General features: G+C 38.8%; 1 protein-coding gene across 2 annotated transcripts; it reads left to right on the forward strand.

The window, feature by feature from the left end:
* Positions 1–617: 617 nt before the first annotated feature.
* On the forward strand, positions 618–108,776 carry CUL3 (cullin 3). Of its 2 annotated transcripts, XM_055398892.2 has the most exons (16): positions 618–826; positions 31,597–31,794; positions 56,428–56,541; positions 74,465–74,625; positions 75,635–75,749; positions 77,940–78,168; positions 82,242–82,387; positions 83,126–83,302; positions 84,697–84,867; positions 85,473–85,580; positions 89,328–89,452; positions 90,044–90,140; positions 91,565–91,699; positions 98,466–98,652; positions 104,243–104,388; positions 106,572–108,776. In XM_055398892.2, exons 1-16 carry the CDS (start codon positions 761–763, stop codon positions 106,701–106,703), a joined length of 2,307 nt encoding a protein of 768 aa, XP_055254867.2. In that variant the 5' UTR covers positions 618–760; the 3' UTR covers positions 106,704–108,776. The 2 variants fall into 2 exon arrangements, with proteins under 2 accessions (XP_055254867.2, XP_055254868.2); XM_055398893.2 differs by lacking the exons at positions 618–826; positions 31,597–31,794 and adding an exon at positions 32,972–33,072.
* The last annotated feature ends 35,403 nt before the right edge of the window (positions 108,777–144,179 follow it).

Genomic DNA, 144,179 nt, shown 5'->3' on the forward strand with positions numbered 1-144,179 from the left:
CGTGAACAGGACCCCGCCCCCTCGCCCGGCGCTCTACCAATCAGCAGCCCCTTACCCAGGACCCGATCTCCAACGCTACCCTTTCAAAAAGTCAGCTCACTCCTCCCGCCTCAGTCCCGCCCCTTTCCTACCTCTCCGCCCCGCTGGCCCCTCCCACCTAACCAAATCCGCGTTCCCTTCCTCCTCTCCCGTTGCCCCCTCCCGCTCGCAGGCTTCGCCCCGCCCCACCCGGGAAAGCGCGCTCGCCCTCTTCTCGCGAGATTTGGGCGTCCCCCTCCTCTCGCCGCGGTCGCCCGCCTCCCCCTCCTGTCCTCCCACCCCCCCTCCCCCCAATCTCTCCACTCTCCGGCTCTCCTCCCTCCCTCCTCCCCCCTCCACCCTCTGGGCCGGATCTCGTCTCGCTGAGGCGGAGGAGGAGAAGGAGGAGGAGGACGTTCGGCCTGCGCAGTGAGATGTTTGTCCGTCGCCGCCGCCGCCGCCATCGCGGAGGAGCGCGATAAAGGGAGCCGAGCCGGGCGTGAGGGGGACCCCGCGGAGCCGCCGCGCCAGCGCAGTCCCCCAGCCGAGCCCGAGCCGCCGGAGAGCGAGCCGCCGCTGCCCCCGCCGCGGCCGCCCAGGGGCCGGCCAGCTCCCCAGCCCAGCCCGGGGGCCGCGCCGCCGCCGCCCCCAGCGTCGCCCCTCGCCTGCCCGCCCGCCTTAAATGTGACACCGGCGCCTCGGAGTGCGACCCGAAGCCGCCGCCGGGGAGGGGACGAGCACCATGTCGAATCTGAGCAAAGGCACGGGCAGCCGGAAGGACACCAAGATGCGGATCCGGGCCTTTCCGGTGAGTCTCTTCTCGGCGCCTGGGACCCCGGGTCGGGGGGCCCGGCCGACAGCCGCACGCGAGGCCCGGGCTGAACTCCCCCCAACAGGCCGCAGGCCCGGCTTCCCATCCCCCACGCAGCCGGCCGCGGGGCGCGAGCCTTCCCGGCAACGGGGCGGCGCGGGGCCCCGGCGCGGCCGCCCTCCCGGGACGTTCCCCGCGCCCCCGGCGCCCGAGGCCGGCGCCGCGCCCCCGCCCCGGAGCTGCGCCTCCGGTCGCCCCGCCGGCGTGAGCTGCGGCCGGGGCCCCTCGGCCGGTCCCGGCACCTCGCCGCGCTCCTGGGGTTAGGCCCAACCCTTAGCACCGCGCTCCTGCTGGGTCCCCGGGACTCCCAGCCCTGCAGAGACGCGGACGGTCTACGTTCTCCCGGTGTGGGGCGTGTGTGTAACTTTTCACGTGAGGTTTCGCAGCTGTTGAAAAAAAATCTCCATGCCTAAAGGATGGCCTGCCAAAAGATGCCGGGGACGGACCTCTCCCTCTCTTCCCCTCCCCAGGAAGGGCTCTGCCGTCCACCTACCCTCGACGCGGTGACAGACGTTCCGCGTAATGCTCTGTAGTAATACACTAACAACATCGCTGTGTTTACAGAATCTTTCATCCGCAACCTTCCAATGCGCTTTACAAACTCTCCTGTGCAGGAATGGCCTAGCCACTCAAGGGGAAGTAAGAGAAAACAAATGGGACGATTGGTTCTTCATTTCTTAGCCATAGAAGCCCAAAAGAATAAGTAGTCACCACCGTGAGTTGCTTTACGCTACGTTTTAGTGACAGCAAAAGTATTTTCGTTTAGAAACTTTTTTGGCCTTAAATTAAGTCATCCCCCTGCGGTGTTTAGTATTACAGGGTATAACTTTGGATGTCATATCTGAATCAGATAGCCAATGGCAAGCAATTAGAGTGTACTCTTCAGACAGAAACTGGACATACTTGCTTATGTCACTTCTGTAACAGGTAGACGTCAAGGCGGACAAACTAGCAATTGAATAGAAGATTTTAAACCAGGAAAACTAGAGAAGCTGTGGTTTCCTGTCTTAGAATCACAAGCACGTTATATTGTGTGGTGGGGGGCGGTGAAGAGGGTTTGTATTCACTTCTTAAAGCATGCTTTTTCTAAGGTGTAGTTTGCACTTTAGAGGAAAGATTAATACAATTGTCCTAGTTGAAGAAACCGACCTAGAGAACTTCAGGACCTCCCTGAATTCTTAACGTTTAGAAGGAAAAAATACACCTGATGCAGAATTCCCAGATAGTAGTAAGAAAACTGTTAATGTCTATGTGAACTCTTCGGACTTTATGTAAATGAAGGCAGGATATAATCAGGAGAATCAGATGTTTTAATGCACATTAAAGGGATTTTGAATTTCTGAAGTTTTTTCCTCTAATCGTGAGAAAGTACAAAGAAAGTAAGAAATGTTGACAGAAGAGCACTAATGAAGTTCACTTGCACGTTTTCCTTTATAATGATAAAAAATGAACTGGGTTTATGAATTTGTGAGTAGTGATGGTTTTCCTACTGAATCAGTTCCTACTAAATGAGCAGAATCTAGAATTATTCAGAATTTCAAATAGTTTTATACATTTTTAAGAAAGTTTGCTATTTTTGAAGTCTGACTTCTAATACAGATTATTGTTAAAAGGTGAAATAGTTCACATTTGACATCAACTCACTGTTGTGGATATTCTGATTAATCAGCTCAACCTTTATCTATGTGTAATCAACTCTTTGATCTCTTGGTTTGCCTGTCCCTACCTGTTCTTCCACTCCTTCATTTATTTAGGAAATACTGAGGACTGTGTGCATGGTACTGTTCTGGGGTCTTGGGATGTATCCGCATAGCTTCAGAGACCAATATCCATCCTTTCTGGATCTTGTATTGTTGGGAAAAAGCTGTGGGAGAAAATTTTCTCTTAGCTAAAGAGTATCAGAGTATGTGACAGGTAACCACACTGCACTGAAACTGACTTTTTTTTTCAGGAGCATTATGGTCATGAGCTAATTTAGGCCTTTTCTTATCTGTAACTTGTTGCCCTCTTAAGTTTCTCTAAAATCCTTAAATGAAGTTTGCAAGTAGCTAGTGTTTGATATTCAGTACTTAGTATCTGCTAATTTTTAAAAGTTTCTAAGAGTTTTAAATTTTCTCTTGGGTATTAACATCACTCATAAGTAGTTCCTACTGAAAAGAACCATTGCATTTTTTAATATATAAATTTTTAAAATCATAGTTCTTTGAACTTGCGTTAAGGATGGATACATAAAACCTCAGTTGTGTGATATTTCACTGATTTACTTGGTAAATGAATACTTGTAAACTTTCAGAATTTGTTTTCCTTCCGGGTTAGCAGTTATTTACCTAACTGTAGTCTGCATGGATTGCAAGTCAGAAGTAATAAATGCATGTTATTCCATAAAGAAAATATTTTTTGTGTATTCATATGTGCACACTTAACACCGACTGTATTTTACCATTTGAGATAAACAACTACTCTCAGCGAAATTGTAGTGTAAGCAGAGGCCTCAGATACTCCTTTCAGAGTGTGTTTTATAAAACCGATACGTGAAAAAGTATAAAAATATGTTTGAAGATTGTTTTGTTATCTTTACAAAATAGTAAGTGATGGTACAGGATATTTTGTAAATGTGTAAACCTACCTCAGCTGTAGTCTCATGGTAAAGTCAGGTTCTGAGAATTTGTTTCTTTTTAAGACGGAAAACAATGAAGAACTTTCTGTATGTAACAGATTGACGATGGAGGAAATATTTTATTCCAGTTTTAAGCTTTGCTGCAGTGGACAAAATATATAGCATCTCATATCTTTTGGGGTTTTTTGGTACCCAAAGTGACAGCAAGGGACACAAAACTTTTTTAAGAAAGGAAGCTGTAGTTGTGACACTCCTGGACACTGTGGCTTTGGACCAAAGAATGCTGTCCCAAGAAGTTCCTGCCCTTATTTCCTTGCTGTTGCCATGTGTCTCATTCCTGAGCTTTTGTTTCACTCTGTAGGATTAGTTGCTGTCAGGTGAACTTTTTGTTCTTATCTTTGTAATAATCATTCCTCACTCTCTGTACTGTAGTTGGGTAGTTTGTCCACATGGGCTTGAAAAGCTTGGTTGTATTGGAGGGGATATGGTTGAATGGGAATATTAGTCTCCTCTGATTTGCCTCTTTTGACTTAGACTTCAGAGTTTAGGAGACAAATTGTGAAAGTGTCATTAGAATGTGATCTGAAAATGGTTTCACTTACTGGTTTTTAGAAGCATCCTCAATCATGATAAGGAATCTCTGGCTGTGATGTGCATGCAATAATTCTAGATGAGCACCACCTGTGTGGCATGGACAATTAATGATAGAGAAGTTATTGTTAGATGGAACCTACCGAATGACTGATACTCAGTTTGTTTTGTTTTAAATACTTAAGAGCACAAGAATTTAAGGACAAGAGGGAAAGTTAATGTTTTTGTTTCTCCTAGCTGTAGTGATATTTGTTAGATTTAAGGGAACAGCTTTAATGTCCAAAATAGTTTTCTTTTATTTAGAGTAAGTAGCTGTGGCCTAAACTACCTGGACTGCACATAACAGAGAGATTGAATAAGAGTTTTGCAAATCACACAGGGTGCGGAACTGACCTCTAAGTTTGGTTTGTTTTTTATTCTTTAATATTTTCTTGTAGGGATGTTATGGAGATACAGCATTCATTAAAGTATTGCTTTCACTTAGACTGATTTTTTTTTTTCTATTTAATGGTTTTAGGACAGCCAGCTGTGTTACAGTTAGTACCTCACAGGCTTTAGAAGCTTTTAAATAAAAAGATAGTTATAAAGTGTCTATTTTGTATTGTCTCAGAAAGTAGTTCTGAGGAGCCAAGAAAATTATTACTACCAAATTATTAGTACTAAAGTTATTGAATTTGGAACAGTTTTAATAGTATAGAGTATAATGTGAGAATTTGACTTGTTAAATAATACAGTTCCGTAACACGGTAAGTTCATTCAAACAAAATAGAGAAAGTTTCATTCATTAAATGTAGCTAGGTAATAATAGTGTTTTCTCCATTTCAACAAGATTATATAATTAAGGCTAGAAAAAATAGTGTATCTTCCCTTTGTGTTATAAATTGGGAGACGTCAGAGATAATTTTTTGCTGTTATTTGAAAAAAATTATCTGTTAATCTTAACAGCAAAAAAATTTGTGCTGTTAATCTTGGTGTTAGCAGTTTTGCTAGATATTTATAAAAGTTATTGAACAATTTGTAGCTTTAAATAATGGAACTTTCATAATAGTTCTTGTTTATCATCATAAAGTCAACAAAAAAGGTGCTACTAGTAAGAAATCACTGAGCTAAAACATGAATTACAGTTAATGTCTATACGTATATTGTGGAAATTATTCAGTTGTAGTCTAGCAAAGCTATGAATTCATTTTAGTAGCTTTTCTAGTTATAAAAGTGATGCACATTCATGACAGAAAATAAGTATCTGAACATTTAAGTAAGGTAATAAATAATCACCTGTAACCCTGCCACTTGGAAGTAAGCCGTATTAACATTTTGATGTGTTTCCTTATAATCTTTCATACATGGGTAAGCACACAGTAAAATTGAGGTACCATCTTTTTATATACTGCCTTTTAAAAAAAATACAGTATCTTACTATACATTTATTTCCATGTTAAGTATATAAAAAACATGATTTTGAATCACTACCTAATACTCTGCAGTACTTTGGCTTATCCATGTCCTTGCTGATGGGTTTGATTGATTCCAGTGAATACATGCTTTCTCTATTACAAAGAATGCAACTGTGATTATTTAGGAGCTTCCCTGGTGGTTCAAACAGTAAAGAATCTGCCTGCAGTGCAGTAGGCCTGGGTTGAATCCCTGGGTAGGGAAGATCCCTGGAGAAGGGAATGGCTTTCTACTCCAGTATTCCTAGCCTGGAGAATTCCATGCACAAGGGAGCCTGGCAGGTTATACAGTCCATGGAGTTGCAAAGAGTTGGATATGACTGAGAGACTGAACAATTTCACTTTTTCACTTATGATTGTGGAATTACCGGACTCAACATAACTGATACATTGACCAACCACATTGACCTCCAGAAAGGTAAGAATAATAATAGTTCCACTTGCTGAATGCTTATAATGTGCCACACACATGTGTGCTTTGCATGTGTAAACTAATTTAATTTGCATAACTCTATAGGATTCTATTATCATCTTTTTTACAAAAGAGGTCTTGAGACCTTAAGTAATTTGCTTAAGGTCACTTTGCTTGGAAGTAGCTGAACCTAAGGTTCTTTTTAACCTAGGCAGTCTGGCTCTAAAGTGAATGCTTTTGGAATTAATTATATCTCTCAAGGTTGTATCAGTTTAACTTCTGCTGTGTAACAGTGTCTTAGATATCTTTAATTTCATAGGTGAAAAAATAGTACTTGAATGTTTTAATTTGTAGTTCTTTGCCTACTTATAAGAGTAAAACTATGGATAATCTGTAGGGAATTTTCATTTAGTTTTACATTAGAGTATTCAGCATAGGTTTTGGAAACCTGACTAAAAAAGCAAAGACAGAAAAAAACAACAAAAAAAAATAAAAATAAAAAAGCAAAGAGACTGGAGAGCATAGTAGTTGAGTGTGGGCTCACACACTGTCAGTTTGACTGTCAGCTCTGCCTCTTTCTAGTCGCGTTATCTTTAACAAGTTACTTAACCACTTCTAACCTCAGTTTTCTCCTCCGTAAAATGAGATTGTAGGACCTGTCTTACCTGGCTGTTGTGAGATAAAGAGAGTCAAGCGTTAGAACAGGACCTAACACACAGTGAACAATTGCTGTACCAAAATTTAGTCATGATTCTGCCACAGTTTTGGAGAAGGGGATGGCACCCCACTTCGGTATTCTTGCCTGGAAAATTCCATGGACAGGAGCCTGGGGGGCTACAGTCCGTGGGATCTCCAGGGTTGAACACAACTAAGCGACTGAGCACGCATGCTACAATTTATATGTTAAAATTGAAGGTTATTTTTGCAAGTAATTTTATTTACTATACAGTTATTTTAGTGATGCTGCCAGTTTTGGGTACTTACATTTTTAGAACTTACATTTTGAAAGCTTACAGATTCAATTTGTGGACCACATTAAGAAATCAGTCTCAAAGTATGTGGATTTGGTGCTGCTGGGGTGTTTCAAAAGAATGCCACTGGCTCTCGTGGGGTGGGGGTAGATTCAAAAGAGAAAACACAATAGTGATAGTTACTCATTGGATTAAATGTATAACCTCTCTGGGATAACTTTATTGAAGGGGTAAACACTCACTTGGTGTGTACATTCTAATATGTACATTAAAGTTGTTGTTGCTCAGTCGTGTCCCAACTTTTGCGACCCCTTAGACTGTAGTCCGCCAGGCTCCTCTGTCCATGGGATTCTCCAGGCAAGTGGGCTGCCATTTCCTACTCCAGATATGTACATTGTGTTTATCTAAAACTACATTTCGTTTTTATTTCCTTCCTTTGTTTCTTCCACCCTCTTTTGTTTCACTCATGAACTAGGTTGTGGTCCCTGCCCGAAGTTTATACCAGGTCCCCTTTTCAATCTTGAAGTGTTAGACACAGTGTGGATGGTTAGTGAATGATTGATTAAATGAGAAACTAGTTCTTGATGCCAAACAGTAATCAATGACTTAGCTAAGTCGATTCTGGGACTATTCCAAAATATATGAACTCTTTTTCAGCTGTAAGTGAAGCCTTAATTTGTAGGTCATTAATGATCTTGTGACACTTTTCCCTAAAGGTTAGTTAGCCTAGTGTCCTAAAACAATGACTTGAAAGTAAAGATATAGGTGTGTATTGGCAGTTACTTTGGATGGCGTGTCAGAAGACTTACTTGCTAGCCTAGTCTTCTCTGTTTACTAGCTTTCTCTACATTTTACTCCTTCCACCATGACGCCTTCCTCCCAGCCAGTTAACCATACCTGGTAAGGCCCTTCTTTCACGGCAGATTTACTGCCATCTGTCATCTCTACCTGTTCTGGGAATTCTTCACCCTCTTTTCATCTGAAATTGAGCTTTGACCTGAGGATACAGGCTTATCTTCTTGAATTGAGGTGTCCTGTTTCCTTATAATCCATGAATCATTGGGCCCAGATGCTAATGATTGCCACATCTATCACTCTTGTGGCTTGGGCCCTTCTGTACCGTTCTTTGAGTGATTTCTGTGACTGTCTCCTAACTTCTTACATATGCTCCCTCAGTCATTGAAAACTTGCATGCTTTCTTCACAGATATTCTCTCTAGTTTAAATTGTAACTTTTATCTAGTGCTTGTGGGCAGACATTCATTTATTCATTTTAATGTATGTTTATTATGTGTTCCTGTTGGCACTAAGTAGTAATGATGGGACAGAACTGGCCTCTTCTCTATTACTGCGATCTTTACTCTGTCACTGCAATCTATACTCTGTCTCGAAACTTGTTATCCCGCTACTTTAGAAATCTTAAAACTTCATACTACATTCTCTCCTAGCTCTTTGATTTATTAGATGTAGGACTTGAGCAAATCACTTAACCTCTGCCTGTTTTCTCTTTTGTAAAAAAGAAAACAATAGAACCTACCTCATAAGGTGGTTGTAAGGATAGAGTCAATACATATAAGGTTCTTACAAGTGGCACATGATAAACCCTATAAATAAATGCAACCTGTTATTATTGAATTATTCTATCCTACATGTTGCTTGTTTTCTTCTCACATTAAATGTGCTCTGGGATCTCAAGAAGACCCTTTTCATTCTCCCAGGCTGTGGGACCTGATACCAGTTGCCACTTCTTTCCTGTTGTCTCCCAGGGCAAGACCAGAAATATCAGCAAAAAGCATTTTGAACCATTCCATTCATCTGTCTTCATTGCTCATATTTTTTAAGACTATTGGGCACTCCTGGAGAAAATTCCAAGCTTGTGGCCTCTAACCTTGCTGGACTTTCAGTGCCTCTGGGCCATTTTTTGTGTCCCTGTGAGCTCTGGCTCTCTTTTCCTGCTTGAACTATTTCAAACTTTAGTCACTGTCCTCAAGCTCTTTATTGAGAATTCTCTTATCTCTCTTCTTCGGGAAACTTAACTACCAGTTATCTTGTGTAAGTACCTTCAGCTTTGATCTCTTTCAGTTTCATTCATTAACCTGTATCTTTACTTATTCTCAACTCCTTCCCTTGGGTCTCAGAGAAGTAAGATGTTCCTTTTTCTGTCTTCTCTACCATGGTAGCTACCATTCCATCTCCTTTCATAGCCCTATCTTCAGAGAGTAGTCAATATCTCCTTTATTAGAATATGATTTTCTTTAGAGAAGGCAGCAGGTCTCTTTGTATTGATCTTTGTCAGTGCTTTACGGTAGCATCCTACAATTTTGAGTGAATGAGCTGACAGTCTCTTTATAGTTCATTTTCTCGTCATTTAGATGGGCACTATAGCAATCTTTCTCACAGATTGTGAGGAATAAAAGAAATAATATTAGAAAGTGCTTGCTAATAAACAGTAACATCACTGAGACTGCTAAAATCATTTTCTAATCATAAAGTTAGTATTTTCAGGCATCAGAGTAGTGTGTTCATGTAGAACAGGTATTGTCAAACTCGTACAGGGTCTCTGTGCTTAGTCGCTCAGTCGTGTCCAACTCTTTGCGACCCCATGGACAGTAGCCCACCAGGCTCCTCTGTTCATGGGGATTCTCCAGGCAAGAAGACTAGAGTGGGTTGCCATTCCCTCCTCCAAGGGGTCTTCCCAACCGAGGGATCAAACCCAGATCTCCTGCATTGCAGGCTGATTTCTTTACCATCTGAGCCAGCAGGGAAGCCTTAGGATCCAGGAAACCTAAGAGGGGTGGAGTAGATATCTTCAGAAATCTCCCTCTGTAGCCATTTAGGGCCATTTTTGTATTGTTCTTTATATAGAAGATTTCATTTTAAAAAGTTCTCTGTTGCTTTAAAATCAGTGAGCAATCCAGCATTTTTAAAGTTGAGAGTTCTACTTTCCCAAGTTGATGCCATTAATGAGAAATTGACTTCCATTTAAGTGAACTTTTAGTAGGGTATGGACCTGAGTTTGCTCTTTAGATGAGAAAGGTTATCACTAAGCAAATGAATAGACTTCAAAGAGATATCTTTTACCTACTTTAAGAAAATACAAGATTCCTTAGAGATGCTTTTCTGTAAAAGCAAGCCATCTAAGAAGAATGCTTTAACATACTGATTGCAAGTCATTATCTAAAGCAGCTCTTAACTGAGCAATACTTAGCCTCTTCTCTTCTCCCTATCCTCTTGAAAGTAATAATGAAAAACTCTTCCCCCCTTCCTTTTCAATTTAATAATATGAGAAGTTGCTATATAAGATTAATAACTGCATTGTGTTGAATGTCTGCTTTGTGCTAGGCTCTGATTTAGGCTCTTTGAACTTATAATTATCTCAAATCCTGGCAACAGTCTTTAGATGTTACTACTGTTGAAGCTGAAACTCCAATACTTTGGCCACCTGATGGTAAGAGCTGACTCATTTGAAAAGACCCTGATGCTGGGAAAGATTGAGGGCAGGAGGAGGTGGTGATGACAGAGGTTGAGATGGTTGGATGGAATTGACTCAATGGACGTGAGTTTGGGTGAACTCCGGGAGTTTTGATGGACAGGGAGGCCTGGTGTGCTGCGGTCCATGGGTTGGCAAAGAGTCGGACATGACTGAGCGACTGAACTGAACTGTTTTAAATCTGTCCTGTGGCTCAGAGTGAAGTGAAAGTCACTCAGTCGTGTCTTTGTGACCCCATGGACTGTAGCCCACCAGGTTTCTCTGTCCATGGAATTCTTAAGGCAAGAATACTAGAATGGGTTGCCATTTCTAGTAAAATAATGTGTATTACATATACACCTACGGAAGGGTAGAGCTGGGATTCAGATCCCAGGTGTATCTGACTCAGAAATTCATGTTCTTTCCATTACATCACACTGCCTCAATTATATTCAGTCAAAAACTTCTAGATTCTGAAGAAGGAAATGGCAACACACTCCAGTATGCTTGCCCGGTAAATCCCATGGACAGAGGAGCCTGGCGGGCTACAGTCCATGGGGTTGCATGGAGTCAGACACAACTTAGCGACTAAACCGCCTTGCAATATATAGTAAAAGTACTGGTTTTAAAAAAAAGAATTTACTAGTTTCTGAAATATTTACTTTTCTAATAGGGATATATTGGGAAGTTAATTCTAAGCTTGCCATTTAAATGATTACCCAGGGGTGGATCCAGGGCCCCTGAAGCTTATACACTTCAGTACTCTCTTTATGAAAAGAACTTAAAATTAGTTTCCAAGTCTTGGAAGAAGCTTTTGCAAGTTTAAACCTCACTAGATTCAAAGTGCGTGTACCTCTCGCATACAAGTTACAAGAACTTTGACTCAATGGAATCTATGTTGTTCAGTAAAATTTGACTACATATATTGCTTAAGGGGTTCCTAGTGTGTATTGACTTTAATAAAGGAGTCAAAATCATTGCCTATAAGAAAGATACATTCAGTTCAGTTCAGTTCAGTCGCTCAGTTGTGTCCGACTCTCCGCGACCCCATGAATTACAGCACGCCAGGCCTCCCTGTCCATCACCAACTCCCGGAGTACACTCAAACTCATGTCCACAGAGTCGGTGATGCCATCCAGCCATCTCATTCTCCGTCGTCCCCTTCTCCTCCCGCCCCCAACCTTTCCCAGCATCAGAGTCTTTTCCAGTGAGTCAACTCGTCGCATGAGGTGGCCAAAGTATTGCAGTTTCAGCCTCAGCATCAGTCCTTCCAATGAACACCCAGGATTGATCTCCTTTAGAATGGACTGGTTGGATCTCCTTGCAGTATAAGGGACTCTCAAGAGTCTTCTCCAACACCACAGTTCAAAAGCATCGATTCTTCGGCGATCAGCTTTCTTCACAGTCCAACTCTCACATCCATACATGACCACGGGAAAAACCATTGCCTTGACTAGACAGACCTTGGTTGGCAAAGTAATGTCTCTGCTTTTTAATATACTATCAAGGTTGGTCATAACTTTCCTTCCAAGGAGCAAGCGTCTTTTAATTTCAAGGCTGCAATCAGCATCTGCAGTGATTTTGGAGCCCAAAAAAATAAAGTCTGACACTGTTTCCACTGTTTTTCCATCTATTTCCCATGAAGTGATGGGACCAGATGCCATGATCTTGGTTTTCTGAATGTTGAGCTTCAAGCCAACCTTTTCACTCTCCTCTTTCACTTTCATCAAGAGGCTTTTGAGTTCCTCTTCACTTTCTGCCATAAGGGTAGTGTCATCTGCATATCTGAGTTTATTGATATTTCTCCCAGCAATCTTGATTCCAGCTTGTGCTTCTTCCAGCCCAGCGTTCCTCATGATGTACTCTGCATATAAGTTAAATAAGCAAGGTGACAATATACAGCCTTGACATACACCTTTTCCTATTTGGAACCAGTCTGTTGTTCCATGTCCAGTTCTAACTGTTGCTTCCTGACCTGAGAAAGGCAATGCCAAAGAATGCTCAAACTACCGCACAATTGCACTCATCTCACACGCTAGTAAAGTCATGCTCAAAATTCTCCAAGCCAGGCTTCAGCAGTATGTAAACCATGAACTCCCAGATGTTCAAGCAGGTTTTAGAAAAGGCAGAGGAACCAGAGATCAAATTGCCAACATCCGCTGGATCATGGAGAAAGCAAGAGAGTTTCAGAAAAACATCTATTTCTGCTTCATTGACTATGCCAAAGCCTTTGACTGTGTCGATCACAATAAACTGTGGAACATTCTGAAAAAGATACATTAGTTGATGTATTTCTAAGTTAACACTTTGCTTTTTAAGTTGAAGATTCATAGTACATATTTTTAAACTTTTTTCAGTTATTAGAAATTTATCTTGTTAAACATTTTTAAAAAGTGATTCCTTGAAGTTAATGTGTTTAAATACCTTTATATATAATTTTTTTTGTGTCTCAGAATATACTACAGTTCAGTTCAGTTCAGTCGCTCAGTCGTAGTAGTAGGTTAAACAGTGTATGAATTTTGGAGTACAGGGATCGGATACTTTAAAATAGTTTCCTTTTCTTCATGCTGTATGCAAATGAGATATGAAAGAAGTGTATTATTTTGATGAGCGTTGTTCAGTTGCTAAGTCATGTTCAGCTCTTTGTAGAGGACATGGCTTCCCTGTCCTTCGCAGTTTCTGAGTTTGCTCAAACTCATATCCATTGTGTGGGTGATGCCATCCAACCATCTCATCCTCTGTTGCTTCTTCTCCTTCCCTCAGTCTTTTCCAGAATCAAGGTCTTTTCCAATGAGTTGGCTGTTCATATCCAGTGGCCAGAATATTGGAGCTTCAGCCTTCCAATGACTATTCAGGACTGATTTCCTTTAGGATTGACAGCTTTAGGAGACTCTCAAGAGTTCTCTTCAGCACCACCATTTGAAAACATCAATTCTTGGACTCTCAATCTCCTTTATGGTCCAACTCTCACATCCATACATGACTGTTGGAGCTTTGACTTGATGAATCTTTGTCAGCAAAGAGATGTCTGCTTTTTTTAGTATGTGTCGTTTGTCATAGCTTTTCTTTCCAGAAGCAAGCGTCTTTTAATTTTATGGCTGCGGTCACGGTCTGTGGTGGTTTTGGAGCCCAGGAAAATGAAATCTGTCATTGTTTCCACTTTTTCCCCATCTGTTTGCCATGAAGTGATGGGTCCGGATGCCATGATCTTAGTTTTTTGAATGTTAAGTTTTAAGCCAGCCTTTTCACTCTTTCACCCTCATCAAGAGACTCTAGTTCCTCTTCGCTTTCTGCTGTTAGAATGGTATTATCTACATATCTGAGGTTGTTGAGATTTCTCCCAGCAATCTTGATTCCAGTTTGGGATTCATCCAGTCCAGCATTTCACATGGTGTACTCTGCAGATAAATAAGCAATGTGGCGGTATACAGCCTTGATGTACTCCTTTTCCAATTTTGAACTAGTCCATTGTTCCATGTCCGGATCTAATTGTTGGTTCTTGACCAGGTTTCTCAGGCGGCAGGTTAGGTGGTCTGATAATTCCCATCTCTTGAAGAATTTTTCAGTTTGTTGTGATCCGCACCGTGAAAGTCTTTAGTATAGTCAATGAAGCAGAAGTAAATGTTTTTCTCCAGTTACCTTGCTTTTTCTATGAGCCAACAAATGTTGGCAATTTGATCTCTGGATCCTCTGGCTTTTCTAAATCCATCTTGAACATCTGTAAGTCCTCGGTTCATGTACTGTTGAAGCCTAGCTTGAAGGATTTTGAGCATTACCTTGCTATCATGTGAAATGAGAGTTTGAACATTTTTTGGAATTGCCTTTCTTTGGGATTGGAATGAAAACTGACCTCTGGCCATTGCTGAGTTTTCCGTATTTGCTGGCATATTGAGTGCAGCAGCACTTTAACAGCATCATCTTTTAGGATTTGAAATAGCTCAACTGGAATTCCATCACTTCCACTAGCTTTGTTTGTAGTAATGCTTCCTAAGAGGCATTTGACTTCACGTTCCAAAATGTCTGGCTCTGGTGAGTGAGTGCACCATTGTGGTTATCTGGTTCCTTAAGACCTTTTTTTGTACGGTTCTTCTGTGTATTCTTGCCACCTCTTGGAAGCAGATCTCTTCTGCCTCTGTTCCTTGCTGTTTCTGTCCTTTATTGTGCCCACCTTTGTATGAAATATTCCCTTGATATCTCCAGTTTTCTTGAAAAGATCTCTAGTCTAATAATTTATTTGCTCCTATTTGTTTTCATATTTTAATTGTTAAAAACTAAAAAGACTTCAGAGAGAATCTGTTCTAAATCTTACGTAATAGATGGGGAAGCGGAGAACTGGAGAGGGTGATTTACCCAGAGGATACTCATGTCTTGAATTTACTGAAGAACCATGACTTAAAAGCCTGGTTTCTGGTTAAAAACTTTTCTCTAGGCCAAACTGAAAAAAACAGCATATAGTCTTGATGATTCGGTGTTAATATTAGCCTATTAATTATTAATTGATTTTGTAATATCAGACACTCGGGTGATTTGAGTTAACATGGCTTAACAGAAGGATCTTTAGCTCAGGACACATGGATTCCTTCATTGCTTTAACTAACTGAATAATTTTGGATAAACTACCTAGCTTCAGTTTCTTCATTTGTAAAATTAATAAGAGATTTTAAATTGGGGTTTCCTTAGGCTTATTTCTGTTCTTAAAATTTCAGTCTAGAAACTGAATGCTGGTGTGTTCTCCTGCATCCTAGAACATTCTGTGATGTTGCCAATGTCACCTGTCTTTTCAGCTTTAGAATTTCTTTAGAATAAGAATGGTATGTTTCAGTGATGATGATTTTTTAAATGCTAATATGAAGGAGTGGAAAAGTTGATTATGTTCTTCCATACTTCTTTTTGTGTAAGTTGGTAGTTTTAGAGAAATTTTGAGATGTGTTGTCAGATTTTTGTAATAATTTTATGAGCTAGGGCTTTTGCTACATTATCACATTTGGTTTATAGTTAAGAGTCATTCAAAGACAAAGCTAAGTAACTGTGGCAGCTTATACTGTTTTACTTTTTTTTTTTCCTCTTTGGATTGTGTGTAGCTTATTCTGGTGTAAACTAATTTGTTATTTTCTAACAGTTCATACACCTGTACGCATTATTTCCCAACCCAGGGATCAAACCCAGGTCTCCCACATTACAGGTGGGTTCTTTACCAGCTGAGCCACAAAGGAAGCCCACACATTATCACAGTTTTAGAAAAACTGGGTTTATCTACTAAAAAAAAGAGGAACTTTAGAGATGAACTACAGAGAACAAAGGATTGCCGTTTTTTAATTAAAATTCATAGTTTTAGATTGTAGGATAGAAATATGAAACTCAGACATGTATTTCAGTTCAGTTCAGTCGCTCAGTCGTGTCCGACTCTCCGCGACCCCATGAATCACAGCACGCCAGGCCTCCCTGTCCATCACCAACTCCCGGAGTTCACTCAAACTTATATCCACAGAGTCGGTGATGCCATCCAGCCATCTCATTCTCTGTCGTCCCCTTCTCCTCCCGCCCCCAACCTTTCCCAGCATCAGAGTCTTTTCCAGTGAGTCAACTCGTCGCATGAGGTGGCCAAAGTATTGCAGTTTCAGCTTTAGCATCAGTCCTTCCAGTGAACACCCAGGGTTGATCTCCTTTAGAATAGACTGGTTGGATCTCCTTGTGGTACAAGGGACTCTCAAGAGTCTTCTCCAACACCACAGTTCATGTATTTAGACATGAAGTATTTATGTCTGAAGCATTGCTACTACTACTTTGAGATTCCATCCAAAATATGATTCTTGCTTTTCTATTATTTTTGTTTTCCAGATGTTTAAAGAGCTAGTTTATACTCTTGACCTTTTATTATTAATGTTTTGGATTTAATGGTATATTAAGAAAATAGGAAGTGTTTTTATTTTAAATTGTTGATCTTATAGGTGTAATTAATTTTCTCAACAAGGAGAGTCTTTGAAGAGTTCTGGTGAATATAGGCTGCAGTCCATGGGGTCGCTAAGAATCGGGCACGACTGAGCGACTTAACTTTCAATTTTCACTTTCATGCATTGGAGAAGGAAATGGCAACCCACGCCAGTATTCTTGCCTGGAGAATCCCAGGGACAGAGGAGCCTGGTGGGATGCCATCTATGGGGTCACACAGAGTCGGACATGACTGAAGCGACTTAGCCGCAGTGAATATAAATATTGTATTCTCTGGATAAAAGATGTTTCAGGATGTCAAGTAGCATGTCTTTATCAGAGAAGTAACATCAATAGGATAGTGACAGACTTCTTGACTGAATGAGAATATGTAACAATTGCATCTTGTTATTATCAGTTATTATATATTACTTGTGGTCATTATCAGACTATGAAATGTTAGATATACGTTTTTTCACATAAAATTCAGTCAGAGATACCAGTTGAAAGAATATTGTTCATACTCGTTGTCAGTTGTGATTTAACTGAACTTTACAGGCTAATCTGAAAACTTAACCTATGTCTTTGAAAGAAATTATTTCAAAATTTTAAATTGATTTTTGAACAGCCTACTCATGTTGAGAACTGAAATGCGGATTTTAATAATTGAACCTTCTGTTGATGATTTAACTTTCTCATTATAAATGTTACTGTTCTGTAATTTAGTGATGTTAGATGCCAGTTGAGTGTAGATCAGACTTAATTTGTAATTTCATAGTATTGTTCCAGGCTACTGTGCTTTTATAATTGATAATCTTTCTTTCCTTCCTTGACATCAGTCATTACTTGTGGCTGCACAGTTCCAGCACAGAAGGCTTGTGTGTTTCTTCTTTGTAGGAAAGAGAGAAATTTATTGAGCAAGGGTTACATGTCAGATGCTTTCACAAACTTTCTTAATTGCTACACGATATACCATCTTCTCCCATTTCTCTTGTTAAAAGCAGATGAGGAAAGTGAAGTTGGAAGGTTTAAATAACTTGCCCAAAGTCTGAGTGCCTCAAAGCTTGGATCTTTGATTATCTTTTTGGTGGTTGAGGATACTTAAAGATGAAGTGATGAGCAAATGGGATTATTGTAGACATCATAAGTCGTTGGGTAGCTATGGGTCATCAAGTAAGATTCATCATTATTACTAACTCTTAATGGGACTGCCTTCAGATTATCTAGGCATCATGACACATATTAAAAAGGAAACGGTAAAATAAGAGAACAGACTTGATATTACTTAGAGATGCTTATAATCTGGGAGGGAGTGTCCTTACAAAATTTATGGTTTTAGCTGTATTTGTCTAGAATATTGCCATTCCTCAGATATTTGTACTAAAGCAACTTTTTTTTGGAAGCTGAAGCTCAAAATTAAGATCAAGCATTTTTCCTTGTTTATTTTTTTCTAGCTGTGCCATTCTGAATGGCTTGGAATTTCAAATTCTCACCCTTTTCCCCCACCCACCCTGTTCTAAATTTCTTGTTGAAAATTATTCACAGGGGACTAAAGACTTCTTGTCCTCTGTGTGTAGTGAATGTGAAGAATACAGTTTTCTTCATTTTAGTTTTAATTGGCTCATGCTGCAGTTCTCCAGCTCTCAGTAATTACAGAACCTTCAAGATGTGTAAGTATATAACAGAGTGACATCTTTTTAAATGTAGCATTTTGAAGGTTATGTTTTTATATCTTTTAATGTAGACGAAAAGGCAGAGATGTTTGTGAAAGAAAAGAGATTGTTAGTGTTATTTTTCTTATTTATACTTACTAGCAGGGACATTATAATCCTGGATTGGGTACAGGTAAGAGGGTGAAGTTCATTATTTTTTTTCTTTTTTATTACTCTTTGAAGGTTACTTAAAAAAAAAATTTATTTATTTATGGCCACACGGCATGTGAAATCTTAGTTCCCCAACCAGGGATCGAAGCCATGCCCTGTGCTTTGGGAGTGCGAGTTTTAACCACTGGACAATCAGGGAAGTCCCTTTTTTCTTTTTCTTTTTTTAATATTTTATTTTATTTGTTTGAAGGTCATTTTTAAAAAATAGTGTTAATTTGGTTTCTAAGAGTCTTAACCACTGGACAATCAGGGAAGTCCCTTTTTTCTTTTTTTTAATATTTTATTTGTTGAAGGTCATTTTTAAAAAATAGTGTTAATTTGGTTTCTAAGAGGTCTCACTAAACCTTTCTTTTCTCGCTAAATGAATTTATTTTGCTGAACATTTTGTAACTTGAACTTGTTGGGGAAGCATGCAGTGTGTTCCTAAAATTGTGTGTGCTTAGTTGTGTCCAACTCTGTGACCCCATGCATGGACTGTAGCGTGTCAGGCTACTCTGTTCATGGCGTTCTTCAGGCAAGAATACTGGGTTGCCATTTCCTACTCCAGGGGATCTTCCCGACATAGGGATCGAACCTGTGTCTCTTTCATTGGCAGGCAGGTTCTCTACCACTGAGTCACCTGGGAAGCTCCATATACCTAAAATTAGCAAACATTAAATGTGTATATAGATGTGTGTGTGTGCGCATTTTATTGTTTTGCTGAAGCAATGTTAGCACATTCCTTCCTGAATGTATTTGCAGTTATTGCAACCTGAGTAAGTGGGTTTCTCCAATGGGATTAGAATTCTACTCAAATAATTTGGAAGATTAAAGTGTTAGGGCTTTTAAATGACTGGTGTTTTTTAATGGTTAATGTTGATGACTTCAGAGTTTAACATTTAGTTCTTTTAACTTTCACTGACAGTTAAAAGTTGTGTTCTCTATCAGAGCTGGGTGAGACATTCGTGCATCGGTTCGTCACTAGTGTGGTTATCTAGCCACTGCTGTTGACATGTTCACTGATGCCAAGACCAAAGCATGTAGGAGCCTACACTTGAAGCGTATTTCCTTGGGTGTATTGTTTTTGGACTTACTTGATTTAGGGGAAGATTGTAGTTGTGGACTCCTCCTGAAGAGCTTTTTTATGCACTGCTTTTCTCCTCAGTTCAGTTCAGTCGCTCAGTCGTGTCCGACTCTCTGCGACCCCATGAATCACAGCACGCCAGGCCTCCCTGTCCATCACCAACTTCCGGAGTTCACCCAAACTCACGTCCATCGAGTCAGTGATGCCATCCAGCCATCTCATTCTCTGTCGTCCCCTTCTTCTCCTGCCCCCAATCCCTCCCAGCATCAGAGTCTTTTCCAGTGAGTTAACTCATCGCCTGAGGTGGCCAAAGTATTGGAGTTTCAGCCTTAACATCAGTCCTTCCAATGAACACCCAGGACTGATCTCCTTTAGAATGGACTGGTTGGATCTCCTTGCAGTCCAAGGGACTCTCAAGAGTCTTCTTCAGCACCACAGTTCAGAAGCATCAATTCTTCGGCGATCAGCCTTCTTCACAGTTCAACTCTCACATCCATACATGACCATGGGAAAAACCATAGCCTTGACTAGACGGACCTTTGTTGGCAAAGTCATGTCTCTGCTTTTTAATATACTATCTAGGTTGGTCATAATTTTCCTTCCAAGGAGTAAGTGTCTTTTAATTTCATGGCGCAATCAGCATCCACAGTGATTTTGGAGCCCCCCAAAATAAAGTCTGACACTGTTTCCACTGTTTCCCCATCTATTTGCCTTGAAGTGATGGGACCAGATGCCATGATCTTTGTTTTCTGAATGTTGAGCTTCAAGCCAACCTTTTCACTCTCCTCTTTCACTTTCATCAAGAGGGTTTTTAGTTCCTCTTCACTTTCTGCCATAAGGGTGGTGTCATCTGCATATCTGAGGTTATTGATATTTCTCCCGGCAATCTTGATTCCAGCCTGTGCTTCTTCCAGCCCAGCGTTCCTCATGATTACAGTAATCGAAGCCTATGCCCCAACCAGTAGTGCAGAAGAAGCCGAAGTTGAAAGGTTCTATGAAGACCTCCAAGACCTTTTAGAACTAACACCCAAAATAGATGTCCTTTTCATTATAGGGGACTGGAATGCAAAAGTAGGAAGTCAAGAAACACCTGGAGTAACAGGCAAATTTGGCCTTGGAGCACGGAATGAAGCAGGGCAAAGGCTAATAGTTTTGCCAAGAGAATGCACTGGTCATAGCAAACACCCTCTTCCAGCAACACAAGAGAAGACTCTACACATGGACATCACCAGATGGTCAACACCGAAATCAGATTGATTATATTCTTTGCAGCCAAAGATGGAGAAGCTGTATACAGTTAGCAAAAACAAGACCAGGAGCTGACTGTGGCTCAGATCATGAAGTCCTTATTGCCAAATTCAGACTTAAATTGAAGAAAGTAGGGAAAACCACTAGACGATTCAGGTATGACCTAAGTCAAATCCCTTATGATTATACAGTGGAAGTGAGAAATAGATTTAAGGGACTAGATCTGATAGAGTGCCTGATGAACTCTGGACGGAGGTTCATGACATTGTACAGGAGACGGGAACCAAGACCATCCCCATGGAAAAGAAATTTTTCTCCTAGTTAACATTAATTAATAAAATTAATGATTAAACATCCTTCTGAGGCATTTAGTAAGTGAATGGGAAAATCTGAAAATACTTGATATATGAAATTTGAGAATCCCTTGCTTGTACATTATTTGAAAAAGATAGTTGATTATTTTAAAATTGCACTATTACATAAGCACATTAAAATATTTCTCTGTTTCATTGTGGTTAGTAAACTCAAATGTTTGTGTTTTTAAAATTGCATTGGTATAACAGGTAAAACAGCATTCCCCAGACATATGTTTATGGCCTTCTAAGTGACACTGAAGAAAAACGTACAGTCCCTTAAGTATCTCCTCGTCTAATGGAGGAAAAAGATTCATACATGGATAATCATGGAGTAGTGTCTGAGTGTAGTGATAGATATAACCTGAGTGTTGTGAAAAAGTTGAGAAAGAGTTGTTATCTTTGCTTGAGGATTTCAGGGAGGGATTTTTGGAGGATGTGACACTTGAACTGTGTTCAGAAGCTATGTAAGTATCATACAAGAGGCAAAAGAGGGGAATATGCAGAAGACATGAGAGTGGTGTGTGGAAGGGAGGTAGGTAGGTCGCAGTGAGTGACAGATGAAGTTACAGAAGTAGGCATAGACTGGATCGTCAAGTGTTGAGTTGGCTTTTTTTTAAAAGGGCCACTGCCTTCCGCGACCCATGCTAATAGGAGCTGGGTTTTGAACAGGGCCATGATGCTCATGTGTTTTGTTTTAAAGGGTGGATTTTGAGGAAAATAGATTCTAAAAGGTTATTAGAGTTCAGTTCATGATGCCTGGAAGACTGTTGCAGTGATCTAGAAGAAAGTTTTAGTGCAGCAGTATTCAGGATGAAAGATTGGAGGCATGTTTGAGAAATCTCTTGAGCCTGATGTTGATAGCCCTTGATGATTGGATGAGAGAGAGGAAAGAAGAAAAGTTAAGGCTTATGCTTCCAGCTTGTATAACTAGGTGGTTTGTGTTGGCCACTACTGAGCTGGAGAATATAGAAAGACGATCTGAGTGGGTTTGAAGAGTGAGTTTACCGGAAAGTTTGGACGTGATAAATTTGTGTCTGGAGGATTTTGTTGGGCATGTCCAGCAGGTAGTTGAATACCATAGTTTAGACTTTGGGGTTACTGCTGGGCTGGCAGTATAGATCTGGGAGTAATTAACACGTAAGCCACTAATTTATCTTCTTTGAGATACGGACCAAACTTCTTCAGAAATCTGGTAAGAGCTACTGACCCACCATCCAGAAAAGAAGTGCACACACAAAATTTTGCAAAATTCTCTATGCAGTTTCACGGGACTCCAGAATCCCTTGCCTGTCTAAAACTTTGTACATTTTAGAATCCCGGAAGTGTTCGTAGTAGTAGTAACCATTATAATGAATGGAAATGCATGTGGACCCAGTGTAGAAGAAGAACCAAGGACAGAGCTCTCGGGATTAAAATCTTGTAAATGACACTGGAAGAATAGTTGATATGAAGTAAGGTGATACTGTTTTTGAAAGAAGGCTACATTTTATTGACTTGCATTTAGCATAGTTGTGCTCTTGTTCAGTCCCTTAAGTTGTGTCTGACTTTTTTGCTACCTCATGGACTATAGCCCACTGGAAAGAGTGGCAGACTTTTACCTTCTTGAGCTTCAGAATCACAGTTGTGTTTTTAAGGTACTTTTGTTTTAGCTGTTTATTTGCTAAGCTTGAAAAACTATGTTTTTTCCCTGACATTTGATTTCCATAGATGAGAGTTCAACAGATCCTGTTGCTGATGGTCAGCATGTTAGCTGGATTATACAGAGGTCCCTCAGTATCCTTGGGGGACTGGTTATAGGACCCCTGCAGATACCAGGATCTGCAGGTGCTCAGTGAAGTGAAAGCCACTCAATCGTGTCTGACTCTTTTCAACCCCATGGATTATACTGTACAGTCCATTGAATTCTCCAGGCTGAAATAGTTGAGTGGGTAGCCTTTCCTTTCTCCAGGGAATCTTCCCAACCCAGGGATTGAACCCAGGTCTCCTGCATTGCAGGTGGATTCTTTACCAGCTGAACCACCAGGGAAGCCCAAGAATACTGGGATGGGTAGCCTATCCCTTCTGCAGCGGATCTTCCTGACCCAGGGATCAAACTGTGGTCTCCTGCATTGCAGGCAGATTCTTTACCAACTGAGCTATCAGGGAAGCCCTTGAGGGTGCTCTAGTCCCTTTTATAAGATGCCGAAGTACAGTCTGCTCTGTATCTGTGAGTTCCATGGATATGGAGGGCTGGCTATACTGTGCCCTGGCCTGGCAGAATTTACCAACATTTGCATTTAATCCTCCTGATAGTCTTTTGAGATGTTGTTATTAAAAAGTGAGGAAATAAAGGTTTGTTGTTATTTAGTCAGTCAGTCATATTCAACTCTTCTGCTGCCCCGTGTACTGTAGCCCATCAGGCTCCTCTGTCTAAAGGATTCTGTAATACTGGATTGCCATTTCTTCCTCCAGGGAATCTTCCCAACCCAGGGATCGAACCCACATGTCCTGCATTGGCAGGCAGATTCCTTACCAGTGAGCCACTGGGGAAAGCTCTTAATAAAGATTTAGAGGAGTTAATAATTTTGCCCAAGGTTGCGTGGCTTATGCATTTAGCAAAGCCATGACAAATCTAGGCATCAGTTCAGTTCAGTCACTCAGTCGTGTCCGACGAATCTTTGCGACCCCATGAACCTCAGCACGCCAGGCTTCCCTGTCCATCACCAACTCCTGGAGTTCACCCAAACCTATCTCCATTGAGTCGGTGATGCCATCCAACCATCTCATCCTCTGTCGTCCCCTTCTCCTCCTGTCCTCAATCTTTCCCAGCATCAGGGTCTTTTCAAATGAGTCAGCTCTTTGCATCAGATGGCCAAAGTATTGGAGTTTCAGCTTCAACATCAGTGCTTCCAGTGAACACCAGGATTGATCTCCTTTAGGGTGGACTGGTTGGATCTCCTTGCAGTCCAAGGGACTCTCAAGAGTCTTCTCCAACACCACAGTTCAGAAGCATCAATTTTTTGGTGATCAGCTTTCTTTATAGTCCGACTCACATCCACATGTGACCACTGGAAAAACCATAGCTTTGACTAGATGGACCTTTGTTGACAAAGTAATGTCTCTGCTTTTTAATGTGCTGTCTAGGTTGGTCATAACTTTCCTTCCAAGGAGTAAGCGTCTTTTAATTTCATGGCTGCAATCACCATCTTCATTGATTTTGGAGCCCAGAAAGATAAAGTCAGCCACTGTTTCCACTGCATGGTGGGCAGCAAAATCTGTGTTATTTACTATTAATAATATACTGTACTGTGTTTACCAAGATTGTCAGTGATTACTGATAATACTGCTTTACCCAGTTAGCACAGAGGGATGGGAGGTGAGTCCAGTGGTTTGGACTAGATTTGAAAATACGGATTCTGATTCCAGCTCTGTGATTTTTGGGTAAGTCATTTAGCTTCTCTGGGTCTATTTTCATCTTTGAGCGTTTTCATGCTTCAGCAATTGTGAGAAGAAACATTTTGTCCTGTGTCTTCACCTCTACCTGTAATGCACAAATACTGAGGAAAATATACATAGCATCTTGGATTTTAAAATAATTTATATATGTGAGAAATGATTCTTTATTATAATTAAGAGTATTTGTACAATAATTGAAACTTACTAGTTTATATTTTAGTTTATCTTTGTAACTTCTATATTTTATATTAAAAGTATATTAAAAATGCTTTACTTACTAATAGAAAATTTAGTAATTCATGCTGAGTAGAGACCCTCCTGCAGGTTTTTTTTTAGCTTCCATGGGATCTTCGTTACAGAGCCTGAAAAGATCATTTAAGGTTTTGCTGAGCTTTTATTTAGCAGTATAATTATCTCTGGCATTTTTGGTCCACAGTAACTGCTCTTTATTTGAAAGTGTTTTGAACATTCTTCTTTATATGTTGAGTATTAAACCTCAGGAATGGTGTCTTAGTCTGCTTTATTGTAACCTCTATATATACCGTCAGCAAACTGTTAAGAAAACCACGTTGCACGTGTATGGACTGTTTGAGGCCATCATTATCACATTGTCTTGTGGCCTTTATTTGTGCGAAGTTGTAAAAAGCCACATCTTATTTATATTTTACATGGATGGCATCCTCTGTATAAGGGTATCTGATAAAATAGGTTGTAGTTTAGATTTAACAGTAAAGTCTCTTAAGGCTGTTTCAGAGAAGTCTATGATAGACCTGGATTTGAATAAGGTTTGAGAAACAAGAAAGTTGTTGTTTTCTAAAGAGCTCATTTTTAAGCTCTCAAGAAAAGATTAGAATAAGACTTAGTTTGAGTCATCTGCCTAAGAATCCTCTTGACTGGGAGTTGAACTTGTTTGACTGAGAAAACTGTTTTACCTACCTACTCCTTCCTCTTTTCATATTCATACCCTTTGGACAGGACTTGAAGAGGATTCTTTTTCTTTTTTTTTTTTATGTCTTTTAAAAAATCTTTATTGAGATAAGCTGTACATATTAAATGTGTGCAACTTGATGAGCTTGGAGGTAAGTTTTCATTTGTGAAGAGATCGCAATATATGCAATAAATATATCCATCACCTCTTAAATTTTCTTCCAGCTCTCTTTGGAGAGGATTTTATTAGTTCAGTATCTTATCCATTTCAAGTCAGAAGTAGACATGAGTCAGATGAGTAATTGATGTAGTGTTTCCTTGGTTGTGAACAGAGAACTTGTAGGTTTTATGTGGCATGAAAAGGGCTGCTTAGTCAGAGATAAGTAGAAAATTTATCAACAAGTGCTTGTTAAATGTCAGGTATTATTTTATACTGAGTTTATTCAGTAGTGAGGAAAATCCCTGCTTTCCTGGAACTGATATTTGACTGGGAAGAGAGAGACCAGGAAAAGAGATAATGTGAGGTTGGAATTTGATGGTCACTAGTAGGAGGGAGGGGCCTCCCTGATGGCTCAATGGTAAAGAATCTGCCTGCCAATCAATGCAGGAGACACAGGTTCCATCCCTGGGTCAGGAAGGATCCCCTGGAGGAGGAAATGGCAACCCACTCCAGTATTCTTGCCTGGGAAGTCCCATGACAGAGGAGCATGATGGACTGCAGTCCACGGGGTTGCATGTTGTTGTGGGAGACAACAACAGAAAGTAGGAGGCGGCTGCTGCTTTAAATAGAGTAGATAGTTAAAACTTCCTTTTAAGGTGACTTCATTAAAGGTTGAGCAGTGTTTGTGTTTGATAAGGGGATGAGCCACACAGATATCTGAGGGAAGACCATTTCCAGACAGAATAGCAAAAACCACCTTGAACTTGTTTATCATGTTCCAAGGAATAACAAGGAGGCTGGTAGGGTTGGAACAGAGAGAGCAAGGAGGAAGGATTGATGAAGTCACAGAGATTAATGAATGAAGTCACAGAGATCAGGTTGAATAAGAATTTGTAGGATAGTGTTTAGGACTCTGACTTTAAGAGAAGTCACCCACCAAGGGTAGTGAGCAACCAAGTGACATGATTTGGCTTGTTTTCAGAAGGGTCACTCTGATGGATTTATGATAGTGGGCCAAGAGCAGAAACAGACCAATTAGGAGACTATTGTAATCTGAGAGATAAGGGTGGTTTGGACTAGGCTAGTAACAGGGGAAGAAGTGAGGACTTAATTTTGGGTGCATTCGGAAGATCAGTTCAGTTGCTCAGTTGTGTCCGACTCTTTGTGATACCACACACTGCAGCATGCCAGGCCTCCCTGTCCATCATCAACTTGCAGAGCTTGCTCAAACTCATGTCCATGAAGTTGGTAATGCCATCCGACCATCTCATCCTCTTTCATCCCCTTCTCCTCCTGCCTTCAGTTTTTCCCAGCATCAGGGTCTTTTCCAATGAGGCATTTTTTCGCATCAGGTGGCCAAAGCATTGGAGCTTCAGCATCATTCCTTCCAATGATTATTCAGGACTGATTTCCTTTAGAATGGACTATTTGATCTCCTTGGCAGTTCAAGGGACTGTTAAGAGTTTTCTCCAGCACCACAGTTCAAAAGGATCAATTCTTCGGCACTCAGCTTTCTTTATGGTCCAACTCTCACATCCATATATGACTACTGGAAAAACCATAGCTTTGACTAGATGGACCTTTGTTGGCAAAGTAATGTCTCTGCTTTTTAATATGCTGTCTAGATTTGTCATAGCTTTTCTTCCAAGGAGCAAGTGTCTTTTAATTTCATGGCTGCAGTCACCATCTGCAGTAATTTTGGAACCCAAGAAAATAAAGTCTGTTACTGTTTCCCCATCTATTTGCCACAAAGTGATGGGACCAGATGCCATGGTCTTAGTTTTTTGAATGTTGAGTTTTAAGCCAACTTTTTCATTCTCCTCTTTCACTTTCATCAAGAAACTCTTTAGTTCCTCTTCACTTTCTGCCATAAGGCGGTGTCATTTGCATATCTGAGATTATTGATACTTCTCCGGCAATCTTGATTCCAGCTTGAGCTTCATCCAGCTGGCATTTTGCGTGATGTACCCTGCATAAAGGTTGAAAAAACAGGAAACAGGGTGACAGTATACGGACTTGACATACCCCTTTTCCAGTTTGGAACCAGTCAGTTGTTCATATCTGGTTCTTCTCGTTGCTTCTTGACTTGGATACAGGTTTTTCAGGCGGCAGATTAGGTGGTCTGGTATTCCCATCTCTTTCAGAATTTTCCACAGTTCATTGTGATCCACACAGTCAAAGACTTTGGTGTAGTTATTAAACCAGAAGTAGATGTTTTTCTAGAACTTTCTTGCTTTTACGATGATATAACGGATATTGGCAACTTGATCTCTGGTTCCTCTGCCTTTTCTGAATCCAGCCTGAACATCTGGAAGGTCTTGGTTTACGTACTGTTCAAGTCTCTCGGAGAATTTTGAGTATTACTTTGCTAGCGTGTGAGATAAGTGCAATTGTGCGGTAGTTTGAACATTATTTGGCATTGCCTTTCTTTGGGATTGGAATGAAAACTGACCTTTTCCAGTCCTGTGGCCACTGCTGTGAAGTCACTCAGTCATGTCTGACTCTTTGGGACTCCATGGACTGTAGCCCACCAGACTCCTCCATCCATGGAATTTTCTTGGCAAGAGTACTGGAGTGGGTTGCCATTTCCTTCTCCAGGGGATCTTCCTGACCCAGGGATGGAACCCAGGTCTCCTGCATTGCAGGTAGATGCTTTACCATGTCTGAGCCACAAGGGACACTGCTGAGTTTTCAAAATTTGCTGGCATATTGAGTGCAGCATTTTCACAGCATCACCTTTTAGGATTTGAAAGAGCTCAACTGGAATTCCATCACCTCCACCAGCTTTGTTTGTAGCGATGCCTCCTAAGGCCCACTTGCTTGGCACTTCAGGATGTCTGGCTCTAGGTGAGTGATCACACCATCGTGGTTATCTGGGCCATGAAAATCTTTTTTGTATAGTTCTTCTGTGTATTCTTGCCATCTCTTCTTAATATCTTCTACTTCTGTTAGGTCCATACTGTTTCTGTCCTTTATTGAGCCCATCTTTGCATGAAATGTTTTCTTGGTATCTGAATTTTCTTGAAGAGATCTCTACTCTTTCCCATTCTGTTGTTTTTCTCCATTTCTTTACATTGATCACTGAGGAAGGCTTTCTTCTCTCTCCTTGCTGTTTTTTCAAACTCTGCATTTAGATAGGTATATATATCTTTCCTTTTCTCCTTGCCTTTTGCTTCTTGTCTTGGCTATTTGTAAGGCCTCCTCAGACAACCATTTTGCCTTTCTTTTTCTTGGGGGTAGTCTTGATCACTGCTTCCTTCCTATACAGTGTCATGAACCTCCATCCATAGTTCTTCAGGCACTCTTATTAGATTTAATCCCTTGAATTCATTTGTCACTTCCACTGTATAATCGTAAGGGATTTGATTTAGGTCATACCTGAATGGTTTTGTGGTTTTTTCCCTACTTTCTTCAATTTAAGTCTGAATCTGGCAATAAGGAGTTCATGATGTGAGCCACAGTCAGCTACCGATCTTATTTTTGCTGACTGTATAAAGCTTCTCCATCTTTGGCTACAAAGAATATAATCAGTCTCATTTTGTCTTGATCATCTTGTGATGTCCATGTGTAGGGTCATCGCTTGTGTTGTTAGAAGAGGGTGTTTGCTATGACCAGTACATTCTGGTAAAACTCCGTTAGCCTTTGCCCTGCTTTATTTTTTACTCTTGAGGCCAAACTTGCCTGTTACTCCATGTAACTCTTGACTTCTTACTTTTGCATTCCAGTCCCCTATGATGAAGAGAACATCTTTTGATGTTAGTTCTAGAAGGTCTTGTAGGTCTTCATAGAACCTTTCAACTTCAGCTTGTTCAGCATTACTGGTTGGGACATAGACTTGGATTACTGTGAGATTGAATGGTTTGCCTTGGAAACATGAGATCATTGTGTCGTTTTTGAGATTTTATCCAAGTACTGCATTTCGGCCTCTTTGGTTGATCATGAGGGTTGCTTCATTTCTTCTAAGGGATTCTTGCCCACAGTAGTAGATACAATGGTCATTTGAATTAAATTCACCCATTCCAGTCCATTTTAGTCACTGATTCCTAAAATGTAGATGTTTACTCTTGCCATCTCCTGTTTGACCGCTTCCAGTTTACCTTGAGTCATGGATCTAACATTCCAGGTTCCTATGCTATATTGTTCTTTTTTTTTTTTTTACTGTTCTTTACAGCATGGAACTTTACTTCCATCACCAGTTGCATCCACAACTGGGCATTGTTTCCATTTTGGCTCTGTCCTGTCATTCTTTCTGGAGTTATTTCTCCACTGATCTCCAGTAGCATATTGGGCACCTATCGACCTGGGGAGTTCATCTTTCAGTGTCCCATCTTTTTGCCTTTTCATACTGTTCATGGGGTTCTCAAGGCAAGACTGCTGAAGTGGTTTGCCTTTCCCTTCTCCAGCGAACCACGTTTTGTCAGAACTCTCCATTATGACCCGTCTGTCTTGGGTGGCCTTACACGGCATGGCTCATAGTTTCATTGAATTAGACAAGGCTGTGGTCCATGTGATCAGTTTGGTTATTTTTTTGTGATTGTGGTGTTCATTCTGTCTGCCCTCTGACGGATAAGGATAAGAGGCTTGTGGGAGCTTCCTGTTGAGAGAGACTGACTGTGGGGGAAGGTGTTGTTTGACGTGAGGGGCTGTGCTCAGTAAATCTTTAATCCAATTGTCTGTTGATGGGCGAGGCTGTCCTGAGGCCGAAGTATGGTAGGGGCAGTTACAGTCTTGGTGACCTCCTTCAAAAGGACTTGTGTGTGCACTGTTGCATTCAGTGTCCCTGACTCTGCAGCAGTCCACTGTTGACCCACGCTTCCACCGGAGACTCCTGGACTCTCACAGGCAATTCTGACTCAGTCTTTGGTGGGGACACTGCTTCTTTCTCCTGGCCTGCACAGTTTTGTTTGTGCCTTCCAGTAGTCTGTTTCCCTAGTCCTTTAGAAGTTCTGTAATCAAATCCCACTGGCCTCTAAAGTCAAATTCCCTGCGCATTCTCAGTCCCTTAGCCGGATCCCCAGATTAGGGAGTCTATTGTGGGTCCTAGAACTTCCTTAACATTGCTAGAATTTCTTTGGTATAATTGTCCTGCAGTTTGTGGGTCGTCTACTCTGCGACTCTGTCGTGGGGCTAATGATGCCCTCCTCCAAGAGGGCATAACATCACACGCTGCATGACCCAGGTCTGCTGCAACCAGAGCCTGTATCCCTGTGGCAGGCCACTGCTGACCCGTACCTCCTCAGAAGACACTCAAACACTCAGAGGCAGGTCTGGCTTGGTCTCGGGAGGGGTCTCTGGGTCCTAATGCACCCGAGGTTTTGTTTGAGCCCTCTGAGCGTCTCTGGCAGGTATGGGGTTTGATTCTAAATCTGATTTTGCTCCTCCTACTTTCTTGTTGGCGCTTTTCCTTTGCCCTTGGATGTGGGGTATCTTTTTTTTTTGTGGGATTCAACATTCTCCTGTCGATGGTTGTTCTTCAGCAAGTTGCAATTTTGGAGTTCTTGCAGGAGAAGATTAGTGCACATCCTTTTACTCCGCCATCTTGAAGACTGAAGATAGAGACAGTAGAATTTCCTCTTGGATTAGTAGTGAGGTTATACACTAAAGAGGACTGATTGCAGACTTTTTGGCCTTAGCACCAGGACAGATGGAGTGGCTGTCTTCTCAGCTGGAGAAGACTGTAGGGATGCCAACTTAGTAGAAAAGATTAGCCATTTTGTTCTAGATGTGATTGAGATGCTTAGTAGATTTTCAAGTGAAAATATTGAGTTAGTATTAAGTGGTTGGTGGGAGAGGGTGGCTCCAAACATGATATATAAATTTTGAGGTTGACTTAAAGCCAGGAGACTGGATGAGTTAACTTCACCTGAAAACTGAGTTTGGATAGATAAGAGGTTCTGACAAGAGTTGGAGGTTGTGGTGATGAGTAAGAATCAGTAAGCAGGCTGGCAAATTAGGAGCAAATAGAATAGAAGGGAGGTCTTAAAATGATATTTTAAAATCGCTTCTTTCAGCTCTAAAAACTATTTTAAATGTATCCCATTATTTCTGTTAAAATAGATTGTTAGCATCCTTGTAAGTCATGGAGATATGTAATCATAATCGTATAATAAAATATTTACTATATGGACAAATACAGAAAGATTTTCAACTATTGGTTTTTTCTTTTTTTGTCTCTTTCTCTCTTTTGCATATTACAGATGACCATGGATGAAAAATATGTAAACAGCATTTGGGACCTTCTGAAAAATGCAATTCAAGAAATCCAGCGTAAGAATAACAGTGGTCTTAGTTTTGAGGAGCTCTATAGAAATGCATATACAATGGTTTTGCATAAACATGGAGAAAAGCTCTACACTGGACTAAGAGAAGTTGTTACCGAACATCTCATAAATAAGGTATCCAACTTTTAAAGGACTGTTGCTAACTGTATTGAACCCAGAAGTATTATTTTTAAAGGTTCCAGGAAGCCTATAGAAATAATAGTAGCTGTGTTGTAAAACCTCACTTAAAAACTTATATTCAGCTAAACTAGAATTTTTAATAAGTGAGGGAAGGTGGAATTTGTGATCTTTGATAAATATAATTTCAGAAATAAATTTAATATGCATATGGTTGTTTATGAATAAGTTAATTATAGATCATCATTTTCTTTAAAATGCTTATCTGCCCATTTTAGCTTTGTCTTCTTTGTATATTTGAAAATAAGATGACTACATTGTTTAAAAAATGTTGTCTAAGACTTTTTACCGGATGAAATAGGCCTTATTCATTTTAACTGAGTTTTATTACAACGAATAGGAATTTTTTAAGATTAATTAGTGTTGGACTATTAACATTATAAAATGGTTCTTTGGTTCCAAAAAGATGTATTTGTTTTTTTGGAACAAATGTTTTTTATAAAGCAGACTCTTTCACTACAAGTATGTCCTGCTTTAAGATTGTCAGATAAGATGTAAAATACCACAGATAAATAAAAACTGAAGAGTTTTTGCGTGGTATTAGGGTATTTGTTTTTTAAATTTTGTTTTGAAAAAAATGGAAAAGTTGCATCAATAGTACAATGATTTCTTTATATTGTAGATTTACCAGTTGTCAACATTTTGCCACATTTTAGCCAATCTTCTATTGGTATTTGTTATTACTATTATTGGTATTATTATTATTAACAGACAGAGAATTAGTTTTAGATTTGTTTACACTCAAATGCTTTGGAATATTTCTCCTAAGAATAAGGAAATTCTCTCACTTAACCAAAGAACAATATTCAAAATCAGGCAGTTTAACATGAATATAAAACTGTTATCTGATATGATCCGCATTCAGATTCACAGTTGTCCTTTGTGGCAGTGATGTCCTTTATAGCAGTATGTTTTCTGATCCAGGATCTTAGTCCAGGATCACTCACTCAATTCCTCAGCCTGCTTGTGTCTTTCAGCACGTTGACATTTTTGAGAGTATAGGTCAGTTGTTTTGTAGATTGTCCCTCAGTTTTTGGTTTGTCTGATTGTTTCCTCATGACTAGTTTCAGGTTATGCATTTTTGGCAGGAATTATACATAAGTGATGTTGTGTCCTCAGTGCATCACATCAGGAGGCACATGATGTCAGTTTATCCCATTATTGGTGATGTTAACTTTGATCACTTGGTGTCCGCCAGATTTCTCCACTGTGAAGGTACCTTTTTTCCCTTTGTAATTCATAAGTAATTTGTTCAGATATATTTTGAGACTGTGTAAATATCCTGTTCCCCAAGAAACATTTCATGTGACGGTTTTAGCATCCATTGATGATTCTTGCATGAATCATTATTTCTACAATGGTTACAAAATAATCACTTTATATTTCTCCTCTTCTGTAATTCTTTTCTCTTAAATGGGATTACATGAGCAGGTAGCTAAGTGTCTCATGAAGCAAGGTGATTAAGTTCTTCATTCAGTAGGTTTTTTTGTTGTTGTTAAGTGCCTAACTGTGTACAACTTTCTAAGAAAATGTAGTAGATGCAAAGCGATACAATGCTGTCCCTTTCCAGGTTTGTTTTTGTTTTTATTCTGATGTGAGAGATGATATACACACTTAGATAACAGTGTGCAGCATTGCATAATTAAAGGGCAAATGAATTGTATAGGCAATAAATGGCTTAGTTATTCAAATGAGGGAGATATCACCCTGGACTCTAAGATTTCATAGGAAAGGATGAAATTGAACTGAACCATGAAAAATTTCGGATATAAGTGAACGATGCAGAAGGTGTTCCCAGGATGTCAGAGGTCTCATGATTATACAGAAATAAACTTGGTGGTAAGTAGAGTTGGATTGAGGTGTGTAACAATTTATGGGGATTAGTGGAGTGGAGTGTTGCAGAGTTGATTTGGGAATAGATTGGAGAAAAACTTGAATGCCACACTAAGGAATTTGGACTTTACAGTGGAGGTTTATTGGAGGTTTTTAAGTGGATGAAAATATGACAGAATATTTTAGGATTAAGATGAGAGCGATATAAAGTAAAATTGATGGAATGTGTGTGCTAGAAACAGAGGAAGACCTGGAAAAAGCTAATTAAGATGATAGTCTAAAAATGTGATGTCAAAAATTCTGAAATAAGACAAGATAAAATTTAGTTACTGGGAGAGAATTACGGTGCTACCAAAAGAATTATTGTGAACTTTGGTGGAAAATTGGAATGGGTAGAGGAGATGACAAATATTGTTTTATGTTAATACTGGAAACTTTTATAGTTAGAAGTCAGCTTAGAAACCATTTCACATGTGAGGAAATTTGTGTGAGAGATTGTAATAAGATGTCCAAGTAGAGATATGGTGGGTTTGCAGCTTGGCAGGAACTCAGAACTGGAGAGTGAGATCTGACATTTGGTAGCCTGCACTAAGGAATACGTGTTGGGAGTTCAAAAACAAAAATCCCAGAGCCAAGGAATGAATTTTCAAAAGCAAACTATGGTAAATAGGTGTGAGAAATGAAGACTAATTTAAGAATCTTGGCATCAAAAAGAGAAAAAAGTAGAGTGGGAGAGGTTTGTTTAAAGCTGTAGAAGAGAAGTTTGGAGCAGCTGAAGTTTTGGATATGAAGGGAATGTGAAATGGAACAGTGGAGAAGTAAAGGTAGAGGGGAGCAGATTCTCACAGGGCATGATAATAATGATCCCAGCTAAGTCTTCTTTAGCATTTACTATGTGGTGGGTCCACTTTTAGTGCTTTTGGATGTGTTCACTTAGTTAATGGTCACAACCCAAGGAGCCAGATACTACTATCATTACGAAGAAACCCAGGAACACAGTGTTGGTTATTTGTCCAAATACACGAAGTTAGGGACTTCCTGGTAGCTCAGATGCTAAAGAATCCACCTGCAGTAGAGGAGACCCATGTTTGATCCCTGGGTCAGGAAGATCCTCTGGAGAAGGGATTGGCAGCCCACTCCAGTATTCTTGCCTGGAGAATTCCATGGAAAGAGGAACCTGGCAGGTTATACAGCCCATAGGGTTGCTAAGAGATGTACACGACTGAGCGACTAACACTTCACTTTCACAGTTAGCAAGTGTCCTAGCTGAAACAGTATTCAAGCAGTGTGGCTTCAGGCTGAATCCCTAACTTTGCTATAAAATCTGCTCCTGAGACATAATGAATGAATGAAGATGCAGTAAATATGCTGAAATTGAGGGTGCATGTGGAGTTTCATGAAAATTGCCTCAGTGTTTATAAAACTGTAGACCTTTAAATTTTACTTCTTGGTTTATTTATGGTTAAAATCAAGGTGTTGGCAGGAGTATCTTTGAGATGCTTTAGTTCTAAAACTACCGCAAATCTAATAATTAAGCAGTGTATCTTCTGAAAGTGAGATGAAGAGGCTTGGAGTAGCTCCTGTGGGGAATATACCAAGGAATTGGCAAGTGAGGGAAAAGATATCTCTGTGGGAGTTGGCCTGAATGTTTGATTTTTCTTTTTTCCTTTTTTTTTTTTTAAGAAGTGCTTTGCAGCTTGGGCACAGATGCAGGAAAAAACCTCTATGTTTATGTGCTTTGATTCAAAAAGTGAGGAGAGAAGGGAAGGTCAGAGTGAGAGGTCAGTGTTAATGTGACAGATTTTTGGACTCTGAAACATGGTTGGGTAGAAATTGGAGTCATGTGAACAATAACTCTGTGGTAATTGTTAAGAGCTTTAGTATAGTCTCTTAAAGTGGTCCCGTATCTAAGATTAACTTATTTCAAAATATGGCCAGTTCTCTACAGTATATTCAACAGAACATGTATTCAAGTTGATTATGCTAAAGAATTAAAAAGTGAATATGCTGAACTTTTATTTCTCCTGTAAGTATTAATGAAATAGCAGCATCTGAAGATGTTCTTTAATTTTTTTTTTTCTTTCACAAATACTCATTTGACCACCTTAAGCTAGTTAATTTCTGACTAGGAAATGTGCCAGTATCAGCATATCTGATGATTTCTTTGTTTCACTTGAATTAAGTTTTTGAATCTCTGCTGGTATCTAAGCTTTCATTTTTCTGTTTCCTGTTGATTTTATTTCATTTTTAGTTTGATTTTATAAGATACTTTAAAAAATCATACGAATGCAGTACTGTCTGAGGGGGACACTGTTACAAGAAGTCTTAACTAACAGAGCCGTCATACAGTAGCGTAAAATGTTTGTTCTCTGATGTAGGAAGTCCATTTGTTCTACGAAATAGGACTTAGGGATGTTACTGATACAATGTGCAGAGAGACAGTTTGCATGTAAATCAATAGTGCCTGTTTCTACATTGCACCTTCTGCCTGGAAGGTAAGAGAATGGTTTAGGGTTCTGTGGTATCAAAGTTATATGTCTTCAGTTTCACAGAATATATCCCTTTTTATGGTTCTGGAAGCATTCCTACAGCTTTTTGTTCAGTATGCTTTGAGCAGTTAGCTGAACTGCCTAGCTAATGATGTATTTTTTAAAGCAAAATTATTTTCCATTGAAGTGAACCTTTTAGTGCTGTGGTATAGAAGCCAGGACTATCTTTTCATGTTGAAGAAATAAGTTTGCCACATTGAAGCAGGCGTAGAAGTTAAGTGCTGTTTCTTTCTTGCTAGTATGTTCTTTCTATCTGTAGAAGAATATTTCCCCAAGAAACTGAGACCCAAAGGAATTCAGTAAATTTCTCAAGACCACAAAAACAAAACCTACTGTGTGCTGTGGCCTTCTCTGTCTTGTCATTAATATGAAAACATTTCAGAATTCTCAAGGACTATTTTTTTTTCTAACTCAAATACCTTTAAAGGCCTGATTATATTGGAGAAAAAAAGGTTATGCTACTTTTAAGTTTTAAGGATTTTTAAATTATAGGTCATTTTGTAAAAGCCTCAAAAGTATTCTTACAAGGATAGTTTTACAAAATTAATCATCCCCAAATTTAACATTCAAAAGTATTATTTGCTGGACTGGCTTGGGTGTAAGAAATACTAAATAGAATGCATCTGATTTCTGCATTCATGGAACAGATAAACAAGTAAATGTTCTGTTACTTTTGGGCAGGATACGTTAGGATGGAGCCATTTTTTCTATGTTTTTGATTTTATTTTATTTTTCAGCTTTATTGAGGTATAGCTGATGAAACTGTTAGATATTTAAAGTGTTTTGTTTGTTTTTGTTTTTTTTTTGAGTCATGTCCTTTTAGAAGATTCCTATTTGAGATTCAGACTTCATAAAAAGTCTCTACAGAGGATTTAGCTTTTCTTCTATACAGTGGTAAGAACTCCATAATAATAAATAATAATAGATATAATAATAGGAGTTTAATAATAAATAGTTTAGAAGTAGATGCAGTGAAAAAAGTACTGGAGAGAAAGTAGGGAGAATGAGACATTAGGCCTGATTCTGCCACTAAATCTTGAATAAATTACTAGATTTTTCTGGACTTAAGATTATTAATGTATAAAATGATTGGGATTAGTTTTGTTAGCCTGAATAAGCATTAAATTTATATCATGATTATGTACCTTGATAATTTTGGGTTACTTAGGAAAATGATAGTTTTTGAGTTTACTGTTGTCCTTTCATGTGCCATAATACATGTTTAGACTAGAAGTTTTTCCTTTTTTAATTGTGTCTTAAGGTCAGGAGAAACTCTCTGGTTTTAATATAGAAAAAACTTTATTATCCCAACCTTGTTATGATTAACAAGTTTCTTAGATTTGCCTTAAGGTTAATTTCACTCTTTTCCCCCCAGATTTCTACTTTATAGTAATAATAATAAAACAACCTCATAAGTGAGTTTATAAAAGCTAATTTCTGTACTTTAAAAGTTTGTTCTTTTACGAAAATAGCTGAACAGAAAAGATGTTGACTTTTCAACTACTAGAAAGTTTATTATTGCTAAAAGGAATGTTTATTCCAGTGGTTTCAAAGTCGTCCTATCTTGTTCTTCAAGTAATGTCTTACTTTGATGGAATCAGTGTGAGGAAGACAGAGTAAGAGGAGTTTCATGCTCCTCACTTTTCATTCATTCAGAAAACTGCCTATTGAGGACCTGTTAATGCCAGGCATTGGGCTGTGCATTTGTGTTAAATCAAAGATCTCCATCTTTCTGAAACTTAGGTTACAGACTTACATACTTGAATCTGTGCCTTGTAATCCTAATCAGTTCTAAGCACTCTGTTTTCCAGGTAGGAAAAATGATGCTTTGAAGGATAATGATTTCAATTTTTAAGTGGCTTCTTGTTGATTTTGTGTGTTTGTGTAAATTCTCTTTGTAGAATAACATGCTACTGTTTTTATATTGTATGTATGGTCACCTTTGGGCTTCTCTCGTGGCTCAGAGGTTAAGGCATCTGCCCGCAATGTGGGAGACCCGGGTTCAATCCCTGGGTCGTGAAGATCCCCTGGAGAAGGAAATGGCAACCCACTCCAGTATTCTTGGCTGGAGAATCCCATGGATAGAGGAGCCTGGTGAGCTACAGTCCACAGGGTCGCAGAGAGTCGGGACACGACTGAGTGACTTCACTCACTCACTCACTCACTCATGGTCACCTTTGCTGAAAATGATGTTTCTATGTAAACTACTTGCTCAGTTTATTAATGTTTCTCCTCACCTTTAGAGGGAGAATGGGAAGAACTGGAGTTTTAAATACTGTGTTTATTCATAGGTAAATTTAAATGTTTATGTAGTGGTACTAATTGCCTGAGGGAATGAAGTTGGTAATTTTATGGTAAGTTCTAAACTGTTTTGTAGGCCACTTAAGTAGTCTTAGCTTTTATAATAAAGTTCTTCTAGTGCTTTTCCTTTCTTTCTAGGCAAATATAAATGGATGTAGAGGCACCTTTTAAATAGCATTGTATGCACAAAATATATCGTAAATAGAGTGCAGTGAATTAAAAAGGACATTGATAGAAACACTAGGGAATAAGATTTTCATTAGCAAAGACAGATTCAGTTCAGAGGTTCCACAGATACTGAGTCTCTCCTGTGTCTTACCCACCAGAAAAGAATTAAGACACAGTGCCTATCACCTGGAAACCTCACCTCCCAGTTTTAGTGAGGTAATCAGATTTGAAGGAGAATTATTTTGCCTGAAGAATTCAGGGCAAAGTAGAAAGAGGAGGTCATGTTTGATGAGCCTTAAAGTATTATAGATGATTCATCATGTAAACATAGGCAGAAGATAATCTCAGTAAGGAAAATGGCATGAATAAATAAAAAGGTAGGTAGGTAGGAGCATAGTATGGTGGACCAGTATAAGTTTAAAGGGAACATAAAGGACTTCACTTGGATTTGTAGGAAATGAGAATGATAAAGTTAGCTGGCCTAACTTTGTAGGGGATTTGGCTTTTATTCTGTGGGTGCTAGGAGCTATTAGGTTTTAATCTTCAAAAAGCCTGAAGTGGAAAGTTCAGTTCAGTCACTCAGTTGTGTCCGACTCTTTGCGACCCCATGAATCACAGCACGCCAGGCCTCCCTGTCCATCACCAACTCCCGGAGTTCACTCAAACTCATGTCCATCGAGTTGGTGATGCCATCCAGCCATCTCATTCTCTGTCGTCCCCTTCTCCTCCTGCCCGCAATCTCTCCCAGCATCAGAGTCTTTTCCAGTGAGTCAACTCGTCGCATGAGGTGGCTAAAGTATTGGAGTTTCAGCTTTAGCATCAGTCCTTCAATGAACACCCAGGATTGATCTCCTTTAGAATGGACTGGTTGGATCTCCTTGCAGATGGAGTAAAAGGTTTAATGGAAGTTCGATTTTCAGTCCTTCATTGCTACTTTTCTTTCATTCTCGTTCCATCTTGTCCTTTTTTTAAATTTAAAGTTGTTGGAAGAAACTAAGAACCCACTGAATGTTAGAGTCGCTTAGGATGACACTGACGAGTCAGAAAGAAGAGGAATGCTCTCAGCTAGGTGTACAAATCCTTAAGGAATAGGATTTGAAAGAATGACTTGAATATAAATAGGATGATCCTCAAAGAGGACGAGATTATTAGGGATAGGGTGAGGAGTAGGGATTATTGGAGAGTCAGAAAGATAGCAGTCAGAATATGAGGAGGGTAGGAAATTGAGTAGTTTCTACTATAAAAGGATTGAAAGAGAAATGCTGGGGAAGAGCCAAGTTTAGAGTGTTATTTAGTAAGTTCACCCATGTTAAACACCAGCTATTCCTACTTAAATTGTGGAGTAGACTATAAGTTCTGTTAGAGCAGTGCTCATAGTCTTGATTGTGTTTTCTAGTGATGTTGTTTTAAAATTTATTAAACTAGGGCCTGTTTCATTCATCTTTGTATCTTCTGCTCTCCATATAGTTGGCATCAATAATTGTCTATTGAAATGAATCTCTAAGAACACTAGTAGTCAAATGGAAGCCATTATGGTTTATGAACTGCCGAGATCTGTTTTGTCTTCTGTATATGAAGTAATACTTCTGCCTACCCAAGTTCATTACTGAATCTTAACTACTATAAAGCAGTGTTTCACCATTTTAAAGTGCAGTTTAGTTTGAGGCTGACTACCTTTGATTTCTTGAGTCTGGAGTCGTCAGTTTGCTGGGAACTCTAGATTGTGTAGAACTGTGATTTTCTCTTCATGATACCTAGGAGAGAGTAGTTGCTGTATTGCCATACTTTGTATATGTTTTACTATTTATTTTGTCAGTGTCCCGGTTGTTCAGAGTTGAACCATGGTATTAATGCTGTAATGTACTGGTGCTTTTAATGTATTTCTTACTGTCTTAAACATTGGGAATGAAGTACTTGACAAATGATATTCATATTGTCCTTCTGTGATATACTGCATTGTTCTTTGTTTTCCTTTCCATCCATTAGGTAAAAAGCTACCATTTTTCAGGGCATGACTTCATCCTTAAATCTCGGTTTTCCAAGTGTAATTTTTTTAAAGTTTTTAAGAAGAATGTTTTTGAAGTAAGAATGTATTTTTTTTTAATCTCAAATTTAGGTGTTTTTTTTAATCTTCTTTAACATGGAGCAGATTTTCTTTATGAAACTATGAAAACCTGTTGTCCTAATAGGCATCATGTGCCCCTGCTTTGACTTCTTCAGTACTATTCATTGAATTCTACTTTGTACTGAGGTCATATGAATGCTAATATTAGGCTCCTCCCTTTTACCTTCCTTTGTAGAGATTGTTAAGTGAGTGCATTTTATATTCCCCATGGTTCCTAACATCCTGCTTGCTTGTTGAAACTGATCTTTAAATATTAGAATGTCAGCTCAGGGAAAAAATTTTATGTATCCATTTAAATTAAGACCTTCATTTTGGACACTTTGTGAAATTCTTAAATTTATGCTAATAACCATGTATACATTAGTAAACTTACAGAAGAATCTTTTGACAGTGGTCACAAAAACAGTTTCCCTGAAATGGCTGTCTTTAGTTTTTTGATGATACTGGTATGAATCCTCTGATAAAGGTGGCCAACCTTTATTCTAAAAATAAGTGAAGATAATGAGAACAGTACTGTGAATCTAGAAAATATCAAAAGGGCAGTGCATTTTATTCCATTCAGGAATCTCTTGTCATTAGTGAATTCTTAAAGTATCTACAAAAGTTAAAATTAATTCTCCTAATCTTTAGTAGGACAAGCCTGCTAGACAGTGTATTGAAAAGCAGAGGCATTACTCTGCTGCCATAGGTCCATATAGTCAAGGCTGTGGTCTTCCCAGTGGTCACATGTTGTTGTGAGAGCTGGACTGTAAAGAAGACAGAACGCCAAAGAATTGATGCCTTTGAACTGTGGTGCTGGAGAAGACTCCTGAAAAGTGCCTTGGACAGCAAGACCAAACCAGTCAATCTTAAGGGAAATCAACCCTGAATACTTGTTGAAAGAATTGACACTAAAACTGAAGCTCCACTATTTTGGTCATCTGATGCAAGCAGCTGGCTCATTGGAAAAGTCCCTGATGCTGGGAAAGAGTGAGGGTAGGAGAAGAGGGCATCAGAGGGTGAAATGGCTGGAAGGCATCACTGATGCAATGGACATGAACTTGGGCAAACTCGGAGATAGTGAGGGACAGGGAGGCCTGGCATACTGCAGACTATGGGGTTGCAAAGAGTTGGACACGATTGGTTGACTAAACAACAGCAACCTTTAGTAGAAGTTTGCTTTGAAATACAAAAGTCTTAAGGTTGTTATATGTATTATGAATCAGCTACATCTATTCATCAGATTTAATGGAGGTTGGCTGCATTATGAACTCGTCAAAATATGAAGTAAAGTATTTCCTTCTAGTTATGGAGAGATTTTGTTCTTTAAAAGAAAGGAAAGAAAGCAGTAATTGAGAGTTGAAAATCAGTAGTGTATAAAATATGTGAATATATATGTATGTGTGTTTGTGTTGTTTCAGAAAATTTTCTGAGCATGTTGTTAAAATGCAGATTATGATTCAGTGGGTCAAGCTTACAGATGATGAATGTGATGATGAGAATATTGACCATGATTCTATTCTGTGCAGAGGACACTCAGTAGCAAGATTCAAATAATTTTATAAATAATGTAACACAAGTAATATTTCAATGAAAGCAAATGCTTATGTAATATTTAATGTGGGCTAGGCACTGTTCTGAGCTTCTCTGGTGGCTCAGATGGTAAAGCGTCTGCCTGCAATGCAGGAGACTCGGGTTTGATCCCTGGGTTGGAAAGATCTCCTGGAGAAGGAAACAGCAACCCAATCCAGTACTTTTGCCTGGAGAATCCCACGGACGGAGGAGCCTGGTAGGCTACAGTCCATGGGGGTCACAAAGAGTCGGACATGACTGAGTGACTTGTATTTTGTGCATGTTGACTCATTTTATCCACATGATAAATCCTTGAAGTAAGTGCTATTTTATAAAAACCGACACACAAATGAAGGCTTCCCTGGTAGTTCAGTTGGTAAAGGATCAACCTGCAATGTAGGAAACCCCAGTTTGATTCCTGGGTCGGGAAGATCCGCTGGAGAAGGGATGGGCTATACACTGCAGTATTCTTGGGCTTCCCTGGTGGCTCGGTAAAGAATCCGCCTGCAGTGCAGGAGACCTGGGTTTGATTCTTGGGTTGGAAAGATCTCCTGGAGAAGGGAACAGGTACCCGTTCCAGTATTCTGTCCTGGAGAATCCCATGGACAGAGGAGCCTGGCTGGCTACAGTCCTTGGGGTCGCAAAGAGTTGAACATGACTGAGAGAATAACACACTCTGTCACTTTCACATAAATGACGTCGCTCAGGGTCACACATCTACCTAATGTTGGGTCTATGATTTGAATCAAGCAGATGGGCTTTTTAGCATCTGTGTTCCTGTGCTGCCTTTATTTACTATGTAATCTTTTAAATCAAGAATCTTTGCATAAGGGGAAGAGCTGTGGAGCGTTTTTTCAAAGGATGCGTCAGATTAGGAGAGATACCTTCTACACTTCATGGCTTGGCTTCTGTTGAGATTCACTTACATATTAAGCCACATTTATTGATAGATTTATATCACATCACTTCATATTTTGAGATCTTCAGGAATTATTTTTTAATGACGTTTTTAGGAAATCCCTGCCTGCTTACTTAGTTGTGTCCAACTGTGACCCTTTGGACCATAGCCCACCAGGCTCCTCTGTCCATGGAATTCTCCAGGCAAGAATACTGGAGTGGGTTTCCATTTCCTTCTCCAGGGAATATTCCCGACCCAGGGATCGAACCTGCGTATCCTGTGATTCCTGCATTGCAGGCGAATTCTTAACCTACTGAGCCACCAGGGTAGCCTGTTTTTAAGAAAAACAGGATTTATATAACTGGTAAAATTTGTAAAATGATAACTTCCCAGATTTTATATGCAGGGCTCTGAAAAATTCAATTGTTGTGAGAACTTAAATGCTATTTTTGATCCTGGTAAATGTTGCATATTTTTGTAAATACTTGGTTTCATGAGGTGAAACAAGCAGTATGTTTTGGAATTTAGAGCCAAGAAAAAGGTGCTTAGCGAGTATCCAGTGGCTCTGTCAGTCTCAGGCACACCTTGTTTCATTGTGCTTTTGCTTTACTGCACTTAGCAGATAACTGCATTTTTTACAGATTGAAGGATTATGGCAGCCCTCTTCAGCGTGTTTCTGATGAACATTCCTGATAGGTGGGAAGAGGTCAAAATACCAATATTGACACAAGTTTGGAAGAAGTTAATTCCTTGGATTACTTTGAAGGGCTCACAGGGTGGAAGAAGTAACTTCAGATGCGGTGCAAGTAGCCGAAAAACTAGAATTAGAATTGGAACCTTAAAAGTGTGTTAGTCATTCAGTTGTGTCCAACTCTTTGTGATTCCAAGGACTGTAACCCGCCAAGCTCCTTTGTCCATGGCGTTCTCCAGGCAAGAATACTGGAGTGGGTTGTCATTCCTTCTTCAAGGGAGTCTTTCTGATCCAGGGATTGAACCCATGTCTCCTGTGTCGCCAGCATCACAGACAGATTCTTTACTGGTTGAGCTATCAGAGAGGTTTATGGGTAGACAAAGAAAATGATTTCTTAACATGAAATGTACTTCTGGTACAGATACTGTGAAGGCTGTTGACATGACAACAAAGGATTTGTTACATAAACTTAGTTGGTGAAGCAGATTTGAAAGGACTGACTCCACTTCTTACTGTTGGTAAAATGCTGTGAAACAGCATTGCATGCTACAGAGAAATCATTCTTGAAAGGGAGAGTTTATTCATATAGCACACTTCATTGTCATCTTATTTGAAGAAATTGCCAAAGCCATCCCAGCATTCACCAGCCACTCCAATCAGTCAGCAGCCATCAACACCTTGGCAAGATCTTCACCGGAAACAAGATTATAACACTGATGGTTAGCATTTATTTGCAACAAAGTATTTTTAAATTAAGATATGCATTGTTTATTTAGACATAATGCTGCTGCTGCTATATCACTTCAGTCATGTCCAACTCTGTGCGACCCCACAGATGGCAGCCCACTAAGCTCCCGTGTCCCTGGGATTCTCCAGGCAATAATTGCCCACTTAATAGCCTACTGTATAATGTGATAGAAGCAAGGTCCAATGCTGTAAAGAGCAGTATTGCATAGGAACCTGGAATGTTAGGTCTGTGAATCAAGGCAAATTAGAAGTGGTCAAACAGGAGATGGCAAGAGTGAACATAGACATTCTAGGAATCAGTGAACTAAAATGGACTGGAGTGGGTGAATTTAACTCAGATGACCATTATGTCTACTACTGTGGGCAGGAATCCCTTAGAAGAAAGGGAGTAGCCATCATGGTCAACAAGAGTGTCCGAAATGCAGTACTTGGATGCAATCTCAAAAACGACAGAATGATCTCTGTTCGTTTCCAAGGCAAGCATTCAATATCACGGTAATTCAAGTCTATGCCCCAACCAGTAACGCTGAAGAAGCTGAAATTGAATGGTTCTGTGAAGACCTACAAGACCTTTCAGAACTAACACCCAAAAAAGATGTCCTTTTCATTATAGGGGACTGGAATGCAAAAGTAGGAAGCCAAGAAACAGCTGGGGTAACAGGCAAATTTGGCCTTGGACTATGGAATGAAGCAGGGCAAAGGCTAATAGAGTTTTGCCAAGAGAATGCACTGGTCATAGCAAACACCCTCTTCCAACAACACAAGACTTTACACATGGACATCACCAGATGGTCAACACCAAAATCAGATTGATTATATTCTTTGCAGCCAAAGATGGAGAAGCTGTATATACCGTTAGCAGAAACAAGACCAGGAGCTGACTGCGGCTCAGATCATGAACTCCTTATTGCCACATTCAGACTTAAATTGAAGAAGGTAGGGAAAACCACTAGACCATTCAGGTATGACCTAAATCAAATCCCTTCTGATTATACAGTGGAAGTGAGAAATAGATTTAAGGGAATAGATCTGATAGAGTGCCTGATGAACTATGGACGGAGGTTCGTGACATTGTACAGGAGACAGGGATCAAGACCATCCCCATGGAAAAGAAATGCAAAAAAGCAAAATGGCTGTCTGGGGAGGTCTTGCAAATAGCTGTGAAAAGAGAAGTGAAAAGCAAAGGAGAAGAGGAAAGATATAAGCATCTGAATGCAGAGTTCCAGAGAATAGCAAGGAGAGATAAGAAAGCCTTCCTCAGCAATCAGTGCAAAGAAATAGAGGAAAACAACAGAATGGGAAAGACTAGAGATCTCTTCAAGAAAACTAGAGATTCCAAGGGAATATTTCATGCAAAGATGGGCTCAATAAAGGACAGAAATGGTATGGACCTAACAGAAGCAGAAGATATTAAGAAGAGGTGGCAAGAATACACAGAAGAACGGTACAAAAATGATCTTCACGACCCAGATAATCACGATGGTGTGATCACTCATCTAGAGACAGACATCCTGGAATGTGAAGTCAAGTGGGCCTTAGAAAGCATCACTATGAACAAAGCTGGTGGAGGTGATGGAATTCCAATTGAGCTATTTCAAATCCTGAAAGATGATGCTGTGAAAGTGCTGCACTCAATATGCCAGCAAATTTGGAAAACTCAAGAGTGGCCAAAGGACTGGAAAAGGTCAGTTTTCATTCCAATCCCAAAGAAAGGCAATGCCACAGAATGCTCAAACTACCGCAAAATTGCACTCATCTCACATGCTAGCTCAAAATTCTCCAAACCAGGCTTCAGCAATACATGAACCATGAACTTCCAGATGTTCAAGCTGGTTTTCGAAAAGGCAGAGGAAACAGAGATCAAATTGCCAACATCCGATCGATCATCGAAAAAGCAAGAGATTTCCGGAAAAACATCTATTTCTGCTTTATTGACTATGCCAAAGCCTTTGACTGTGTGGAACACAATAAAATGTGGAAAATCCTGAAAGAGATGGGAATACCAGACCACCTGACCTGCCTCTTGAGAAACCTGTATGCCGGTCAGGAAGCAACAGTTAGAACTGGGTATGGAACAACAGACTGGTCCAAATAGGAAAAGGAGTATGTCAAAGCTGTATTTTGTCACCCTGCTTATTTAACTTATATGCAGAGTACATCATGAGAAACACTGGTCTGGAAGAAGCACAAACTGGAATCTAGATTGCTGGGAGAAATATCAATAATCTCAGATATGCAGATGACACCACCCTTATGGCAGAAAATGAAGAAGAACTAAAGAGCCTCTTGATGAAAGTGAAAGAGGAGAGTGGAAGAAGTTGGCTTGAAGCTCAACATTCAGAAAACGAAGATCATGGCATCTGGTCCCATCACTTCATGGGAAATAGATGGGGAAACAAACAGTGTCAGACTTTACTTTTTTGGGCTCCAAAATCACTGCAGATGGTGATTGCAGCCATGAAATGAAAAGACGCTTACTCCTTGGAAGGAAAGTTATTACCAACCTAGAGAGCATATTATAAAGCCGAGACATGATTTTGCCAACCAAGGTTCGTCTAGTCAAGGCTGTGGTTTTTCCAGTGGTCATGTATGGATGTGAGAGTTGGACTGTGAAGAAAGCTGATCGTCAAAGAATTGATGCTTTTGAACTGTGGTGTTGGAGAAGACTCTTGAGAGTCCTTTGGACTGCAAGGAGATCCAACCTTTCCATCCTAAAGGAGATCAATCCTGGGTGTTCATTGGAAGGACTGATGCTTCAGCTGAAACTCCAATATTTTGGCCACCTCATGCGAAGAGTTGACTCACTGGAAAAGACTCTGATGCTGGGAGGGATTGGGGGCAGGAGGAGAAGGGGACAACAGAGAATGAGATGGCTGGATGGCATCACCGACTCAATGGACATGAGTTTGAGTGAACTCCGGGAGTTGGTGATGGACAGGGAGGCCTTGCGTGCTTTGATTCATGGGGTTGCACAGAGTTGGACATGACTGAGCGACTGAACTGAACTGATAATGTAAACCTAGTTTTATATGCACTAGGAAATGAAAAAAATTGTGACTCGCTTTAACAAAAAAATCTGTGTGATTTGCTTTGTTGCAGTGCTTGGTTTATTGCAGTGGTTTGGAATCAGAACCATGGTATCTTCAAGGTATGCCTATATTTTTAAAACAGTGGAAAACCCTACTTTTAAAATCACACAGAACCGGTATAAATCATATTAATTAGGGGAAACTGCCCACCCTGGAATGGTTCTAAGGCATTGCATAGTGCCATTGATCTGATCAACCTGTCATATTACAGGAAGAGGAATTACAGAATGTATAGGTTAAGTCCGTCTGTTCCATCGCTCAGTCATGTCCAACTCTTTGCGACCCCGTGGACTGTAGCCTACCAGGCTTCTCCGTCCATGGGATTCTCCAGTCAAGAATACTGGAGTGGGTTACCGTTTCCTTCTCCAGGGGATCTTCCCGACCCAGGGATCGAACCCGGGTCTCCCGCATTGGAGGCAGATGCTTTAACCTCTGAGCCACCAGGGAAGCCCATAGGTTAAGTAACTTGGTCAAAGTCCTCTGTTTTGTAACTGCTCTGGGTAAATGTCTGCAAATACAAATTTGATTGTTTAGCTCCTGAGTGAACACTGAAATGCTACAGATTTCTAAGAAGTCACGCCTCTTAACATGATAGTGTCTCCGTGGTGCCCTTAAATGTTTTCTTTTTTTTTTTTAGCACGTGCACCATATTATTCATGTACCATTTGATATTTTTAATAGATGCTGAATATTTCAGTGGAAAATAATGCTAAATACAAATGTCTGTTACGTTTCAGAGGTTTATCTATATTGGAATTAAGTTTTGTCCTGAGTTTGAAGATTTTTGATAGAAGAAAGTCCTTTTCAGAAGTCCATATCATCATTAATTATATGGCTTAGTTCTGGTTTCAGTAAAGTTGAGAATTAAAATCTTAATTATTACTTTTAGTTGATAAAATTTCTTGGTGTTACCTAGATATTAGGATTGGCTTGCTGGGATTTGCCCCAGGCATTTAAACTTAGAGGATGAAAAAGTTTTAATTAATAATTAAGAATAAATGTGTGTGTGTATTAGAGGGTGAGGAGTTAATGTATAGACTATTAATAATCCTTCAACTCTCTAGCCATGAGCTGCTGGCCCAAGGTCAGCCTCCTTGTCAGTCCTTTCAGCTCCCACTCTTGCTCCTACCTGCTGGCCTTTCTCGTCATTACCCTTTCCACTTTCTTCCCTTCGCCAGTAATTTGATTTGAGAATGTATTTCTTACAACTTGGATGTCAGTTTATCATTGAACACAGTAGACTTATATTATTATGGCATTGATAAATAAAGGTTTTGTTTTGATTTACTAATCCACTTTAATCTTTGCTGAGGGTGTAATAAAAAGGACAGGGAAAGTTGTGTTCACAGAAATGGAGGATGTAGTATGTCCATTTGAATTATTGCAGAGGCCTCTGTAAAGATTGGTGTACTCAAAATAATGATTCCTCGTTGTTTGGCATTCAGGTTGCTTTTATGAATAATGATTGTGGCATCATAGTAATAACATTATTATTGTTAATAATACAATAATGAAACAGGACCCCATCTGAGAATATAAACGTTGCAAGTTTTAAAAAAATCAATATACAATAAAATTAGCCTTTTAATTTCATGTACGATTCTGTGAATTTTAACCCATGTATTATGCTAATGCTAAGTCACTTCGGTCGTGTCCGACTCTGTGCGACCCCATGGACAGCAGCCCACCAGGCTCCTCCGCCACATGATTCTCCAGGCAGAAACACTGGAGTGGGTTGCCATTTTCTTCTCCACCCATGTATTATAGATTTATGTAATTGCTATTATAGTCAGTATGGAATATCCTTCAGCCCCAGAAAATTTCTGTTTTTCCTTTGTAGTCACATCCTTCTTTCACCCTTAATACTTAGCAACCACTGATCTGTCAGTGTAGTTTTGTTTTGTCAATAATGTCGTATAAATGGAATCATACAGCCTTTGAGACTAACTTCTTTCATTCACATGATTTGCAATTTTGCCAGTCTGTTGTGTGTATCAATAGTTTGTTCCTTGTTATTGCTGGGTGATATTCTCTTGTTATCAGTATATCAGTTTGCTTATCCATTTACCTATTTATTTATTGCAAGACATTTGGGTTGTATAGTTTCTTCTGGTTGTGAATAGAGTTGCTGTGAACGTTTTTGTGTGGATACAGGTTTTCCTTTCTCTAGGATAAATTCCTAGGAGTGGGATTGCTGGGTCATGTGGTAAGTGTATATTTAACTTCATAAGATGCTGTTCCACTGTTTGCTTGCGGGACTGTGCCATTTTGTATTCCTACTAGCAATGTATGAAAGTTTGAGCTGTTCAGAATCTTTGCCAGCACTTGGTCCTGTCAGTATTGGAGCCATTCTAATGGATTTGTGTAGTGGTACCTCATCATGCTTCTGATTTGCCTTTCCTTCCTACCTAATGTTGGTGAACATCTTTTCATGTGCCAAATTGCCTTTTTATCTCTTACTTGGTTGAGTGTCTGTTCTTTTCCCCATTTAAAAATTCTGTCTGCTTTTCTTTCTTGAGTTGTAAGAGTTTTGGGGTTTTTTGTTTTTATTCTTGGTACAAGTCATTTGATACTTTCTCCCTGTCAATAGTTTGTCTTTTTATTGTTTTAACAGTACTTGCAGAATAAAATATTTCAATTTTGATGGAGCCCATTTTATCATTTTTTATAGCTCATGCTTTTGGTGTTAGGTTGAAAATTGTTTAAGTCTCAGATGACATTTTTTTTTCTTACATTTCATTCTGCTATACCCTTTTTCTTTGAATTATTGTGGTGCTTGGAAATGAAATGATACAGCAAGAAACTTATCTTCAAGTAAAGGTTAATGTTGAATTTTAACAACGGCTTAAGAAAATCAGGAATTAAAACCACCTATAGTATGATTATTATTATTATAACTATATACAAACATTCATATTAAGGAACTTTTGCAAAGGGAAGGAACAAAAATGGCTGGTGTGGCACTTTAAGTCAATGATCCTCTAATCCTGGCTGTTATATCAGAATCACCTGGGTAGCTCTTTAAAAACAAGAATACCCAGATTCTCTTTCTCTTAGATCCTGTGTGGGCCCCCGACTTTTTGTGTTTGTGTTAGTAGCTCGGTTGTGTTAAACTCTGTGGCCCCATGAAACTGTGGCCAGCCAGGCTCTTCTGTGCATGGAGTTCTCCAGATAAGAATACTGGAGTAGGTTGCTATTTCCTTCTTAAGGGGATATTCCTGACCCAGGTCTCCTGCATTGCAGGTGGATTCTTTACCATCTGAGCTACCGGAGAAGCTTTTTAAGATAGACTTTATTTTTTATAGCAGTTTTTGATTCACAGCAAGATTGAGCAAAAGGTATAGAGATTTCCTATATGCCCACTGACACATGTACAGTTTTCCCCACCACAAGCATCCCTGCCAGAGTGGTGCGATTGTTACAGTAATGAACTTACACTGACTTATCATTATCACCCACAGTCCATCATTTACATGATGTTTATTCTTGGTGGTGTTTATTCTATGCATTTTGGCAACTCTGTAATGAAATACCATTACAATAGCATACAGAATATTTTCACTGCCCTAAAAATCCTCTGTACTCTGCATATTCATTTTTCCTTTCACTCTAATCCCTGGAAACCACTGATCTTTTTTACAGTCTCTTTAGTTACACCATTTCCAGAATGTCATGTGGTTGGAATCATGTTGTACGTAGCCTTTTCAGATTGACTTCTTTCACTTTGTAGTATGTACTTAAGGTTCCTCTGCATCTTTTTTTTTTCTTTCATGGGCTTGATAGCTCATTTCTTTCTAGTACTGAGTGATATTCCAGTGTCGGGATGTACCGCAGTTTGTTTATTTACCTACTTAAAGGCATGTTCTTTGCTTCCGAGGTTTGGCAGTTATGAGTAAAGGTGCTATAAACGTTGGTGTGGAGGATTTTATGTCAACATACATTGTCAACTCCTTTGGCATTTATTCTGGGGAGCATAATTTTCTGTATCACATAGTAAGAGTATGTCTAGTTTTGTAAGAAACTGCCTCTGTCTTCCCAAGTGGCTGTATCATTTTGTGTCCCTCCCAGCAGTGGTTGAGTGTTTGTTCCTATTGCTCTACATCCTCACCAAATTTGGTGTTGTCCTTGTTTTGGATTTTGGCCATTCTAATACATGTGTGCTGGCATCCCATTATTTTAATTCAGACATTGAACATCTTTTTATATGCCTATTTGCTATCTGAATATCTTTTTGGTGAGGTGTCCAAGTCTTGCCAGTTTTAAAAGTTGGATTGTTTATTTTCTTATTGCTGAGTTTTATAAATTCTTTGTGTATTTTGGTTAACAGTCCTTTATCAGGTGTATTGAAATTAAAAGATGTTTACTCCTTGAAAGGAAAGTTATGACCAACCTAGACAGCATACTAAAAAAGAGAGACATCACTTTGTCAACAAAGGGTCCGTCTAGTCAAGGCTGATTTTTCCAGTGCTCGTGTATGGATGTGAGAGTTGGACTATAAAGAAAGTTGAGTGCAGAACAGTTAATGCTTTTGAACTGTGGTGCTGGAGAAGACTTTTGAGGGTCCCTTGGACTGCAAGGAGATCCAACCAGTGCATCCTGAAGGAGATCAGTCTTGGGTGTTCATTGGAAGGACTGATGCTGAGGCTGAAACTCCAATACTTTGGCCACCTCATGCAAAGAGCTGACTCATTAGAAAAGACTCTGATGCTGGGAAAGATTAAGGGCAGGAGAAGGGGACAACAGAGGATGAGATGGTTGGATGGCATCACTGACTCAATGGACATGGGTTTGAGTGGACTCCAGGAGTTGGTGATGGACAGGGAGGCCTGGTGTGCGTTCATGGGGTCGCAAAGAGTCGGACTCGACTGAGCGACTGAATTGAATTGAATCAGGTGTATGTGTCTTTTGTAAATATTTTCTTCCAGTCTGTCTTGTCTTCTCATTCTCTTGATTGAAATCTCTTAGTCTCTGTAGGATTCTGTCTCTTTGCCAGGTTTATGATCTATTGTTTTAAATTACTGTGTATTGCTTTATCCTTTGCAAGGCTAGATGCTTTGCATATTCATCAGTTTTCAGCTACTACTTTAGCCTCTTGTCACAGCTGGTACATCATCCCTCTCTCAGCTTCCATGATCTTGTTACTTGCTCTTCGTCGTGTCATTCTTCACATTCCAACTCTTCATCTGCATAATGTTCATATAGATTTTTTAAGTAATGGATCTGGTCACAATATGATTGGCAGGACCCTTTGGTTCTGGTACCACCTTTATCTCAGGGTTTTTCTTCCCCTTTGCCTTTGCTAGTGCAAAAACTAATTAGGTTTTGTTAGGGTGTGAGATTAATAATGTTACATATCCCCCACTTTCTGTTTCAAACTTTCTGTATTGTTATGTTAAGAATTTGTAAGATAAAGGTTAAATCTTCTGTCACTTTATGTGTATTTGCTTTATATGCCAGGTTAGTCTTGACAACCAAGGTCTGTCTAGTCAAGGCTATGGTTTTTCCCGTGGTCATGTATGGATGTGAGAGTTGAACTATGAAGAAGGCTGATCGCCGAAGAATTGATGCTTTTGAACTGTGGTGCTGGAGAAGACTCTTGAGAGTCCCTTGGACTGCAAGGAGATCCAACCAGTCCATTCTAGAGATCATCAATCCTGGGTGTTCATTGGAGGGACTGATGCTAAAGCTGAAAATGCAATACTTTGGCCACCTCATGCGACGAGTTGACTCACTAGAAAAGACTCTGATGCTGGGAAAGGTTGGGGGCAGGAGGAGAAGGGGACAACAGAGAATGAGATGGCTGGATGGCATCACCTACTGTATGGACATGAGTTTGAGTGAACTCCGGGAGTTAGTGATGGACAGGGAAGGCCTGGCGTGCTGTGATTTATGGGGTCGCAGAGAGTCGGACACGACTGAGCGACTGAACTGAACTGAGTCTTGAAAAAGCCTGTTTTGATCTTCATAAACATTAAGTTTTCATCTCATTCCTACCATTTTATTATATGATTGGACAAATAATCTTTCACTTTTCATGTATCAGTACACTTTTCTGAAACAGTTTTAGAGGAACAATTTCTTGCTCATAGAGTGATCTGAATAAGAGATGATTGCAGCAAGTATATTTAAGGGCATTTATCTTTCATCTTTTAGTCATATCTGTGTGTGATCATTCAAAAATATAACAAAATTAACTCTTAATAGCAACTTCCTTTCTGTTAAGTAGAATTCACTATTACTGATTTGTCAGGATAATTTTTTGAAGTATAATGCAAATAAAGCAGTGTTATCATTTATGACACACTGTGCTAGTTGGTTGCATTTTAATTTTGTTGCAAGGCAATATCTTATACTTGCTGATATATTTTTAGTGTATAAATTAGTGATTTTAGAAAGCATGCCTTATTTTATAACTTTTAAATTTAATAGGAAAATTTTTCATTTATTCAGCAAATATACCAAGCATGTTTTTGCATTCCAAAATCAGAATGATTTTATAAATAGAGTTAACATATAACTTGATTTTATAACAGAGAATATTTTCACTTAAATCTTTCCAAATGATTAATTTCTAGGTTTTCTGGTGTTTAGAATGTATAATACAGTTTCTCTAGTATTATCATGGTTTTAATTTAATTGCTGTTCAGAGTTTAGAGCGTCAGTGAATACGAAGCTTGATGAAGAATTTTGTCAAGAGGTACATTTTTAACTTGCTGGGTTTTTTTTGTTTGTTTAGCATATGGGAGCTTGCATATGATGTGTGGTAGACTTAATTACTTGAAATATGTTTACCACTGTCAACTGACACGGATGTTTATCACTTTTAATATTGTCAACATATTTATGGAGTAATCTCTTGGTGATATATTTGAAGTCAAGTAGCTGAGTCTTGTGAACAAGCGTATACAATAAAATTTTGAATTATGTGGTATAGACTAGTGGTTTTCATACTGTATGTTTGGTAAGAATAGATTAATTGTCCCACCAGTAAAATCTCCCACTATTTTTCCTCTACATGTAAGAAAAAATAGATTACAGTTTTCTCAGCTTCAGCTTTCTCTCCTGTGTGTTGAGAATAATGTGTGTGTGTTTTTTTAAAATCTTTGGCACTTGCAATCACTTTATTCTCATTCTAATACACAATGACATTTTATTTACATGTGTTTATAATTTGGGTTTTAGGTGTCAGGAAAGCACTGTGACTTCAGATTCTTCCCAGCCTGAAAAAGTTAAACCGCTGCTGTAGATTATCTATGGTGAAGAATGTTTAGAGATTAAAGAAAAAATGTCTCTTAAGGCTGGAGTTACTGAGAGTTGAGGTGAACCGTGGAAAATTGGTTAGATTTGAAAAACTGTTATTAATAGTCCCAAAGTGTCATAGGAACTTAGAGGACAGATGCAGTACTTCATGACAAAGCTAAAACCAGAGTCTGTTTCCTAGTCAAAGAATTTTTCCGTTGGACTGATAACATAGTAGGAAGAAGTAATAGTTACCTGTTACTGGAGAAGGTGTGAATACACTTGTGGATTGTGGAAAAATATTCCTGAATTCTTATCAGAATTGTCTTTAAAGGGTATTTCAGACTGGAAGGAACTTTATGCAAAGGCAGATATGGTGAAAGAACTACCTTGTTGGAGGTGAATCATGATATTGGAGGGTGGGGATGAAATAAAGGGTCTTTTATATGCCAGGCACTGTTCTAGATGTGGGAGGTACACATGGAGAAGAGAAAATCACTGCTGCAATGGAGCAATAGTAAACAGATAAATATGTAATATACTGGTAATTAGTGACGAATACAGTGAGGAAAAATATTATAGTGTAGGGTGAAGAAGTAGAGGTATTGTTATTAAAATAGAATAGTCGGGGAAGATCTTTTTGTGGAGGTTAAACTTGAGTAGAAGAAAAGGAGGGGAGTGAACTGTGTGAACTAAGCAGCGGAGTTGGCAGAGCACATTTGCAGTATGCAGCTTCATGGTAGCTGGAGTACATTAAGTTAATATATTTTATGCCCCTTGAGTGTTTGCTGAGTGTTAGGCACTGTCTTATGTGTATTTCAAGTGGTAATTCAGTCCTTAAAACAGTCCTAGAAAATGGATACTGTTTCAGATATGAGGAAACTGAAGCATGGAGATGAAATAATTTACCCAAGGTTGCACTCCTAGTCAGGGAAATGGGATTCAAGCCCAGGTAGTTTGACTCCAAAATCAGTGTTTTTGACCATTTTTCAAAGATGGGGAGGGGTAGTGTAGTAGGAAGTTTCACTGGAGCAATACAGCCTGAGACCAGTTCTGTGGCACCTTTGTAGTTCTTTCGTAAGTCTTTAGATTTTATGCTGACGAGTTACATCATTGGAGGGTTGAGAAATGCCTAGGAGGTTGCTTTATGATTCTGGAGGTCAAGAGACTGGTCTGGACTGTACAAAACGCGTTTTGTTAGTTATCTGTATATAGATTATATTATAACTTAAAATGTTTCTACTGGTCTGTAACATGTTTTCTTTGATTTAAAATCGAAGATTTCACTTCATTATTTTGTTGAACAGATAATGTGCATGTATACATATGAGTGTGCGTTGGGTTTATAAACAAACTGTAATGAACCCTTCTGTTAATAGGTGCGAGAAGATGTACTAAATTCATTGAATAACAACTTTCTTCAAACGCTAAATCAAGCTTGGAATGATCATCAGACAGCTATGGTGATGATTAGAGACATACTAATGTATATGGTAAGTAGAGCTTTGTTGTTTTTCCTTTAAGTTAAGCACTTCGAAACTGTCTTTTTTTTTTTTGTCACATTTAGTTAGATGGTGCAGCTCAGTGTGGAAAGCTTTTCTTTTTTTTTTTAATACCGTTTATGTCATAAGGGCCAACTTTAGCATATATGAATAAAATCTTAGTTGTTCGTATACTTAATGATTAGAAAGGAAAAGATGTAAGATAGCACTTATGTGTCAGTATGGGAAATACTGAAAAGCCCATCTCTCTTTGAGTAAGGGGAGTTGAGTGACAGTGTGAGCGATGAAAGCTAAACATTCCCTTGCAGGTTTTTAAGCCCTAATGTCCTTGTGTTTTCAGTTACAGGAGATACCGTATTAATGGAAATATTTCTGTAATAACTGTATTCTTAATAGCTGCCATCTATCTCTCCCAGTAGTGTGTGTGTGCTCAGTCGTGTCCGACTCTTTGTGACCCCATGGACTGTAGCCCGCCAGGCTCCTCTGTCCATGCAATTGCCCAGGCAGGAATACTAGAGTGAGTTGCCATTTCCTCCTCTAGGGATGTGTGTGTATATGTGTACATGTACACACACACACACACACACGTATATATATTCTTCAGATATGTATTCCCTTTTTCATGTGTCACTTTTTTGTTTTTATCATTCAAAAAAGTACCTTGATCAAAAGAATTAGGAAAACATTGACTTGAGCTAGACTGTTTAATAGCTTTTAAGGAGATTAAAAAACTGTCAGGTTTTTTTTTTAATACAATTATTAAGATTCGTCAACCTTAATTATTGTGTCTGCAGAGTCATCAAGCCCAATAACTTGTTTCTTCAGTGTTTATGCTTGGGAATTGGACTTAATGATTTTCTTCCAAGATTTTACTCTCTGCTTTGGAATTTTTATTTTCAGTTTCTTTAGCTTTTGATTATTAGTTGTAATGGTGAGAGTGGATCCTAGTTTCTTTACTTGGTAGAATGAGGCAGTCTTTGTGAGATCAAAGAACTGTAAAGTTTTTTGTTCTGCTGAGTGAATTCAGTCAGGCCTATTAGCCCAGGATTTGTGATGCTGGGAAAGATTGATCGCAGGAGAAGGGGATGGCAGAGGATGAGGTGGTTAGATGGCATCACCGATGCTATGGACATGAGTTTAAGTAAGCTCTGGGGGTTGGTGAGGCTTGGAGTGCTACAGTCCATGGGGTCACAAAGAGTGGGACATGACTGAGTGACTGAACTGAACTGATTGGCAAGAGTGTCAAAGAGGGGCTACTTCATTTTTCAGGGTTTTGGGAAAAGGTTTAGCAGATTATTTAGCCTTTCTGAGCCTAATTTTCCTCTTCACAGTAGTTACCTTAATGTGGACATTTTGAGGTAAATGAGGTAGCCTGTGAAAACATATAACGTTTAGGATTTATATGTGAAATGACTTAACTTACTGCCGTCTTCTTGAAGTTCCAGGTTTGTTGAGTCTTTGAGTTTCAACACAGACACTGAGATAGAAAATCACTGGTGATTTTATAAACCATTGCTCTATTGATAAAAGGAATATTTTGAAATAATACATACCTACTCTTTATACCCTGTGAATTTTTTAGAATTTCTATTTTATTTCAGCACACACACCGCATATTTTGTTGGCAGGGGCACAAAAGAAATCTCAGACTTTGAATCCTAGCTGTTATGTGACTGTAGTCAGGGAACTAATTATCATAATCAAGGAACTAATTATTACTCCTTAGCTTCATTTATAAAATGAAAATAATATTGTACTCATGGGTAGAGTAGCCATGAGGCTTAAAGGAGTCCTTCATGTGAAGCACTTAAATGGCCTGGACTGTAGTATTGTATTCAGTAAAAGTTAGTAGTTACATTTCCCTTCATCTTTTCATCAAATCCATCTGGTAGTGTAACAGCCCTGGATAAACCCAGCCACTTGCCTTCCCTGGGCTACTGCTGGTAAAAACCCCATTTGGGAAACCTCATACTACGTGTCCATTTTCATAAACTCCCTCTATCAACCTTCCAACACTGCCCAGAAGTCTAACTCTTTGTCTAGTCAGCTCATTCTACCACTTTGAAACAGTGATTTCTTTTCAAGCATCCTGCTATCCTGCTGGTCCCCTTACTCTTAATAAACAATCTCATCTGCCTTTCAAAGAGAAAGCATCAGGTAGAAGCTGTATTCATCTCTTGCCTCTGCGTCTGCAAGTTTCCCTCTGTTTTCTTCCCCTTCTCAGAATAATATCCTGCTAAATTTTCCCTTGGACCCCTCCACTGCCACCCAGGATCTCCCATTGCTATTCACAGCTAAATGTCTCATAGGAAGTGTTGACACTTGCTGTCTCTCTTTTCTCATTGGTTTGAATCCACCTGCAATGTAGGAGACCCAGATTCGGTCCCTGAGTTGGGAAGATCCCCTGGAAGAAGAAATGGTAAACCACTCCAATATTCTTGCCTGGGAAATCCCATGCACAGAGGAGCCTAGTGGGCTAAAGTCCATGGAGTCACAAGAGTCAGATACAACTTTGCAACTAAACCACCAACATTCATTTTGAGTGTTTCAGTCACGCTTCTACCGCAACTCTTCTGTTCTGTCTTGCTCCTACTAGGATCACCATGTCTGCACATGTCTGAAAACAAAGCTCACTGCTAATCCTCACTTGCCTTGATTTTTCCAGCAGCATTGGCACGCTTGAGTACTATTATTCTGGCATGGTTGGGTCCTTAATTTCTGTGATCAAGTACTCCCTTGGTATGCCTCTGCCTTTCTGATTGTTTCTTCTCAGTCACTCTTTCTCTTCTTGCCCCTTAAAATAGGGCCATTCTTGGGGTTTACCCTGGGCTTCCCTCTACTGGTGCATGGTATTTAATTACCTTGACTCTCTGTAGTGCCTCTGTGCAGATGATTCCCACCTTCTCTCTCCAGTCTCGTGCTCTTGAGATTCAGACTCATAAATTCATTGATCTAGCTGGACTGTCTACTCCCTTTGTAGTATTTATCATTAGTAACAACTGCTTAAAGCCTCTCTTCCTCACTAAACTGGACTGGGAGGGGTGGGGATGGGACAGTGTTTGTGTCGCTGCTCTGTCTCCAACACCTAGCACAGCCTTCTGCACAACCTAGGCACTCACTACGTCTTTGAATTACTATTCACGTCGTTTTTTAATATATAGTGCATTTTTTTCAAGTTCAGTTCAGTCACTCAGTCGTGTCCGACTCTTTGCAACCCCGTGAATCACAGCACGCCAGGCCTCCCTGTCCATCACCAACTCCCGGAGTTCACTCAAACTCATGTCCATCGAGTCGGTGATGCCATCCAGCCATCTCATCCTCTGTCGTCCCCTTCTCCTCCCGCCTCCAATCCCTCCCAGCATCAGTCTTTTCCAATGAGTCAACTCTTCGCATGAGGAGGCCAAAGTATTGGAGTTTCAGCTTTAGCATCAGTCCTTCCAATGAACACCCAGGATTGATCTCCTTTAGAATGGACTGGTTGGATCTCCTTGCAGTACAAGGGACTCTCAAGAGTCTTCTCCAGCACCACAGTTCAAAAGCATCAATTCTTCGGTGCTCAGCTTTCTTCACAGTCCAACTCTCACATGACCACGGGAAAAGCCATAGCCTTGACTAGACGGACCTTGGTTGGCAAAGTCATGTCTCTGCTTTTTAATATGCTCTCTAGGTTGGTCATAACTTTCCTCCCAAGGAGTAAGCGTCTTTTAATTTCCTGGCTGCAATCAGCATCTGCAGTGATTTTGGAGCCCCAAAGAGTAGTCTGACACTGTTTCCACTGTTTTCCCCATCTGTTTCCCATGAAGTGATGGGACCAGATGCCATGATCTCCGTTTTCTGAATGTTGAGCTTCAAGCCAACCTTTTCACTCTCCTCTTTCACTTTCATCAAGAGGCTTTTTAGTTCCTCTTCACTATAGATTTAGAAAGAGGTTAAAGTGTTGATAATGTATTTTCATATTCCATAGGTATAATTCTTTCATCCTTCATTCTCTTCGTTTTGCCTTTTTATATGTAGTATACTTTTAAAATTAAAGTAAAATTAATTTCAGTTAACCTTGAAATGTGCAGAACTAAAGTGTACAAAGTTATTTTTGACACATGTATGCACATGTGTAACCAGTGCTTCAATCAAGATAAATTCTAATTTTCCAAAAACTACTCCTCCCCCGCAATTTTTTTATATTGACATCTCCATTATTCTCTATGAAGCTTTTTACCCTCATTCCAGACTTACCAGATCACTTTACCTGCTAGATAAGACATATACCTAGGCAGATTTTTTCTTCCTGTGAATACTGGCTCTGACTGTTGGAATTTTAGAATTCAGGCTCATGGGAGAAGAGAAGATGCTGCACTGTTTTCCCACCTTCCTCCTCCTCAGCTGACTTTGACAGGGAGATGTCTGTGTCTAAAATGCCCTGCACGAGCCTCAGTATATAGAAACCGTGGGAAACACTGACTCTTGAAAGTGAAAATGGAATCACAGGTTACATGGAGACAGCTATTGGTCGAAATTTGTCCTGAACACTTTGTTGTTGGCAGGTTTAGCATTCTAGAAAGAAAAGTGTACACATATCTCAAAATGGAACATGTGATTCTGCCACTATACTTTTTCTAACATTTGAGAGTTAATTTACCTGTTTTGTCCCTGAAAGCATTGGAGTTTGTAATCTGCTTTATTTTTAATTCATCCTTTTCTTTAAGAAAAGTTAACATGTTAAACTTCTAAGATTGGTTTGGGGCTACTTAGTGTGTTTCCTTTTCAGTTTTTTAATTTTATGAAGAAAATTTGTTATAGGTTATGAAGGCAATGGCAAGCAACTCCAGTACTATTGCCTAGGAAATCCCATGAATGGAGGAGCCTGGTAGGCTGTAGTCCATGGGATCGCTAAGGGTCGGACACGACTGAGCGACTTCACTTTCATTTTTTACTATCACACATTGGAGAAGGAAATGGCAACCCACTCCAGTGTTCTTGCCTGGAGAATCCCAGGGACGGGGGAGCCTGGTGGGCTTCCGTCTATGGGGTCACACAGAGTCGGACACGACTGAAGTGACTTAGCAGCAGCATATAATAGCTTTAATTATCAAAATAATCCATAGTTATATTAATAGTCATGCATTTCTCCCCCTGTAAACTATAAAATAGCTATTAAGGGAAAAATTAAATGCATGGATGGCATTCTGTAGGTTACTTTGGAGAAATTAGAATTCATGGCAAAAGAAATAGGAAAGCATTTCCTATTGTGGCGTGGAAGGTTAATGGAAGGTTAATAGAATAATTTTCTTCATAACATTTTGTGAAGATTTTCAAAGATATTTTCATGTTTTTACTTATTTATCTATATTCCCAGTCATTTTTACAAATAACAAAGATACAGTTCTATTGAGGTGATCCTTAAAGACTAGAAGCTGTAAATTCAAAGTCATGGGGAGAGTTGACTTAGGGGGAAAATGGATCACTGCTTCTTTGAGCTATTAGGAAAGTCATTAGGATGGGTAAAGAGGTGAGGTGGAATGTAGGAAGAACTTGTTGAAGCGGAAGAAAGCCAAGGATGGTCTGCTTAATAAAGTAGAACATGCGACAGTCAGTTACTGGTCGCAGAAGCATGTGAGGTACTGAGGAATGTGGTAGGCTAACTAATGGACTCCCAGATACGCCCACGACTAATCTCTGGAACCTAGAGATGGTCACCATATACGGCAGAAGGAACTTTGCAGAGGTGATGAGGTTGAGGATCATGAGATGATAATTGTCTTAGGTTATCCTGCTGCAGGGTCTTTTTATAAGAGAGTTAGCAGGAGGGTCAGAGTAAGAGAAGGCAATATGATGACAGACACAGAGATTGGAGTGATAACGCTTTGAAGATGGAAGAGGGGCTATAGTCCAGGAATACAGGTGACCACTAGAGATTGAAAGAGACAGAGGAGTGAATCCCCCTCAGAGCCTCTGGAAAGAACCAGTGCTGCTGACATCGTAATCTATCCTAGTCAAACTGTTTTCAGTCTTCTCAACTCTGGACCTGTTGCAGAGTAAACGAGGTGCTGAAGCTGGTCATTTGTTCAGCAGCAATAGGAAACTAACACACGGGGAGGTTTGGAATATCCCCTGTGTTGGGTCAGCCATCTAAGTGGATCATCTGTAATTGTGAGTGGATAATTTAAATTGGCACAAAGTTTGTATAGTGACAGCAGTCAGTAGCCTTCATCCTTTCTTTGGACAGACTTAGCAGTCTCAGAGAAGAATATTCAAAGGCTAAGGAAAACCTATTAATTCAATTTGGCTTATTGGGTACAGGGAATAATTCTAAGATCGTAGTATTGTTAAAATTGTTGATTGTCAATCTGTGCTGTTTTAAGAAGCGGGCAGTTGAATCACAAGTTCGCAGGAAACAAGTATTCATTCGGTGTTAGGGATCAGTAGACATGAAGTCCTAGTTGAAATGAGGAGCTGTTGAAATGTACACAGGGAGAGGTGGGAGGAAAGAGAGGACCTTTAATACCAGAGATATTTGAGGTCTTCTAATGATGAGGCTGAAAGTCTGTCCATCTCAATATGTGGGTGAAGGAAATCCTGATAAGATGGGAGATGAAAGTTTAGGCATCTGTAAGGAGTGTGTCAAATTGGTCATTATTATGAAAATTACAGTTATCAGAGGTGATAGATATCAAGGAACCAAGTTGAGAGATAATATAAGCTGTTTACTAAAGCTACCAAGGATTTGTATGTTCTTGGATACCAGAAGATAGGATGAGAACATGGAGATCACAGAGTTTGAGAGTCTGCATTTTCTTTCCTAGATTTTGATACTTTTTAGATCCAAAAAAATATTTCTTCTTTACTGTATTCTAGATTGAGCACTGAGGAAAGTTTGAAAACATCTGTATTCTAGAAGAGCACAGATAGGTTGTTTAACTCTTCTTGGTACTTTCTCTGCTTTCAAAATATCATCTTAGAAGAAAATAGGATGTGGCTGTTGGGCTGTTAAGCTTCACTTTTTCAGTTTTTTGTTTTTTTTTTTTCTTTAACTATTGCTTTTGCAAGAAGGGCGTGTACAAGACAGGTTCCCCATTTGTGCTCTAGTTTTTGCATTTGTGACTGATAGTATAATACCTTGGTATCTTTATATAGTTGGTTCAAAAGCCAAGTACTAGGCCTTTATGTAAAATAAAACCAGGACAACATCATAAATACTGTGAAGGTTAAGCGTATTGGGCTTGATAGTTAGAATTTCTTTCTTGCCATCCATTTAAGTTCCCGTTTCAGCAAATTAATAGAACCATAAACACTTGATTACTTAGGCCCTGTGAACTGCTTTTGTGTGTGTGCAGTGATGATGTAGCAATCTGTGGCATTGAGTTTAGGGAGGTAGGCAAGCAGGTATTAATCTATCATGGGTAGGTCCTGTGGAAGTGCAGTCATAGAGCACAGATATCTTGGTGTAGGAAAGGAAGATGAAACTTTTGTCAATAAAGGAGACTTCTCCACACACACACACTTACATGTTTATGATAATTTATTTACACAGAGTTGAGCTAACATTCATTCACCTTTGTTGCTTATGTGGATAAATTCATTCATTCAGCAGGTATGCAGTGAATGTGTATTGTGTGTCAAACACTATTCTAAACAACTGGGTTTCTTTTTCCAATTTCTTCTGTCATTGGGCAGTTTTATGATGTGGACATCGCATTTGGGTAGATAATCCTGTTTTCCCAAGCCTATAATTTAAGAAAACTGATTTTTATCAATGATCCAAGTGTAAGCTATGAAAGCATATTAGAAATTTTAGCATTGTTTCTTTTCTCATTTTAAAATTTTGAATCTGATAGTAAAATTCTCATTAAAGTGATTTTCTAAGGGTTTAGATACCTAATTGTCATCAGAAGTTATTTAAAACTGTTATTATTAGAATAGTTAGAAACTCAGCAAAAATATTAGATACTGTATGTAGCAGTTACAGCAGTTATTCTAATCACTAATTCGAAAGTCCCCTTTTAATTTTTTTAAAAACGCTTTATAACAGGGAGAAGGAAATGGCAATCCACTCCAGTATCCTTGCCTGGAGAATCCCATGGACAGAGGAGCCTGGCAGGTTACAGTCCATAGGGTCACAAAGAGTCGGAGACGACTGAATGATGAACACTTACGTATAACAAATAAAACTACACATTTGCCCGTTTTTTTTTAAATGTGGGTTTTCTGATTTTTTAAAAAATTTGTGAGAGTTCTTTGTATGTTCTGGATAAAAATACTTCAACAATAAATGTATTGTGAGATATTGTCTTTCATTCTGGATATGTCTTTTCTCCTACTGGTGTCTCTGAAGAAGAGTTTTAAATTGCAGTTGATTTCAGTTTTTCAGTCTGCGGTTGTTGGAGTAAGTGTTGTATATGTATCAGCTGGTCAGATTTACTAATCAGGTTCAGATCTTACACATCTTTACTAATTTGTCTGCTTGTTCTATCAACTACCAAGAAATGTAAAATCTTCAGATTTGATTTGGGTCTTATTTCTCCTTTTAGATTATATATTTTGAAGTTTTGTTACACAGTGAATATAAATTTAAGATTATATCCTTCTTTATCTTTAGTAATACTTCCTGCTTAAAGACTACTTTGTCTAGTGTTAATATGAGCTTTCTTATAATTAATGTTTTCATAGCAAAGTTCATCCCACTCTTTGCTTTTCACCTTTTTCTCTGCTTATATTTAAGGTGTGTCACTTCTAAGTACCAAACAGTAACATGCTTTTTAACCCCATCTGATGATCTTTGTAGTTCTTGTACATTTAATGTGATTACTGACACATTTGGGTTTATGTTTGCCATCCTACTGTGGTTTTCTTTTTTCTGTTTGTCTCATCTGTTCTTTATTGATTTTTTTTTTCTTTCAGTTTTCTTTCCTTCTTTTAGGTGAGTCAAGTATGTTTTATTACTATACCCCCTTCCCCCATTAGCTATTATTTATATATGCTTTTATTATTATTGTTTTAGAGATTTAGAGATTACAACACAGACCCTTGACTTACAGTTTATTTATATTTGTTCGTCGTTGGTTTGTTCTTAAACACTTCTGGATAGTTTGAGTGTAGAATACTTTGACTTCCTGAGGCTTTTTCCTCTTAGGTTTTAGATATTGTATCCTGGGGTGTTTGTTTTGTGCTGGGGACAGACCTGGTAACTTTTCCAACATTGTATATGAAAATTTGTGGAGGCCCTGAGTGATGATAACCTTCCTTCTTAGGAAATGCAGTTTTCTTCTGGCAGACAGGCACAGTATGGGCAGATCACCATAATCTAGATGAAACTGGCTTTTAGGTTTTGTTAAGGTTTATCTATTTTTAGTTTGCCTTTTTGTTTTCTTCAGACCATATTTTATTCACAGAAAAAAACCCTTCTGGGGTCTCAGTCAAAAGCCTGAGTTTACCGGTTTGATCTCCACATTGCTGTGCCTTGAGATAATACTGACTTGTCCCCACTGCAAGTCTTCCAGCAGTCTCTGTTCAGCTCTTTAGTCTCCCTGTGTTGCTTTCTGTTTGGCGTTTTGGTGTCTCATCCATGCTTAGATGATGTGTCAGTAAACATCTCAATGAAGTTTGCCTGCACAGCTTTGGTTCTTTTCTTTAGACTTTTGCCTCAGAAGCCTTAGCTACTTGATAGCCATTCCACCTATGACTTTCTGCTTGGCCTCCAATATTGTGATAACAGATGACCCAAGGGAATAAGTGAAGGCAAACATAGGACTCCTCTAAATATACTTGCCTTTTTTCCAGAATCCTGGTCCCACAAATCCAGGTGGCTTTTGGTGCTCTTTGATGCTTTTAAATAGTATTTGTTTGTTTTATTTTAAAATACATATAACATAAAAAATTTTAAACTGTACAGTTAAAATTCAGTGATGTTAAGTACATTCATACTGTTACACAGCTATCATTGCCTCCATTCATGTCTAGAATTTCATCGTGCAAAACTAAAATCTGATACCCATTAAACGGTAACTCCCCATCCCCCCCCACCCTATTCCTCAGTGCCCTGGTCTCCACCTCTGTACTTTCTGACTGTATGAATTAGCCCACTCTAGCTACCTCATAAAAGTGGAATCATAGAATATTTGTCCTTTTGCAGCTTAAGTTTCATCCATTTTGTAATCTGAGTCTGAGTTTCTTTCCTTAACAGATTAGTGGTTAACAGGGAAAAGGGAGTTGGGGTAGGAGGCAAGATGGTGAAACTAAACTTTTGGTGGTGAGCATGTTGTAGTGTATACAGAAGTCATAATGTCTTACGCATGAAATGTGTTACGTCAGTTTTAAAAAATTGTCTTTCTTTTTAAGGCTGAGTAAGTAATACTCATACGGATATGCTACAGTCGCTTATCCATTTGCAAGTCAGTGGTCTCTTGGATTTTTTCCCCACCCTTTGGCTATTTTGAATAACACTGCTATGGATAGGAGTGTAAGAATATTTCTTTTAAGACCCTGCTTTTAAGTATAAACCCAGACAGTAGAATTGCTGGATTACCTTCTTATTTTCCATAGCAGCTGAACAATTTTACATTCCCAGCAACAATATTCAAGAATTCCAATTTCTCCATCTTCTCACTATATGCTTGTTCTTTTTCCTTTCTTTCCCTTTTATTTTAAAGTTGCAGTATCAGCTGTATGTACACATGGTATATTTCCTCCTGGGCTGAACTCTGTGCTATACAGCAGCTTCTTGCTAGCTATCTGTTTTACACATGGTAATGTACAGTGCTACACTCTCATTATCCCACCCTCTCCTTTACCTGCTATGTCTACAAGTTCCTTCTCTACATGCGAATAGGTTCATCAGTATCGTTTTTCTAGATTCTATATATGTGTGTTAATATACAGTATTTATTTTTCTGACTTCTTTACTCTGTATGACAGCCACTAGGTTCTTCCACATCACTTCAGATGACTCGATTTCAATCCAGTTTATGGCTGAATAAATTTTATTATATATATGTACCACATCTTTATCCATTCATCTGTCGATAGACATCTAGGTTGCTTCCATGTCCTGGCTGTTGTAAATAGTGCTACAGTAAACATTGGGGTACATGTGTCTCTTTGAATTATTATTTCTTTTTAATAGTAGCTATCTTGATGGCTGTGAGGTGATATTATTGTAGCTAACTTTTATAGTTATTGTCAAAGGAGTTTGTTTTATAAAGGGTATTCTTTCAAGACGAAAAGAGAAAGTACCTGATAATAGCTTTTTGAGATAGGTGTTATTTTATATTGAAGAAACAGACACAAATGTTAAGGTCACACCTAGTAAATGGTAGAGATAGGATCGAGACAGCCTGTCTGGCTCATAAATCCGTGCTTATAAACACTGAATTATATTGCTTCTCTGATACAGGTCTACTTTTCTAAAAATCTTATAATCTCATTATTAAAATTCTCATGGTTCTAATAGGGACAGTATTTTAGTGTTGTTGCTTTATTCCCTACCATTACATTGGTGAAATTTTGGAATAGGAAACAGTGCATTTATTTTGTGATTTGGTGCAATTTATATAGCTTTAGAGAAACATGACTAGGGGTTTGTTTTGTCACATATCCTAAGATACAGTTCTTGAGATGAACAGAAATTATTTTAAAAGTAGAATTTCTTGGGGACTTCCCTGGTCGTTCCAGTAGTTAAGACTTCATTTTCCAATGTAGGACGTGTGGGTTCCATCCCTCCTCAGGGGACTAAGATCCCACATGCCTCATGGCCAAAAAACCAAAACATAAGACAGAAGTAATATTGTAACAAATTCAGTAAAAAGACTTTTTTAAATAATAGAATTTCTTGGAGCTCCACAGCCTTAAACGGCCTTCATATTCCTAAGAGGGACATTGGGGCCCATTTTATATTGGTGGAAACTATGACTTTGAACTTTAGTTACGCAGCTAAGTTTTCAAGCCAGGTTTTTGGACACTATTTTCTGTGCTTTTTCATTCACTTTATCCATAATTAACCGGTAACATTTCTGTTAAATTCAGAAGTGTTAATCTGGGCAGTTTACGATTTCATATCTTATGGATGCCTTTTCAGCAATGTAGTCAGACACTAGCATTCTGTAAAAATATTGGGACACTTCTTCAAACATTGCTCTGATTAGACTTTTTTTACCCCTACTGTAAATTCTGCTGTAGAATCTTTTCTGTTGCTTTTCTGGGTTTTTGTTTTGTTTTTAAATTTTCTATTTCTATCTTCATTGTGTTAAGCCATCTTAACTTGTGGCTAGAAAGTGAACCCTGTTTTTGAAAACACTTAAATTTATTACTTGTTGGTAAAAGATTGCCTGATGACTAAATTTGGCAAAGTAGGTTCAAACCTACAGTAGCTACTTGTTATAGCTGTATTTTTGTGTGTGTGTTTTCTTTTAAATGAGTTTAATTTTTCAGGATTTATCTCTAGTTTATGAGTAGGATAAATGGTATTTATAAAGATGTTTTAACCTGATTTACATTCCTATTTTTCTATTCTCTTGTTAAAAAAAATAAATGAAAGTAGTTATAGGTCATCTTGCCTTGAGATTAAGAAAAAAGAGTGAGTGAAAGTGAGAAAGTGAAAGAAGAATTAAGTTTTATTAACCATCTTAATGTATTTGATAAACCAACTTTAAGAGCTATTCACTTAAATTCAAAAAGTGGTCTTTGCCTAAAGAGCTGCCATTGGTCATAAGTGGGATCAAGCAGGGAAGTGTAGACAAATGAATACTAAACCATAACTGCCCCTGGTTCCTTACTGTTGTTATCAAAAGTACTGAACTACTGGAATTTGAAGCAAAAAAATGGTGAAGATCTGCCCTAAATTTTTTAATTGAGGCAAAGGAATGTTGTATATATATTTGTAGTACTACGTTTTCAGAGTTGAATATTACCCAAAGGTTGGAATTTGCTCCCTGAGTACCCATTTAATCTTACAAGAAAACATTGTTCATTGAGACTAGATATGAATCATAACTGAAAGAGCTTATAATTTGTTCTTCCCTTGGCTTTTTCGTGACATGATGTCTTTTGATTAAAAATATTTCCCAAACCATTTCTTGTGGGTAAATTAAGTAGTATGAGTTACTTTTTGAACTTCATTACCAAATATTTGTTACTGTTTTATTTTTATTTATCCCTGATGCATGAAACTGTTTAGCCCACTTACACAGTCATTCCTTGACTTTGCATAGATTTAGCTTTCCTGATTTTCCTAAATTTTTTTTTTTTTTTTTTTGCATAGTGTGTCTTGGACCATCTGAGAATACTTTTGCGTTCTGAGTTTGACCTTTCATATATTAGTTAGGTATTAGGTATCCAGGTGAATTAGGTGTCTCGGTGAAGCCATAAGTTAAGGGGAAAAGGTTTACTTAGCTCAGGAATAGCAGTTCCCAAGAGGGAACCATAGAAATTTTAAATGTAGTTTTATCTCTGTAGTGATGAAACGTGGATTTTTCAGAACATTTTCAAATTCACAATGCCTGTATTTTGGCTTTAAAAAGTCAAATAGAAGCAACCACCAACTTTCTACCTCTGCTTGTCTCTCTAGTAGATAACTGATTGAAGTTGAACTAATACAAGTTACATTTTGGTCAAATTAAATATCACATGGACACATACACAGAATAAAAGTCCTGCAGTGATTTAAATGATTACAGCTAAATAGATACTGTATTAACATAAAGTTAGCCATTTATTTTTTAACAAAGATTCCTAGTAGAATCTGTTATGAAATGCTCTTGTGTACCCACAGGCTGAAGTCCTTTTGCTAGTGCTTAATAAAGAGTAAAAAGATTTAGCACGTTCATTCGCAAATACTTTAGTATTTTTCATGTGCAGATCACAAGTTTATTGTGAATGTGTGCCCACATTATTGTTCATACACATGTAAACACCTGGATGTGTGCATGTGTAGCTTTTGTTTTGCTTGATGGATATCAATCACATGTACCAAACAATATAAATGACTATTTGCTATTACTGATTTTAAGTAGCCGCACTCAAGGTTGCAGGTTTTCCTTCTCTATTTATTAGTTCTCTGGTTTCCATAGTCAAATTTCAGGGTTAACAGGTTTTCTTAATATTATGTCATTTTATTATGATCATTATATACACCTTGACAGTCTCACATTGGAAGACAGGGTTTAGCATCAGTATTTCCCTTGTCCTCAGTCATTTTCCATGGATTGTAAATTTTGTGTGATTTCCTTGAATACCCCAGCCATGTGTTCCCATTATACCTGGCTTCTTTTACTCTGAAGCATTGTTCATCTCTGTATGCAATATACTTGAAGAGCTCATCAGCTGCACCAGGCTCCCTTTCTGTCTTTTTGCCAGAAGACTCAAGATATCAGGTTCTATAGGCCATATGGTTATAGAATGATAGCATCACTGTGTTTAGGATTGAGAAGGGGAAAACCCAGGCCAGAGGAGACTAATAACAGAAAGGAAAGGAGTAATAGTGATACATGTCTTAATCCCTAGTGTATACTAAGTCTTGATCAGAGAGTTACGCTTCAAAGGAAATCAGAGTTTTAGAGAGTGTTTTTACCAGCCCTTTTTGTTACCCAGGACCAGAGTGGATAAATGACTTACTCAGAATCACACCAGCAGTTAATGGTAGGGCCAGACATCTTAGAAGAATTCTGTAACTGGCATGTCCACTTTAGAAAGCAATTTGGCTATTTCCATGTGGCCAGTACATTCTGCTCATAGAAATCTATCCCCCCCAAAAAACAAAATGAAGGCATACATCCTACAAGAAGATTGTACCCAAGTGTGCATAGCAACGCTACCTGTAGTAGACTGGGAACAACTGGTAAGCTGAAACAGCCCCACATATCCATTAGCTGATAAATGGGTAAACTAAACGTGGCATATCCGTGCAGTGGAATACTATTCAGCACTGAACAGGAATGAAATACTAATATGTGTTACATTAATGAACCTTAGCAATCTTATGCTTAGTAAAAAATCAGACTCAAAAGATTACGTATTATATGATTCCACTTCTATGAAATTTTCAGGAAAAGAGATTATAGAAAAAGCAGAGGTGCTGATAGTGACGATTGATGCCAGAAGGGCTGGAGGGATTTTTTGAGTGATGGAAATATATTCTATAACTGGATTATTGCAGTGATTACACAGTATAGAAATGTACTGTGAATTATTGAACCATACTCTCACGATGAGTGGATTTTTTACGGCATATAATTAACTACAATAAAGCCAAAAAGGGGAATGTTAAACTTTTTCACTTTAACACTTTTAATTTACACTGCTGCGTCTTTTGTTCTGTAATTCTTAAAGGTAATTGCCTTTCACCAAAACTAATAAAATCTGATCTAGTTCTTTGACATTTCTCTTAGCCTAAATTAGAAACATTTGGTTTCTTAAGAAAGAGGTATTTTAGAAGGCATATGTTAAATTTGCTAATATTAATATGTTTTATGTATATGTATGTTATGTATCTCCTACAAGATGTGCTGATGGTCACGTAGGTATGTTAATACATTGAAGCTTAACAGTACCTGCCAGAATTGGCAGTACTTTCTGCTTTAGCTGTGAAAAGCCTGATTGATAAACGTTCTCTCAGTGCTATCCCACTACTTTTCAGTGATCTTCTCTGTTTTTTCTTTTCAGTCGAGCTTTCCTTACTGAGAGCCAGTTGTATTTGTTTTCAAACTTGCTTATGCTAATTGTACTTCTGTTTCTACATAATTTTATATTGTGTCAATCAATAGAATAGTGTGTAAAACAATACAGTTTGTTATTTGGCAGACTAGATTGAATGTTTTGGGAAGACTTTACAAAGGCAAATCATTAAATATTGGGTTATTTGGTAATTTAAAGGTCTAGGGTGGAAACTAAAAATTTAGAAGGCCTTTTACAGTTAGATTGCTTCATGGTTGTCTCTGGTCATGATCCATCTTAATAAAACTGAAAGTGGAAATGCTAGATAATTTATACTGAATGAGTATATTTGAGAAAGACAGCATTGACCTCTAATCACAGGACGCGTGTTCAAATAAAAAGTATCTTAGTGAACATGCACATGATTTAAAATAAAATGTTTAAGGTGCAAGTGGGGGGGGGGGTGTGTGTGTATGTATGTAATGGTTTTCCTGTTTTACCACTTTAATCAGTTACTGGTTTTGGTGGCATTGGGTAAGAGTGATTCTGTATTTGGTACAGATTCTGTACCATACAAATTTATGTTCAAAATTGAAAAAAAATTATAAATAATTTATGCTTTAATTGGAGTGACTATTTTTATAGTAAAAATAGTTCTCATTGCTTTATGAATTACTAGGTTTTTGTCAGTTTTCATTGAATACGTTTTGTTTTATGCTGAAAAGTAAGCCAGAATCAGGATGATACTGGAGGGTGGGGGAGAGTTGGACCTGAAGATCATGAGTAAGCTTCAGTACAAGTGAGTCCGTTAAAAAAAGAGGGATGTGCACAGAGTGAAACTTAGAATTTAAGATCTTGAGGAAAGAAGTGTGAAATTCAGGAATTTATTGAAGTCACTGGTGAAATTTTTGAACTTAACTGAAGTTGCTACCACAGTTTGAAAAATGTGGTATAAAATGTAGAAAGTGAGCACCAAAGATTAACAAAAGAGCAGCTTTCCTTGTAGCCATTAGGAATGGACCATTGTTTGAGATGAATGGAAGTTGGAGGAATAGTGTGTGTGAAAAGAGGCTATACTACTCATGAAAAATCAGATAAAAGTTGGTTAGAAAGGTCATGAGTACATGTATATTTTATGTACAACTAATTATGTTTGCATTTTGTGTATTTGTATTTTTACATAAAAACAAATAGAAATGTCATATCCTGCCATCGGGGGAAAAAAGATGAGTACCATTTAATGCCTATATGATAGAACTTCTGTTCATGTTTACCTTGTACTTTATTTGGTATTGCTTTTAGTACAGTGTTCCTTTGAAAGTTCAGAGATACAGTTTAGTGGATCTTGTTTGGGGATTACAAATTCCTTTTAAGAATCTGATGAAAGCTGTGGACTCTTTCCAAAATACTTACGTATTGATATGAACAAACACAAAATAATTTTTAAAGTTTTCAGAAGTTTGCGGACCCACCAAAGCCCAGAGAGATCCTGGTTAAGAACAGAATGGAATTCTGTTACTAATTCTTTTGTAAATGAAAAGGAGTAGTTTTGTTTCAGTGTATCTTGGTGTAAATACAGGTTTCTAAGTATTTCACAAAGCGAGACTTTTATGACCAGTAATTTTGGATTATCTGTGCTATATTAAGTGAAACACTGGTAACCATGCTGGTAAGAACTTGAAAGTAAGATGACCGACTACTAGTAAATAATCTGAAATGGCATTAGCCAGGGGTGTTTTAATTATGTAATACTGAACGCTGCTCTATTATAAGCATTTAGGAACTTTGAACATTTACCCATAAGCAGCCAACTTAAGTCACATGTGTCTCTATTTCATTTAGCTCTCGATTTTATTTAAAGAATGTCACCTTCAGGTACAGTATTTAGGAGAATAAGAACCATGTTCATGCAGGGTATGGCTTTGGGGAAGAGGGAAGACCTGCCTGCCTGCTGTCTACCTTTTTCCTCTCTCCTATATGCTGACTTGTCTCTCTCCCTGGGCGGAGTGCTTTTTTTCCTCCCTTTTGCTTACGGTAAATGGGTGATCTTCACCTATCGCCATTGTTTCAGTAGCCATTGTAAATAGTAAATACTTATAACTTTTATATAACTTGGGAGGTACTAGAAAATTCCATGCTGCCTGAAGTGTTTCTCATCTGAAAAATTGACCACTTTTGAAATTTTATTTCCTTTGTTTTTGTAACGCAAAATAATTATTTTTATGTTTGCAAGAGTTGTACTAATGTTTATATTATGATTTTCTTTTAACTGCAGGACCGTGTATATGTACAACAAAATAATGTGGAGAATGTCTACAATTTGGGATTAATTATTTTCCGAGATCAAGTTGTACGCTATGGGTGTATTAGGGATCATCTCCGGCAAACGCTATTGGATATGATTGCCAGGGAGCGGAAAGGAGAGGTCGTAGACCGGTATGACAGTCTTTCTACTCTTTGGGTTTCGGTTTTCAGTGGTTATATCTTGAGAATTGATTCACTGTCTTAATTTTAAGTTTGTCTAGCACGTTATGAAAATACTCAAAAACCTTACATCACAGTTAGCAAAGTTAGCTATGCTTTTGAACTGTGGTGTTGGAGAAGACTCTTGAGAGTCCCTTGGACTGCAAGGAGATCCAACCAGTCCATTCTAAGGGAGATCGATCCTGGGTGTTCATTGGAAGGACTGATGCTAAAGCTGAAACTGCAATACTTTGGCCACCTCATGAGACGAGTTGACTCACTGGAAAAGACTCTGATGCTAGGAAAGGTTGGGGGCGGGAGGAGAAGGGGACGACAGAGAATGAGATGGCTGGATGGCATCACCAACTCTGTGGACATGAGTTTGAGTGAACTCCAGGAGTTGGTGATGGACAGGGAGGCCTGGCGTGCTGTGATTCATGGGGTCGCGGAGAGTCGGACACAACTGAGCGACTGAACTGAACTGAACTGAAAGCACACATTTATTTTTAGAAGAAACCATCTTAAGCTTTTGTTTAATATATCTTTAAGAAGCAAATCAATCATTAATCTTCTTTTTGATTTTTCGTGTATTTTTTAATGCTGACATTTTGTTCTTTTTCTTTTATCTATTTGATAACATGTTTGTCTGTCTTTTCTTGAAGGGGTTTTTGGTTAGCATTTATTTTTAATGTATGTGAAGAAAAAAATGTTGAACATAGTCTAAAATAACTGAGAACTATTGTACCCCTTTTATTAAGTCATATTATAAGTTACAACAGCATGAGAACAACTAGAGATAAATAGCTATACAGTATGCTTTCCAATTAAAATAGCTCTAAATCCTTATGTTATAAATTGGTTGCTTATGGGAGATTGAGCACTTTGGTTAAAGTTGTTCTGAAAGTCTAGCTACTTCTGTTGCATGTTTCACTTGAATCTTTAATGTGTTTTTACTATCAAGTGGTTTCACTTCTTTTGACAGAGGCGCCATAAGAAATGCTTGCCAGATGTTAATGATATTAGGTCTTGAAGGACGAACAGTCTATGAAGAAGATTTTGAGGCTCCTTTTTTGGAAATGTCTGCAGAGTTTTTTCAGGTAATCAGTGAAGATATAAATATACACTTTTAAGATGTTTTTAAGTTTACCAAATATAGTTACTAATTTAAACACTGTGACCTTTTTGTCCTGAGCCCCATTGGGGAAAAGAGTGCAAATTTTATACCCTTCAGCACAGCACCCCTACATGCTCACATTCCAGTGAAGGAGCTTATTGAAAATAAATTGAAGAGGTTGGACTTAGACACATGATTTTTTAAAACTTTATTTATTTTTTAATTGAAGGATAATTGCTTTATAGGATTTTGCTATTTTATGATTTTTTAAAATTAAATGCATATGAATTTCCCTAATGGTCCAGTGGTCAGAACTTCGCCTTCAGTGCAGGGGTGTGGGTTCAGTCACTGGTCAGGCAGCTGATATCCCATGTGCCGCTCTGCCAAAAAATAGTGTTGTAACGAATTTAATTAAACCTTTATAAATGGTCCCCATCCAAAAAAAAAATCTTTAACAAATTTTATGTTTATATGTTTATAAAACATATAAACTTAAGAAATAAACATATAAACTTAGTTTTATAGTATTTATATGTTACTGTAATTTGCCATAAATTCACAGGCAGTACATCACCAATGAAGTCTCATTATTCAGGTTTTTGGTAATTTACTAGTAAAAATAGATTAGATAATAGGTATGATCCCATAGTGCATATATATGTTTTAAAAGCTATCGATGAGGAAATTATAAGATACAAATTTGCAGCTGTTTATACAACCCCAAACCAACTGAATGGCCGAAAGTGAGGATAAACCAGTACTGATTTGTAATGAAATAGCAGTGACTGAGTACCGTGACAGACAAGACAGTCTTTATAGAGTCACAGTAATTGGGCATTCTTCCTGAAAGCCTCAACCATCTGAGCAGTTTATAGGAGGAGCTGTACTGCTGAAGTAGAGGCAGTAAAAGCTTTACTGTTCAATCTCAGTAATAAGCTTTTTAAAAAGAAACAAGCAGAAAGTTACAGATACTCTACAGTAGGTCATTTTTAAGAGCCATTGGATGTATATAAATGTGGGACTCCTGAAATTTTGCTGTCACTTACCAATAAAGAACCAAAAGAACATATTTGCACACTGCCGCCCACATCACCCTACCACCACCCCCGCAACGGTTTTTAAAAATCAGTTTGTAACCTATCAGGAAGATTTTTACGGCCTGTACTGGTAAGCCTGAAGCTTTATGAAATAATTTTATGACGTAGGAAACGGTCTTTATTTTCTGATAACGCAGCAGCTAGTTCTGGATATTTTTGACAGTGTTTTTAAATTTGCATTTGTTTTAATTTCTTTCATTGGAGTGTAGAAATAAAGTAGAAAATTGTCAGGTTTCCAAAATATGTTACAGTGATATATGTATTAATGTAATAGTGAAGTGGTTGTCTCACCATTATTTTTGTTTGGTGTGATAATGTGTATTCTTAAAAAGTTTAATTATTTCAAACTGCTTTTTATTAAGAGAATGGAAAATACTATTAAATTTATATATCGTTTATATTAACATGTCTAATATGTAATTCTTAGATATATTTATTAATTTTACTATGAGGTTAAAGTCAGTAGGGTCAGCATTTAAAACTTACTGAGATTTCTCTGTAAGACTAGTGTTAGCAGACAAGATTGATAGTTATTGAAAAGTTCTCTTTCTCAAACTTTGTATATATTCCTTTGAGAGTGGGAGTAGGGTGGCAGGAGGACTATTAACTACCAGTATGCCAGCAAAACTGTGTGATAAATAGGATGAATCTTTTTAGGCATAATTTTACAATAAAACAAAGAAGGATTTTTCACTCTCACTCGGAGTCAGATGCTTCATTCTATAGTTTTGAGTTTTTACTGTCCTTTGCTTACTTTCCACTGTCACTTGGGCTCAGATGCTTCATTCTATAGTTTCAACTTTTACTGGCAAGTGCTTACTTTTTCTGCTATTCGGAATACACTGGCAAAGTTTGAAAAATGCTGCTTAAGGATAATGTATTAATTTAGTTGTATGTAATGCTTTAAAGGATACCATGCTGATGATAGGAGTATATATACACAGTATATAAAATGTTAATAGTGCTTGGGATATTTAGTTTGGTTTATGAGAAACACTGTAGAAACCCAGTAGAAAGCAGAAGCACATTTTGCTGCTTTGTTTAAAAAAGAAAAAAATCATGCTTTTTGTTTGCAGATGGAAAGCCAGAAATTTCTAGCAGAAAACAGTGCTTCAGTATATATAAAGAAAGTAGAAGCTAGAATTAATGAAGAAATAGAACGAGTGATGCACTGCCTTGACAAATCAACAGAAGAGCCAATTGTAAAGGTGGTTGAGAGGGAACTCATTTCCAAGCACATGAAAACTATAGTAGAAATGGAGAATTCTGGGCTAGTACATATGTTGAAAAATGGCAAGACAGAAGGTAAGTGTTAGCAATTGAAAAACAATTAAATTCTTGTAGGTCTGCCAGGTTCTCGGTGGGGGGGCGGTTTCTATTGAAGATTATGAATATCAGTTTTTAAGAAGTCATGATGTTTGATTCCTTTTTCACTGTTGTTACTTTGATAGGATTTTACAGTAAAGCTTTACGCTTAATGAGGTTTCTTGATGTTGTAGTGAATCGAATAGCTTCCTTTTTCTCTCATCTTCAGTCTCCTCACTTTGTGTTTTTCTTAACCCAGAAGATAAGCCTAATAATGTTGATGAGGCCAGTGAGCTCCTGACCTGCTCTTGTACTTTATTTTTATATGCCCAGGCATTTAGATTCTTTTTTCCATCCACATTCTCCACAGTCTGAAGTTCCAGTCTTAAATTTTTGTATGCATTGCTTTGGGGAGTTGGTTGTGATAAGGGTACCAAAAATGCAAAAATTTATGTATCTTCCATGTTGACATGTTTAGAGGAACTCTTAAATTATAGACTGGAAAAGGAGAAAGGAGTATTGCTTACAAGTAAACATTTTGGAGAAACTAACATTTATTCTTTTTTTGACTATTTACCTTATTTTCCTAAAGTGATAATTTTTGATGAATACCCTGGGACAAATTATGAATAACAGTCATGTTGTCCTCATTCTTAATATCTCAAGCTTTGCATAAAAACTGTGACTTGCTAAATCACTGCTACAGTATTAAAAGGGCTTCCTAGATAGTGCTAATGATAAAGAATCTGCCTGCCAGTGCAGGGGACGTAGAGATGTGGGTTCAGTCCCTGCGTCAGGGAAGATCCCATGGACAGAGGAGCCTGGTGGACAGTCTGTGGGGTTGCACAGAGTCGGGCACGACTGAGCAGACGAGCACATACAGCACCCGGTATGAAAAGTAAATCTGGTGCTGGGTGAAGTCTTAGCAATATTTTAGCCATGTGCTTGTAAAAGAAATACGTATGGCCTGTGACCTCTGACCCTACCTTGACTCCCTAGGCAGGGAGTGAAACAATTTTTTAAGTTAATAATTTAAAAGAGAGGAAGATGTAAGAGAAGGGAAAAGAAAGATGGTAGGAAGAAAGGTTGTTCCATTCTTCCTCTAGTGGAATCTTTGCCTTGTATTTTCAGATGATTATGTTTCTATATATGTTCTAACTTCTAGAAAAATCATTTTTAAGGATATTTTCCAAAATAAACTACTCCTGGATGCCCATTGTCTAAGTCAGGGATTGGCAATTTTTTTTTCTAAAAGGAGAGAGAATATTTTAGGGGTGTGGACCATACAGTAAACTACCCATCTCTGCTATAATAGTGAGAAAGTAGGCATAGACAGTGACATAAATGAATAAACTTGTATTCCTCTAAAACTTCGATTTTTATTTTTCAAGCATTTAAAATGTGAAAAGCATTCTTATTTTGTGAACTGTATAGTAACAAGCAGTGGACTGTACTAACATGGGCTATATAGTTTGATGACCCCAATCTTAGTGATCCCTGGCAGATTAGGACTTTATGAAAAGCAATTTTCCTTACTTAAACAGAATGAGAATCAATTTTATAATGTATTGTTTAGTTACTGAGTTAATGCTTTCTTTTCATGTTTGGTGGGGGTGTCTAAGGTGGGGAGATAAAATGGGCTTGAAGATTAAGAGGCTAGGAAATGTTTGATGGAGAGATTATTGAGCACACCTGAATTATACTATCTGTAGCCTGCATGGAGACTTGTGTTAAAGGCATTAAGTATATCTAACATGTGGCAACTGCTTAATAATAAGCACCTAAATGATGGAGTATCAGAATAGCCACGTACCATAGTTTATATTCAGTGCTTAATGTTCTCAGCAAGTAAGCAGCTTTCTGTGATGCTAAATTAAATTTAAAAATCATGGCTTCGGTTTTCCTGGCTTTCTACTAGAAACCTAATTGCAAAATGTCTTAATTATGCTAGGACCTGCTCTTGAACAGTATGTCAAGAATATGTCAGAGATGCAGCTTCACCATTATGAAGCCAAATGTCTGATAGATCAGAAAGTGAAAGTTTTTTCCCACCATGAGTGGAGGAATAATTGGATTGATAATGAAATGCATATAGCACTATGAAATTAAGTTCAGATAGTATCATTTTATTGTTTAAGTATAAACAAATAATATTTAATTTCTTGCCACATAATTTTTCTTCTTTCACTTTCTCCACTGTGCCATCCATTTATTTACAGTGGATTACATATAATGAAATTTTATTAGTTTGTATAGTTAAATATACAACATACAAACAAAACTGTAACAGCATAGGAACAAAGAAGACAAATTTGGGAACTGTTTTGTTAGAGGTATTTGATAACAAAAACTTACTGTAGTACATATCCATAAATTTCTGTTGCATTTGTAATATTTATTTTTAACATGGGCAACTTGGTTATAATTTATTCCAAATGTGAGAAGCTGTGAGATTTGTTCAGTATAGATTATTTTGGACATATATTGTTGATGAGAATACTTTGTCCCAAAACTCGGCTTTTGAAAGTCATTGAAACAAATTTTATAGCCCTTTTTATAAAAGTTGCATCCGTGTATTTTTAGAATCTAAATTGCTCTTATAAATACAGACAAGGTGGGCAAATTATAGCCTGTCAGATCTGGCCCACTATCAGTTAGACTGGAAAAAGTCAAAAGAGTAATATTTTGTTACACATGAAAATTACTTAACTTTTAGATCTCAGTGTCTATAAATCAAGTTTCATTGGAGTACAGTCGTGACCATTCGTTCATGTGCTAAGCCATGGCTTCTTTCGGAGAAGGCAATGGCAAGCCACTCCAGTACTCTTGCCTAGAAAATCCCATGGATGGAGGAGCCTGGTAGGCTGCAGTCCGTGGGGTCGCTAAGGGTCGGACACGACTGAGCAACTTCACTTTCAGACATTGGAGAAGGAAATGGCAACCCACTCCAGTGTTCTTGCCTGGAGAATCCCAAGGATGGGGGAGCCTGGTGGGCTTCCGTCTATAGGGTCACACACAGTCGGACATGACTGAAGTGACTTAGCAGCAGCAGCATGGCTTCTTTCGGGCTATAATGGCAACGTTGAGTAGTTGGAACAAAAACCATATGATCCACAGTTTAAAACATTTGCTGTCTGATGCTTTACAGTAAACAGCCCCTGATCTAGAAAGTGCTGTTCTAACTCCATTTTTAAAAGTTCTCAGTTATAAAACCTTTTTTTATATCATTGTAAAGTTTTGATATTGTACTCTTCCAGTAAGTTTTTATTTCACAGATACATTAGACATATGGGAAAGCAGTATCTTAAGTCCACCTTTTATTTTTGTAAAAGGCAGTCTAGAGTTTTCATTCTAAATAACAACAATGTAATGAGATAAGCCAATTTTTCAAATACAGATATTGGCTTAGATCACCACCTGAGAAACATCAGGGATTGCTCCAAGGAAAATACTAAAACATAGGAATTTATACTGTAAGTTTCACATGAATTTTACCATGATGTGTAATGAAATTTATTTCTTGCCACTATTGGCATTGAACTTTTGAGATAGACATGCTTCAAAATAAGACTTCTCTTGGTTTTTAAAAAGTTCCTCTTTGTTACATTAACTGCCAGTTATACCACATTTATTTTTTTAATTGGACATACCAAATTTAAAGTTATTCTTTTGATAGTTGTTTTGTAGTATTACTAGTTTCTAAATTAGAATTATATTGGATAAATTACATAGGAACCCAGTTCAGTTTTCCTTTTTTGTGACTTTGTTTCTTATGCTATTTGGACATCTCTTCCATGGAAACCAAAACTTGCTACAACTGTTTATTGATGCTTAGTATCTCATCTGTATTATGTATTTCGTAAGTTGCAATAACAACCATTAACTAGCTTCCCCCATCCCACCCCTATTTTGCTGGAGTTTTGTTTTGTTTTTTAGTAGTTTTTTTATGTGGTCAGCAAATGACCATAATGGAGCTTCTTTAAATATCACAAATAAGCATGAATAGATACTCAGTTTTTTACATTTTTCTTAATCTTTAATGTAGCCAATTTGTGTGTTCGTTCTGATTGCAGACCTTGCTTGCATGTACAAGTTATTTAGTCGTGTGCCAAATGGTTTGAAAACGATGTGTGAGTGTATGAGTTCCTATTTGAGGGAACAAGGTAAAGCCCTTGTTTCTGAGGAAGGAGAAGGAAAGAATCCAGTAGACTATATCCAGGTAAGTAAATACAGAAGATTCTCTTTATCATAAAGTAATTTTGACGTGCTAAAAAGATCACTTTTATAAAGTGATGTAGTATGTATTTTGACTGAATTGTTACAGTGGTAGGTTAATATCGTAAATATTTCAGGAATTTTGGAAAGCACGTATGTTTATATCAGGGAGCCAAGCTCAGCCACTTCTTTTTATGTATTGGCTTATCTGATGCAGACCTTATTTAAATAGTGTCAAGAATGAAAGTTCTTTCTTCTTCTTTGTATGCCTTAGTGTTTATATACCTGCATATGTTAGAAAAAATAACTGTTTTAGTGACTTTTTGTTTCAAGATATCTTGCTTTCAAACAGTACTATGAATATATTATGCTCTCAAATTTTTCATGTTTTAGTATTAACAGTCAGCTTTCTGTGTGTGTATTTTTAAAGCTGATTTTCTCAGGCTCACCCATTCAGTCAAGATAGAGGAAGATAGGGAGAAACAGTGAAAAGGATCTTTGTTTCACCTTCAGTAGAGTAATACATAAATGGAAGATAGAATACTTCTCTCGCCACTAATGTTTTTAATACAGGCTTAGATATAGGCTTGAAAATAACAACAGAGAATCTGTAAGTTTAACACTGAACGCACACATTTACTACTAGCGAAGTCAAAGATAAATGTGTAGTTACACATGTATTGTTTATAGAAAAATTATTAACATGTATCCTAAGTTTCTTTTTTCTTTTTTTATTTGGAAGGGCTTGTTGGATCTGAAGAGTAGGTTTGATCGCTTCCTCCAGGAATCATTCAATAATGACAGGCTCTTTAAACAGACTATTGCGGGTGACTTTGAGTATTTTCTCAACCTCAACTCCAGGTCCCCTGAATACCTCTCATTATTTATTGATGATAAGCTGAAAAAGGGAGTCAAAGGGGTAAGTGTTAAAGCATTTGAAAGTACATTAAGTTTTATTTGTAGATTTAACATTAGGAAATAAAATATAAGATTAGACAATTTTGTATATATAAAATTAAACAGTCTTTTGCTATTCTTGGGCTTCCTTGATGGCTCAGAAAGTAAAGAATCTGCCTCCAATGTGGAATACCTGGGTTCGATCCCTGGGTTGGGTAGATCCTCTGGAGAAGGGAATGGCAACCCACTCCAGTGTTCTTGTATGGAGAATTCCATGGACAGAGGAACCTGGCAAGCTACAATCCATGGTGTAGCAAAGAGTTGAACAGGACCAAGTGACTTTTCACTTTTGCTGTGCTGAAATGTGCACCGTGATATTTGAAAGGATTGTTTTAAGTGCTTGAAGCGGTCAGAAGTACTCTGACATTTCACGTAATATGTCATTGGCATCAGAAACAACCACACAGCCATAAACTTTAGATTGTGAGGGTTATGTATGTTATAAGAGATAACAAGAAACTAGAAAACAGCTATGCATTGCACATAGAATATTGCTTACTCTTATCTGGTTCTGTATGTTATCTATCCAATAGTACGTGTTGAGAATTTGAAGGTCTAGTCTAAGTATCAGAAAATAGTTTGATAGCGTATATGGAAGCTCAGTTTCAAGTGTTTATAATATATCTGGGATCTTGGAAGTGCACTGTAGCACAGAAAATCAAAATAAGCAGATTGGGATTAAATTGCTTATTTAATCCCAATTAAATTGCTCTTGCTGACTTCATCTTGGGATTTGTGAGACATAAGGGCAAAGCAGCAAGTAGGTAGTAATAACAGAAACAAGGGGAAGATTACCAAGGACACTGAATAGAAAAGACACATCTAAGTAGTCTTCCATAGTGTTTAATATAAACTGAATACAACCTGCCACATTATCATCTTGCCCTTGTCTAAAAGATTAGGGGCAAAAGGCCTTTTTGCTTTGGGAAATACAACGTATTGTTATGCTTCTGTTTCAACAATTTAGATTTTGAATGAGCTCATATAAAAATAACTGTTTTTTGGCCAATATGTTTTACATTGCAAGGGCCCTGTAAAATTCTCTTACGTGGTTATAATTTCATTTCAGCTCTTCTCAGTCATCCTTTAATCCAGCCATCAGCCTCTCCCTTTCAGAGTTAGCCCACTGGGGAGTGGATCGCCATTCCAACTTCTGATTCATGTTGCACTAGTTCAGAATGTAGCAGCTGAGCTGTAGAAAGTGGGCCATATTTTCTCACGTTAGATCTTTTTTCTGACCTTGGTCAACCAGATATTTATGTTTGTTATAAATGTTGTTTTAAAACTGAACTGTGATGCTGTTTTTGTAGAATTAAAGCTGTGTAATTGTTAAATTGTCTTCTAATTGATTTGCAGCTAACAGAACAAGAAGTAGAAACAATATTGGATAAGGCAATGGTCCTGTTTAGGTTTATGCAAGAAAAAGATGTATTTGAACGTTATTATAAGCAACACTTGGCAAGGAGACTTCTTACAAATAAAAGTGTTTCAGATGACTCTGAAAAAAATATGATTTCTAAGTTAAAGGTAAGGTGTATTTAAGATGGAATGGAGTGCCCTTAACTAATGTTTATCACATAATCGAGCACCAACAAACAAGTAATTGGGAAATAATTGATTTAAAGTATTTGTTTCTGTAAATGAACAAAGCTAGATTTTGAGGGACTTGGGGTGTTTGTTTTTTTTTTTTAAGAGAAAGTTGTATTGAGATTTGTTCAAGTTCTGGGATGTTCACAGTGTACTGAAATTTCTCTTGGTGAGACAGATACATTTATGGCGATCTGGGAGAGGATCAGTACAAGGAACGCAGTAAATGGAATATGACATACACTTCTGTTTTCACAGAGTGATCCATAGGCCACCTGTACGCATATCACCTAATATGGGTGTTCCTTGTTAAAAACACAGAGTTCTGGGCCCTATCTTCAGTTGGGGTTATGGAAATCTCAGAGAGAGTCTGGAAATTTGCATTTTAAAATAAAATTCTTAGGTTATTAATCCCACTAAAGGTGGTGCCTACAGGCATACAACAACTATTAGAAAGATTTAGAAAGGATGGCAGGAACATGGAAGAGTTTGTGTGTTTCCTCATAACAAAATCCATCATTTGTATTTGTATATTTCTTCTACAGACTGAATGTGGATGTCAGTTCACATCAAAACTGGAAGGAATGTTTAGGGATATGAGCATCTCAAACACAACTATGGATGAGTTCAGGCAACATCTACAGGCCACTGGGGTGAGACTCTTCATTAATTTCTACTTATGTAAATGTTTTTTATATACAGTCTTTTGTAATAGGCATTTTCATCCATTTAGATAACTGAATTGCTGGTGTCATTTATTTATATGTCATTAGAGACAACATATGTATTGTCTGTGAGAGCTTTAAAAATTATTTCCCCCACATAACCTGTTTTTCTAACTTTTCTAATGTTAAAATATAGTCTCTTATTCTTAAACAACTTAGTTTATCCTCCCTACTTGAAGGAATGCACTGAATATTTAATAAATAGAGTTCCTCTTCTGTTTCTCATGGATGGAGGAGCCTGGTAGGCTGCAGTCCGTGGGGTCGCTAATGGTCGGACACGACTGAGCGACTTCACTTTTACTTTTCACTTTCCTGCATTGGAGAAGAAAATGGCAACCCACTCCAGTGTTCTTGCCTGGAGAATCCTAGGGACGGGGGAGCCTGGTGGGCTTCCGTCTATGGTGTCACACAGAGTCGGACACGACTGAGGTGACTTAGCAGCAGCAGCAGCAGCTGCTGTTATAATCATTTGTAGATTATGGAAAGAATACCAGGCTTAGGCAGACTTCTTGTTGCTAGTTGCTCAGTTGTGTCTGACTCTTTGTGACCCTCTGGACTCTAGCCAGCCAGGCTCCTCTGTCCATGGGATTTTCTCAGACAAGAGTACTGGGGTGGGTTGCTATTTCCTTCTCCTGGGGATCTTCCTGACCCAGTGATTGAACCTGCATCTCCTGCATTGGCAGGTGGATTCTTTACTGCTGGTCCTCCGGGGAAGCTCCCTAGGCAAGCTTACTGAATTTTAATACTTTTTCTTTACCCTAGGATGGTACTATCTTATAACTGTTACCTGAGCTTCTTGTACCTCAGTCTTCTTATTCATGTGAAAGATCAGGATAAATGGGCCTGACATCCTCAGGGTTGGTAAAGGGTGACCTGAGTATAGCAACACTGATGCTGGTGTGTTGTAAGTGTGCTTTGTATTGTGATTGCCAGAAGGCAGTGAGCTATAACTTAAAGTAAGACTTTGGAGTCCAGTGAAGTTTTTGAGAAGATTTCAGTGGGGTATAATGAAGTTCAGAATTTTTTCTTTTTTGTTAAACTGTTTTTCAACTTTGCATTCACCTTAAGGTTTTTTGTTTTCTTTTAAAGTGTCCAAGTACCTTTTCTGTGATAGTTGAAGGCCTTTTGATTGAAAAATTACCATCTTTATTTACTGTTGACCATTCTTTGGAGATCAGTCCAGAGTGTTCATTGGAAGGACTAATGTTGAAGCTGAAACTCCAATACTTTGGCCACCTGATGCAAAGAGCTGACTCATTTGAAAAGACCCTGATCCTGGGAAAGATTAAGGGCAGGAGGAGAAGGGGACGACAGAGGATGAGATGATTGGATGGCATCACCGACTCAATGGACATAGGTTTGGGTAGACTCCAGCAGTTGGTGATGGACAGGGAGGCCTGGTGTGCTGCAGTTCATGCGGTCGCAGAGTCTGACATGACTGAACGACTAACTGAACTGATTCTTTTGCACTGGGATTGTTCAACATGATCATTTCATCAGATTCTGTTTTTTCTTTCTATGAAGTTTGTGCATTTTCTGTTCTTTCATTTTGACTTTTCAGATATCCTGCACTTTATGGTGGAATATTTGTTTCATAATTTGTTAACCCGTTAAGTAGAGTACTTGTTGAGATGCTCAGAGTTATATATCTGCTGATCTTGTTGCAGCTTCCACTTTGTAGAGCTATTATTTGCATGCAGTTCCTGGCTATTTTGTAATTGTTTATACACTAAGCATCTTAAACTTTAAGTCTCCTAAGCCTTTATTTTCATCAGAAAGATTTGATGAAAAGTGACAGTAATCAAATCTTGAACTTTCTGAAATCTTGGAGCCCTTTTAAAACATCACCAATCCTCAGATGTTTCTGTTACTATCTTAAAGGTTCCTGACCTGTTGAAATAGAATGACTCTTCTGTTTACTTTCAGAAGTCATATAACAAGTACTTTCTTAAAATTCTGAATACTTGTAGAATACTTTATTTAGACAAGTCATATTTATTATGCTGAAGGAAATTTAAGTATTTGTGCATTATTTCCTGTGTTTTACTTTTTTTCATGGGGATAAGGACAGGAAAACTACCTTGCTATCATATTTCTGTTCATTTATATCAACAAATTATATCCAGACAGACTTTTCTAGTACCTTTGTCTTTGTGTACTTGTCTCTGTCATATAGTGTCTTTGAAAATAAGCTGAATGGCTTAAAAATATTACTATAATAGCTAGAAATAAAAGGTCCAAATGATTAGAGCAATAGTTCTTGAGGTTCTTTCTCTTTTTAATTTAACAAATAACTCACTGTTTCTGTGCCAAGCTTTGTTCTAGGCACTGGGTATATAGCAGAAAATAGACAAGAATCCCTACCATGATGGAGCTTTCTTTCTAATCTGGGAGCACGATGGTAAACAAGTAATAACAGAACACTTCAGCTGGTGATAGGAGATGTAGAGGAACACTGTAGCCAGGAAGAGTGGTCAGAGAAGGCCTCCTTTAAAAAATGACATTTTGAAGAAAGACTTGGAAGATTATGGAGCAAGATATGTGGGGATATGAGAAAAGAGATAAAAGACATTGTTATTTGGGTGCCCCTTCCCTGCTTGCAAGTGTGTAAACAGTTCTCAGGCCTCTTCCATTCATCATCTAAGCATCTTTGCTGTGATCTTCCCTATGTGTCATCTAAGATTTCTGGGTTCAATTTTTTAAAATGGAGTAACTCATTTAAGAGATATTTATGAAGAAATCTAAGTGTGGAATACGTCTTGATATTTATAAACTTGTTTTTCTTTTTTAAAAATTTCACTGAATCTTTCAGGATACATAAAAATGGAACAAGCTGTGAATCTTAATGATAAAGCTGAACAGTGATTGTTCAGTGATCTCCTGGAATTTGCTTAAACTCATGTCCGTTGAGTTAGTGATGTCATCCACCATCTCATCCTCTGTTGCCCCTTCTCCTTTTGCCTTTAATCTTTCCCAGCATCAGGGTCTTTTCCAGTGAGTCAAGTGTTCACATCAGGTGGCCAGAGTATTGGAGCTTTTCCCCTTTAATAATTTCTGTTGATGTGCTTTGTTACTGTTTTCTTAAAAAATTATCTTGTTAAGAGATCTGTTTAAAGGGAAAAAATAACCTCATTGTCATTGGGACAGTAATGCTAGCATATATTTTGTAGACATAGTCAAACATTATGCAAATAGTTACAGAGCACCTACTGTGTAGAACTGGGCCTAGCATCCTGTGGAAAGATTGGTAGAATTGTAATCTACGTGTGAAAACCTGAAAGTTTTGGTCACTTTAGTTGAAATGTGATTTGGATGTTAGAAATATGTTGTTTCTGTATTAAGATGGCAGGAGTACTTAAAAACTGAATTATTCTAGAGTTTTCTCTAAAATGATACTGATACGACCCCTTGGCATTTTATCTGGAAAAAATCTTAAAGGCTGCAAACTTTGTACATTTCAGTGACACCAGTAAGACTAAGCAAACTAAGCAATAAAATTTGCCATAGTTAAAATTAGGAAAGCATTGGATGAGTCTAACTTATAAGAAGATGTATTTTATTTGCTGGCTCTTGGATCAGGAGATAACTACTTTGATAACTCTGTCAGTGTCTCGGCAACAGATAGCACATCCTAGCTAACTTGGGCGGGGGGACAATTTTTTCTGTTTGCTGCAGGTGTCTTTAGGTGGTGTTGATCTCACAGTCCGGGTGCTCACAACAGGATACTGGCCCACTCAGTCAGCCACACCAAAGTGCAACATCCCGCCAGCACCGAGGCACGCGTTTGAGATATTCCGAAGGTGAGTGTAGCGCAGACTGTATTGCTAAGTACAGAGTGTCCAGAATTGAGATGAATAGGAGCGGTTAGTAGCGTCCTTGATTGAAGAGGAATATACTACTCCATAGTTTAATCTCATTTACCCTTTATGTTTTCAATATGTGAGGATGAATTGCATGATCTCTTTTCAAAGGAATACTAATAACCTTCAGCTTTAGTGCATAGTTAGGAGTATATTTTGCATTGTTGATGTTTGCCACTAGCTGGGGGTGAATTGTTTTGGGATTAATTATGGAGAAAGGTCGTCTTATGAGCCGCGGTGGCTGAGCAGCAGCCAGGGCAAATGAATACACCAGTAGAAAGTATTTAGTGTACTACTATTATCACTTACTGTCTAGCCAAGTTTCTTAGGTCTGTCTGTTTCTGTCTCTTTTACCTCAACCCTTAATTTATGGTTTCTTTTCTATAAAAAATTGGAACTGAACTTGATTTCTAAGATTTTGTTTAGCTTTTGAAGTCTCCCTTACATAAATGTTTGTTAAAGATTGGAAGTTTTTAATTTCAAATAAATAAGTTATGTAATTCTCAAAAAACCTGGTTTGATTTGCCGAAGGTTTTACTTAGCCAAACACAGTGGTCGACAGCTCACACTCCAACACCACATGGGTTCTGCAGATCTCAATGCCACCTTCTATGGACCAGTTAAAAAGGTAAATATTAATAGTTCGAGCATATTTTTATTTAATAACTTAGAACTGATTAGTGAGTTTTGTTGATTTGGGTAAATTATTTATTTCTCTTATTTCCCTGCCAGTTTCAAATGTTTAGAAGAAGGAAATGTCAGCTTTGATTCTTTACTTCTATTCCTTCAGTTATGAGAGTAGACTTGAGATAGTATTGCATAAGATAATAAACTGCAAATTGATTTGAGAGCATACAAAAACCATGAGTCCCTTTTCAGAATTCTCAGTCTCCGATAATCCTTATTTCCAATAAATTGAAATCAGGAAAGCTAACAATTAAGATTTGGGAAATGTGCAAAATGTTACCAAAGTAATTATTTAAAAATTAGCAGTACATTAGTAAGTTGCCTTCATTTTTAAAAAGTAATTTCTTTTTTGTATGTAAAATTGTGAGCTTTTCTTTCATTGCTCGATATAAATCAAATCACAGTCATTTGCCTTAAAATGGCAAAATAATAAAAAGCTTTTAAAAAAATCATTGAAGAAAAAAATACCTAAGTTGTTATCTAGGCAACAAGTAAGTTTCATTAAACATTTTAATTAAAATCTTAACTTTTATATGTCACTGTAACACCAAAGTTTTTTTTTTTAATATTGTTGAGATTGCCTGCAGTTTCAAAACTACATAGTGTAGTTTTTTGTATTTAATTGAAGTGGGAAATATTCCTTAGAATTCATTCAGTTGAACTACATTTAAGACTGTTCTATGTTTATTTAGCTGTAAGTGGGAATATCAAGGATATTAAAGAACTCATTCAGCTTTTAATTCTTGCTTGCTTGTTTCTCTTTTAAAGGAGAAGCTTTTTTCTTAAATAATCATGTTAGCTTCTGAAGTTTTATTAAACAGATAAGTAGGTTTTGAAAAGATAATTCATATGTTAATTATTGAGGACTAAATTTGTACTTTTAAATCATAGAGAAGCAGTAGGCTTTAAGGATGACAGAGATTCCCCCCTCTCCACCCTATGCTGTTATTTAATATCTTACAATGATCAGATCATGCAGAAAGAAACCTAACCCTACTACTTTGGGTGGTAGTATAATGGCAGCGATATCTTAAAAGTCCAGTATTATCCTTGTGTGTCCTATTACCATAAATTTTAGCTATAAATAAAAGGAATTACTGATTCATTACTTGTTCAGATACATTAACGTGTTCATAATGGGAAAAAAGGAGACAGTCCCAAATAAAGGCTGTGTGTGTGTGTGTTTACACATGTATATATACAAATACACTTTTAAAATAACATTTCTTTTTTATGTAGGAATGAGTCCTGTCATTTTGTTAAGGCGGGTTTGAGCATTGCAGAGCTTATTTCACAAACATACTGATAAAGTTATCAGAAGATAATTATATCTTGGTTCTATTTTTATGTTTAAAAATTAAACAGGAAGATGGATCTGAAGTTGGTGTTGGAGGCGCACAAGTAACTGGCTCTAATACACGGAAGCATATATTGCAAGTCTCCACTTTCCAGATGACCATATTAATGCTGTTCAATAATAGAGAAAAATACACATTTGAGGTATGGGTTGGTTGTGTGGATTTTACCTTGAGTCTTTCTTGTTTGAATAACCTAATGTAGAATTATTATTGAAAAGGATTTGAGTAATAACCTTTCAGAATATAATCAGAGAAAAATGTATAGCATAAAATTGGACCGTGTAACCATGAAGCTATGAACGTCATACGTTTCTTGGGTCATGTTTCATTTGGTTTTTTAAGTCAACTTGGTTGAAATATTAAGTTTTATATAGTAAAACGTAGCTTCATCTAAGTTCACAGTTTGATGAGTTTTAACAGATATATGCACCTCTGTAACAAACATCACTGAAATCAAGATACAGAATATTATTTTGTTGTTAAGTCACTCAGTTGTGTCCAACTCTTTTGCGACCCTGTGTACTGTAGCCTGCCGGGCTCCTCTGTCCATGGAAATTTTCAGACGAGTACTGAAATGGTTTGCCCTTTACTTCTCCAGGGCATATTCCTCACCCAGGGATGGAACCCACATTTCCTGCGTTAGCAGTTGGATTCTTTAGCACCGGGCCACCAGGGAAGCCCCCATAGAGCATCTTCCCCCAGTTTTTATACTCTGTTGCAGTCATTTCCCTCACAGTATATCTCCAGGCCCAGGCGCCCAGTTGTCTGTATCACTGTAAATTAGTTTTCTCTTGCTAGAATTTCATATAATTGGAACCACACGATACATATTGTCCAGCTTCTTTTACATAGTCTAGTATTTTTAAGATTCATCCATATTGTTGAGTGTATAGTTTCAGTAGTTTATTTTTATTGCTGAGTGATACTCTGCTACATGGATCTGTTATGGTTTCTTCATCCACTCACCTCTTGATAGGCATTTCGATTGTTGGATTGAATTTAGATTGTAGTGAATAGAGCTGTATGTTTAATGTTTTTTTTTTTTTTGCACTTTGCGTTACTGTGCTTTGCAAATCCATTTTTTAGAAACGATTATTTTTTTAATTGAGTATAATTGCTTTACAGTGTTGTGTCGTTTCTGTGGCATAGCATGAATCAGCTATATGTGTACACAGATCCCCTACCCCTTGAAAGCCTCTCTCCCACCCGCATCCCACCCTTCTAGGTCGTCACAGACTGCCGAGCTACCAGGCTGCATCCTGGAGTGATTGTACTGTTTCCCATTTCTTCCACCAGTGTAAGAGAGTTCTGATTGCCCCACATCCTCTCTGAAATCTAACATCCTCAGTCTTTTAAATTTGAGCCATTTTAGCTAGTGTGCAATTACACCTATTCATTGTGGATTTAATTTCTTACCTTGATTGCTAATGGTGATGAGCGTTTTTTGTTAATTCATGTGCCACTTAATGTGTCTTGTTTGATGAGTTCTTTTTTCGTATAACTTTATTGGGTTGTTTAAAAATTCTTTATAAGGTTTGGATACAGATCCTTTGTCACTTCTATGTGCTGTGTATATTTTCTCACAGTCTATTATTTGCCCTTTTGTTTTCTTAATTTTATTAAGAACACAACTTTTTAATATTGACAAAGTCCAGTAGCCACTGTTTTATGGTTTGTGCTTTTGATAGTCTCTAAGAAATTATTGGCTGTTGCGTGGTTTCAAAGATTTTCTTGTAAGTGATTTATAGTTTTAGCTTTTACATTTAGGTGTATGATCAATTTCAAGTTAACTTTTTTTGTATGGTTATAGGTAGGATTAAGAATTATTTCCTCTACCCACATATATTCACTTGTTCATTCAGCATCATTTGTCAAAAGCACTAACTATTGTTTTCTCTTTGAATTACCTTAGCCCCTTTATTTAGAAAAAATAAAATCAGTTGACCATATGTATGTATTTCTACACACTCTGATCTCTGTTTCATTAGTTTCTGTCTGTCCTTTTGCTAATTTTACACTATCTTGATAGTGTCAACTTTCTTTTTTTAGAGTAATTATAAAAATATACTTTTTATTACTTTTTTCTCCCAGTAAGTCATGATTTGATTGAATTAACATTCAGTTAGTCTTTTCCCATATGTTTAATGAGTAGGTTGGAGTTGAAATGAGGATCATGTAATATTTTAAAATTAAGTTTAAATGAAAGATAATGAATATTTTAAAAGCTGTAGAGTTACTGCCATATTTATACTTAATTGAAAATGAATTTTCAGATACAGATGAACATTGGAAGAATTTGAAATGAAGAGCAATTAAATTCTAGGCCTATTTTAATACTCATCTTCATATTCCCTTTATGTGATGATAATATAGTTGAGAGATGACTATTTTTACGTGATAATGCTTCAGAGAAATATTTTGAAACCTTCGTGTTTTAAGTCAGTGGCTAAGCCAAGAGATTTTGCTCTTGTAAATTTCCAGGTGTGTATTCCTTTGGGAATAACTTTTAATTTCCAAACACAAAATTATATGTGATTGAATCCTAAGAATATTGATTTCAAGTAAGTATTGAGTACCTTACCCAAACATGGTAAAGCTTTTCAGGCAGGTAGAATTGAATTATCTCTAACAGCTTGGATGTTTTAGTCTGGAGCTATCATGGATAATATATTTTAAACAAATAAGCTACTTAATAAATGCTAGATTTGGTTTTCAGAGCCCTATTTTATAAAGAGCTGGTAAAAATAATAGGATAAACAAAATCATAAATGCGTTTTCTTAAACCATTATTGGAATTGCTGGTAATTTTAGTGGTTCAATTCAAGCTTTTCTCCTTCCCTGTCTGGGTGGGATCATTGAGGCTAACAAGCAGTGATTTAGGTAGAAGGAATAATTAGGTAGCAGATTGCTCTAATATTTTAAATTTTAGCTGTGTCAAACCAGAATCCTGAGCAAAAGTGGCATATGTAAAATGCCATTCCTGTGGCTCCAAAACCTCTGCTTGCATCTTGAACCAGGCAATGGTGAAAAGGCTCATAACACACATTCATATTATGTGCTTATAGTCTGCTGCATAAGTTTTATTTGACAGCTATTTTGCAAAAATCTTCACATGCTAGAGAAGATAGTTAAAAGTACTTAATTATTAAAGGAAGCTGATCTTTTCAAATATTCTTTCTTTATAGGTTCAGTAAAATAGAGTATTTTTTATTTAATGCTACATAACAAATCTCAGCTTCATGTTGTAAAACAGCCACTAACAACTTATTATCTTTTGTGGTTTCTTTGGGTTGGAGATTCAGGAGGGGCTTGATTGGGTTGTGGCTTGGAGTCTTTAATGAGGTTATGTTAAGATGTCAGCTGGGGCTTCAGTCATCTAATGTTGTCAGGACTGGAAAATACTATTGGTTTGCACCTTTTCCTACAAGACTGGAAAGTTTGTTTTGGGGGATGTTAGATTCTCTCCATGTGGGCTTTACCAGGCATGGCTGTTTGATTGTCCTTGTATCCTGGTGGCTAACTTTCCCTAGAGTGAGTGATCCAAGAGACCCAGGCAGAACCTGCAGTGCCTTTATGATCCAGTCTTGAAAATCACATATTGTCACTTCCTTGTTTTGTTGGTCACTAACGTCACCCTGGAGAAGGCAATGGCAAGCCACTCCAGTACTCTTGCCTAGAAACTCCCATGGATGGAGGAGCCTGGTAGGCTGCAGTCCGTGGGGTCGCTAAGGGTCGGACATGACTGAGCAACTTCACTTTCACTTTTCACTTTCACACATTGGAGAAGGAAATGGCAACCCACTCCAGTGTTCTTGCCTGGAGAATCCCAGGGATGAGGGAGCCTGGTGGGCTTCCGTCTATGGGGTCACACAGAGTCGGACACGACTGAACTGACTTAGCAGCAGTTGCAGCAGCAACATCACCCTGATACAGGGAGGGGACCACACAAGATTAAAATGTACCAGGGTCACCGTGGGCCATCTTGAAAACTGCCTTCAAAAGGTAGCATTTATTGTAGTATCACATTTAATCCATAGTAGTCAAGCTACTATATATTTTATATATTTTTTGGAATGTAGTCTATATTGTGATTTAGAACAGCTAAAATACCAAAATATATATTTAATGGTAGTCTGTACCTTTAGGTTTTAGTAACTAGCATTTAATTTTTGAAAGAGAAATGGACATTAATACATGTTTTTCTGAATGTTCTTTATTAATACTTAATGAGACTAAAAGCTAATTATTGACAGTAGCAGAATTAATGTCAGACAGAATTTGCGTAGAAAATCATTAAACACCAGTGGTATTTCATCAAGAAATTATATCATTATTGTGACGTAACCACATAAAGGAAAATGATTGGAAGTACAAGGAGAAATAGGTAACTCCACTGTTACAGAAAGCACTCACATATGTACTGACTGTACAATAAAAGAGAAGGATATTAAAGATCTGAATTAACACAGCAAATTAAAATTGAACGTTATACTGGGAACTTTGAACCAAAAAATAAAATACACAAATTGTTCTTGAGAAATACCTTATGCTACATAGCCATATTACTAAAACTGAACTAGGAAAATACAAAAAAGATAAGGAAGCTATAGGTTATTCAAAATAAATATACAAATCTTAAATATTACTAGCAGGTTATATTCAGCAGTGTATTGAAATAATAATTCACCCTGTCCAAGTAGGGTTTCTTCCTGGAATACAGAGAAGGAGTTTGTCAGCACAGAGCTATTGAGATTTTATAATAATAATACAATTAACCAAGCATCTTCTGTATTACCAGACATCAGTTCAAGGAGAAGAATCAGTGATGTCTATGGATGTACACAAAGCATATGAGAAAAGTCAGTCCTGATCTCTTATTTCCAGATGGGGCACTCTTAGCCACCTAAGAATAGAAAAAAATGCCTTAATGGTATAAGGGTGTACCTAATGAGAGACCTAATAAACAAGCAGTAATTAGTAGTAAAATATTAGACACCTTCCTTAAGGTTAGGAACGATTTATACCTGCCTTTACTCCTACTGTCCAGCCTTGTTCTGCAGGTCCTAATGAACACACTAAAAAAGAAAAAAATGAAATTTACAAATATCAAGAGTTGACAAAGTTTATAGACAGTATGATTGTCAGGTATAATATCAACTTAAATTATTCTTTGAGGAGAATTTGGTTGAAAAATCTTTCTATAAATCAAACTTAGTAAGTCCCTTCTTTCTGCATCAGGATTAATTGGAAAATGACATGAGGAAAGGGATATTTTAATAATCATAATCTTTCTGGGAATCATTCTAACACAGAAAGTACGAAACTTAAACCAAAAAGGCAATAAGAGAAAAGAAATGGAAGGGTAAATGTACCTGAATGAGAAAACTATGTGTTATAAAGGAATTTGGTGGGTTTTTTTTTTTTTTTAAGTCACCTATAAATTCAGTGTCTCAATCCAAACCTGTAGACTTATTTTCTATGAAATTTGATAACTGACCCCAAATTTCATCTGGGCAAGAGACTGCACAAGAATAGGCAAGGAGGGGCAGGGGTTTGGAGATGGGAAAGCCCAGTAAGAGGGAAAGGAATATGTCTTAATACCCAAACATAACTTGAAGTTAAAATTGTTTTTAACATGTGTGAACAAATAGCTCATTTGAATAAAACAGAGAGTCCAGAAACAGATGTGATAAATTTGCCATTTCTAATAAATGGAATTGAAATAACTGCTGATTCATTTGTGGGAATGGAAAGAGTGTAGTTCCATGTGTCATATCAAATCCAAAATCATAATGAAATTCCACTGATCTGTTGAGATAATGGAGATTTGAGGCCCCGTCCAGTTTATTGATGGAGCATGAATTTCTACCTAAAAAGGCATTTCTGGTTCTTTGACTCTGGTAAACAATAATATAGGTAAATAAGTCACTTTTAGCGTGTACATAATAATTACAATTAATATTATTCATTAAGAGCACGTATTTGCTAGGATTGGCATTGGTGTGTCTGAAGTATGCAGACACACTGAGATCATCGGGAGCTAAGAAATGTGCATCATGAGCACTAAAACTGACGCGTCTCTCAGTCCTCACCCACGCGCAGTCCTCTGAAAAAGCCTGGAACTACTCCTCAGGGCCTCCTGAAAGGACAACAACTTGCTCCAGATCATTACATAGCCTAAATAACACCATCTTTATGCCCGTTCTTCCTGAGCTCCATTTGAGGGAAGAATACAGCATTATACAGTGACTCAAAATGATACTTAGATCCCAGTGTGAAGACTTGAGCCATGCAGTACCTGTCGATGTATATCATACACATGTACAATTCTGTCCCTGTCCTGTTGACTTAAAAAGTATACAACGAATTTACTGCTTTTCACGTTTAATATAAATTACCAAGTACTTAAATTTTTTTTCATTTGGTTATACAGGCAGTAAATATGGTCAACTTGGATTGTAAATCTTTGATAGTATACTTTGCTTATTTCTAGGAAAAAGTTGCTAAGCAAAGAGTAGTATGATAAACTTGGGAGGAAGATTGTAGAATATTTCTAAAGTTAGCATCCATATGTCGGTTAACACTTTATTTTTACCTAAATATTAAAGCAGGCCCCTTCTAATCTCTGTTGGATGACATTCTTAGACTGGGCTTTATATCCCTGCAGGAAAAAACACAGCTCTTTGATGTTCTGTGACTTGAACCACCTTTTTCTCTAGTGTGTTCAAATAAGTGAGATTTTAGTGAAGTGTCATAATAGAAAGTTTTTTGTTGTGAATTATTTCTTAAATGGAATTACCTGTCTTAACTACTGCCTGGTCAGTTTTACTTACTAATTAACTAATTTAATCTTTCACACAGTCTGTTAATCTGGCCTGTTAAACTCTGTTAATCTGGTGAAATTTCAGGAAATTCAACAGGAGACAGATATCCCTGAAAGAGAACTTGTTAGAGCCCTGCAGTCCCTCGCCTGTGGTAAACCAACACAGCGGGTCCTCACCAAGGAGCCCAAGTCAAAGGAGATAGAAAATGGTCACATATTTACAGTTAATGATCAGTTCACGTCCAAACTACACAGAGTCAAGATTCAAACAGGTATCTGAAATTACCTTTTTCTCTTAAAAATTACATATATATTTTTTCTTAGAAGTTCTTAACGTTGGATTTCTATTTTTTAAAAAGTAATGTTTTTCTGTGTGCTGCAAGATGCACAGACTAAAGCGACTTTTATCATTGTGTGTTCGTGTCAAAGTGCAGTTGAATCCAAGTTCAGTAAGCATTTGAAAAAGTAATTCATAGTGTGAACAAGTATTTATTTTCATATGGTTTTCAGCAAGTGAAATACAATTTTATTAATGTTTTCTTATAAAAAATTATTTTTAACTGGTTAACAAATAGTCAATGAAGTCTTTTTAAAACTGATTTACAAATTTTTCAAAATTGTGAGTTACCTATTTAAAATTTAATCTTTAGATGCAGCTATTTATATTCGGATAAATATTTGTTAAATTTCAAAATTCTAAAAACCCATATTATTTCTCTAACTTAAAAACAGAGATAACCGTGTTGAACAGTTTTTGGTTCAGCTTTTTTTAGGATGACAGTAAACGTTCTATCTATTGTATATTTAACAGTGTAAGGTGTATTTTCAATGTATTTAAGAAGGCAAAAAGGCACTTCACCTTTGCTGAATATTTAAAACTCTTAGTGTAGCTTGCTACCTGGTTTTTAGATGAGCTTCCTAGTGATAATTTGTCCAGTACATCTAATATATCTGTGTAATAAAACCATATTTTAAAATAAGTGTTTAAAATGACTTCAATTTTCTGATTTTTATATATTAATAATACAAGATAAAGTCTTAAAATTTTCTTAATATTAAGTATCCAGTTGATTGCCAGAATACACTGATTCAAGAACTTTGTATATACACTTTAGTTTTTCTTTTTGACTCTAAGTAGGATATTTTTTTCACAGCAAAGTGGTATCTTTACAGCCAGGACTACTTTGTTTATTCATTGGAAACCATATCTTTGGGACACAGATGTACGTTAAAAATTAGAACAGTGCTAAAGGGTGGTTGTGGAATAAAATATCTTTTTCACTAATGTAAAAAATAAGACTGTAGTTTTGGGCAGAGATAGGTTTTGGATTTCAGAACTTACTTGTATCTCAGATTTGGAGGATGTGTTACAGATCTGAATTACCTAGCCTCAGCCTGCTTAATCCTAAATAAATGTCTTAGTAATTCAAGATTCTATCATGCCCAGCTAATATTGTCAAATAGTATTATGATTATTAAAAAATGTCTTCTTCATAGATTTTTAATTTTTGGTGTTAAGTTTATAGTATATATGTGTATAGTATTTTAGATTTCATGAAAAAAGAAATATAGTTAAATGTGATGACAAATTTGACTAGATGAACTTTTTAAAAGTTCTTTCATCTATCAAATTCCGTAAAGAAAAATGTGTTCCATTTTTGAAATGGTACTTAGATTATCTTGGCTCTTACTGATTTTTGTGGAAGTTAAAATTTTCTCTCTGGTGCTAAGTATATTCCTCCTGATACATCTAGATACTTACTTACGTACCCACTTACGCAGCAAAAATCCTAGTTATGCTTCTCTTAAACACATAATAATATTATGCCAGGCTCTGGGAGTGAGCTCCGTCCTCACGTTTTTAAAAACATAATTCACAGTCTTGGAGTATATATATATTTAGGTGACCAAATTTAGATGAACTAAGTGAGTTGTTAAAAATAATTTTTCCCTCCACCATTTTATCTATTTTCACATCAGCAGAAAAAGTGAAAAATGCTGTAATAGATACTCAATTAAATTTTGCCACATTTGCTTAAGCACCTTTATTTCTGCTTTCCCATTCATTCTCCCTCTCCCTTCATGTATGTTTATAGTTCGTGCAGCACTTGGACTTAATTTGCAAACATCGTAACACTTATCCCTTAAATACTTGAGAATATACTTATCTCAGAATTAAGATTTTACCACAAAATTGTTGTACTGTGTCAGACCCAGAAATTAATTATTAATTAGAAATTAATTCCAAACATCTATATGCATTACCCATATTTGCATGTCCACAGTTGTCTCATTCTCATGATCTTATTTTCTGGGTACAGGATTCACTCAAGAGCTCCACGTTACAGTGATTTTAATGTTTCTTTAGTTCTATTTAAACCAGTGTCTCTATCTATCTTTGTTTTTCCCCTTATGGTATGGAATTTTTGAAGAAAAGCATTTTTCTCTTTTAGTTGAGCATTTTAATCTTAACTTTATACACTTTTTTTGTTGTTGTTGTTGTTAATGTGTTGATTAACTTGGGAGAAGACCCTGAAAGTAGAATTCTTAACCAAGGAATTCTAATTAGAAAGAACTGAATGGGCACACCAGAATGATCTTCTGAATTGTAGTCTGCTGTCTTATGGGTGTACCCAGGCCTAAGTCAGAAATATTTTATGTGGTTCTTTGTAATATTTCAGTTTTTACTCCAGAAACTTCACATCTATCTACTGTTGATAAGCAAATAAACTGCATCAGTTCAGTTCAGTTCAGTCACTCAGTCGTGTCCGACTCTTTGCGAACCCATGAATCACAGCACACCAGGCCTCCCTGTCCATCACCAACTCCTGGAGTTCCCTCAAACTCATGTCCATCGAGTTGGTGATGCCATCCAGCCATCTCATTCTCTGTCGTCCCCGTCTCCTCCCACCCCCAATCCCTCCCAGCATCAGAGTCTTTTCCAGTGAGTCAACTCGTCGCATGAGGTGGCCAAAGTATTGGAGTTTTAGCTTTAGCATCAGTCCTTCCAATGAACACCCAGGATCGATCTCCTTTAGAATGGACTGGTTGGATCTCCTTGCAGTCCAAGGGACTCTCAAGAGTCTTCTCCAGCACCACAGTTCAAAAGCATCAATTCTTCGGCGATCAGCTTTTCTCACAGTCCAACTCTCACATCCATACATGACCACGGGAAAAACCATAGCCTTGACTAGACCTTGGTTGGCAAAGTCATGTCTCTGCTTTTTAATACGCTATCTAGTTTGGTCATAACTTTCCTTTCAAGGAGTAAGCGTCTTTTAATTTGCTGGCTGCAATCAGCATCTGCAGTGATTTTGGAGCCCAAAAAAATAAAGTCGGACACTGTTTCCACTGTTTTCCCATCTATTTCCCATGAAGTGATGGGACCAGATGCTGTGATCTTTCAGTTTAGCACTTTTCTTTCCCTGCTACTTCAATTAGAGCAAGGTTATAAGAGAAAGATCTTTTGTACTTGAAGACTGTGGGGAATAAGAGAGTTAAGACTACTCCGAAAGAGTGGGACGTAGTTTACATTGTTGTTCAGTTACTCAGTCAGGTCCGACTTTATGACCCCACGGACTGCAGCATGCCTGGCTTCCCTGTCCTTCACTATCTCCCAGAGTTTGCTCAAACACATGTCCATTGAGTCAGTGATGCCATCCAACCATTTCACCCTCTGTTGCCCCCTTCTCCTCCTGCCCTCAATGTTTCCTAGCATCAGGATCTTTTCCAGTGAGTCGGATCATCACATCAGGCGGCCAAAGTATTGGAGCTTCAGCATCAGTCCTTCCAATAAATATTCAGGGTTGATTCCTTTAGGATTGACTGGTTTGACTCTCAAGAGTCTTCTCTAACACCACAGTTAAAGCATCAATTCTTCAGTGCTCAGCCTTTTTAATTGTCCAGCTCTCACATCTGTGTGATTACTTGGAAGAACCGTAGCTTTGACTATACGGACCTTTGTAGGCAAAGAATGTCTCTTCTTTTTAATGTGCTGTCTAGGTTTGTCATTGCTTTTATTCCAAGGAGCAAGTGTCTTTTAATTTCATGTCTGTGGTCACCCTTCCCAGTGATTTTGGAGCCAAATTAGTGATATTGTGATATTTAGGAATTACTAAGATAAATGACAAGAAATTGTTGATTAATTCATGAGGTGTCCAAATGGAATTCTGTTAAGAGACATTCTGGTGGTACTTTAAAATTTTTTTTATTTAGCTAGCTAAATCTTGGCAATAAATGATCTTTTGTGCTCTTAAAGTCCCCACGTTTCTCCCAGTTGAGGTGGTTTTGGTGAGGCTTAACTTGAAACTCAACATTCAGAAAACTAAGATCATGGCATCTGGTCCCAACACTTCATGGGAAATAGATGGAGAAACAGTGGAAACAGTGTCAGACTTTATATTTTTGGGCTCCAAAATCACTGCGGATGCTGATTGCAGCCATGAAATTAACAGACACTTACTTCTTGGAAGGAAAGTTATGGCCAACCTAGATAGCATATTAAAAAGCAGAGACATGACTTTGCCAACAAAGGTCCATCTAGTCAAGGCTATGGTTTTTCCAGTGGTCATGTATGGATGTGAGAGTTGGACTGTGAAGAAAGCTTATCGCCGAAGAATTGATGCTTTTGAACTGTGGTGCTGGAGAAGACTGTTGAGAGTCCCTTGGACTGCAAGGAGATCCAACCAGTCCATCCCAAAGGAGATCAGTCCTGGGTGTTCATTGGAAGGACTGATGCTAAAGCTAAAACTCCAATACTTTGGCCACCTCATGCGACGAGTTGACTCACTGGAAAAGACTCTGATGCCAGGAGGGATTGGGGGCAGGAGGAGAAGGGGATGACAGAGAATGAGATGGCTGGATGGCATCACCGACTCGATGGACATGAGTTTGGGTGAATTTTGGGAGTTGGCAATGGACAGGGAGGCCTGGCGTGCTGTGATTCATGGGGTCGCAGAGTCGGACATGACTGAGCGACTGAACTCAACTGAACTGATGTTAATTCTAGATTCCCAGGAGAAGATTCTGATTGATCCAGTTTGATTAGCTATGCAACCAACATGATTCACTCAGCTGAGAGTAGGAATGAAAACACATGGTAAAAACATGGGCACCTGTACCCCTTTATTTTGCAGCCCTAGTAGGATGAAGTAGATGGTGGATGGTGGCAGGTGGCGTTCACAAAGATTTAAGCACTGAACACACCTAGTGAATTAAGTCTCCAATACTTTGGCCACCTCATGTGACGAGTTGACTCACTGGAAAAGACTCTGCTGCTGGGAAAGGTTGGGGGCAGGAGGAGAAGGGGACGACAGAGAATGAGATGGCTGGATGGCATCACCGACTCGACGGACTTGAGTTTCTGTGAACTCCGGGAGTTGGTGATGGACAGGGAGGCCTGGCGTGCTGTGATTCATGGGGTCGCAAAGAGTCGGACACGACTGAGTGGCTGAACTGAACTAAACTGAACTTGAAGTCATATTGGTAAGATACTAGTTAACCTCTGGAAGTCACAAGCAGTGAAGACTACTTACTGATAATTTTACTGCTAACTATATGTGGCTACCATTTTTCTTCTAGGAAAGGAATCATTCTAGTCTATAAAAATAAAATTGGTTTTATTATCTCTATAAAATTAAGCTTCTAATATTTAAAAAGAAAAATCTAGAATTAAATTTAATATTCAGTAAACTTTGAATTAGGCACTTTTTGTATGTTTATTTGAATCAAAGTTTGTGTGTAGTACATATTCAGAGGTTGAGATTGTTTTTTTTTTAGGTTAAGGTTGCTTATAAACAATTTTTCATTGTGTGTGAAATTTGCATGATAATCACATGGTAAATGTCTTTGTTTCTCTTTCAGTTGCTGCCAAGCAAGGTGAATCTGACCCAGAAAGGAAAGAAACAAGGCAGAAAGTAGACGACGACAGAAAACATGAGATAGAAGCTGCTATAGTGCGGATAATGAAGTCTCGGAAGAAGATGCAGCACAATGTGTTAGTAGCAGAGGTGAGGACTCTTCCCGACAGCACTGATGTGGAAAAGGCAGAATTACTTTAACAGCTTAAATTTAGGAAAGTACTGTTGTATTTTAAAATACAATCTTCAAATTTGAAAACTGGAGTCAATTAGCACAGTATTAAAGTCTGGCACTTTCTTGATCATTAAACACAGCTGAGCTTCAAATTATGTACACACCTTAAAAACAAACATGCTTGTAGTAAAGATGTAAGATCATTGTGAAGCCATTGAAATAGTGAGCAAAGAGGTGATAGGGCTGAATAAAGTATTGGGTGAAGATAGAGAACCAAATGAAGACAAATGGGAAGAGAAATTGACAGCATGGGAAATGAAAAAGAGGAGTGGAGGATGACTCTTAGGCCCCTAGCTTGATTGGCTAGATAGATGTTGGTTTCTTTAACTGAAACAGGAGGGGGTATGTACTGCTGTGTTCCACAGATCAGTTAAAATCATTTTTGTAAGTTGACTTTGTATTACGTTGACAAAGGAAGAGAATTATGGGTGAGTGGTCAGTCAGTAATTTCAAAAATCATTTAAAACCCAAATCAGGTAAACATTTAATATGTGTTGGCAATTGGGTGACTGATTAGTTTTCCCATTTTCATTGGACTGATAAGAGTGAGGCATTTGGTGGCAGTGCCTTGAGAAGTAAATGGAGCTAAAACCACCAAGTGAGTGGCTTGTCCTGTGGGATTCTGTCTAGAGGATTATGTGTTGAGTTGAGCGCATCTGAACATTTTTGTTTTCTAGATGGGAACACCTTGTGTTGCATTTATAGTCTAAGGATAAAGAAAGAATGCTTAAAAACAAAAGGAAAGAACAGGAATGAGGGATAATTCATGTACTAAAGTCTAGAAAAAGAAAGTCAGGAGAATTGTGTAGAGAACGCACAGGCAGTCGATGTGTTAATGAATGCTGCTGAAGACCTCTTCCTGAAAGCCAGGGCAGGAGGCAGGGGTGGTTCTAGTGAAAGGTGGATACATGCTTGGATAAACAGGTTAAGTGCAACGTGGTGGGAGTTAGAGGAATTTCAAATGAAAATGACTTCTTTTCTTATGTAAAACAGGATATGAGGATATCGTGCTTGGAAACTTGATATACTTGAATAATATAAATTTGTGTTATCAATCTGTACCAGAGATTGGCAGCCTTTTGTTAAATGGCCAGTTGTAGCATGAAAGCACGCATAGATAACAAGTGAGGGTGGCTGTTCCAGGAAAAATTCACAACAGGCAGTGGGCCATATTTGCCTGTAGGGTGCACTTTGTTGACTCCAGGTCTACACAAAAGGTATAAAAACTACAACTTAGTAAAGAACTGAATAGTGGCTTTTGGGGTGTTGTGGAATGGGTGCTTATGGAATAGAACCAAAGGAATCAGGGAGTTAAGGTACTGCTGCGAGTGTAGCTAAAGTGATCTTACATGAAAGAAGGAGGTAAGATCGGAAGGATTTAGATTCTCATCTTTTCTGGTTCTGTTTGCTACCTACAACTTATCATTTTTCCTCTCTGGCTTATTTTCCACTTTTTTAAAATAAGACAGTCAACTTTGCAGGGTTAAGAGTATCAAATATATATATATAAAACTGACATATATATAGACTGTATAGTCAGGTTGCGGCTACTGTGCTGTAGTTACTGTTTCATTATTACTGATATAACAAGACCTAGAATCCTGACAGCTGTTGAAGAAAATGCTAACAGTAGCACTTAACTGTTGGACAACGCATTATTCTGCATCACATCTATTAACTCATTTAACATACACAACTTCATGAGGTTAATAATTTCCCAAGGACCCAGAGCTAGTGAGAGAGCTGGAATTCAAATCTCTGAATTAGGATAGTAACTTAGAAGGCATTAGATTATAGCTTCTAAGTGGTTAAACTATAGGGTGGTATAAATTGATATGAATATATTCCAACTAATTCATCTACTAATCCACTTGAGCATTCACATCCTCATATGAGGGGATACGTTCTAGCCACCACACAGGACATTTTCAGTAGTATCGTTTTTAATTTTCATAATCAAATTACTGAAGTTTGCTCTGAGTCTTAAAATGGTACATCATTTCTTTTCAAAGATAATTGTTGTATGTTTATATGAAAATATTTTTTGTTTCCGATTTTCTGGTAGAAATTAGTTTGTTTATTTTTTAACCTCTTTTAGGTAACTCAGCAGTTGAAGGCTCGATTCTTACCAAGTCCAGTTGTTATTAAAAAACGTATTGAAGGACTTATTGAGAGAGAATATTTGGCACGAACACCTGAGGATCGCAAAGTATACACATATGTAGCATAAAATGCGTTCAGAAACTTGATTTATTATTGGACTGTACTCTTCGCATGGACTGGGAAGTTCTTTTAAATCATTATATATTAAGACGACCATCTCTTCTATTAAATTACAGTACATGTTCTAGACCATTCAGATCAAGCCTTTACTCCCTTTGAGAGTTTTCAACATCAATTGATTGGGCTTCAGGCTTTACAACGTTTATCCCTGTAGAGATCATCTTTACAGTTCTCGGGAAAATGTGAATGTGCTGAATTTGTTTTCAATACTGTATGAAAACAGGAAAAAATAAAACAAAATTTAGAAAATACAGCTCATTAAAATAAAAATTGTTGGATTTCATTTCCCCAGGTCTTCAGTGTTCATGTAATTGTGTTTTTGTAGTGTTGCTTAGCACTTTGCACATTGTATAAGTTGGGTAACGATAATGGTAAAAGCAGTGACACGATTCCCAGTTATCTCACTCTGCTTAAGGCATTTCTTTAGCTCGTCTTGTTTAATTTAAAGGTTTGATTATATACAGAGACCCAAGCATAAAATTTGAGCATGCTTTATTCTACCACTTGCACTTACTAATCTAATAGCCTTATGACCAGGAACCTTTGTTTTGGGCTCAGTACACACCCTGATTTGATTTTTCCCTACTGTAATTTTGAGATGTCCCAAATTCTTAACAATGATTAGGTTTTGTTCTGCATTATTTCTAGAGAAAGAAAATATTTTAGTATGTATAAATTGTACAATAATTTTTTTGCTGTTGTACTCACTGCTAATAGTGGATTGTATAGAGCAGTGTTTACTTCATTTATTGTAGGCAAACATAATGAGTTTAGTGTACACATGCTCACTAATTCAAGTATGTCAGAGCACAAAGTTGGCAGCTGGTTATATTTAATTCAGCCCCTCTGAAAAGCACATGTGGTCTACACTTTGTTTCTAAATATCTTAGGTTCCCCCTCTCAAATATATATTTTGGTGAAGCTAGGGTGCACTGTTAATTTTCTGCTTCAGAATGCATTCTAAAGATGCAATAAATATGATTACCTTAATATTTTTTAATAAGATCTTCAGTTCTTGCAGCTGCAATTTGGAAAGTGATTAAGCAATATTTTTCAAACCTGATGATTCTTGGATATTTAGCTCTTACAACCCAAAGAATCGTCATTTTATGTTTTCAAAGATATGCTTTGTGCTGAAGATTCATGTCAGTTATCCTGTGCTTCCAACTTTCATCAATGTTTTTTACCTGACTGATCTGCCAAGGATTATAGTTCGCTTTATTTTAACTTCAGAGTATTTTTATCTTCAATTTTATTTAATTTTGTTTCATTTTGTTTTCATAAGACAATGTTTCAGATATGTAATTGGGGCAAACCACTATAGATTTCTGTTGATAGAAAAATGAAATGTTACTAATAATTTTGAGTAACCAACTGACCCTTGGTTGACTATGGTAAACTGTTGATACATTTATTAGAATGTATGTCTCAGAAGATGGTATCTGTTTAAATTTATGGTCAAGTTAAAACTGAATTATAATATGGATTAAAAACTCCACATAAATATTTTTTCCCCATGCGTCTTGGGTTATAATTTTCCTTTCAGACTTGGAAATATGCTCTTATTGCATTTAATTTCGTCTCCATTTGTACTGTAGAAATACAAGCCTTATGCTCTTCTCAGTGCTTTCCAGTTTTGCATGATATACTTAAGATGCAAGTGAAAACTATCATGAACATTATTCTCAGGATGCTTTGACCATACTTGAGCAGTAGTCAGTCAGGTGTAACATGGGAAGGTGAAAGGTTTCCCTTTCAGACTTTATACAATTGGAATTTCTATAATGATAGGGTGTTTCTCTACAAGAAAATACTGGTATTGCACATTTCGTTATTTTTTTTATTGGTCTCAGTTTCCAATTAATGATTGATATATGTATATATAACTTTAGGGAATAGAATACTTATTGTCAAGTTAATATGAAAGATGTAAAAACTTGCATTTGAAGTCTAAATGAGACATGAAAACAAAAATTTAGGTTGTGGTTTGAATTATTAAAAATCAGTCAAGTTAAATTTGTATCATCGTCTCAAGTATGGATATACAAATCACATGTAGAATTCAGAGTCACACTTGTTAGTTTTGGAGAATAGGTTTGATATCTGTGCTTCTAAACGCTTATAAATACATTAAAACATTTCTGAATCGCAGTTGAGTTGAACAATCAGTGAATGCAGCCATTTTGCATTCAGTTGCATTTCAGTCAATTGCAGTTGAGTTGAATGGTCAGAAATGATACTGTGCTGAAAAACAAAATTGGATCACCCAACATGTTTTAAATGTTTTAGTGCATTAGCTTTATTTTAGTTCATAAAGCTCATAGTGAAGATTTTGGCGTTGCTCTCTTTTCAGCAAGAGGTCATTCATGCTGTTTTTCTTTGTTTTTTAATGTCTTAATCTTAAACAGTGATCCTAACCATTCATTTAATCCTGTTGATGTGAATAGATTTTGGTGACTTACTTGAAGAATTTTAAGGAGGATGGATACATAGTTTTTCAACTGCAAAAATGATGTACTCTTTGTTCACTTGTTTAATTGTAATTCTCTGCTATCATTTTTGAATCCAGGACAGTGTTTATTTTGAATTGTTATATAGTTATATTATTTAAAGATTGAAAACTCATCGCAATTAGGGAACACACAGCCTCACAAAATAAACTGTGGTTGTGATTGTAAGGTTCTTTATGTCAGTGAATTTTAAAAGGGGGCGGGAGAGGGATACCTGTCTTGCTAAAGGATATATTAAAGTCACCCGTATATCACTGTAAATGTAGACAGGTACCACCACCCCCTAAGATGCTGGTGTACTTACTCTCTTGGCAAAAATCTTGTCATAGCAAAGCACTGATGATGCTCCACCCCCCAGAGTGTACGTTGGGTAGGAGGAAGGGCTTAGGTGACAGGCAGTGATCTTACAATTAATGTCTGCATCCCTAGGAGACTAGTTTGCATGATCTCAGCCTTCTACGTATTTAGTTCCCAGTTCTGGAAAATAATTGTATGTTCATTCTAAATAATGCTGTTTTTGTTTACAGTTTTAAATACATATTTTGAATAAGCATTACAGGGTTTTATCTTTGCCTGCCTTACAGCCTTGTTTATCACATGGTTTTTCATGAATGCTGTTTTTGTCCAAGTCTAGGGAGGAGAGCAGTTAATATACCACAATTGTAGATCATGTATTCAATATGGTGCATATAGTCAGGCAATAAGTATTTTGTACACCATCAGTAAGAATGTTAAAACATTTCAGGTTAGCAAAATAGTTTAAATCATTTCTGTTCCCCAAAGCAGAAACAAATATATAGGTGTTAAACAGTGATGTAATACTTATCACCATGTGCCAGACACTATTCTGAGTGCTTTGTGTATGTTATTTAACTTAGTTGAAATGTGGTCTCCATGAGATGAGAACTGTTGATTATACTAGTGTTGCCCAAGCTTAATACTGCTCTTTCAGTCACTTCACTTGTATCTGTTTCTTTGCGATCCCATGGACTGCAGCACGCCAGGCTCCTCTGTGTTCTGTCTCCTGGAGTTTGCTCAGGTTGATGTCCATTGAGGTGGTGATTTCCTCTGTCTTCTCCCTTTCCTTCAGTCTTTCCCAGCATCAATGGAAAAATGAGTTGGCTCTTTCATCAGGTGACTGAAGTATTGGGATTTCAGCAACAGTCCTTCCAATGAATATTCAGTTGATTTCCTTTAGGATTGACTGATTTGATCTCCTTACAGTCCTAGAAACTCTCAAGAGGCTGCTCGAGCACCACAGTTCAAAAGCATCAATTATTGGGCATTCAGCCTTCTTCATGGCCCAACTCTCTCACCCATATGTGACTGCTGGAAAATCCATAGCTTTTACTCTGGACCATTTCTGGCAAAGTGGTATCTGTGCTTTTTTATACACTGCCGAGGTTTGTCATGTCTTTCCTTCCAAGGAGCAAGCATCGTTTAAGTTCATGGCTGCAATCACCATCCGCGGTGCTTTTGGAGACCAAGAAAAGAAAATCTGTCTGTGCTTGTACTTTTTCCTCTTCTGTTTGCCATGAACTGATGGGACCAGATGCTATAATTTTAGTTTTCGGAATGTTGAGTTTTAAGCCAGCTTTTTTCAGTTTCTTCTCACTTTCATTAAGAGGCTCTTTACTTCTCTGCTTTCTGTCATGAGGGTGGTGGTATCTGCGTATCTGAGGTTATTGATATTCCTCCTGGCAGTCTTAATTCCAGCTTTAGCTTCATCTGGCCTGGCATTTTGGATGATGTACTCTGCATATAAGTTGAATAGGCAGGGTGATGATACACAGCCACCTTGTACCCCTTTCCAAGTTTTGAACCAGTCTGTTTGTCCACGGTTGATTCTAATATTGCATCTTGACCTGCATACAGGTGTTTCAGGAGACAGGTAAAGTAATCTGGTATTCCCATCTGTTAAAGAATTTTCCAGTTTGCTGTGATCCTCACAAAGGCTTTAGCATAGTCAATGAAGCAGATGTTTTTCTGGAATTCCTTTGCTTTCTGCGTGATCCAACGAATGTTGGCAATTTGATCTTTTGCTCCTCTGCCTCTTTGCAACCCAGCTTATACATTTGAAAGTTACTGATTCATATACTGCTGAAGTCTAGCTTGAGGGATTTTGAACATACCTTGCTAGCATGTGAAATGAACACAATTAATTGTACAGTAGTTAGAACATTCTTTGGCATTGGAAGCATTTGACATAGGTCATATCTAAGTGGCCTAGTGATTTTCCCTACTTTCAATTTAAGCCTGAATTTTGCAAAAATGAGCTCATGATCTGAGCCATAGTTGGCTCCATGTCTTGTTTTTGCTGACTGTATAGACCTCCATCTTCGGCTGCAAAGAACATAACCTCATTTTGGTATTGAGCATGTGATGATGTCTATGTATAGAGTCGTCTCTCGGGTTCTTGGAGAAGTGTTCTTAATGAACACTCAGCATGTTCTTTTGACAAAAAACTGTTAGCCTTTGCCCTGCTTCATTTAGTACTCAAAGGCCAAACTTGCTGTTGTTCTGGGTATCTGTTGACTTACTACTTTTGCATTCCAATCACCTGTGATGAAAAGGACATCTTGTGTGTGTGCGTGTAGTTAATCAACTGTCTGCTTAACTTCAGCTTCTTTGTCATCAGTGGTTGGGGCATGGACTTGGATTACTGTGAGGTTGAATGGGTTGCCTTGGAAGTGAACCAAGATCATTCTGTCGTTTTTGAGGTTGCACCCACATGCTCCATTTCGGACTCTTGTTGACTATGAGGGCTATTCCATTTCCTGGGATTCTCGCCTTCGGTAGTAGATACAGTGGTTATCTAAATTAAATTTGCTCATTCCTGTCCATGTTAATTCATTGATTCCTAAGATGTTGATGTTCACTCTTACCATTGCCCGCTTGACAATGTCCAATTTACCTTGATTCATGGACCTAATATTCCAGATTCCTATGCAATATTGATTTTTGCAGCATCGGACTTTACTTTCACCATCAGACACATTCACAACTGAGGGTCGTTTCTGCTTTGCCCCCGCCACTTCATTCTTTCTGGAGCTATAGTAATTGCCCTGTGTTCTTCCCCAGTTGGAGAAGGAAATGGCAACCCACTCCCGTATTCTTGCCTGGAGAGCCCCATGGACAGAGGAGCCTGGCTGGCTACAGTCCACAGGGTCAAAAGAGTTGGACACGACTTATCGACTAAACCACCACCTTTCCTAATAGCATGTTGGACACCTTCCGACCTGGGGGGGCTCACCCTCCAGTGTCATATCTTTTTACCATTTCATACTGTCCATGGGGTTCTCACGGCAAGAATACTGGAGTGGTTTGCTGTTTCCTTCTCCAGTGGACCATTATTTATCAGAACTCTTGACTAAGGTTGGTCTTTCTTGAGTGGCCCTGCACAGCATGGCTCATAGCTTCATGAGTTACACCAACCCCTTCCCCAGGACAAGGCTGTTACCCATGAAGGGAAAGTGAAGGTTACTACTAGGAAATGGCAGAGCCTGGAATTGGATCTGGGTTTGATCCTATCTCCTAGCTTATCTTCCATATTGCAAATTGACATTTTCTACTTAAAAATTTATCATTTATTTTGTACCTCATTCACATGAAAAAGATGTTTAGACGTTTTAAAGACGTTTTTATTGTCTATATTTGTTGATGGAGTTGGAAATGGCAGCCCAATCTGTATTCTTGGCTGGAAAAAAGTCCCATGGGCAGAGGAGCCAGCAGGCTACAGTCCATGGGGTCGCAAAGAGACTGAGCGCCTGCACGTTATTTGTTGATCACAGTTTTAGTAGGAAGGGTAGTAGGGAAGATAATGGCTGCTATTCTGGAGTCTCAGTGAATTTCTTATATATTTCAGTGGGCAACATGGATAGATGCTTTATTTAAAATTAAATCTTGGATTTAAAGAAACATTTTACTTTTTGTATGCCTGTCCTGTACCAGATCATTTAGCGAAAGTAAAAGGAGACCTAAGAATTAACAAGTAATAATGGTCATGAAGCTAACTTGGGGAAACATGAACAGTTACAACTTAAAACCCCATTCATCTAATAATTTTAGATATAGCCAGTTTGTTTGTGAATGAGTCATCTGAGTGATTTGATCCTCAGTATTGGGTTCTAAAGTGAACCTCCAGTAAGCCACACCAAAATTACTCTATGTGAAGAGCTCAAAGTAATCTTACCTACGTTTCAGTCACAGTGAAATTGTCAAATTTCAATATTCAAGTAAAGTACAGTTCAAATAATGCATAAAACTTTAGGAATTTTTACAGTGTGGGAAAATTAAATTTTTAAGCCTTAAAATTCTTTCTGTAGTTGTGCTTGTTGAGGAAATGGCTCAGCATGTCTGGCATGTGGTGGGTGTAGGCACTCGGTAAATCTCAGATGAACATGCATAATCACAAAATGATTTGAAAGAAAGTCTTAGAAGAATTGAGCTTTATAACATTCATACTTCATACTAGAGAGATGACAATATGGTGTAAGGGTTATATACATATTTTTTACTTTTATAAATGAAATCACTTGACCTTTGATTTTTAGCTAGGTAAATATGGGAAATGCAGATCAACTGCTGGGTTGCTCCAGATGGTATTAAATGCTTATTTTTGTCCTCTTGACTCAACATCCTATGGGAAAAACTCAGACTAGTGATCTAAAAACTCATGAGCCCACTTAGAGCTAATGAGGTGCAGGAATTTAGGCCCAAGTTTATGAGTCCAAAACCTGTGCTTCCAGTGAGTGAGCGTGTGTCCTCAGTTGATTCGGCAGGCAGTGGACAGAACTTTATGGATTTGGATCCGATCCGAAAGGTGATTGTTTTGGTGAGTATTTTGGTGAAGGTTTGTGTTGGCTTCTTTTGAAAGTGTTCTGTGGAGAATTTTATATTGTGAAACATCTGTAGATCATGCACAAGAGAAAAATTGGCGATTATCAGCTGTGCATATCACTGTATGTGGTATATATGACTTATTTTTGTCTATAATAAGTTTATAGAACTGATGTATCAATATCTGTAGAATTAACCTTTTATTTCCTGCCTGATGCGGTATCCTCTATTAAAAAAGACAGCCACTGGACTGATTTTATTTAATGAAATAGAATTGTAAGCGGAAAGAGAAAGCTTACTTAAAGGGCGTGGAACTGAGTGAGAAACAGGACTTCATTTTGTCGCAGTGTATGTAGCTCTAGCGGTCGGCAGCCAGTGTATGTCACTAGAGATTGTCAAAAGCTCACTGCAGCTTCTACATCTGAATGAGCGGGGAGGTGGGAGAAGGCCCTTAAGAAAGTCTATAAATACTGTGTTTATAGTATCACTTAAAAAAAAATTCCCCTTTAGTCATTTTACAGTACTCATAAGAGCATTCTTACTATTCTTTGACCGAAATTAGTATTATCGAAATTTGTAATAAGACATCTAATTCACTAAACTGACTTGAGCTGATTAAAAAATGATTCAATCCATTCTCAGAAGAGTGAAAGGTTGCAGTAGCTTTTAAAAGCGGTTCCAGAAGCGGAATGACAACTGCTTCAATGTTGTAAAGCCTGACTGCACACCATAGTTTCTTAAGGAAGCTTTAAACGAAGCAAAAACATAATGCCTCTTATAGATTATGATTTGGTAGGCCTGAGGTGATTCTTTGGTGCAGTTAAATTTGGAAACCATTGCTTTAGATTACGTGTTACAATAAAGCATATAATCTCCCAGTTTTACTAATTGGAAAAAACATTCCCTTGATGTGTTATGCAAGTTATGAGATGTTCTTACACATCTTTCATGCATTTATTGAGCCTCAGCTGATTACGGCAACATGTTGGTCAAGTCAGGAGGTTTGATTACCAAGTGAACCAGTTCATTTCAAGCTATGCATGCTCAAAGATCACAGTATTAATTGCAACCAGTCAGTTGTTAGTGAGTCCTTATAATTGCAGGGGGCAACATGGGGATGCATCAGTAATAGTGTCCTCATAGTCAAAGGGAAGGCTGTGGTCTTAAAAAAATTTTTTAATTAGGCCTTTCCACTGGGAGAAATTAAATTTAGAAACCAAGTGTTCAAAGCCCAGTGACCTCTGTCCTATTAATATGACTTTAGATAGCAACTTAAAAGAGTGATTCTAAGAAAAAAGTCAATGCCCACTGAACCTATCAGAACTTTTTTCTCCCATAAAGATTGATTGATTGGTTGTGAATCAATTTAATGAGATGTGGGTGACAACGAATTGGTACGTTTGTGTTGTCAGCCTTGTAAGATCACATGCAAGGGTAAACCATTGTCTGGCCATCATCAGCATAATCCCAATGGTGCCAAGTATTTCCAGTGGGAGTTACTCTTTGGTTTGAGGAGCATCCACTTAGTCTGATTGAGGTGTCTCCCTTAAGGCCACAAGAATTGCTCCATCAACCCTGGCATGGATACACAGCCTGTTAATGTTTATTAATATTTGTAATGTTTACTTCTCCGCTGGCCTCAACCATGAATCCAGTGGTAGAACAGGGTGCCAAATGGTGTTATTTCTCCGGAGGGAGATTTTCCCCTCTGTAGCTTCACTTGGAGTATATGGAGCTTGAATTTATCAAAGGCGTGCTCGCTTTCACTGTAATACCTCATGGCATGATACCTGCCACTTAGTTCTCAAATTCTAACTTCATTCCACCCCTTAATAGCAGCATTCACTTATGAGGCAATGGGCTTCCTAGGTGGCGCTCGTGGTAAGGAATCCGTCTGCCAATTCAGGAGATGCAGGAGACTCAGGTTCAATCCCTGGGTCAGGAAAATCCCCTGGAGGAGGGTATGGCAACCAACTGCAGTATCCTTGCCTGAGAATCCCATGGACAGAGGAGCCTAGCTGGCCACACTCCATGGGGTCTCAAAGAGTCAGACATGACTAAGTGACTAACACACAACTTCTTTTCGTAAAAAAAAAAAATGTACATACTAGAAAAGCATAAACATAAAGATGTCTACAAATATACAAAAATGCTGCATCAATCCCCAAAAGCCAAAGATTTACAAGATTTGTATTCTTTTCATAATTTCTGGTGTCAGTTTTCTGTAACTGTGTTACACTCATGTCTGTACCTTTCTGAGAAGTGAGCGTATACATAATCTGACCTGTCTCTGATGATTCTGGGTCAATGGACAGTGGTAGTAAAGTTTTGTGCCTTTTGTGTGGGGCTTGTTTATGGCCTCCCTCCAACTCTGGCTGAGTCTGCCTGCAAGTTGCTTCCTTGTTCAGTGGGCTTGCCTGTTAACAACTTCCTTCCTCCTGTGCTAGAGATGGAAAAAAAATAACTGCAGTGGCACAATTGCTGTTCAGAAGTAAATGAGGCTAAGACACTAGGAAGGAAGGAATCAAGAGCCTGGCTTTGCTAGAGTTTGCCAGGCAATTTGGTTTTGGATTCCTGTTGGTTCAGACGGTAAAGAATCTGCCTGCAATGCAGGAGACGTGAGTTCGATCCCTGGGTTTGGAAGATCCCCTGGAGAAGGGAATGGCAACCTACTCCAGTATTCTTGCCTGGAGAAGCCCCATGGACAGAGGAGCCTGGCGGTTACAGTCCATGGGGTCACAAAGAGTTGGACATGACTGAGTGACTTAACACTTTCACTTCTAAAGTGAGGAAATCTAACCTCCATAATGTGTGTGTGTGCCTGTGCTCACTCAATCGTGTCTGACTCTGCGAGTCCATGGACTGTAGCCCCCCAGGCTCCTCTGTCCATGGAATTCCCCAGGCAAGAAAACTGGAGTAGGTTGCCATTTCCTACTCCAGGGGATCTTCCCGACCCAGGGATCCCCATCTCCTGCATTGAAGGCGTCCCAGATGGTGCAGGGGTAAAGAATTTTCTGCCATAATAATGATGCGTAATTGCATAATTTGAAATTGCCTCTATATTGACTTCTAATTCTTTAAAAGTTTGTCAGTCCAGGTTTACTAAAAATAAAACCTTTAAAAAGTAGTGAAGGAGTTAAAAGGGGACTGTGGAAGATAGGGTAACAATTGCAAATCTCAGAAAGATTCATTATTGAATTTATTCAAGACATGGTATATGCAGACAGTTTATAAGCTGTGCATATTTTCAGAAGTTCCCAATATTGGCAATGAGAACTCCCCTTCATCCACAGGTGGAATTTGGTATTGCTGTTAGATGAACATTCCCAATGTGTTACCTAGTTTGTATATCACATAACTTACTAAATTTAAGAATGTCAATGTAATGAAATATATTCAAATTAATTGAATATACTTTGTTTTGCGCAGAATTATTTTTTTATATTATGTGTCTGTACATAGTTAGCCATATTTAATATGTATCTTCATTCCCATTTAGGTATATATCTTCTATATGCCAGGTAGAGTTTTATTTAGAAGTGAACAAAATAGACAAAAAGCCTTGCCCTCAAGAAAAGTGCACTTGGGACTTCGTGGCAGTCCAGAGGTTAGGGTTCCATACTTCTGTTGCAGGGAGTGCGGGTTCAATCCCTGATTGGAGAACTAAGATGCTGCGTATGGCATGACACGGCCAAAAAAAAAAAAAAAAACCCGGAGTACACTGAGAAGAATTGTCACATAAAATTATATAACATGCATAATGTGATAAGCACTGTGAGGAAAAATAAAAGCAGCTCGAGGGCATGAGGAGGGCATGATGGAAGAGAGTTCTAATTCTGAATAGATCAGTGTAGGTCTGTCTTACTAAGAAGCTCTCATTTGAGCTAGATAAGATTTGGAAGAGAAGGAGCAAGCACACCATGCCACTATTAAGAAAGAATGATCCTGGCAGAGAAATAAGACAGTTCACAGACCGGATTAAAGTGTCAAAGCAACAGACATGGGGCTGACTTCACTGTGCAGAGTCTCAGGGAGGGAAAGAGAGAAGTAAGAAGGGGCCAGATGGCGGAGGGCTTTGCAGGCCTCAAAAAGACTGGCTTTTACTTCAAGTGGAATGGAGAACCATTGCAGGGGGCTAAGCAGAGTAATGACACCCTCTCACTCATCGTTTGGAAAGACCACGCTAGCCGCTGTATTCTCTGGCTACTCCAGTAATCTGATGGGTTTACAAGTAGCCTGTGACGGATAGGGTGTGGGCAGAGAGAGAGATGACACCAAAGCTTTTGGTCTGAGGAACTGAAAACATAGACTTGCCATTCAGACCAGCGGGGGGAAAACCCACCTGCCAATGCAGGTTCGATCCCTGGGTCAGGAAGATCCCCCAGAGGAGGGCATGGCAACCCACTTTTGCTTGGAGAATTCCATGGATGGAGGAGCCTGGCAGGCAACAGTCCATGGGGTTGCAAAGACTCGGACACAACTGAAGCAAGTTAGCAGGCAATAGGGGGAGAAGGTGAGTAGGGTAGTTTTCTTTTTTCATTTTGTTAGATTTTTTTACATTTATCTTTTTTTAATTAATAGCCTTTATTTTTCAGAGTAGTTTTTGGTTCACAGCAAAGTGGATCATTTTATTTTCAGGGAGGGGTGAGTTGAGTCCAGTTCAGAACCTGTTCAATTTCAGCGTCTAGCACACAACCAAATGTACACAGTGAGTTGGATATGCACATTTGTGGTTTAGGGCAGGGCTGTGGGGTGGCAATAATGAATTTCAAAGTTGTCAGTGCGTGCTGAGTCACTTCAGTTGTGTCCGACTCATTTCGACCCTATTACCGTAGCCTGCCAGGCTCCTCTGTCTATGGGATTCTCCAGTCAAGAATACTGAAATGGGTAGCCATGCCGTTCTCCAGGGGATCTTCCCGACCCAGGGATCGAACCCTCGTCTCTTGTGTCTCCTGCATTGGCAGACAGGTTCTTTACCACTAATGCCCCCTGGGAAGCCCAAAGTTGTCAGTGGGTGCTGCTGCCGCTACTGCTAAGTCGCTTCAGTCGTGTCCGACTCTGTGCGACCCCATAGATGGCAGCCCACCAGGCTCCCCTGTCCCTGGGATTCCCCAGGCAAGAACACTGGAGTGGGTTGGCATTACCTTCTCCAATGCTTGAAAGTGAAGTTGCTCAGTCGTGTTCGACTCCTAGCGACCCCATGGACTGCAGCTTACCAGGCTCCTCAGTCCATGGGATTTTCCAGGCAAGAGTACTGGAGTGGGGTGCCATTGCCTTCTCCATGAGGAGTGGGGGGATAGGGGGGATGGGGGAAAGGCTGGCAGAATAAGATGGAGGCGAAAAGACACAACATTTATAGATACCACAGATTCAGTTCAGTCGCTCAGTCGTGTCCGACTCTTAGTGACCCCATGGACTGCAGCCCACCAGGCTCCTCCATCCGTGGGATTTTCCAGGCAAGGGTACTGGAGTGGGGTGCCACTGTCCATGGGTAGATGGTATGTAAAGCCTCAAGACTGTAAGGAGACACCGAAGATGTGTGTCGGTTTTCCACGTGTTGCCTCTCAGCTCCAAATACACCCTTCATCTGTGCCAGCGGGCCTGCATCCTGCATCCTTTCTCCTTTGCCTGCTGACACGGTGTTGAGCTCTGCCAGTAGAAGGTACTGAAGGGACATTGCAGAGGGGAGAGGTTTATTGTCCTGGGTTTGCTGGTTCTCTTTTCCTCCGTCTGCTGCTAGGCTTGCACTGTTTTCCCAGTGCCAGATGCCCCAAGGGTGTAGCCCTCTCCAGCATCTGGCCACTTCCCCCAGTGCTTTCTTAAGCCCCTGACTCAGGCTTTGCAGCTTGACTGGGCCCCGAGATGGGGTAGACCTGCAGTCTAGCTGAGACCACTGCCCCCTCACCCTCTCCTTAGTGAACGAGCCCCCTGACTTTGCTGCCACGCAGCATTCTAGGGCCCAGCCATGCACAGACAGTCACTAGGGCTCGCAGTCCCTGGATCCACCAGTCTCTACGGTGGTCTCCCAGCCCCCTCTGCACAGACCATCCCCTCTGTGCACCAACCCCCGCTGTTAACCCAGCGAAGCATCTGCTCAGCCGCACCCTGGGGCTTGCTTCCCACGGCCTTCCTAACACGGACACTGTAGATTCCAGTCCTGTACCTGCAGTGACACGACTCCCTCTGCACACCTGCCTGTCAGTGTTGGCTTGCCCGCACCCTAGAGGGTTGTTCCTGCTTCGCCAGGTGATAAAGGCCAGGAGATTTCTCCTACTTGCAGTGGGCTGCAGCCATGCCTGCTTCACTAGGTCTGAACCCCCTTCCACAACTGTCCTTCGAGCATGCTTCCTTAGCTCCAAGGTGCCCTTTAGGGTCTTCTAGCAATCTCCACGAAGGAAATGGCAAACCCACTCCAGTGTTCTTGCCTGGAGAATCCCAGGGATGGGGGAGCCTGGTGGGCTGCTGTCTATGGGGTCACACAGAGTCGGACACGACTGAAGCGACTTAGCAGCAGCAGCAGCAGCAATCTCCACAGTTACTTTCCCCAAATGGCTTAATAATTCCTCATTTTAAACTTGCCCTGTTTGTTACTGTGTGGTATCCGTCACCTGATTGGACCTGGATTAATACCAGAGTTGAAAGAAGTTTGAGGATTTGAGCTCTGAGTCACCTCACCAGTAAGAGGCCGAGAAGAGAGGCTCAAGCATGATAGTGTAAGCAAGTGGCCAGGAAAGGAGAAAAAGCAGAAGCATATGGCATTGCGTCACAGAAGCCAAGTAAAGAGCGTATCTATAAAGAAGGAAGTAATCATGTCATGTATATACAATGGAAGAATATTCAGTCCTTTGATAAAGAACAGAATTTTGCCATCTCCAGCAACATGGATGGACTTGGAGGTCATTATGCTAAGGAAATAACTCAGACAGAGGAAAATAAATACTGTATCACTTATATGTGGAATCTAAAAGATACAACAAACTAGTGAGTGTAACAAAAAGGAAACAGACTCACAGGTGCAGAAACCAAACTAATGGTTACCAATGGAGAAAGGGGAGATGGGAGGGCTTTACAGCAGCAGGGGGTTAGGGGGTTAAGAGGTATCAACTGCTACGTATAAAATAAGCTATAAGCATATATCGTGCAACATGGGGAATAAAGTTAATATAATAACTATGAATGATGTATAATGCATAAAATTGTGGATCACCATATTGTACACCTGTAACATATATAATATTATACAGCAAAGGTCTTTGAATAAAAAAATTAAAAAAAAAATAATCAACTATATTAAAAACAGTTGGTTAGTCATGTGTGCAGAGAATTGAGAATAAAACACAGGATGTAGCAATGTGGAGGTTATGAGTAAGCTTCACAAGAAGCAAGAAAACTTAGAGCATACAGTTCATCTACCAACCTCCTACCCAAAACATCCTTGACAGATCATTTATCCATGTATAACTTCCCAAGTTCGCTTCAAATGTCATTATTTATTAGTTAAGCCATTGTATTTGTGAACTTTTAGAGTTTTTTAGTATTTTTTTTTTAAAATTAGAAGCAGCAGTTATTGTAAGCATAGAATATTGAGATAAGTCTTTTTGTAATTCTCTTTATGTATTAATTTAATAATATTCATTGAGCGCCTATTGTGTGGCAGGTATTGGTCTAGGAACTGGGACATGGTAGTGAAATAGGGAAGCAAAGTGCACTCCATCATGAAGCTTACATTTCGGTGGGAGGAACAGGTAATAAACTAGTAAACAAACACCTAAACTGGTGTGTTTTCAGAACCACATGTGCAGTGAAAAAACCAGAGTGACAGGAATAGTAGGGAGTTGCATTAGAATTACACCAGTGGGTTAGGAAAGTTCTCCCCAAAGAAAAAGCATTTGAGATAAGACCCAAATATGGAAAGAGATGAACAATGATCTGGGCAAAAAGTATTTTCGGCAAAGTGTGTGGCAGATAAAAAGGACCAGAGAGCAGAAGCTTTGTGGATTCAACAGATGAGAGGGGAGCAAATAACTGAAGTACAGAGTGAAATGTGGGAGAAGTGGAAGTCAAGGGGAAAGACAGGCAAGGGGACTTCCAGTTCAGCCGCGATGCAGTAACAGGGCTGAGAGTTACACGCTAACCCTAAATCCAGAACTGTGATCCCTGGGGAGGGGAAAAAGCCAGTGAACCCTAAAATCGCAGTAGGCTCTTACGGGGAGATAGTTTCCAGGCTGAACAATGGGGAAAGAGCAACTCAAACAGAGCCTGGCAACCTTTCTAAGTTAGAGTCCAAGATCGGAGTTTCAGGAGGTAAAAGATAGGCTAGAATTGGTGGAAAAGGAGACAGCTTCACCAAAAGAGCCCTGGGCACCTGCAGACTTGTCCTCTCAAGTCTTTGGTTGAATATCGAGCTGAGCATTCATGAGATGAAATATCCAGGGCTGGGGAAAGGCCCATTGGAAAGGAGAAGGCTGAGCAGTCCTGATGCCCACACAGGACTGGGAATGCTTTGTGCCCCATCAGCCAAGGGGAAGAATCTTACAAAATTCAGGGCACTGGGTCAAGTCCTCAGAAGCGTACCAATGTACTAGTGAAGCACAGTGAGCTGTAGGCAAAGACCTACACCAACAAAGGTCAAAAGCAAGCTTCACAAAAATCCAACAGTGTCCAAGTATCTTAACTGTGAAACCAGTATTTAAAAGAATACAATCGTATTTGTTATTGTTCAGTCGTGTTCAACTCTCTGTGACCCCATGGACTATAGCACGTCAGGCTTCCCTGTCCTTCACCATCTCCCAGAACTTCCTCAAACTCATGTCCATTGAGTTGGTGATGCCACCCAACCATCTCATCCTCTGTCGTCTCCTTCTCTTCCCGCCTTCCATCTTTCACAGCATCAGGGTCTTTTCCAGTGAGTTGGCTCTTTGCATCACGTGGCCAAAGTAGTGGAGCTTCAGCTTCAGCATCAGTCCTTCCAATGAATATTCAGGACTGATTTCCTTTAGGATTGACTGGTTTGGTCTCCTTGCAGTCCAAGGGACTCTCAAGAGTCTTTTCCAGCATGACAATTCAAAAGCATCTATTCTTTGGTTCAACAATATTTAAAGAAATACAGCAAAATCCTTTGATCAATGAATAAAATTCACAGTATCTGACATCCAATAAAAAGATTATGAGACATGCAAGGAGTGTAAAATGATCTATAAATGGTAGAAAAGTAAAAGAAACAGACCCACAAAGCAGTGATGATGAAACTAGCAGACAGGATTTCTAAAACAGCCATTGTGAATATATCCCATGTATTCAACAAGTAGAGAAAAACAAGATTGTAAAAGAGAAGAGAATTAGAAGATGTAAAAAAAATATGTCAATGGAACTTTTAGAGATGCAAAATACAACATTTGAAATAAAAATATACTGGATGCGATTAAAGCAGATTAGACAGCAACTTGACACAGCAATAGAAACTATCCAAAAAGAACAGAGAAATGAAAAACAACAACAAAGCATCAACAACTTGTCAGACAATATTAAGTCGTCTAACATATCTGTAATTTAAACCCCAGTGGGAAAAGGAGAGGGAAAAATATTTGAACCATGAAAAAATTTCTCATAATTCTAGGAAGATTACAGTGGTTGGAAAACTATAACTTGTGGATGAATTATTTCCTGGAGCCTATTTTTATAAGTTAGAAAATTCATAAACGTACATTTATTCAGGCAATACAATTACTAGAGTCCTTGATATTTCAATGATCACTCCACATAATATGAAATATTCACAACGCACAGTCCTGTTCAGTTCAGTTCAGTCACTCAGTCGTGTCCGACTCTCCGAGACCCCATGAATCACCGCACGCCAGGCCTCCCTGTCCATCACCAACTCTACACCAACTCATGCTGACATTCTTTTCAGATAAGCCATAGCCATTTCTTCTATTAAATGCTGTAATATCCACTTATATTGTAAACAAAATACTTGAGTCAAACTATTTAAGTACTTGAGCAAAATAACTTTCAAAAATTTAGAAGAGGAAAACAATGATTTTTTTTTAAACACATCTGGATTATCAAACCCCAAAGAATGAGGCCACTATAACGTAGTGTTACACTAATGGATAAAATGGCCATATTAAGACAGTTCATAATTATCAATGAAAATATCATTAAATATCATCTGCAATTTTTAAACATGCTTTCTCAAATAATAGACATTTATTTTGAAAGTTTTAAAGGCAAAAGTGACAGGCATTAAAACCTTACATTTAAACTACTGGTTCAGTTCGGTTCAGTTCAATTCAGTCGCTCAGTCGTGTCCAACTCTTTGCGACCCCGTGAATCACAGCACGCCAGGCCTCCCTGTCCATCACCAACTCCCGGACTTCACTCAAAACTCATGTCCATCAGATCGGTGATGCCATCCAGCCATCTCATTCTCTGTCGTCCCCTTCTCCTGCCCCCAATCCCTCCCAGCATCAGAGTCTTTTCCGGTGAGTCAACTCGTCGCATGAGGTGGCCAAAGTATTGGAGTTTCAGCTTTAGTCCTTCCAATGAACACCCAGGATTGATCTCCTTTAGAATGGACTGGTTGGATCTCCTTGCAGTCCAAGGGACTCTCAAGAGTCGTCTCAAACACTGCAGTTCAAAAGCAGATTTTATTTAAAAAAGAAAGAAAAAGTCAGGCTATAGTTACGTCCCCAATAAGGAGTGCCAACATTTTATTCCTAAAGAAATTACTAAGAAATGTAACCGACCCTTACATTTGTAGCTATTTAGTAGTAGCTGTAAATGGAATTATTCTGATGCTTCCAAACAGAGGCCTGGAGCCTAGTTTTGTGACTAAAGTTTTGTTGGAACAGAGCTCTGCTTATTTATGTGTTGTTTATGTATTATGGCTGTTTTTGAGTAGTTGTGATGGAAATTATGGGGTGAAAAGCTTAAAGTATTTATTTACCATCTAGCCCTTTACAGCAAAAAAAAAGGAATGTCAGGAGATTGGGAAAGGAAATTACCTGTACAGGACCTGGAGGGAATTTTGGAGGTGGATGGAATCATGAGTGGTCATTGCATGATTTGTCGAAACTCATTGTCAAATTCGTTGTCAAAACTCATTGAACTGGGCTTCCCTGGAGGTCCAGTGATTAAGAATCCACCTTGCAATGCAGGGGAGACTGGTTTCATCCCTGGTCCAGGAAGATCCCACATGCCAAGGAGCAGCTATGCCTATGTACAATTACTGAGCCCATGTGCCCTGGAGCCCGTGCTCTGCAGCAAGAGAAGCCACCACAGTGAGAAGCCAACGTGCCACAACAATGAGTAGCCTTGGCTCGCCACAGCTAAAGAAAAGCCTGGGTGCAGCAACAAAGACCCAGCACAGGCATGAATAAGTCAATCTTTTAAAATGTTTGAAATGAATTACTATACTGACGGTAGATGCTCAGATCCCTTCCACCCCAACTGTGAATTATCAGGTGCATGAGACAAAAGTGTAGCCTAGGAACGTACTAGGCTAGATTTTATTTTCACCCTTCGCCTAGTTTCTCACTCTGCTGTCTCAGCTAATGTGGAAAAAAATGCTTTCTCAGCACTGACAGCTACAGGTGGGGCCCATCTGCAACTCTGGTGCCATAGGTATTAACTGAAATAATACAGATGAGGCTGGCAAATTTGCCATCAGTTATCTTGAATTTCCTCTGGTCATTGTGAGAAAACAATAAGCCCCACTGGCTTCCTAAGCTCAGGAGGATCACTTTTTCACTTCTAAGAGATAAAACCACCCCAATATCACCCTGCAGTGAGACCAACATGTATACTAACAGAGTCCATGGTCTCCAGCCATACAATCAGGCTCCACCATCCTAGGTGAACATGGAGACAGACAGTAACATGAAACTTGAGCAGCATCAGTCACTTGAAAATACAATGTCAAATCAAATACTTGACAAATGTATCAGATGGCATCAGCGACTCAATGGTGATGAGTTTGAGCAAGCTCTGGGAGATAGTGAAGGACAGGGAAGCCTGGTGTGCTGCAGTTCATGGGGTCGCAAAGAGCTGGACATGACTTAGCAACTGAACAACAAGATAGAATTAACACGGAAAGCAGAAGAGAATTTAACAGTATTTCATTGTGTATTTTCGTGTTGATTTCAGGGCTACTGCAACAATAGATCAATCTTGTCATAGAAAGGACTAACTACAAAAATAAGAAAGACTTCTTTCAAATGAAAAGATGGAACTGTCGAAAAATTTTAACTTATTAGAAATGCTGATGGAAAGAACATTCCCCAAAGTGAAAATAGTGATTTATATTTATAACTCACTGAATGAATTATTTACCTTTATAAATAACGATTGAACAACAAACTCTTCCAGAGCGCAGAGCAGAAAGACCAAGAAAAAGAATTCATAAAAGGAAAGACTAAACATAAAAACAGAGCAAAGAGACCCCATATTCATGAAATAGGAATGCTAGGAAACAATCAAGCAGTTGGAAAATAAGCCCCCAAAAGAAAAACAAAAGCAAAACAGAACAGATACCCAAAGGAAATTTCCCCAAGTCTAAGAGTCATATGAATTCCAGTTCAAACGCCTCACAAGTGTTTGGCAGGATTATTGAAAAAATTGAAAAATACATTTGATTTCCAAAGATAAAATAAGCATTTTCCAAAATAAATACAAAATATAGTTTGACTACAAAGGGAAGAGAATCATGCTGACATCAGAATTCTTATTTGCAATACCAAACGCCAAATGCAACATGCAGTAGGATTGGCAAATTTCTGAGGACCAAATACTTTCTGAGAGTTCCATATCAGACCAGGAGTCATCTCTGAGGGCAAAAGACATTTTTTAGACCAGACACGTAACTTTCTGAAAAGAATTATTTTGAGATTCTCCAGCTAAAAGTAAACGTGAATCTGAATTCGAAAAACAAGTGCTCAGTCGTGTCCAACTCTTTGTAACCCCAAGAACTGTAGCCCGCCAGGCTCCTCTGTCCATGGGATTCTGCAGGCAAGAATACTGGAGTGGGTTGTCATTTCCTCCTCCAGGGGATCTTCCCGACCCAGGGATCAAACTCCTGTCTCTCACGTCTACTGCATCGACAGGAGAATTCTTTACCACTAGCACCACCTGGGCAGCCCTTGAAAAACACAGGGAAATGAAAACATGTTATCCAACAAACTAGTGTTGAGCAATGAAACACCCCAGACCTAGTGAATCAGAATTCTCAGTTTGGCAAGAAGCTGTGCTCTTAAAATAATTCTGAACTCCCTTACAACCACCAGCTGCTGAGGAGTGAGTGGGAAAAGTTTTAAATTTTAGTTCAATTTAATTCGATCCCAATTTGCTTAAAACAATAATGTATACAGTCTCTAGATTTAAGTCATTTTATTGAGGAGAAGGAGGGGCTAATGGCAGTCCTGTTTCTTACCGCCCACTCCGCCTTGCTTTTTTCTAATGTGATTATCTGGAACATGGGGTGGGGCCAACAGCGTCTCATGTTATTTGAAGGTAAAAGGAACCCCCCTGATCTCAAGTCAGTCCTTGGTTGTGCACTTGGGTCTTCTTCCTGCTGGTGTCTGGCCTCTGGAAGTGATGAATTCACAGTGTTCTTTGCAGGATCTGTCAGCATCCAGCTGCCCCTGCCTCTTGTCTCATCAGCCCCCCTTCAGTTTTCAATGAAGCTGAGACCCTCATGCACACGCTCTATCCCAGTTTCAGCTCAAGCAATCCATCATGGCCTTTATCTGCTGGTCGTCAGCTCAGCGTCCCTTACCTCAAAGGATGCAAATGCAGATTGGAGCCACAGGTTTAGATCTTCTGGTTGTGTAACTACACTGTCCTCCCTTGTTAGACCAGGGCTGCTCTGCCCCTCAGCCTCCTTCCACAGTCCCAGGTGGACATAGAAGAAGCCTTGCCATCCTGTTAGCACAGGTTCCCCTCAACAAGCCAAGGCTGTAGGAGAAACTGGGACACACACGTGACTCCTTCCTCCCAGGTCACAGACTCCCCTGACCTCTTTGTCTTGGCTTCCAGCCACCTCCCTGGCACCAGCAGGGACTTAATTCCTTTTACTCCCTCTGTTTAATATCCTCAACCTTCTGATTCCAAATTCTTGGCTAGTCTCTAGTGGCAGATCAAATTATTTTCTATGAACTTTGGGAGAAATACTGCTTTGTGGTTCCAGCCTAGCATTTGCTATATTAAATAGAAGCAAAGGAATTTAGACATTTCTTTGTTTTCAACTGACTTTCAAGCATATTTGCCTATTGTCTTCCTGCAAAATGCCATTTAAATGTCAGAAACTGAAAACTCTTTGTTCATCATTACAAATGAATCTTAATAATTTTCACCACCATCTCTTGTTGGCAGATGAACACCTTGGTTTTATATATGTAGAAAAAGCATTTTTCACGAAGAGTTGGACACGACTTAGTGACTAAACAACAATGAAAATAATTTTTAAAATAGAAGGGCAAATATAAAAAATAAGCAAAAAGTTTAGTAAAATGTTTTGAGTTCTGCTTTTTCTGATGGCCAGTGAAGCAAGATTGAACACTGATAAATAAAAAGATAACAAGATTAATCCCTTTTGGAAACTTTAGATTACTCTTCTAAGTAATTCCTTTCAAGAAATCAAAATTGAAAGTATAAGCTCTTTAGGACTGAATAACAATGGGAATACTGAATACAAATAACTACGGAATTCAGCGACAGTCATACACTGGAGAAAATTCAGGATTTAATACCTTTGTTATTAAACAAGAGACTAAGCATTCAACTCACTCACATAATAAAAATAACACCATAAGAAATCTAAAGAAAGGAAAAGGATATAATAAATATAAAACTTGAAATTAATTGATAAGCAAGCAAAAGTAGAAATAATGGATAAAACTAAGAATCTGACCTCTGGTGGGAGTGAAGGGATTAATAACAGATACATTTTTAGAAAAACAAATTGGTTACAAGTTCACCTGAAAGAACAAATAAAGACCACTGGTTAAAGATGCAAGACTGAAAACATGCATTTAACCTTCAATCCCTCCTGAAATCCTATAAAAATGAGAATAAAGCTATTTTTCTTTGTTTGATTTTTGCGTAAATTCTCAAGGCTGGAGAGGGCAGAAGAAAGCAATAACCAGTGTTAGGATCTGCAAAGCAGATGGATCATAGCAGCACACTTAGCAGCTCCTAAAAGCTGAATCCTAAACCTGGCAGTAGAGAAAAATCAAGAAGCAATCTGACTTACATTGTGTGTATGCATGTGTGCTCTCTGTCATGTCCAGCTCTTTGCAACCCCACGGGCTATAGCCCGCCAGACTGCTCCGCTCTTCAAGGGATTCTTCAGGCAAAAATAATGGAGTGGGTTGTCATTCCCTTCTCCAGGACATCTTCTCAACCCAGAGATCAAGCCTGAATCTCTTGCGTCTCCTGCACTGGCAGACAGATTCTTTATCAGCTGAGCACAGATCTTTCAGTCTTGGGAATTGAATATACTTGGAACCTATGAAAGTGGATGAAGAGGTGAAGCAAAAAACTAAGAGAATGGATTCCTTATCTCTTTAAGAAGTTAGAATTTTGATACAATCTCCACCATCTCCAAAGTCTTTTTACTGGCTCTCTGCTGCTGCTGCTGCTGCTGCTAAGTCGCTTCAGTCATGTCCGACTCTGTGCGACCCCATAGACAGTAGCCCACCAGGCTCCCCTGTCCCTGGGATTCTCAAGGCAAGAACACTGGAGTGGGTTGCCATTTCCTTCTCCAATGCATGAAAGTGAAAAGTGAAAGTGAAGTCGCTCAGTCGTGTCCAACTCTTAGTGACCCCATGGACTGCAGCGCACCAGGCTCCTCCATCCATGGGATTTCCCAGGCAAGAGTACTAGAGTAGGGTGCCATTGCCTACCACTCCCAAATTTGGACTGGAATATTTTGCTTTCCTGGAGAAAGCAAACAGAAGGTACCAGAACAAGCAGAGGGTGGGAATATTGTGCTGAAAACAGGAGACTAAATAAACAAAAGCTGAGACATTGAAGACGAGACTTGCAAACGTTCTCCCTGGCAGAACCCCTGGAAAGCTGGCAGCTAGGCAGACATCCTCCAGGCAGGATGGGCTGACTTCCTCCAGACAGAAAAATACGCAAAGTGACGGAAGAGACAAACAGATATTGATGTCAGCGGTGACTGAAAGAACTAGCCCAGTCAGAGCTTCCTAAAGTGAAAGCCGCGCTGGACAAACTGACACTTGCATTCCAAGCTTCCAAGCTTCTTTTTGGTTATGTATTCTAACAACCAAAGAGAAGAGTGTATCATATGAGAAACCAAGACCAACAGGGAAAAGTTACTTGAAAGTCACAGAGAGACTCTCCAGGGAGAAAAAAATTTCACAAGAACTGTCAGATCATCAGAGGGCTAAGAGAATATAAAGTGCATGCATGCATGGGTGCTCAGTTGCTTCAGTCATGTCCTACTTTTAGCGATCATATGGACTGCAGCCCACCAGGTTCCTCTTCAGTGGAATTCTTCAGGCAAGAGTGCTGGAGTGGGTTGCCGTGCTCTCCTCCAGGGGATCTTCCCAACCCAGGGATCGAACCCATGTCTCCTGCATCTCCTGAAGACTCTTTTACCCACTGAACCACCTGGGAAGCCCAAAGATACAGTATTAACAGAATATGAACAGGATGCTCTAAGAAAAAGCATTGAGAGAGCAAAGGAAGACTATTAGAAATTAAAAATATCACAGAAGTGAAAGACTTGATAGAAAAACTGGAAGATTCAGTTGAGGAAATCTACTGGAAAGCAGGGAGGAAATAGGAGAGAAATGGTGATTGGAAAACTGGTCCAGGAGGTGGGGTATACAAAATAAGAGAAGCTCCAGAATGGGAGGGCAGAAACGAACAAACAAAAATGGAGGGGAACACCATCAGGGAAAAAATTCAAAGAAATCTTCCTGGGATTGAATGAACTTTTCAGGAATGGGCTTACTAATTGCTCAAAATAGACCCAACCCAAAGTATGTCATCATATAAGTTGAACAGACTGATCACTAAAAGTGAAATAGAATCTATTAAAAAAAAAAAATCTCCCTACAAATAGAAGTCCAGGACTGTATGGCTTCATAGGTGAATTCTACCAAGCATACAAGGAAGAGCTTAAACCAATCCTGCTGAAACTCTTCCAAAAGACTGAAGAGGGAGAGAACGCTCCCAAAGATAGTCTATGAAGCCACCATCACCCGAAACCAGATAAAGACACCACCAAAAAAGAAATGTACAGGCCAATATCTTTCATGAGTATAGATGCAAAAGCTCTCAACAAAATATTAGCAAACCAAATCCAACAACACATGAAAAACATCGTACACTGCAACGGAGTGGGATTCATCCCAGCGTCACAAGGGTGGTTCAACACAATCAGTGTGATGCTTCACATCCACAAAAGAAACGACAAAAACCAAGCGACTATCTCAAAAGATGCAGAAAAAGCACTTGATAACAATTCCAAGTATATCATGAAATGGCAGAATACTAGAAACAGAGAAAAGAGCCCACAGGTTTCCAGAGAGAAAAAAAGTTTTTACCCAAATGAAAGTCGATCAGTCATGTCTAGCTCTTTGCCACCCATGGACTATACAGTCCATGGAATTCTCGAGGCCAGAATACTGGAGTGGGTAGCCTTTCCCTTCTCCAGGGTATCTTCCCAACCCAGGGATCGAACCCAGATCTCCCACATTGCAGGCGGATTCTTTACCAGCTGAGTCACCGGGGAAGCCCAAATAGCAGAACGAATTTTATTTCTTGACGGCAACATCGGAAGTTAGAAGAGAGTAAAATGTATTCCAAATTCACGAAAGATAACTTTCCAATAAACGTGAGAAAAACTACATAATATCAGCAATAAAAAAGGAAAATTTAAATATCAATGCCTATTTTCCATTTGTATAATGGAAAAAGTAAAACATGTTGATTCTATTCAGTGTTGGTAAAAATAATAGGAAAACAGGGACTTCTCAGGTGTTCCATCGAGTCATTAAGACAATGTTTCCACTGCAAAGGGGTCAATCCCTGGTTGGGGAACTAAGATCCCCCGTATTGTGTGGCATGGTTTTAAAAAAAATAAACAGCTCACTGTGCAGTTTTTTTTATGAGATCGGGCATGTTCAGGGTGGTATGACCATAGGCCAATGAGCTGGTTTTTGTTAATAACGGAAATACACCATGGTCCACGCTTACCTGATGGAAGTACCAAAGGTCATTCTGGTGTTGAACTTATTCTGGGTCTGATAGGGGATATAGGAGCTAGAAAATACAGCAGTTATGCAATTCATTCATTATCCATCCAAAGCTGAAGTGTTTAATACTTTTATTGTACTAGGAGTGGCCTAATATAAAAAATAAACAAAACCTTTTGGAAGGATTATGCACAGGCTTGGGAAGATGAGTCAGTCTTACCCTCAAAGAGGTCCTGAGATTATTATGAGTTTGGGCTTCATTTATCCCATCTGTAAAATGAAGGTGTTGGATGATTCAGCGTCTAAAGTCTTCCAGCCCTATAATGTTATATTCTTCAATAGCTAAAGTATGTTTTATAAGTGCTGTACACCAATCAAGCCTTTGTATCACTATGACATAAAGAAACCAGGTATGTATTAGTCTGACTCATATTCAATCAGGCTCTATGTGGTACAGTGGAGTCCAAATGATTCACATTTCAGTTGTCTGATGGGAAGGGAAGTTTATGTAAAAGTTCTGACATCTATTGTTTAAGGGATAAAGACAATTTTTTCCCCCAGGAATTCCCTAAAGTCCATATGACACCGAACTTATCCAAACAACAGGGCATACCCAATTAACATTCCAGAATCAAGGCAATTCCAGTATTTGATTACCTATTCTAAGTCCAATGGAAACATACCAAGGAAAATGAATAGCAAACTTGTTTTTTTTATAAGTTCAGAAGTGTTCCTTGTTGGCACATTTTAAAAGAGGTCTCTAACATGAAACTAAAATATTTCTGAGAATTAAGTAAATGTGTTTAATGGAGGAAGACAACCTCTTAGCTATTTTAATAAATGATGAAACTATACTGTAATTAAAAGCTTTCTAAAGAGAATTTCAAGTCACATCTAAAATAAATAAAATTAAATACAAACATTAAAAAAATCTAAAAACTAGCAAGACTGAAGTTTTTTAAATTTATTTTTTAATTGAAGGATAATTGCTTTACAGAATTTTGTTGCTTTCTGTCAAACCTCAAGGACTGAAGTTTTTGAAATTTACATTTTATATGTTCAGAATTTTGGTTACAGAACCAGCACATTATTTCATAAATATAGAAACAAAAAAGAGATTGCTTTACTTGAGGAAAAAAATATTCCTTCCAATAGTGTATTTCAGAGTGTCATCTGTTAGCTGCCTCTCTCAGAATTTCTTGTGATGTTTGCTGAAAAAAAGAAAACAAGCCCTGCTGTCTATACTTTCCCTGATACCACTAAAACAGAATTTCTAAAGAGTGGACCCGGGAATTTTCAAATTTAACAATATCCACAAAGTTTCCTATCACACATTAACATTTGAAAATACAGTCTTACAAAGCTTTTCAAGTTTGTATGTAAATGTCCTGGGCAGCTGTATTATTTTTCTAGATTCCCCATACATGCATTAATGTACCATATTTGCTTTTCTCTTTCTGACTCACTTCACTCTGTACGACAGACTCTAGGTCCATCCATGTCTCTACAAATAGTACAAACAAACTTATTTCCAGGGTGGGAATGGAGACTCATTCATGGAGAGCGGACATGTGGACACAGAGCGGGAAGGGGTGGTGGTTATTCAGTTTCTCAGTCGTGTCCGACTCTTTGCAACCCCATGGACTGCAGCACGCCGGGCTTCCCTTTCACCATCTCCTGGAGCTTGCTCAAACTCATGTCCACTGAGTCAGTGATGCCATCCAACCATCTCATCCTCTGTCATCCCCTTCTCCTCCTGCCCTCAGTCTTTCCCAGCATCAGGGTCTTTTCCAATGAATCTACTCTTCACATGAGGTGGCCAAAGTATTGGAGCTTCAGCTTCAGCATCAGTCCTTCCAATGAATATTCAGGACTGATTTCCTTTAGGATGGACTGGTTTGATCTCCTTGCAGTTCAAGGGATTCTCAAGAGTCTTCTCCAGCACCATGGTTCAAAAGCATCAATTCTTCGGTGCTCAGCCTACTTTATGCTCCAACTCTCACATCCATATATGACTACTGGGAAAACCATAGCTTGACTATATGGACCTTTGTTGGCAAAGTAATGTCTCTGTTTTTTAATATGCTCTCTAGGTTGGTCATAGCTTTTCTTCCAAGGAGCAAGCATCCTATAATTTCATGGCTGCAGTCACCATCTGCAGTGATTTGGGAGCCCCTCAAAAAATAAAATCTGTCACTGTTTCCATTGTTTCCCCATCTATTATATGCCATGAAATGATGGGACTGGATGCCATGACCTCAGTTTTTTTGAATATTGAGTTTTAAACCAGCATTTTCAGTCTCCTCTTTCACCTTCTTCAAGAGGCTCTTCAGTTCCTCTTCACTTTCTGCCATAAGGGTGGCATCATTTGCATATCTGAAGTTATTGGTATTTCTCCTGGCAATCTTGATCCCTGCTTGTGCTTCATCCAGCCTGGCATTTCTCATGATGTACTCTGCATATAAGTTAAATAAGCAGGGTGACAATATACAATTGACATACTCTTTTTCCAATTTGGAACCAGTCTGTTGTTCCATGTCTGGTTCTAACTGCAGCTTCTTGACCTGAATTCAGGTTTCTCAGGAGGTAGGTAAGATGGTCTGGTATTCCCACCTCTTTGAGAGTTTTCCACCGTTTGTTGTGATCCGCACAGTCAAAAGCTTTAACATAGTCAATGAAGCAGAAGTAAATATTTTTTCTTGAATTCTCTTGCTCTTTTATGGCAGCCAAGACAGGGTTCTTGCTTCCAGTCCTTCCCTCACATTCTCTTCCCTTGATAGGCCTTGTTCTCTGCTAGACAGACAGGTACAGCCACTCAAGCTCCTGACAAAATTTATGGCAGCATAAGAAACATAGTTCCTCTGTGTGTACAAAATTTATGGCAGCATAAGAAACATAGTTCCTCTGTGTGTACTTACATATTTACACATTCACACAAACTCAAATACACACACATGCGCACATATATATACATATCTTTGATAGCTTGAAATAATGGTCTGAGAGGTTATTAAATATAAAATATAAATTTTTATATAGACTTAAGACTCAAAGGTATCTCTATATTTAAAATGATATGTACATACAAACTCTAATATGTACAAATGCCAGCTGCCGATGACTTCTTTAATTTTTATTTTTTATTAGAATATAGCTGCTTTACAATATTGTGTTAGTTTCTGCTATACCACAAAGTGAATCAGCTATATGTTTATACACATTCCCCTCCCTATTAGAGTTCCCTCCTACTCCCCCCACCCTTATTACCCCTCTGCTGCTGCTGCTGCTAAGTCGCTTCAGTCATGTCTGACTCTGTGTGACCCCATAGACGGCAGCCCACCAGGCTCCCCCGTCCCTGGGATTCTCCAGGCAAGAACACTGGAGTGGGTTGCTATTTCCTTCTCCAATGCATGAAAGTGCAAAGTGAAAGTGAAGTCGCTCAGTTGTGTCCGACTCTTAGCGACCCCATGGACCCCTCTAGGTCATCATAAAGCACCAAGCTGAGTTTTCTGTGCTCTATAGCAGGTTCCCACCAGCAATCTACTTTACACACGGTAGTGTATGTATGTCAGTCCTAATTGCACAATTCATCCCACCAACTGGATCATAGAGATGCCACAGGTTATTTCTTCACATTCACATGAAACATGGGGCAGGCTGGGGTGAGAATAGTCAGCCCTTCACCTGAAAGCTGCCGGCAGATTTACTTGAATTCCGGAAATATGGTGGTTAAAGCAGAGGGAAGGATGGCGGGACTGGAAGACTGAAAACTCTTGATTCAACATGGTAGGTAACAAGAAGACACTGCAGTTTCCAAGAGAAACATCAGACAGATGCCGGAAGAAAACTGGGTAAGTTTAAATTAGTTAGGAAAAAAAGAAAAGAGTAAATGCCCTTTAATGATTACCATTAAAATTAATTAAAATTTCCTTTGTAGAAATGCTATTTGGATTTTTCCAAAGCAGTTTGGTTCTAGAATATCACAGCTCTCACCACTGTTACATGATTCATTCTTATTCTCTCTCATTATGCTCTCCAGTTAAAAATATAGCATATTGGGACAAGTGTCTGATTTTAAACTCTAAGTTGACTCCATAAAAAAGTAGAGAAAAAATTTAAATTTTTGTGACATTTAATGTTTTAATTAATGAATTTCTCTGTATAATGTCTCAAATAATGTATAACACAAATGGCTTTCTGCTTAAAACACAGAAATAATGCATGAATTCATTTGAAGATTAATGTTTTCCACCACTGAATCTTGTCAACAAATGTTTAATCCTAATTTAAAATTAAAAATAGCTCCTTATAGCACTGTTGAATTTTTGCTACATTTTTGGAAAGTAAGAGTGAATTATGGAAGGAGTGTTATTTACTTACAAGCCATGTCTTAATGGGACCTCAGGCCAGAGAGAGGGGTAAACTGTTGCGGGCGTGCGTGCCAAGTTATTTCAGTCATGTCCAGCTCTTTGAGACCCCATGGACTGTAGCCCACCAGGCTCCTCTGTCCCTGGGATTATCTGGGCAACAATGCTCAAGAGGATACCCATTTCCTCTTCTAGGGTATCTTCCTGACCCTGGGATCAAGTCCGTGTTTCCTTCATCGAAAGTGGATTCTTTACTATCTGAGCCACCAGGGAAGTCCAACCTATCTGTTAAGCCTTATATATGGAAGGTTGACCCAAACTGATGAACCCAGTCAAGCTCCTGCTCTGGGTTTTGCGTGCTTGTGTGTGTGTGTGTGTGTGTGTGTGTGTGTGTGTGTGTATTTTGCCGACATTGAGTTCATATGCCTTTGGTGGAGTCTGCGTTCTCCAGTTTCACCACACTTGGCACCATGATCTATTGTCAGACACAGGGTTACTTGGCACATTTACATAACCTGTCTGGCTTCTGAAGGCAACTGACTCTGTATCTCCTGATAAAATATATTCCAGCTCCAAAATCTGTAATAAATAGGCACTAGCTGGATCCACCAGGGGTCAGCACACCAAGCCTTATCACTCCAGTATCAATATGTGTTTAACCAAGAGAAAAATTATAAAGATTGGAAAAGCCAAATAAATACCTTTTGAAACTTGCAGATGCCCATAATTTTATTTTTCCCCTTTCAGGCAAGTTGCCACACTTGCTGGCTTTGTGCTGCTTTGATCCTTTCCTCTGAGGACTAGGAACTTAATAGTCATTAATTTTAAGTTCCAGTCAAGCAAGATGACTCCATAAGTTAACTTTTCAACTCATCCTCCTTGCTCCAAACCCAAAGCAATGACAGCTAGGTCATGAAAAGGAAAAGCCATTAATATGGATTTGGGATCAGAGATAAGACAAATTATTTCTGGATCAGAAATGGGTCAGAAATGCAATGCTGTGAAAAGCCAATGCCACACAAAGTTCTTTATTAAAATAATTATCGGGACTTCCCTGGCAGTCCAAATTAAACTCCATACAGTGTGGGTAAAACTCCACACCATCAATGCAGGGGGGCCCAGGTTTGATCCCTGGTGGGGGAACCAGATCCCACTTGCTGCACCTAAAAATCCCATGTGCTGCAACTAAGACCCGGCACAGCCAAAATAAATAAATAAAAATAAATATCTTAAAAAAATTATTGAAACATATACTTTATTGGAAGAAAAATGAGCTTAGAGAAAAGGTATGGAATACAAAAAAGCAAAACAAAACCCAGAAGCACAGAAACTGATAAAATGTAAGCAAATGTTTATAAACTATTAACAGTAAAAAAAATTCTCATTTTTTTTTCTTTTTTTTCAAGAAGTACAAAACCAAAACTCTAGTTAACAATAAACTGAAGAAGTAATGTCAATGGCCAGATAAAGTATGCTAAAGGCTTCTTTGCTATTATTGTTCAGGACAAAAGCCAAATTATTGAACATTTTGGATTATTTAGAAAAATGTGTGGTCTAATGTGTATGTTTAACAACAAAAGGGGAAAAAAAACTAAAGACAAATAGTCAAAATATAAAAACACTATCAGTAGCTTCCTACCATAAATGGGGGAAATATAGAAAAGTACTAGTTCAATAAAAACGAAGGAAGAAAAAGATAAATGAAGATGAACAGAAAATTAAAACTAACAGAGAATAAATAGCTTTAAAATCAATCAATAATCAAAAAATGAAAAATAGAATAAAGTATAAAAAATAAGATTATATGATTAAATTAAAATTTAAAAGCTAGGTATAAGCAAATAATCACTTAGTCTTGTCCCACTTTTCTGACTCCATGGACTGTAGTCCACCAGGCTCCTCTGTCCACAGGATTCTCCAGGCAAGAATACTGGAGTAGGTTGCCATGCACTCCTCCAGGAGGTTTTCCTGACCCAGGGATTAAACCTGGGTCTCCTGCATTGCAGATGGATTCCTTACCATCTAGTCTTTCTAAAAAAGATATAAATAAAATCAAACCACTCATATAAAGTTTTCAGCTAAAGGAGTGGGAAAACTTATCTTCAGTTCAGTTCAGTCGCTCAGTCGTGTCTGACTCTTTGCGACACCATGGACTTCAGTATTCCAGTCTTCACTGTCCAACACCAACTCCCGAAACTCACTCAAACTCATGTCCATTAAGTCGGTGATGCCATCCAACCATCTCATCCTCTGTCGTCCCCTTCTCCTTCTGCCTTCAATCTTTCCCAGCATCAGGGTCTTATAAAATGAGTCAGCTCTTCACATCAGGTGCCCAAAGTATTGGAGCTTCAGCTTCAGTATCAGTCCTTCCAATGAATATTCAGGACTGAGTTCCTTTAGGATGGACTGGTTTGATCTCCTTGTCGTCCAAGGGGCTCTCAAGCGTCTTCTCCAACTCTTTTATTCATCTAACACCTACTGACACCTCCATACCACACATTTGGAAATCTGCTTTCAGTTACTTAGTTGAAGGGAGTATTAAGGAACCCAGTGTTCATAGCGCCTTAGAAATTGGACCACATTTTGTAAAATAGCTTCCTTTTGAACTTTTTTGAATGTTTGGGATGTAATGGAACATCTAATTCATTTCTTGAGGCTAGTCAGTGAAAGCCCAGTATGAAGAGGTCCTTTCTGTTCAGGTGTTGGTGGCTCATCTCTTTAGACTCAAGATTGGATGTGGTTCTCTAGCCTCCAGGTGTAGGTACAGGTATGAAGCGAGCCCTGGGGGATGGCATCCTGGGGAAAGGGTGGAAGGTAGAGTCAGAAACTCCTAAGTCTCCTTCAGCTCCTAAAATTCCCTTATTCCAACTTCAGTTAATGCCTTTGGGCTTCTCCCTTTAAACTTCTGGCCTCTTGCTTGTTCTTTGAAAGGTATCAGCACTTTTGAAAGAAACACTGGGTGGTCTTTTACAGCATGTAACGCTAAAATAAATTAATAACCCCCATTAAGCCTGGATCTTCCCTGGTAGAAGATCAGTGGTAGAGTCCGCCTGCAATGCAGGAGACTTGGACTCGATCCCTGGGTCGGGAAGATCCCCTGTTGTAGGAAATGGCAACCCACTCTAGTATTCTAGGAGAATCCCAGGGACACAGGAACCTGGCGGGCTACAATCCATGGGGTGGCAGAGTCGGACTGGGTTTAGCGACTAAGCAACAACTAAGCTGCGGCTTTTATATGTGGAAAATTCCCAAGACTTCTCATGAAACAGGTAAGTTCTATGGTAGAGGAAGTCAGAGCCAAGTTGGCATGAAAAAGTAAAGAGGTGTTGCTGCTGCTGCTGCTAAGTCACTTCAGTCGTGTCCGACTCTGTGCGATCCCATAGACGGCAGCCCACCAGGCTCCTCCGTCCCTGGGATTCTCCAATCGTGAAATAATCGGTCTGAAAATGGAAAAGGCGGACCAAAAGAAAATACTAGGCTCTGTTTCGAGTGAGGGTTTCACCCTTTCGGCTCCCGACTCCAGGAAGCCTTCCGGGAGAGCGCCGCCTCTCCGTGGCCCCATCAGAGCTGAATGGACCAGGTCCCTGGTGGCCTGGCCATCGGTCTCGCTCTAAGCCAGGGCGCAGGCCCGGGGGACGGGGCTTGATGCCCGCAGTCGGGCCCTGGTCCGTGCTCAGGCAGGAGGGTGACCGCAAACGCGCGCAGGACCTGGGCGCAGCTGAGCGGCGCCACATCCATTCCGGTGATGACCGGGTGGAACAGCTCGAGGGGGACCCAGGGGAGCGCAAAGCCACGGCGGCGGCTGCCCCAGCAGATCCGGCGGAGTGGCACATCCCGCAAGCCCTTTTATGCCAGGGGTTCGTGGGCGGCTTCCACGTGGCCGGGGCCGGGATGGTGGGTGGGGGAGGGGCGGGGCGGGGCCGGAGCCTGGGTGGGGCGGGGCCGGAGCCTGGGTGGGGCGGGGCCAGAGTCTGGGTAGGGCGGAAAGCCGAAGTCCTAGTCCAGCCTACAGGGAGACTCGCCTGGTAACGGTGGGACCTGAGTCCCTGGACTCAGCCCGCGCGAGAGGCGGGCTAGAGGCGGGATGCGGGTGGGCTGGGGGCGACCTGGCGTGGCTTCGTTTCTGAATGCGGCCTGAGAGATTCCCTGGACGTCGGCTTCTATTTCCTTTCTCTCGGTCATTGACTATGGGCCCCGGGTCTTTGAATGGACTCTCTGATTGCCCTGTTACTCTGTTTCCTGAATCCTTAGTGCCCTTTCTTTGGCTTCCCATTTTTGGATTCTCCTGAAACCGTCTCCCATGAACTGAACTTCTGTCCTCACTCCCACCCTCGTCTTTAATGTCCCACAGAGGTCACGTGGTGCCTTACGCAGAGTCCACTCAGCGTCCACCCTGATCCCCTCCCTATGTCCATCATGAAAAGATTCAGAAACGGGGTTAAAGACCAGGTCCTCCAACTAGGTTCTCAAACCGAGCCCCATGATCACCCGAGCCCCATCCATCTTCTTTGGATGGGAGTTTGTGGAAATGCATCATTTGGCCCAGCTCTATCTTGCCCTCCTTCTGTTTATGACTTTTCTCCTGGATACTTCAAAGCTATTGACTTATGTGTTCCTTTTGTACTAAAAGATGAGTGGTGATACCAGCACTATTGACGGAGAAGTTAGTTAAAGAGGAGCGAGGGTGGTGAATGGGGATGAGAGATGGGGTTGTGGAGGAGACCAGAGGGATCTGAATGAAAGGCCAGCGGTGCAGGCTCACCACCTGGGCTTGAAGAGAACGTGCAGCTTCAAGTAACTGCAGTATCCGGGGTGCTGTTTCTCCTTTCCTTTCTAACTTGGGGTGGTCACGTTTTGCTCCATAAAGACCACCTTCTTACATGTTACTTATGTAATGCTGAGCCAATGAAGAGAAAAATTCAGTGGTGATTTTTGGGAAAGGAGTACGTCAAGCTGTATATTGTCACCCTGCTTATTTAACTTACATGCAGAGTACATCATGAGAAATGCTGGGCTGGATGAAGCACAAGCTGGAATCAAGATTGCCAGGAGAAATATCAATAACCTCAGATATGCAGATGACACCACCCTTATGGCAGAAAGCGAAGAACTAAAGAACCTCTTGATGAAAGTAAGAGAGTGAAAAATTTGGCTTAAAACTTGACATTCAGAAACCTAAGATCATGGCATCCGGTCCCATCACTTCATGGCAAATAGAAGGGGAAACAATGGAAACAGTGACAGACTCTGTTTTCTTGGGCTCCAAAATCACTGCAGATGGTGATTGCAGCCATGAAATTAAGGGATGCTTGCTCCTTGGAAGAAAAGTTATGACCAACCTAGACAGCATATTAAAAAGCAGAGACATTACTTTGCTGACCAAGGTCTGTCTAGTCAAAGCTATGGTTTTTCCAGTAGTCATGTGTGGATGTGAGAGTTGGACTATAAAGAAAGCTGAGCACCAAAGAATTGATGCTTTTGAACTGTGGTGTTGGAGAAGACTCTTGAGAGTCCCTTGGACTGCAAGGAGATCCAACCAGTCCATCCTAAAGGAAATCGGTCCTGAATATTCCTTGGAAGGACTGACGCTGAAGCTGAAACGCCAATACTTTGGCCACCTGATGTGAAGAACTGACTCATTGGAAAAGACTTTGATGCTGGGAAAGATTGAAGGTGGGAGGAGAAGGGGACGACAGAGGATGAGATGGTTGGATGGCATCACCAAATCAATGGACATGAGTTTGAGTAAGCTCTGGGAGTTGGTGATGGACAGGGAAGATTCCATGGGGTCACAAAGAGTCAGACACAATTGAATGACTTAACTGAACTGAACTGAATGGTGATTTTTTTCCATCTGCTTGGCAAATTAATACCTGGGAGGATAAAGGCTTAAGTTACAGGGGCCATTCCCCCAGATTAGCTCAGTAACTGTGTGTGGGGATAAGAAGTAACTGTAGGAATTAGAAATTGCTTAGCCATTTGAATCTTGACACTAATCAACAAGATTCAAATGAGTGTCAGTAGACCAGAACCCTGTGCAAGAAAGCAAAATGCACAAGGGTCTTTATGTCACAACTTTAAGCTGAAGAGGGTTGGGCAAAAGAAGAAAAAAGTAAAAACAAAAACCCAAAGCATCAACTGAGGAGTGAAGAAAGGCAATTGTGGGTAAACCCAGTTCAAGAATGATCACTTTGATGAGCTGGATAGTTGCTTGCAAGCCGAAGATGGGAAACGCTTGTCGTTTTAATAATGAATCATACAAAATATTTTCTGGACTGAGGATATTTTAATCCTACTGCTCTCTTGTTTATAATACGACCTGATAGGGGAACATGGCAAGGTCAAAACCTATCAATTTGAATCCTAACTCAGGCTTTCCCAGGCTGCATTACCCCTGGGGTAGGAGGAGGGGAGGAGGGGGAGCTACCAACCTCTCAGAGTCTCTGTTGGTTCATTAGCTAAATAGGACTGTGTGTGAATTAGATAATAAACAGAGGCTCTGTACACCTGGTAGCTGCTATTAACAAATATAATTGTCATTACTAAAATTACTGGTCATATTAATAAACTACTTTGTTAGAAATTATGCCGTGGCTTTAATGGGCACTCCGTATATATTTTAATTTTTTAATCTTTTTTTTTCAGTACATATTTTCTTATCTGGAGAATCCCTTGGACAGAGGAGCTTGGTGGGCTACAATCCATAGGGTCTCACAGAGTCGGACGTGACTGAAGTGACTTAGCATGCACATGTTTTTAAAGAATAAACAAATTCTCCTTAATACTGTCTCTGTCTTGTTTAGTTGCAGATTTCCTGTTTTATCCTAAAGGCAATATTATACAAACCAAAATACTGGCATTTACTTAGTTTTGATTTGTTCTATTTAAGAATAATAGAACAATTTACAGACTGTGGCAAAAGAAGCTGGTACAACTCTGTATTCTTATGAAAGATAAAAGAATGAGAAAGGGAAACACGGGACAGCCCAGAGTCACCACTTGTCACTCATAAATCTTTGTTGATTTGGGGGGTTTCCCAGTTGGTCTGTTGTTCTCAAGGTCAAAATCTAGCTTTCCCAGGATGCCAAAGCACTTTGGAATGTTAGTGGAAGATATTTTTCTTGGCCTTGGAATCCTTACATCATCCCAGAGGCTGTTGCCGAGAGAGGAGAATAATTAAAGAGTAAGTAAATTAATATTGCTCTTAATCTCCTGGCAGGGGCCATACAATGGGATTTGCATTACAAAGGTGGAATTTACATGATAAAGAAGTCCCTTAAATGTTTTATAACTCAATTCTTTTAGGCAAAGTCTGCTACAGACTTGCCTTGACTGACTACATGTTCTTTATAAAGCATTTCAGTTCCACAGAAAACTAAGTGAACAGTGTTATGATGAATGCTTTTTGGAGTAAATCTTAAAGGACTTGATAAGTGGAAGGGCATGGTGGTGGTGGGGGCCCAGCGGGGTGGGATGTATG

The sequence above is a fragment of the Moschus berezovskii genome, chromosome 2 (genome assembly GCF_049115385.1).
Source record: "Moschus berezovskii isolate FMDL1 chromosome 2, NW_MosBer_1.0, whole genome shotgun sequence".
Lineage (NCBI taxonomy): Eukaryota > Metazoa > Chordata > Mammalia > Artiodactyla > Moschidae > Moschus > Moschus berezovskii.

Excerpts from the sequence above, each read along its gene's own strand:
- CUL3 (XM_055398892.2), top strand. The coding sequence starts at position 761 with ATGTCGAATCTGAGCAAAGGCACGGGCAGCCGGAAGGACACCAAGATG. Across the intron at positions 75,750-77,939 it reads TGTCTGCAGAGTTTTTTCAG|ATGGAAAGCCAGAAATTTCT; the intron begins GTAATCAGTGAA and ends TTTTGTTTGCAG. Across the intron at positions 91,700-98,465 it reads GAGAAAAATACACATTTGAG|GAAATTCAACAGGAGACAGA; the intron begins GTATGGGTTGGT and ends GTGAAATTTCAG.